The sequence below is a fragment of the Schistocerca nitens genome, chromosome 4, assembly GCF_023898315.1.
Source record: "Schistocerca nitens isolate TAMUIC-IGC-003100 chromosome 4, iqSchNite1.1, whole genome shotgun sequence".
Taxonomy (NCBI): Eukaryota; Metazoa; Arthropoda; class Insecta; order Orthoptera; family Acrididae; genus Schistocerca; species Schistocerca nitens.
The window spans coordinates 270453405-270597583 of NC_064617.1; positions in this window are offsets into that span (position 1 = coordinate 270453405).

Consider the following 144179-nt stretch of genomic DNA (forward strand, 5'->3'; position numbering starts at 1 on the left):
GGGAAGATTGAATTTGCGCGCACAACGGCCTGAATGCCTAATTTCAATGCTAGTTAACTCGGCAAAGGCACAACGTATCGATTTTTTCTGAACAATTATTTCTCAGCACAACCTACCCTGCAACGCCCTTACAAGCTTTTGACGCTTTTTCTGACCACACTGTATATGTATCACGGACCTTGGGAAACCGGAAAAAAGGTGATCGAAAGGTTCGAAACGTGGTGTTACAGATGAATGCTGAAAATTTAGTGTTGATAAGATATGAAAAAAGGAAGCTCTCGGCAGAACCCAAGACAAAAAGAATACCTAGGAAACTAATTAGAAGCTGGGACAGTATGTACGAATTTGTGGTAAAACAATGTAATGGAAAATAACTGTAAGACATTTCGCGTAAATAGGAGAAGAGATCCAGTACTGTTTGATTACGCTGTTGGTGGAAACTTACTGGAAACAGTAACAACCATAAAATACAGGAAATAACCATCCGGAGGTACTTAAAGTGGAAGACATGTAGAAAAAATAGATGCCAAGCTTTGATTCATTGGAATAATCTGAAGCAAATGTAATTCATCTGCGAAAAAAGTGGGTTGCAGAACACTTGTTCCACCGATACATCAGTAGTGTTCATCTCTCTAGGACCTTTACCAAGTAGGACTAACAGAAGATGCAGAGAAGACCCAACGAAGGCGGCAAGTTTCGTCACGGTATCGTTTAGCTGAAGCGAGATCGTTACGGAGTTGCTCAGCAAACTCTAATGGCAATCGCTGCAAAAGATGCGTTGTGGGTCACGGAGAGGGCTTCTGTTGAAATTCTGTGAGCGTATGTTTGAAGAAAGCCGTGCTACATAATACCGAATGGTTATAACTAAAGTGCAGCTACTCACAGAGATTGAGTGTGCGTTATAATTATCATATGGCAACAAACTAGGTAGATAGTCTAAAGCGTTAAGGCGGAACCAATTTACACTAGAAAAAATATTTCTTTTGTACACCACGTGAAAATCTGGCGCTGTGAACGCAAGAAAGACGCACAGAAATGCTTCCATATGTAATGGATTAGGAACGGGACGTGAGCAAAAAAATCAAACTAGTGAGAAGGGCATAATGTTGACTTTATTATTAACCGCCGCTTAGACAGTTTGTTCAATGTGATCATTGGAGGCGTCAACGAGATGCTGTACAGCGCCAGATTTGCACATGGTGGCCGAAATTTGAACTTATTTTTGTCCAGCATTGACGGATTAGCATAACTACTAATTTTCGCTGCCGTATGAAAATTACAATCGCCACTAAACCTATGTGAATAGGTGTACTTTAATTATAACTACCAGGTACTTCCTCTCACAAATGGCTCACAAAATGATGACGACCAAACCATGGGGGAAATTAGGACTTGTATTGAATTTTATAGATCGTCGTACTTATCACGCAACATAAGAGACTGTAACAGAGAAATATAGTGACAGAAAGGCACCCTCTTCCACACACCGTAAGGTAGCTTGAGTAGTATATACGAAGTCGTACAAGACATCAGCGATTAGCTTCAGTGATATTATAGGGAGCAAATATATTAGGTGGTGACGAAGATGAGAATACGCAGCACAAATGACTGAGAACGTTGGACGGAAATACTACTATGAGGTGAAGCGACTGGCATAGGAGAGGATAATGAGCTGCAGCGAAACAGTTAGAAGACTAGTGACCTAGAAAACAGTCTGCGCTTAGTGGGAGGATCGAAGCGTGAACGGATAAGAGCAGTGTGAGACGGACATGCGGCGATCGACGGAAATAGAACGGAAGGGGAGGCGGCAGCGGCAGCGGCAGGTGTGGGAAGCAGACCGTGTCAGGCGGGCGCTAATCTCGGCGGTCAGCGACTGCGGGACTCGGGACTCGCCATCCGGCGTGGCCAGCCGCCGTGACGGATGCAACGCGCGCTGCATGCGCGCCGGGCTGCTCAGGGGCGCCTCGCGACTCAGCAAATCTCTTCTCCCAAGCCGGTTACAATCACTCGCTTTAGAGAAAAATTATTTCTGGACGTAAATCCGCAACGGCACGCAGTCGACAAAAAGCCTTTAATACTCAGGGAATTGATCCCCGCCATTTTAAAATATTTCCATGGTTCCCTGGTGTGTGTGTGTGTGTGTAGGGGGGGGGGGGGGGGCATTTGGGTATGAAGATTAAACAGCATCTCACATGGCCGACGATGCGCAAGGATGTGCGCAGACTAGTGGGGGAGTGCGAGGAATGTAAGCGTGCCAAGCCCGATTCTAATTCTAAACAGGGGTTACTGCATTCTAGCTGGGAGGATAATCCTATGGATAAAATATTTATTGACTATATTGGCCCACTGTCAGGCACAAAGCAGGGGAACCGTTATGTGCTGGTAGTAGTGGACGCCTTTACTAGGTTCTCGTGGTTAATCCCCAGTAGTGGCGTCACTACGGCCTTAACCATCAGACATTTATCTAGGATTTTCGCTACCTCCTCGGTCACTGGTTAGTGATAATGGGGCCGCCTTGCTATCGAGGCAATTTAAGCGTTTCTGTTTTAATAACGCTATTCTGCATCTCACCACCATACCGTATTACCCTCAGCCCTCCTTTGCAGAAAGAGTGAATCGTAACTTGAAAGCGGTCTTGATAATTTACCACGCGGCTTCTCAGCTTAGGTGGGATGAGTCCATTCCCTGGCTAAATTTAGCATTCAATTCCACCCACCATGAAGTTCTGAAGGCGACACCTGCCTCCTTGATGTTGGGTTACCCCCTTAACTCCCCACTTTCCAATTTATGGTCTGTCAATGACCTTTTGCCGGACAAGGTAACACCAGAACTCATTCGACGGAACTGGCATAGGGCTAGGAAGAACATTCAACTCGCACTCCGGAGACATGTCCAGCGTTATAATAAAGGTTGTCGCGAATTCCGAGTCAAGGTTGGCGATCGCGTTTTTGTGATGAATTTTCGCGGTCGGGGTCGCGGCGACGCAGCCATCTCCGGTAAGTTAATCGCTTGATTTCTGGGACCATGTGAGGTTATCCAAGTTTTGAATCCAGTCAGCCTCTTGGTCCGAGATCTCGTTTCGGGTAAAGTGTCAAGGGTCCATGTATCCCAAGTTAAAAATGGTGCCTAGCCGTGAGTACCTAATCCCCCCCCCCCCCCCCCACACACACACACCGGGATCGGGGGGGGGGGGGGGAGGGGCTGATTTTTGGGTTTTAGCGGGGGAGGTTGAGCCGTGCCGGCTCATATCGATTGATCGATCGGGTCGACATGGTGTGATCTTTGGGCTCGGCCGTTTGACGCGGCTTTTGGCCGCGACGGGCGTAGGGGCTAGAAAGGGGACAGCCGGAGAGTCGCGTGGCGCGTGAGAATCGGAGGCGAGCGTAGTTGAGCGAAAAAATTGGTCCAACTAAAACATTCATATTTCTTTACGTACTACACGAATATATAATAAAAATAGGGGTTCCTATTTTAAAAAAACACAGTTGATATCCGTTTGACCTATGGCAGCGCCATCTAACCGGCCCAACCATGGCGTCATCTGGTTCCCCCCTTCAAGCTAGACAAGTTTCGTTCTTTGTAGTTCTTTCGTTTGACGCTTATTTCGTGAGATATTTGGCCAGTCACGATCAATGGACCACCCTCTATAAGAAGGAGGGGAGTATTATGTTGTCAGCAGAGAAGCAATGACAGCAGATAGGTCGGTCAGGACAACTTCAAACGTGGACCGGCCATTCGATGCCACTGGAGCAGCAGATCCATCAGGGACATTTCAACCCTTCTAAAGCTGTCGAAATCGACAACTGGTGATCCGGTTGTGAAGTGGAAACGCGAAGTAACAACACTGCTATACCAAGATTAGGCAAGCCTCGAGTACAGATGGACAGGGACCGTTCAGCATAGCAGAGGGTCGTTCCAAAAAATCTCATGAAGTCATTTATCACAATGACAGTGCATAGGGAGTTAAAATGAATGGGGTACAATGGTCGAACAAGCCACACATTTCTGCAGTCCTGCTATGCGACGCTTCAGCTGATGTGAACACACTGCACAGTGGATGACTGGTAACGAATGATTTGGAGTGATGAATGAGGCTGTACCTTGTGGCAACCCGATGGAAGGATTTGTGTTTGACGAATGCCCGGAGAACCTTACCTTCCATCATGTGTAGTGCCATCAGTAAAGTACAGAGGACTGCTGTTACAGCACAGGGGTGTTTTTCGTGGTTAGGGTCGTGGTCCCCTTTTTGCATGTTAGAAAACGATAGATGCAGAAGGATATAAATATACAGGGTGAGTAACGAGATTTTCCCCCGGTTTTGGAGGATATTACTTAGGTTATTTGGAACAAAAAAGATAAATAAAGTAATGGGTTCAGATTCATAATTAAGGAGCTACAGTAATTGAAAAACTCGACAAAATGGCAGAAAAACTTTTATTGTAGGATTTCACAATCAAATATGCACATAATAATTAATTTAAACAATCTTGTAGCAGTCTCTTGCATTCAGAGTGGATTTAAAGCAGGTGTTCAAAATTTCCTCCCTGCATTTGAAGCCAAAGATTCGCACGGGAGTGAACCGCGCGAGTATCATATCGTAATTTCACATGCCGGTTCCTTATTGACGTTGCGGCATCGAAAATGTGTTACATCATTTCTTCTCGTGTTTCCACCTTAACATCGTACACGATATCTTTCATCCGCCCCAAGATGCAGTAATCTAGGGGTGTTAAATCTGGGGATCTAGCAGGCCAGATGATAGGGCCTCCGCGACCTATCCATCGATGTGGGAATTGCTGATTAAGATAAGCTGTTACAACATGGTGAAAGTGTGCAGGTGCCCCGTCATGTTGGACGTACATGTGGCGCCTGGTTTCCAGAGGAACATCTTCAAGAAGCTGCGGTAAGTCTTCTGGTAAAAAGTTGCCGTACATCTGACCATTTAAATTTTCCGGAAGAATAATTGGCCCCAGTAACTGGTCACACACAACACCACACCAGGCATTGACACTTAATCTGCGTTGATATTGAGATACTACCGTGGCACGGAGTTTTTCGTCAGCCCAGACATGCATGTTATTCATGTTGTTGATGTCATCTCTTGTAAAGGTTGCCTCCTCACAGAACATTATGAAGTGATAGAGCTGCCGATTTCCATTTAACCAGTTACAAAAGCGCAAGCGGTTGGCACAATCATGTGGCTCTAAATGGAGAAGTGTCTGCACATGAAAAGTACACACGAAAAGGATACAGTCCATTCTCATGAAGAGTCCTACATACCTTAGATTGTGAAACGTTCAATCAGGTCGCTAGGCGTCATGTACTTGAACGAGGACTGCGCTCTACTGAATTAAGAATGTTTTTCTCTTCTTGAACGTCGCGATGTATTTCGGAGTGAATACGAATACTGGGAAGAGTACCAGTTTCTAGCAATGTTCGATATGTTCTACTAAATGTTTTGGCACTCGGAATCCTACGAATAGGATACCGACGGTGATATTCGGCAACAGCTGCTTTCGCTTTACCATCACAGAACCCAAAATGTATGCCATCGCTCCATACTCCTGCGATGAAAACTTGTACGGCATCGCAAAGTGTACTGTACACAGGAGACAATAACAATAAACAGTGACTGCAGTATCAACAGCGTGGTTGTTATGCAAACGTGCCACTCGCTGCACTGTCTACCTAAGACTAATCGTTTGACCTGTGAACACTAGTGTAGCGCTCCATACGCCGTGGCATGTTTCGGAACTCTGTTATAGCTCCTTAATTATGGATCTGATCACATTACTGTTTTTATATTTTGTTGTTCCATATAACCTAAGGAATAACCTCTAGTAACCGGTGGAAAGTCTCCCCACTCACCCCGTATTTTACGGCATCGTCTTTTGCTTAAAGCAGATGATTTTTTGTATCAGAATGACCATACACTCTGTCGTAAAGTAGCATCTGCGAGGCAACGATTTGTGGACAACAACACTGCTGAAACGGACTAACTTGCCCAGAGTCCCGACCTGAACCCAATGGAACACCTTTGGGATGAGTTAGAGCGCCGACTTCGCTCCAGACCCTTGCGTCCGTCACTGTCTTGTCTGGTTTGGGCTCCTGAGGACGAATGGGCTGCCGTTCCTCCGCAGACTTCATACACTTCTTTGAAAGTGAGAATGCAAGCTGTCATAAGGTAGAATGGTTCTCACACCCCACTAACACCGGTACCAGGAGGTGTCCGGATACTTTTGATCAGATAGTGTACATGTAGCCATGACGAAGGCAGATACTAGACAATTGTAACGCATGAGTCCTAAAGAAGCATAACTCACCAACGAAGAACGCTTCCAAAATCAATTCCTGCGTCTAGTTCGTCGATCTCGGACATTTCTTCCCACTATAGATTAACAGAGGAGAGAGAGAAGATTTAAGTAGGTTGGTTGTTGTGCAACGTCGACAGCTTTCCTCTTAACAGCCGACATTCTAGAACGATACAAGTCGCCCGAAGTGGCCGAGCGGTTCTAGACGCTACAGTCTGGAACTGCGCGACCGCTACGGTCGCAGTTTCGAATCCTGCCTCGGGCATGGATGTGTGTGATGTCCTTAGGTTAGTTAGGTTTAAGCAGTTCTAAGTTCTAGGGGACTGATGACCTCAGAAGTTAAGTACCATAGTGCTCAGAGCCATGTAGTACGATTCAAGACTCATATCACTTTTCTTAACTTCATTTCGCATCATGGTTTGAAAGATTTAATGCAGAAAATTCGCGCTCGTAAGGAGTGATGACTTGTGCAGACAGAACTGACCAAGGAACTGAATACAAGGCAAAAAGTGCGATGTAGTAAGGATTCGTAGTATGGAAACGAATGAGACGTGCATTGAAGTGGTGTTAGGAAAGAAAAATATCACTGAACAACTTCCGAAATTTTGTCGGTACCAAGAAGAAATGGCATTGAAGGAAAAATTTGCAGGAAATGAGGGAGAGGAGTAGACGGTTTGGATATACATCAACATCTACATCTACATCCATACTCCGCAAGCCACCTGACGGTGTGTGGCGGAGGGTACCTTGAGTACCTCTATCGGGTCTCCCTTCTATTCCAGTCTCGTATTGTTCGGGGAAAGAAGGATTGTCGGTATGCTTCTGTGTGGGCTCTAATCTCTCTGATTTTATCCTCATGGTCTCTTCGCGAGATATACGTAGGAGGGAGCAATATACTGCTTGACTCTTCGGTGAAGGTATGTTCTCGAAACTTTAACAAAAGCCCGTACCGAGCTACTGAGCGTCTCTCCTGCAGAGTCCTCCACTGGAGTTTATCTATCATCTCCGTAACGCTTTCGCGATTACTAAATGATCCTGTGACGAAGCGCGCTGCTCTCCGTTGGATCTTCTCTATCTCCTCTATCAACCCTATCTGGTACAGATCCCATACTGCTGAGCAGTATTCAAGCAGTAGGCGAACAAGCGTACTGTAACCTACTTCCTTTGTTTTCGGATTCTTCCAATGAATCTCAGTCTGGCATCTGCTTTACCGACGATCAACTTTATATGATCATTCCATTTTAAATCACTCCTAATGCGTACTCCCAGATAATTTATGGAATTAACTGCTTCCAGTTGCTGACCTGCTATATTGTAGCTGAATGATAAGGGATCTATCTTTCTATGTATTCGCAGCAAATTACACTTGTCTACATTGAGATTCAATTGCCATTCCCTGCACCATGCGCCAATTCGCTGCAGATCCTCCTGCATTTCAGTACAATTTTCCATTGTTACAACCTCTCGATACACCACAGCATCATCAGCAAAAAGCCTCAGTGAACTTCCGATGTCATCCACAAGGTCATTTATGTATATTGTGAATAAAAACGGTCCTACGACACTCCCCTGCGGCACACCTGAAATCACTCCTACTTCAGAAGACTTCTCTCCATTGAGAATGACATGCTGCGTTCTGTTATCTAGGAACTCTTCAATCCAATCACACAATTGGTCTGATAGTCCATATGCTCTTACTTTGTTCATTAAACGACTGTGGGGAACTGTATCGAACGCCTTGCGGAAGTCAAGAAACACGGCACTGGATGAAATTAACAGCAGATTAAAGAAATGATTGCAATGGTCGATACATATCGTAAGGAAGATACATCAAATAATAATAAAAATAAGAAGAACGAAAAAGAAGATAAAGGGGTAGGAATAATGCTCCCTGCCGCGTAATATAAGGGGAGAGACAGGATGGAGAAGAACCCATTACAGCAGACTGTGTGCACTCCGTCGTACCTACGGTGCGGTGGTTCGCAGAGTAGGGATGCGGATGACGTAGCTGTGCAACAGAAAAAGGCCTCGGGTGCAACACGGTGTGCGCCCAAATTCTGCGCCCGCCTCGGCGCAGTCGTAATATGCAGGGCTGCGGAGGCATGGCGAGCACGCGCTGGCGGCGGGCGGCTCACGGCATCGCATCACATCGCATCGAGCGGATATTGCGTGGGCGTCGGCGGGGGCGGGTCGCATTCACGCGAGCCGAGCCGCGCACAGCGGCGGATGCTGCGGACGCCCTGTCTCACGCTGCACGTGACGTGGCGAGCCGGCGCGCGCCGCTACAGCACGTGGCTTCGCCGCAGTAGTGGCTAGGTATGTCCAGCAGCGATAGCACAATTTCGTGATACTCCGGGCGTGTACTGATTTTACCGGAAAAGATTTGCGTAAGCCCTGAGTTTCTTCTTCATCTTTTACTTAATTTTTAAAGATATCGTTGTCGAAAAAAATCAAATGTCTCTGAGCACTATGGGACTTAACATCTGAGGTCATCAGTCCCCTAGAACTTAAACTATTTAAACCTAACTAACCTAAGGAATCACACACATCCATGCTCGAGGCAGGATTCGAATCTGCGACCGTAGTACTCGCGCGGTTCCGGACTGAAGAGCCTAGAACCGCTCGGCCACCGCGGCCGGCACGTCGTGGTCGCCTTTGAGTTTAAAATGATTGTTGTTTCGGCCGTGTTACCATTATCAGTCGGAATACTCCAAACTGTATGTAAACAGGGTGTACGAGAAAACACAGACAAGCTTTAGGGACAGGTTCCTCACACCAGAACTACAAAAAAAAAGGTCTAGTAAACATGGGCTCTAAACTGCATACCTTAAGAGCTATGAGCACTTGTTCATCTTTGATATTACAAAATGTGAAACACATCTCTTCTACTGAACAAGGTTCTCAAAGCTCTTGAGGTAGGCATTTCAGAGCCCATGTTTAGTTTAACAGACTTTTTTTTCTTGTTTTAAGAAACTTGTCCCTAAAGTTTCTTGGTGTTTTTTTCCGACACTCTATACAGGGTGAGTCACTAACTATTGCCACCAAGAGTAACTCCGAAAATATGACAGGAGCTGTAAAGTTTGTGGGACAAAAGTTGCATGGGACAACGGTGGCCATAATGTGACGTTGGTTTTTGTTGCTAGGTGGGGACGCTTCAGAGATATGAGGGTCAATTTTTTTTTATTTTAATGTGATGCTATAGCTTGGTACCTATTTTCTGACAGCGGCTATCGAGACGAATCCAATGATGTGTAACAGTAAGGTCTTTGAAGATCAACGAAGGTGACAAAGGTGACATGAACGTCCATTTACAAAAGGTGTTCGAAGTAATGACCCTTGGTATCAATGCAGTGCTGCAGTCTTTTTATCGTTGACTGAGTGGTATTGCTTATCACATCGGCACTTATCGAAGCACATATTCTGACAATTCTCTCTCGCACATCTTCAGGCGTAGTTGGAATATCTTTATAAACAATGTCTTTTACGAATCTCCACAAGAAAAAAGGCAGAAGCGTCAAGTCTGGCGAACTAGCCGGCCACGACTCATCTCCTCCGCGTCCAATCAAACGATTAGGGAATTGTTTCTGCAACTCATTTCTAGTCATCAGCGAAAAATGTGCCGGACACCCATTGTGTCGATACCATATTCTGTTCCTTGTTCCTAAATGTATTCTTCCAATAACAGACCTAAGGTTTCTTGCTGGGATGTGGTGTATTTCTTACCATTAAGATTTCCTTCGATGAAATAGGGGCCTATAATTTTGTCCTCCAGAATCTCACACCACACATTCACCGACCACGGTTTTTGGTGTGTAGCTTGCCGCAGCCAACAGCTGCCCAGTAATGCATGTTAAGCAAATTAACATCTCCATGGTTCGTGAATGTTGCCTCGTCAGTAAATAAAATCAAATTAAGAAATGTGTCATCACTCTAACTCTGAAGTTGAGCCCATCGGCAGAATTGAATGCGACGCATACAATTCGTTCCAGTTAATTCTTTGTGGAGACTGATATGGTAAGGATGATATTTATGGCGATACAGAACACGAACAACACTACTCTGGCTCAAGCCAGATTCCTTTGCGATTTGACGCGAACTAACACAAGGATCCGGAACCACAGTGGCAAGAGTACCAATTTCCGTTTCCTCGTTAGTAACTTTCCTTTGCCGGATACGTTTCCGATGCGTTAAAGATCCAGTTGTTCTCAATTTATTTATTTAAATATTTAAATGTACAATGGTTCAAATGGCTCTGAGCACTATGCGACTTAACTTCTGAGGTCATCAGTCGCCTAGAATTTAGAACTGTTGTTGTTTGTTGTTGTGGTCCTCAGTCCTGAGACTGGTTTGATGCAGCTCTCCATGCTACTCTATCCTGTGCAATCTTCTTCATCTCCCAGTACCTACTGCAGCCTACATCCTTCTGAATCTGCTTAGTGTATTCATCTCTTGGTCTCCCTCTACGATTTTTACCCTCCACACTGCCATCCAATGCTAAATTTGTGATCCCTTGATGCCTCAAAACATGTCCTACCAACCGATCCCTTCTTCTGGTCAAGTTGCGCCACAAACTTCTCTTCTCCCCAATCCTATTCAATACCTCCTCATTAGTTACGTGATCTACCCACCTTATCTTCAGCATTCTTCTGTAGCACCACGTTTCGAAAGCTTCTATTCTCTTCTTGTCCAAACTGGTTATCGTCCATGTTTCACTTCCATACATGGCTACACTCCATACAAATACTTTCAGAAACGACTTCCTGACACTTAAATCTATACCTGATGTATCAAATTTCTCTTCTTCAGAAACGATTTCCTTGCCATTGCCAGTCTACATTTTATATCCTCTCTACTTCGACCATCATCAGCTATTTTACTCCCTAAATAGCAAAACTCCTTTACTACTTTAAGTGTCTCATTTCCTAATCTAATTCCCTCAGCATCACCCGATTTAATTTGACTACAATCCATTATCCTTGTTTTGCTTTTGTTGATGTTCATCTTATATCCTCCTTTCAAGACACTAATTAAACCTAACTAACCTAAGGACATCACACACATCCATGCCCGAGGCAGGATTCGAAGCTGCGACCGTAGCGGTCGCTCGGTTCCAGACTGTAGCGCCTAGAACCGCACGGCCACTCCGGCCGGCTTAAATGTACAACGTGTAGGGTAAGTACGCTGAGGATATCTTTCAGCGTATACGTCTCTAGCTCTCACTGAATTTCGTTGGCATTCTCCGTAAATGAAAAGCATATCGACTTGTTCCTCGAAGGAATACATCATTCAAATTCGCTTGGTTCGACGATACTAGCCTTGCCGTTCCTATTAGTGTTGTATTGCGAAACCGTCGAATGGTGTTTACATGTCAATGGCACATTAGATGGATATGCTGCTTCGGCCAATATTTACTATTTGCACGGTATACGAGAGAGAATTGTCAGAGCACGTGCCTCGGTAAGTGCCAAAGTGATAAGAAATACCACTCAATCCATGATAAGAAGACTGCAGCACTGTATTGATACCAATGGTTCTCACTTCGAACACCTACTGTAAATGGACGCCATGCCACCTTTGTCACCTTCGTTGATCTTCAAAGACCTTACTGTTACACATCATTCGATTCGTCTCGATAGCCGCTATTAGAAAACAAGTACCAAACTGTAGCATCTCATTTACAAAACCAAAGTTGACCTTCATATCTCTGACGCGATCCCACCTAGCAACAAAAAACCAGTCATATTATATATGCTATCATAGTTATCTAGAAATTATGACAGATATTCAGTAACGGTTTTCACCAGCATGAAGGTACGGTAAGGGCTTAGGAAACCAAATATTATACGAAACTTTAAAATGTAAACAAATACTATTTTCAACACAAACTTATGTATTTAAATGGACATCCCCTATTATTTCGTATGCAATCAGTAGCATGAAAAATCACAAAAATTATGGCGTTGGTTGCATCACCATACGTCAATTACATCCTGAGTAATTGCAAAGCGAAGTTGACGCTTGAAATACGAGGTGCATTCAAGTTCTAAGGCCTCCGATTTTTTTTCTAATTAACTACTCACCCGAAATCGATGAAACTGGCGTTACTTCTCGACGTAATCGCCCTGGAGACGTACACATTTTTCACAACGCTGACGCCATGATTCCATGGCAGCGGCGAAGGCTTCTTTAGGAGTCTGTTTTGACCACTGGGAAATCGCTGAGGCAATAGCAGCACGGCTGGTGAATGTGCGGCCACGGAGAGTGTCTTTCATTGTTGGAAAAAGCCAAAAGTCACTAGGAGCCAGGTCAGGTGAGTAGGGAGCATGAGGAATCACTTCAAAGTTGTTATCACGAAGAAACTGTTGCGTAACGTTAGCTCGATGTGCGTGTGCGTTGTTTTGGTGAAACAGCACACGCGCAGCCCTTCCCGGACGTTTTTGTTGCAGTGCAGGAAGGAATTTGTTCTTCAAAACATTTTCGTAGGATGCACCTGTTACCGTAGTGCCCTTTGTAACGCAATGGGTAAGGATTACACCCTCGCTGTCCCAGAACATGGACACCATCATTTTTTCAGCACTGGTGGATACTCGAAATTTTTTTGGTGGCGGTGAATCTGTGTGCTTCCATTGAGCTGACTGGCGCTTTGTTTCTGGATTGAAAAATGGCATCCATGTCTCATCCATTGTCACAACCGATGAAAAGAAAGTCCCATTCATGCTGTCGTTGCACGTCAACATTGCTTGGCAACATGCCACACGGGCAGCCATGTGGTCGTCCGTCAGCATTCGTGGAACCCACCTGGATGACACTTTTCGCATTTTCAGGTCGTCATGCAGGATTGTGTGCACAGAACCCACACAAATGCCAACTCTGGAGGCGATTTGTTCAACAGTCATTCGGCGATCCCCCAAAACAATTATCTCCACTTTCTCGATCATGTCGTCAGACCGGCTTTTGCGAGCCCGAGGTTGTTTCGGTTTGTTGTCACACGATGTTCTGCCTTCATTAAACTGTCACACCCACACACTTTCGACACATCCATAACTCCATCACCACGTGTCTCCTTCAACTGTTGATGAATTTCAATTGGTTTCACACCACGCAAATTCAGAAAACGAATGATTGCACGCGGTTCAAGTAAGCCATTTTAAGTATTTAAAACAGTTCTCATTCTCGCCACTGGCGGTAAAATTCCATCTGCCATACGGTGCTGCCATCTCTGGGACGTATTGATAATGAACACGGCCTCATTTTAAAACAATGCGCATGTTTCTATCTCTTTCCAGTCCGGAGAAAAAAAATCGGAGGCCTTAGAACTTGAATGCACCTCGTAAATGAAGTGCACAGCTAGCGCACTTCCTGAGATAGCTTGAGCTATGTTTGTAATCTTAACAATTAGAAGAGCAAATGTAGGAGCCATTTTTGTATGTGGTGCAAGATTGTGTTTGTTTTTAAACTGTGATTGAATCTGCCTCTGTAAGGCATGTTTTGCGCATGATTAGATACAGAATACTGTCCTGTTCAAGTTCATACTCCATCGTATTGCGATTTTAATTAAATTTAGGTATTTATTTTCATAATTTTTGTGGTGCCTCCTTTTGAACCCACTGCGGCTCTAAGGGCTCTAACACGAGTAGCTGTGACAGGTTGTTCATTTCTAGTTTCACACGATGTACTCCCGCAGAATAACGGAAGAAGGAAATCTGGCGTGTCTTTTGGAATGGGATATTTTTCTGATGCAAACTCAAACTGAAAGCAGCAGTGAAAGTGGAAATTATAAGTTAGCCGAAGACAGCGATCTCGATTTTCAAACGAAACCATCAGTGTTGCCTTGCATTATTTCAGAAATAAAGAATCATTAATAAAAAAAGTTGAATTGTTGTTCCAGTTGGAAAACATACAACAGAAGCAAAGCATTTACCAATACATAGCAACTCAAGGCACTGTGCACACTGTAGCACGAAGAAGGAACCTCACAGAAGCAGATGGAAGTGTGCTCTTTGTGAAACATCCCTATGCCTACCCGCAGAAAGGAACTGCATTTCACCTTACCACCAAAAGTAACAACATTTCATGTGCAGTGGCTCCATTTGAAACTATCCCATATGTGATCAAGTAATGTATGTAACACTTCCTTTTCACAGTGTTCTGCCTCAATGTATGTCTAATAATCTAATAAAAACAAGAAAATTTAAACATTTCCCTTTCGGTTTTAAGTTCATCCGGCTTCTGTTGCGCACGGCACGATAGCTCCCCTCATTCTCTTCCGTCCAATCTCTTAGCAGAGTATCAGTGAAATGGAAAGTGAACAGACGCTACCATGGGTTTAAATTGTCGTCGCTTAAAAAGAGGGAGAAACAGAATACAGTGGATTCACAGAATTAATTTAAAAAGGAACGAATGCGAGCGATTCATGTCCTATTTCAAGAGCTCCATATCAATCCTGAGAAGTTCCTCCACTGCCTTCTATTGACCATATAAACATTCAGTGAGCTATTTGGGCGTCTGAATGATTCGTCGCAGCACAAGAACACACTCTTCATGGAATCTGCTCAGTCTATACAAATGTTGACTGCCGCCATCAACTAAATGAAATAAAAGTACTATTTCTCATATGGCAACGTCTTAATAATTTGTACTCAACACATTATAATTCATTGGGTAATTAACTACCTTTATTCAAAAGTTTCGAAAGCAATCTGTTCATTTATTTATATTTAACATTGAGCAACAACTGAATAATTTTTCAAACATCTTTGAACTTGGATCCTGATTTTTCTACTGTTACAGCTGATTGCATAGCATAGTAAATTGTCGCAATACTCATCTGTGATCAGATGCAAATATCAGAATATGGGCACGAATTGTTGGCTACAGACTCATAGAGACAGACACTTTACCAAAATGATTAACATGTGCTGTGTATCGCAGATTTCTACGCGATGAATTACCAGCGCTATTGGTGAACGTAGTCCTTGTAGAAAAACTATGACTGTGGTTTGTTTTTTTTTCTGGATAAATTTCAGTCATCAGTTGTAAATAAATTTTTATTATCTTTAGCAGCTTCGGGAAATTAATTTGTCATCTTCAGAAGCATACAAAATTAGGGATGTTATAAATCTTTAGACCTCGGCTATACATTGATGTGAAGTACAAAAAGTATATTATAGAAACTAACTTAGTTTATCAGACAGTCAATATCTTCTTCACAGAAGGATAATGCCATGGTGAGTCAATATCTTCTTCACAGAAGGATAATGCCACGGTGTGTTCGGAAATTTACATATTGTGTGTGGTTATTTTAAACACCGTTCGACAATTAACGATAACTGAATCACATTTATGTATCTGTTGCGCTAGCAACACGGAACAGATAAAAACGCACATATAAAACATATAACCTAGCCATATGAAGAAGTTTACCTACAATACATCTAAAAAAAAAAAAAACCGACACATCGTTCTAATATATGAAAGGGATGAGCTAATGCTCAAATTTTATAAGAGATTATATACAGTCGAAATAGTGTAGATTTTTTAATGCAAATTCATCATTAAACAAATCTTTTGAATTTAGATGAGATAATAGAAATAAGTAAAGATAATAAAATTTAATTTGCAAGTGATGACTGAAATTTATCCTGAGAAATTAATACTACAGTTGCTGAAAATTACAGCCATGAATAAAATAGCAACAAGTGCAGTTTATACAACACGATAGCCGGCCGCTGTGGCCGGGCGGTTCTAGGCGCTTCAGTCCGGAACCGCAGCTTCAGTCCGGAACCGCACTGCTGCTACGATCGCAGATTCGAATCCTGCCTGGGGCATGGATGTGTGTGATGTCCTTAGGTTAGTTAGATTTAAGTAGTTCTAAGTCTAAGGGACTGATGACCTCAGATGTTAAATCCCATAGTGCTTAGAGACATTTTTTTACGCAACGGTGCACCACCCCATTTTCTACGGATCTTGTGACAGTACCTCTCTGCGATGGATTGGTCGAGGAGGTTCGGAAGCATGGCCTTCCTATTCATCGTACCTCAATCTGCTGGATTTCTGACTACGGGGATATTTAAAGGCATTGCTGTTGGGCCAACACATCGACCATGAGCAGACGATAAAGGAGTATGTGACCAATGCATGTGACGCAATCCGAATGGAACCAGGTGTATCTGAAAGAGTGCGTGATTTACTGCGAAAGATTGAAGAACGTGTCAAGATATGTGGTAATCACATGCAGCATTGTCTATAATCTCTACTTCTGCCTAACAGACAGATGGGAATGAGAGGGCAAATTAGCCCATATTTTAACAGTTTTGGTTACCAGACATACCATTTAGGACGTTTTGTTCTACTTTTGACCAATACTACCGCCTGCAGGAATATGTGGCTAGGGTACTTCCCACTTCTTGCAGAACATTACTTGCACGGAAAGGATAACATTGAAAACAACATTACTACACCGTAAACCATTTATGCGGATGTATTCTAGCAAATCCTGGGTTCTCAGAATGTTTGGCTGGAATTTTTTTTTGTGGTACTAATTAAGAATTTCAGCTTTTCCATCTTGCATCTTCCTCAGGAATACAGAAAGCACTTGAAAATTTTCAAAAATGGAATTTTTTCCTTACGAGTTGAAAACGATGCTTTTTTCTAGTAACACCAGTCGTTATTAAACTAAGCAAGACTAAATTATCTACAGTTTTTATCCTAGTTTTTTTCGTTCGCACCATATCGTACGATGCTCTAATGCACGGAAGAGCCAAAGAAACAGGTACAATGCCTAATATCGTGTAGGGCCCCCGTGAACACGCAGAAGTGCGCAAAACGACGTGGCATGGACTCGACTAACATCTGAAGTAGTGCTGGAGGGAACTGACACCATGAATTCTGCAGGACTGGCCACAAATCGTAAGAGTACGAGGGAGCGGGCATCTCTACTGAATAGCACGTTGCAAGGCATCCCAGATATGCTGAATAATGTTCATGCCTGGGAGTTTGGTGGTCAGCGGAATTGTTTAAAATCAGGAGAGTGTTCCTGGAGCCACTCTGTAGCAATTCTCGATGTATGGGGTGTCTCATTATCCTGCTGGAATTGCCCCCGCCTGAATGCACAGTGGACATAAAAGGATGCAGGTGATCAGACAGGATGCTTACGTACATGTCATCTGTCAGAATCCCATCTAGACGTATTAGGTGTCCCATATCATTCTAACTGCACACGCCCAACACCATTACAGAGTCTCCACCAGCTTGAACAGTCCCTTGCTGACACGCAGGGTCCATGGATTCGTGAGGTTGTCTCCATACCTGTACACGTCCTTCCGCTCGATACTATTTGAAACGAGACCCGCCCGACCAGGAAACATGTTTCCAGTCATCAACAGTCCAATGTCTATGTTAACGGGCCCAGGCGAGGCGTAAAGCTATGTATCGTGCAATCGTTAAGGGTACACGAGTGTACCTTCGGCTCTGAAAGCCCGTATCGATGATGTTTCGTTGAATGGTTCGCACGCTGACACTTGTTGATGGCCCAGCACTGAAATCTGCACGCGCGTCCGCTATGGTCGCAGTTTCGAATCCTGCCTCGGACATGGATTTGTGTGATGTCCTTAGGTTAGTTAACTTTAAGTAGTTCTAAGTTCTAGGGGACTGATGATCTCATAAGTTGAGTCCCATAGTGCTCAGAGCCATTTGAACCATTCGTTTTTTTTTTGTTTTTTTTTTTTTAAATCTGCAGCTGTTTGCGGAAAGGTTGCACTTCTGTCACACTGAACGATTCTCTTCAGTCGTCGTTGGTCCCGTTCCTGCAGGATCATTTCCCGGTCGCAGCGATCTCGGAGATTTGATGTTTCACCGAATTGCTGATATTCACGGTACACTCGTGAAATGGTCGTATGGGAAAGCCCCAAACTCATCGCTACCTCGGAGATGCTGTGCACCATCGCTCGCGCGCCGACTATAACAACACGTTCAAACTCACTTACATCTAGATAACCTGCCATTGTAGCAGCAGTAACAGATCTAACAACTGCGCCAGACCCTTGTTGTCTTATATAGGTGTTACCGACCGCAGCGCCGTATTCTATCTACATATCTTTGTATCTGAATACGCATGCCTATACCAGTTTCTTTGGCGCTTCAGTGTAAAATCTATAGTAGTCGGTGATTGATCATTTGTCATTAGCGTATAACTCACAATTTTTATCACTTCTTCCAATTCATAACGTTTTCGAAACACCCTACTGTATAAACAGAATGCAGTGAACGAAAGAACAATAACTGACAATTAGTTGTGAAAACGAAGTAGAGCCGGAAGCAGACGATACTGGGGCTAGGAGGGGGAGTCAAACAAAGAGACCCATATGCAGATTTACTGAAGGAGAAAGTGAATGAGAGCGCAAGGCGTGAGACTGCAAGACAGGGAAGGAGAACACAAGGCAGATAATAGCGACCAGAGTTTTCATCCCATTATTTCGATACGTGCCAATTCCGAAACATGCGCCAATCACAAGAATATAATCACAGTAAAAAACGTAGGGAATTTAGTTTTGCTTAACTGAGCTCAGTATGATGTTATACAAAATTCCACTGCTTCAAGTTATGAGAAAGAGACGTGAAGAATATTGAATTTGTTCTTTTTTTAATACTGTCACAAAGCACAAGCACCTGAACAGCCCTTGCCCCGAATAGTCCGTAAAATTAACCAAATTCCTTCACTTCATGCAACGATTCCCACTACCGTTACAATGCCGTTACTCTCCCATAACGTAGGCAAATTTAAAGAAACAAGTACTGAAAGGAGTATATACAGTAACTAAATGAGGCACACAAGCCGACAAGCCGTTACAGTTTTCTCTTTTTAAGTGACACAGTTACTGCAAGCTGTCATTACGCAAGACTGTCTCTTCTGATTGCTACTGGTTACTTTTTTTTTTTTTTTTTTTTTTTTGCCAGTCTTTGTCGCAGTACACCACCGCCTGCATCACTGCCGTTTATAGATCCCAAATATAGGCAGACTTTTCGAAGTTCTCCGCAGCAATGAACTGAGACTGCGCACCACTACCAAAAAACTGCACCCAAAGGGATCCGCTTCCACCCAGGAACACATGAAAAGTAGCAAAAATCTGCCTTACAGGTGGCACCTTCCACTCCACTTAACTCTCTGTTTCTGTTGCCGACTAACAATTAAACATAGCTATTTGTCAGAATTCTCTTCACGGTGTTGTTAGTAACGCGTAGGCCTAAATACTTGTTTCAGAGACTGCTAAAAAGATTAGCTGACCTATCCACAAATTCCCCTAGATACACGGACATGACAGACCCTTTTTACTTAATTTGCCAACGAATACTCCGACCTATGCTCATTAGCACGCAGCTGTATAATCTCGCCGTGAAAACTGGCTGAGTCTATCCTGTTCACCAAGTAAGGATTACAAAAAATTTCCGCGTGTTATATGTGAGCAATTAATTATAGTTAAAACTTTTATTTACACAAGTATGTATGTTCCTTCACCTAATAATTTAGGCCAGGAACTTGACTTTCATTAAACCAACGATTATTTGCATTCCATTTTCATTTTATTTTCTCATGTACGGTATTTTCATATTATTTCACGATTTCGTAACGGCACATTTTCGCAAACTAATGAAGATATAAATAAAAGTCTCATGACCAATTCAATGGAGGAAGTGTGATTCCTTACATCGGTTTTAGATGCCATCGGTGGTAGACCCATGTGTAATGCAGTATTTTTGCTCCATTCTTGCCTATACTTTGTTCGCCATAAGAATAAACCTGATGCAAACAAAAACAAACGCGATGATTGGTCAGCAGCCGTAGCACAAGTTCACTATTCTACTTGTGTATTAGATATCTTATTACTGTGATATGGTAAATAAGGTTTTAAGGTATTTTGGTTCCCGGGTTCGATTCCCGGCGGGGTCAGGGATTTTCTCTGCCTCGTGATGACTGGGTATTGTGTGCTGTCCTTAGGTTAGTTAGGTTTAAGTAGTTCTAAGTTCTAGGGGACTGATGACCATAGATGTTAAGTCCCATAGTGCTAAGAGCCATTTTAAGGTATTTTAATGTATTAACAGCCATTAACGATTTTCTTACTCATACTTTAGCTATGTAGCTTTTATTTCAAAATATCTTGAACAGTCGCAGTCTCTGTACTGTTGTGCTCTGGTTGTCGCGCTGTTAAAACGTTGACAATACTTCCTGCTCCGTAGTGAAACATGCGCGTGGAACGCCGCAGAAAAACATGGAAAACAATGATTTTCACGGCAACAAGCGCATCATACAAATGCTGCATTTTTACAGCTGCCACCGTGCCACTGCATGATTTTCATGGTAACGAGCACATCATACAAATGTTACACTTTTACAGTTACCACCGTACCACTGCACCAAACAGAACTGAACTGAGAGAAATTAAAGGATTTGTAGCGAGAAATAACAAGACATTTGAGCTGCCACTCGTACTGGAAATAATGCACGAAACTTTGTCACACGTCACTGCCGAACGCTGGCACGATACAGAACCGCACGTAATAAAAGAAGAGGCAGAGGCGCCTGGATGGCTTCGTGGATTCTGTTGTTGATCGACTCGTTACCACAGTTGCAGACGACAGTTCCAGCACTGAAATGTATTTCTCGGATTCGGATATTAAAGAAGTTCACCAGAAAACCCGAGGATACTATTAAGAATTATTGCACCGGGAAAACCTACGAAATGACTATGGCTTCAGTATTTAGCTATACGACGGGATTACTGCAATACGCTTTTGAGTCACACGTAGCTCACCCAGGAAAATTTCCCTGTGTTTACGTCAGAAATTTTTATCACTCTGATTTTTAACTACAATACTATGTTAGCTAAGAACGAGTGCATGTTATGCTTTCCGTACGGTTCCCTAAGAAGTGCGTAGCATTGCTGTAGCTTTTCCCAAATATTATTTCAGTCAATTTAAAAATTAAATGGTACACGAAGTGATATTTGTTTCAGCTCGTCTCTTTTTACGTCTCAACTGCAACTACTCACATCACTACAGGTTAGTAGGACAAGCTAGCTGACCTCTGCTGTCAAAGTTCAATGCGCCAGTAAAGCTTTTTGCCCCAGTATTAATGCTCGGTCAAAAATGGTTCAAATGGCTCTGAGCACTATGCGACTTAACGTCTGAGGTCATCAGTCGCCTAGAACTTAGAACTAATTAAACCTAACTAACCTAAGGACGTCACACACATCCATGCCCGAGGCAGGATTCGAACCTGCGTCCGTAGCGGTCGCTCGGTTCCAGACTGTAGCGCCTAGAACCGCACGGCCACTCCGGCCGGTTAATGCTCGGTCGATGTGCGCGTAACTCATAGCATAAAACGTATCCCTACTAAGTACTTGACTGTACTCGAGACAGCTTGGCTTCCGCACCACGTGAAACGAAATCCAGTGAGATTCCAGCAAACGCGGAAGAATATATAGGGTAATGTTTATTTACATCAGGTTTATTCTTATGATGAATACAGTATGGACCTCTCGAACAGGTCTGGCGTAATATTCTCGATGGAACGTAATGTTACCTCTCAATTGTGGCAACGTCCTTGTGTGTGAAAGGACGTAAGTTTTGTGCCTGCCGAACCTCACCGATAGAAATCGCACAGAGTGGGATATCGAGCGAGGTGGTGGTTGTATTCTCGGCACGGTGAAGTGGTTACCCGGCCGTAGCAGGAGCTAACGTTGCCACGTGAATACGTTCAGCCACGTTCCAATTCAAAGTAGCATACATTGTTAAATCACACCGCGAACACGAAAAGTGATCACGAAAAGCGAAGGCCAAAAATACCTTCGCGGTAAGCCGCGACAGTTTGCTGTTAACATCATTAACTTTAGTGACACAGAGAACGAGAAATGTGTTGATAGTATCTACAGAGACGGCGACGGACGGTGCAAGCAGATGCTGACAATCTGAAGTTAAGGAAGACATTGGGTTGCAAATTACGGAAGGAGGGACATAATCCTGAGTGGAGCAGGATTTAAGTATCTGTCCCAAAGCAGAATAAGCAAAATGCACACAATAAATATTTCATTGATAATATATACAAACGTGTTGTTAGAGAGCAATTTCTGTGATATTATGAACAATAAGAGAAAATACCGTCTTTGCAAAAACTACACATCTTTTGCAGCACAGAACTGGAATTTCACGTTACCAAAGAAACTCTGATAACAACTGTTCCATCGACGCAATTTCATTTTTTTTGAAGTGCCGATACGAACGACTTATTATTGCAAAAAGAGCATACTATACTGGATTTTTTACGGAAAAATGAAACATCAAAACTAAAGCGCCCAATGTTTTATTTAGACGAAAAGTGGATTCATACACACTACACCGTGAATAAATGCTGCAAATTGGCGGTGTGCGAAGAATATTGTCAAACAACAGTGTCAGGGAACGTTTAATTGTTGTGACTGCAGAGTTTCGTTTTGTGTCCTCTTCTCTTCTATGAGGAAAACACAAAAATTTCTTATTGTCATGTAGAAATGGACAGCAAAAATTAAAAATACATAGACACAAGGGAAACTGAACTTTCGAAGTTTATTAAGGAGTACACACCATCTTCTTCTTATTTCACTGACAAAATTTTGCAAGAAAATGGTTCCCTTCCGGCTCCCACCATACATCTAGATCTAAATCATATAGAACTGGTCTGGAATCTTGCAAAGAATAAGATCCATGATCGTACTACGTCATTCATCTCGCTCTCTAACGCGAAAAAATATAGCTGACAATTTTGCTGTAAGGCATTTGGGGTAACGATACTGCGTCAGTTTAATTGCTTTCGTTACTATTGTGACATTATGGAAGACTAGATAGGCAGTGTGTCACCCTGAAAAGTGTGTGATGACTACTGGAGAAGCGATACTCTGACGGAAAATATAATAAAATCAGTCGGCATACATCCGAAAAGGGTGGGCATTATCATCAACGGCTGAAACAGCAGACAACGAATCAACGGACACTGCTGTGGAAAATACAGTCATCACCAGGGAAGGTAGTTTTACGGATACTGCAATTGATTTCTCGTAAGCAGCCGCCATGAGATACATCGTTCATTTTCTCTCCTTATTTCTAAATGAGAACTTCCTTCAGTGGCGAGTACGAACATTCAGCCTGTGGCAGCTTACTACCTCACTTCCCTGCTTCTCAGGCGCAAACACGATGGTGGCGCCATCTTGGCCAGGTATCAAGTTCGCTTTGTCGGGTTATATATCCTAATGTTCAGCAAAAATATATTTATTTTCTCATGGATGGGCTTCCGGTTTCTTGGCCAGGTGGCAACTGAATGCCGCAAACACAAGTAAAATTACATGAGACATACACATACATAATTTACACAGAAGACACAAAAAATCATGACTTGTATATATTTACGTAAGAGAGCATTATATTTTAGTGTCACACATAAATAATTTCAATAACTAAAAAAGGAAACAACGGTGTCCTTTTCTCTTCCTTTTATACAATTTCAATATATTATCCGTGGTTAAAACATAATTCAAAACAGAGGAAAAAGCAAAGTGAGTTTGATCATTTAATAATTGCTCATGAGATGCTAAATGTTCCACCCAAAAAAAGCCTTTATTGCCTTTTCTAGTTAATGTGATTATTTCTGTGTCACAAAAAAGTAATACTTTCCTATGCCATTCAACTGTCACCAATGATGGCCTTAGAAGCCGAAAGCCGGTTCGTGAGGAAATAAATATAATTTTGTAGAAGATGTAAGTAGGCTGCTTAGGTTCTTATATTGGTAACGCCACCGCCACGTAGCGCTCTGTGTGGCTGGTTAGCATTATTGTAATTTTCGCCATTGTAGTGGGCAGTTGGCTGTTAACAGCGCGTAGCGTTGCGCAGTTGGAGGTGAGCCGCCAGCAGTGGTGGATGTGGGGAGAGAGATGGCGGAATTTTGAGAGCGGCCGATCTGGACGTGTGTCATTAAGAAAGAGTAAATTTGTAATATTGGATATCATGGACTGATATATATATTATGACTTTTGAACACTATTAAGGTAAATACATTGTTTGTTCTCTATCGAAATCTTTCTTTTGCTAACTATGCCTATCAGTAGTTAGTGCCTTCAGTAGTTTGAATCTTTTATTTAGCTGGCAGTAGTGGCGCTCGCTGTATTGCAGTAGTTCGAGTAACGAAGATTTTTGTGAGGTAAGTTATTTGTGAAACGTATAGGTTAATTTAGTCAGGGCCATTCTCTTGTAGGGATTATTGAAAGTCAGATTGCGTTGCGCTAAAAAATATTGTGTGTCAGTTTAAGCACAGTCATGTATAATTTTTTTAAGGGGACGTTTGAAAGATTATGAAGTGAAGAGTTCATTACAAATCTGTCACAGTTGCAGTACACCTATTTTAGCGACTGGTTTCGAATGGACTGGTTCATTTTCAAGCCTGATCTTCTAAGGCTGCACTGAAACTGCCTGATCTTAATGACAATTATCTAAAGTTGACAATACTTGCATCACACATTGTTGGCATATAAATGTCACATTATGCATATGCTCACTATAGAAGCCAGAATCAAACTTTTGATTCCGACTTGTACAGTGAGCCTTTAATGATTTTTTTCTTTTTTCTTGTACGTACAATAGTTGTAATGCTTCCACTGTACAGAAATTCGCAGATGATGAAATTCATGCTGTGATGTCCTTGTACTATGTCCAGTGGCTTCAATTTCTCATGCAAATGACGGAGAAATGTTGCACCTTTCAGCTTCCATAGTGACTTACGTTAGAGCAAAGTCATAATTATATGAAAAACATTTTAAGTCGAAAAATGTTATGTTGCATATGTGGAAACGAACTAATGTACTGCCGGCCGAAGTGGCCGCGCGGTTCTGGCGCTGCAGTCTGGAACCGCGAGACCGCTACGGTCGCAGGTTCGAATCCTGCCTCGGGCATGGATGTGTGTGATGTCCTTAGGTTAGTTAGGTTTAACTAGTTCTAAGTTCTAGGGGACTAATGACCTCAGCAGTTGAGTCCCATAGTGCTCAGAGCCATTTGAACCAACTAATGTACTAAGTCACTTACTCTTCGAATGACGCTCCCGTTGTATTTGCGCCCTTTTACCAGCATCCCGAAACTTCATAGAGCGCACGTTGATGGCGAAACGCCTGCAGAACTTAATTGCGCGTCCGAACTGCATTAACAAGAGCGAGCGAGTGCGAGGACGCAATTGAGTGTGCCAATTTTGCACCACGAAGCGCTCTCGCTCATGGCGTGATTATCTAAATCCCCCAGTCATTAATTTTGGCCTCATCAAGTGCATTCTCGGTGCACAGTGGCACGAAATTACTGTTTACGTTCCGGGTTTGTGCATGCGACAGCCACCACGCTGCAACAGTGAAACGGAGAAAAGCAATGTAGAGCGCGTAATACTTCGAATGCTGTATTACATTAGACCATACCTGAAGCCCAAGCCCCCTTAAGTTCCACGGTGAAAGCTGTCCAAGCATATGGTAATATTGCTTTAAATAAGAATGATTCTCTCACCAAACAATTTGCTATTACCTTAATGGGTAATGGTAAATGTGCTGTATTTAACACGAAATTTATGACGACACTGGAAAATAAATTTGACGTAATGTCCTGTAGTTTCTATTGATGTGCCTGCCTGAGTTCAGAGACCATTTCGTAAAAAGAGTAATGAAGGTACGTCGTTAGTTAATTTAAGCATCCTACCCAAACTGCCGTGACTAATTGGGACGTTACGATAAGAGTATAACCAAAGATTCACTCATAGCATCCATTTTATTTAACACGCATATAAAATAGTTTATTTATTCCCAAAACAAATACATCTCCAAAATTAGCACACATTTATATATTCTTCAAAATAGAAAATCTTTACTCACCAAAATACCAAGCCAAGAAGTTCTTAAGATCGGTTTAACAGTACAATTCAGAGATATTGCCCAATATCTCTAACAATTTACATCTTGCCAAAACTCAGAAAAACTCCCACAGTATCTCAACAACTTTACAACAATTTCCCCAAACGTTAATTACAATATAATGCCAACACAAGTTTTTAAACAAGATGCATAAAACATTACGTAAATCTGCAAGAAAATTAGGTAAAACCGGTTCAGTTCTGTTAGTAAAATACAAAACCATTCAGTAGAAGAATAAGTTTACAAAAAAACGACAGGCTGGCTGGAAAGTAATTTGATCTGTCGAAATTACAGCATCCTTTACGTCATACACTCCACATACGCCGAACATCTCTCAACGACCAGTGGGGCTACTGCCGTCCCCTTTCATTACAACACAAACCATCTTCACAGTATTCTTTGAACATAATGCAGGCCGTTTCCTGACATATGCATACTTCAGACACAGGCTAATGGTAGCAAGAGACTGACAGTAACGCTTGCTACGCGACAGTAACTTCTTAAATCTCGTGCAGAAAGCAGAGTAATAATACTACTCGTTTTAGGTGAGGCGCAATAGTTCCAATAAATCTTGATGTGGTCCAACTTCTAATCTCATCTCAAAAACTTAGAGTCAAACCTCAGTTTTAACCAATGGGAGTCATCCGTGACCACAATATACCGTTAAAATGCCTCCATCCAGGATCCCATCATCACAACATCATCCAGTTCAAAGGCGACCTGGCAAGCATCACACGAGGGCGTCTGTTCGCCGCTCTCCATCGCAGAACTGCTTGTCGATTGTGGCTGTTACTTCTTTGTGGACACAACGTGCAAAGGCACACTCTTCCGTACACCGTCACGACCATCGTCTGTTACAGCACTGCCAACGACCAGTTCACTGGCTATATAAGTTACAAAAGAAATCAATGTGCTTTTTGACTGAAAGGTTGGTATTGTAGAGAAGTAATGTTACAGTAAAAAATTAAGGCCAGAGTAGATCAAAAATTGGCAGGAAGAAAAATTTGTAGACTTTTATAAGGGTATAGTACAATATTTATTCTTACTCGTGACTGCAAAAATAACAATACTTGTCTCTACAACCAGTAGTACTTTCTTTTTAGTTTCGATGGATGCAGTAGAAATACTTTCCTCCAAATATAAGAATGTTGCTTAATCCATCTAATGAAGTGGTTCCCAACCTTTTCTAGCTGGTGCCCCCCTTAGCAACCCCAGAATATCTCATATCCCCTACTTTTATTTATTTTCTTCTTATTATTATTTGACAATAATCTGCAGTCGACGCTTTAGTAAAAGAGGGTTATCAAATGTACAGTAATGCAGAACTATAATACTTCAAACAACTTGGTAGCCAAAACATAAACGTTTTTATCTCTTACTTAAATACTTAATAATATTATATTTACTTGAACAATACTTTATATACCCAACATTTTTTTTATGTCATAGAAAAAATTCTAAACATCAATGGAACGGTTCAAATTGCTTTTCATTAAGCATCTCCTGAATGTTAGGTTTCAAACCACACACATCAACAAAAGTTTTGCATCACCTCGGTTCCGAGAGTTCCGGAACCTATACAGAAAATTGGTATAGAGATCAACATAAATATCGTTTCCGCCCTTTTCATTGTTCATGAAAACCACACATTGCATGTTGTACCACCGTACAGCGAGAACTTCGGAGGTGGTGGTCCAGTTTGCTGTACACAGATTGCTCCTAATAGCCAGTAGCACGTCTTCTTGCATTGATGCATGCCTGTATTCATCGTGGCATACTATCCACAAGTTCATCAAGGCCACTGTTGATCCAGATTGTTCCACTCATCAACGGCGATTCGGCGTAGATCCCTCTGAGCGGTTGATGGGTCACGTCGCCCATAACTCTTTTCAATCTATCCCAGGCATGTTCGCTAGGGTTCATGTCTGGAGAACACGCTGGGTACGCTAATCGAGCGATGTCGTTATCCTGAAGGAAGTCATTCACAAGATGTACACGATGGGAGCGCGAATTGTCGTCCATGAAGACGAATGCCTCGCTAATATGCTGCCGATATGGCCTCACCAATATGCTGCCGATATGGTTGCACTATCGGTCGGAGGATGGCATTCACGTATCGTACAGCCGTTACGGCGCCTTCCATGACCACCAGCGGCGTACGTCGGCCCCACATAATGCCACCCCAAAACATCAGGGAACCTACACCTTGTTGCACTCGCTGGACAGTGTGTCTAAGACGTTCAGCCTGGCCGAGTTGCCTCCAAACTCGTCTCCGACGATTGTCTGGTTGAAGGCACATGCGACACTCAGCGGTGAAGAGGATGCCAATCGTGAGGCGTCCATTCGGCGTGTTGTTGGGCCCATCTGTACCGCGCTGCATGGCGTCTTAGTTGCAAAGATGGACCTCGCCATTGACGTCGGGAGTGAAATCGCGCATCGTGCAGCCTATTGCGTAGAGTCTGAGTCGTAACACGACGTCCTGTGGCTGCACGAAAAGCATTATTCAACATGGTGGCGTTGCTGCCAGGTTTCCTCCGAGCCATAATCCGTAGCTAGCGGTCATCCACTGCAGGAGTAGTCCTTGGGCGGCCTGATCGAGGCATGTCATCGACAGTTCCTGTCTCTCTGTATCTCCTCCATGTCCGAACAACATCGCTTTGGTTCAGTCCGAGACGCCTGGACAGTTCCCTAGTTGAGAGCCCTTTCTGGTAAAAGTAACAATGCGGCCGCAATCGAACCGCGGTACTGACCGTCTAGGCATGGTTGAACTACAGACAACACGAGCCGTGTACCTCCTTCCTGGTGAAATGACTGGAATGATCGGCTAATAGACGCTGCTCATGCATGGTTGTTTACATCTTTGGGCGGGTTTAGTGACAACTCTGAACCGTCAAAGGGAATGTGTCTGTGATACAATATCCACAGTCAACGTCTATCTTCAAGAGTTCTAGGAAACGGGGTGATGCAAAACGTTTTTTGATTTGTGTAGTTAAGGCTCACCTAAGGTCACTCTCCACATTCAGGCGGCTGCGGTTTTTTGTTTTCATTGTGGTTAACGTCGAGAATCCCGTCTCACATAGGTATGCAGGTGAGAATTATACGAGTGCTTGTATTGTTCGCTATACTGCAAGGAAGAAAAATTTAGATTTTCAGTCTTTCAGCTAGCTGTTCGTCCACATCCAGAACCATTTCTTCGATCCTACTTTGCACACTGCTTCTCGAAAGACAACTATTTGCTTTAAGAATGGAAGGTATGATTGACGTCTCACCAACAGTATGAGGTTTCTCGTTCTTTGCTATTAAGACTCAAATTTCATATGACGCTTCAATAACGTTCGCATTTTCCCGCTGAAAGAGCCAGTAGTATCCAGTTTCATGTGATTTTGAGAATTTCTTTTTTGAATAAAAAACAGTTTCGGTTTATTTTTCAACATCGGGTAAGCTGTTGTTAGATGACGTTCCAGATGCATAGGTCGCAATGAGTCGTTATTGTGGATATTACGGCACACAACAAACTGTGGCAGCTGGACATTATCTTTCTCAATAAAAGTGAATCCATACTTAATATATTCTTCATTATTAAATTTTCTTTTAGCGCACAATTTCACTCAACTTACAAAATCAATAAAAAAATATTTACTTTTACTGAGCACGACAGAGTGTAGACTGAAGAACGTGTTGTGTCAGCAATAACTTGGTGACGGGTGAGGCAAAGCTGATGCTGCCAACTCTACAAAAAATTGCGCATGCTAACTGTAATAACAACGTAAAATTTTCCATTTGTCTGATCGCATGTTTCTACTTTCTTCGAAGCTATAAATGTAAATAATTCTCTCACGCCCCCCCTCCCTCTCCAGGTTTGGAACCACTGGCCTAAAGCAAAGACTATTCATTTTCGTCATGAAAGCTTTTGTTGTAACGTGGTTACATAGAACACACTCGGGAAAACGAAAGTGAAGGCCCTTAAAACAGAGGACAGGGGCTCGCAGTACGTATATTCAGCACTGCTGCTTCCTAACTGCCCACTACTCTATGCCATTGTCGGTAAATGATCTTTAACACAGCTCTATTCTCTGTTATCCTGCCATTTGCGGAATGGATCCACACAGGATAACTGCAGTCAACAGAAAATCCTCTGCAGTTGTCGAAAAGTTCATACTGTGGACAATCCCATAATTCAGAGACTGCGAAAATTGCGTGTAAGTACGAAAAACTGACCCCGAGATATCTTTGGCAGTAGATACCATAATTAAGCCTGGTTGCCAATTTTGGGACAATGTGCTTCAGGAGAAGTCAGCGAACTCATTAGAAACGAAGCACAAGCTCGGATTTCGAAAGTGTGGGGAAGGAAACTGGCCATGCCCTTTTCAAGAGAACCATCCCGACATTTGCCTGGAATTATTTTCAGAAATCACGGGAAACTTAAATCTCGATGGTCGGACAAGGATTTGAACGGTCGTCCTCCCGAATGCGAGTCGCGAGGCCAGTGTGCTAACCATTGCGCCACCTCGGCCAGTATTTCAGGAGGAAACGATCATACATTTGCAGGAGAAAGTGATAAATATTTTGAAGGGAGAAAAATCTCTTCTCAAAAGTTTTCAGAAATCAATGCTTGTCGTGTCTCCTACTGGAATGTGCACATCATTGGTTCAACAAAAAGGATGGAATGACACATCTTACCGTTCTGGTATATCTGAGTGAGAAAGACTGGAGCACTATATTAGTGTACTTTTCATTTTGCGTTGTAATACTGCGAGGATCGGCACACGTTATGTACGCCGATATACGTCAACGGTTATTACAATGAAAATGCGAGAACACAAACCATGCTTACTAAGAGAAGACTAGTCTATACAAGAGCGTTTCGGCGTTTTCTGACACACAGTGTGAATGGGATTCCGTTCCCAGTGACCGTGTTGTATCCGATCGACAGGGCCAATAAGATGTAAATGAAGTGACGCATGACAGATGAGCAGGGCTTGTAGCACTTCCATCACCTGTGTTTGCAGCACCTGGAGAAAGGAGACAATGCTACGTGGTAGGTATCTTAAAACAAATTCACAGATTCTGTTCACAGGAAACGTAATTAACAAAAATCATAGCTCTCACTCGTTGGCGGCGAAAAAAACTAAAGCTCCTGTGGACAACGCTGTTTCTCGGTACAGAGCAGTGTCATTGGCACCCAAGTCATTGTTCCAGTAGTAATAATGAACCGCATTAACTGAGAACAGCACCTGCCGAATCTTTTACCGGTGTAATTTGAGGATATTTATTTGGTGACAGGGGCTGGAATACACTCGCATTGGAGCTACAACATACTGTTCACGACCGATAACGCAGTACCTATAGGAAGACCATCCTGGGCGTTGTGTCAATCGTGGCCAAGATCTTGCATGCCCACCAATGTCATCAGAGCGTCTTTCATCAGATTACTGTCTCTGGGATTGGGTAATAAAAGAATTTACAGACTTTAATTGGACACAAGAGAAGGACCGTTAACTGGGGGTTTAAATGGTTGTGAGTTCTCAGTGACGAATGTTGGCACTACCTCCCATTAGCAGCAAACATTCTTGTTAAAACTGGAATGAAGTCAGCAGTGGTTTTCTTTAAAATTAATTTTAAAAGGAAATCAAGAATAATGTACCACAAAATAATAATCCGTTGATGTATTGTCCCCTTGCTTGCCATTTCAAACAATCTTATGTCGCACCATTGCGCAAAGGAGCATATTTTTTGTTAATATCTGTTTACATAGATATCGTAGATTATTCGCTTTTAAGACCTGTAATCTTACTTAGACGTAGCAACGTAGCATAAAGACTTTTGGACGTCTACAAAACTTGGGACGCGTAATGTTCAACTGGCCGGCAGCCACCGTCGTGTTCTATTTATACTCACTACGTTACTGTAGTCTTGTCATAAGCAGTCCAGGCCGTTTCCACTGCAAATAAACAAACAACAGCGGCAGTTGTGTGTATCCGTGTCTATTGAATCGTGTATACACTGCAAGGCTTCCCTCCACTCTGATTATCCCGCGTCTATCCTGACAGTGTATAGCAGATATCAGAAAGGCGAATGATTACACACGCTCGTAAAAAGAGATTAACAGAGCTGTCTACCAAATACAATGCCAGTAACAACGAATTAAGCAGTGCACCTACATCACGCCAATGTGATCATTATTGTAGGACTCGTCGCTTGTGGACTAGACACACACGTCAAATAAAGCATTAGAAATTGATGGACCGGGGATTGGCGAATACCTGGAGAATATTACTTGACATCATGTTAGTGGCAACGGTGACTTACGTAGGAGGCTTTGGGGGTGTTTTTCGTGGTCATGATGTGGTCCCCTCATTGCGCTTAAGAAAACGCTAAATGCGCAAGAATATTAAAACATTTCATAGCATTGTGTATTGTTTATAATAGAGGATCAATTTTTTGGAGACTAAGATTGTTTGTATCAGCATGAAAATAAAGGGTGGCATAAAGCGGCATATGAGACAATCGTATGTGGACGTAACATTCCTGAAATGGACTCGCCTGCCCAGAGTCCCGACCTGAAACCAAAGGAATACCTTTGGGATGAAGTAGAACGTCGACTTCGCTCTATAACACAGAGTCCAGCAAGACTACCTCCTCTGGTTTCGGCTCTTGAGGAAGAATGGGCTCCTATTCCTCAACAGGCATTCAGACACCTCACTGAAAGTGTTCCAACGTACCTCCTCCCTCTTGTCTCTCTCCACCTCCTCCTTCCCAATACCTCTGTCCATCTCCTCCTGCCCCCTTCTTCATGTCCGTTTCCTTCCCATTTCTATCCATCGCCTCTTACCCATCTCTCTGACTTTGAGACCCGTATATTGTTACAGCAAATGAATCTTAATTTGCAACTGAAGTCCCTCACAATGAATGGGTAAATTGGCTGTGAACACTGATAAAATGAACATGAGAGAGACCTCCACAGTTGCTGAATCTGTGGGGACAGTAGCTTCAATGACATTATTTCGCATCGTTTTACTCTGCGAATGGGTTAGGATTACAAAGTTTTGGACGATTTTGATTCGTAGCAGTCTTCTAATCATAAACTGATAACCTATATATACAGCTTTCCTGATTCCTGTAAAAGCGAGGACGAGGAAGAAAAAACAGCACATTGTTGTGCATGCACTTTTTGTTTGATATTATATACAGAGTCATTCAGATTCTCCTACCAATGTCGATTTATGCAACCCACAATTCTATATCTGGTGTTCAAAAACCACACCCGATATTTTCATATTCTCTCGCTCGCTACCCGCAAAATATTAGGCCTACCGAAAAAATGAACAGCACCGTTTTAATGTAGTTAAATTTAGCCGCAGGGATTGGAGAGTAAAGGCAGCTAGGCAGGTTGCTAGCTCTGTATCAGGATGCAACTACTCCCGTAAGGCAACATTCACACCACTAGTGTCATATTTTTGGTTAAGAGCGACGTAACACTAGAGAATGACAATATCAATAATATCGATTGACTTTCTCTTGAAGACAAATCACCGTAAAAACTTTTGTTGCCTTATTATTATTATTTAAATGATACAGTTTAACAGAATATACGCCCTTTGTTTCATAGTGAATTTATGGCGAAGTCCACGAAGGCAATCAGCCTTATCAATCAATTTTAGCTATTACTTGCTTGTTCCAATCAAGAGATTTCCTGAATGACAAGCTACATTTTCTCCATATTTACACTACTGGCCATTAAAATTGCTACACCACGAAGATGACGTGCTACATACGCGAAATTTAACGGACAGGAAGAAGATGCTGTGATATGGAATTGATTAGCTTTTCAGAGCATTCACACAAGGTTGGCGCCGGTGGCGACACCTACAACGTGCTGACACGAGGAAAGTTTCCAACCGATTTCTCATACATAAATAGCAGTTGAGCGGCGTTGCCTGGTGAAACGTTGTTGTGATGCCTCGTGTAAGGAGGAGACATACGTACCATCACGTTTCCTACTTTGATAAAGGTCGGATTGTAGCCTATCGCGATTGCGGTTTATCGTATCGCGACATTGCTGCTCGCGTTGGTCGAGATCCAATGACTGTTAGCAGAATATGGAATCGGTGGGTTCAGGAGGGTAATACGGAACGTCGTGCTCGATCCCAACGGCCTCCTATCACCAGAAGTCGAGATGACAGGCATCTTATCCGCATGGCTGTAACGGATCGTGCAGCCACGTCTCGATCCCTGAGTCAACAGATGGGGACGTTTGCAAGACAACAACCATCTGCACGAACAGTTCGACGACGTTTGCAGCAGCATGGACTATCAGCTAGGAGACCATGGCTGCGGTTACCCTTGACGCTGCATCACAGACAGGAGCGCCTGCGATGCTGTACTCAATGACGAACCTGGGTGCACAAATGGCAAAACGTCATTCTTTCGGATGAATCCAGATTCTGTTTACAGCATCATGATGGTCGCATCCGTGTTTGGCGACATCGCGGTGAATGCACATTGGAAGCGTGTATTCGTCATCGCCATACTGACGTATCACCCGGCGTGATGGTATGGGGTGCCATTAGTTACACGTCTCGATCACCTCTTGTTCGCATTGACGGCACTTTGAACAGTGGACGTTACATTTCAGATGTGTTACGACCCGTGGCTCTACTCTTGATTCGATCCCTGCGAAACCCCACATTTCAGTAGGATAATGCACGACCGCATGTTGCAGGTCGTGTACGGGCCTTTCTGGATACAGAAAATGTTCGACTGCTGCCCTGGCCAGCACATTCTCCAGATCTTTCACCAACTGAAAACGTCTGGTCAATGGTGGCCGAGCAACTGGCTCGTCACAATACGCCAGTCACTACTCTTGATAAACTGTGGTATCGTGTTGAAGCTGCATGGGCTGCTGTACCTGTACACGCCATCAAATGGTTCAAATGGCTCTGAGCACTATGGGACTCAACATCTTAGGTCATAAGTCCCCTAGAACTTAGAACTACTTAAACCTAACTAACCTAAGGACATCACACACACCCATGCCCGAGGCAGGATTCGAACCTGCGACCGTAGCAGTCCCGCAGTTCCGGACTGCAGCGCCAGAGCCGCTAGACCACCGCGGCCGGCTACAAGCCATTCACGCTCTGACTCAATGCCCAGGCGTATCAAGGCCGTTATTACAGCCAGAGGTGGTTGTTCTGGGTACTGATTTCTCAGGATCTATGCACCCAAACTGCGTGAAAATGTAATCACATGTCAGTTCTAGTATAATATATTTGTCCAATGAATACCCGTTTATCACCTGCCTTTCTTCTTGGTGTAGCAATTTTAATGGCCAGCAGTGTATTTATCAGTTATCTACACATCTCTAAACAGTGTAATTGCAAACATTCTAACTACCATCATAATGAACATCATCATTACGGAAAACTTGTAAATTTTCGCTCACCGTGCTAGATGTCACATAATCTGTAAATGTTGTCACTCTCAATCTTAGTTCAATTTGTCACATGCCTTTTTTCAAAATTAATCTAATAAATGTTAGAGGTAGTCTCATTGCATGACAGGAAAAAAAAAAAAACAGAAAAAATGCTCCTTGTGTTATCTGTACTTATGGTGTAGAACTGCAAATCGTCTAAACTGAAGAAAGGGTAGTTCACCAATCTTTCAATTGTGTACACTCGCTGAATGGTATGGTGCTTAGTTTGAAATGTGGAAAGCAATTATGCATGCCTTTTTTATTTCATATGAAGACGATTCAATATTTAGAGAGTAATAATGGTGTGGATTTCAGTAGAATGTTTCTATTAAAGTACATCAGATCACACTGACCGTACATAATGAACTCCCTTGTTATCTGGATATATTCTGACTGTGTGTGTGGGGGGGTGGGGGGAGGGGGGAGGGGGGGAGGCACAGCGTGCTGGATTTGAAACACGCAGGGTAGAGAACGCAGCGAAAAACCGGCTCCTTGCTCTCAGCCCTGACAGGAGCCTCAGGCGATGTCTCCACAGAAATTTGGACGACGGAGCCAGCCTCGGGGTGAAGCTGGCTACTGTGCGTATTACAACGAAGCCCTGCCCAGAGGCTGAACTGAGGCCGGGAGGCGACACTAGACGCAGGAGAGCGGCACTTCTCATGTTTTGGAGAGAGTGCTCTGAACATAAGCATCTTACACTTTTCAAAAGAAACACGGCTTGGAGAAAATAATGGCCCATCCTCATGGGCAGCTTTTTAATTTCAGAGGACCTCTGATGTCATGTTAATTACTGGGCAAGAAAACATGCGAATGGAATATTTGTCTGTGATATCATGAAGACAGGGCTGAAGCGACTTTTTTTTTAAGTAGAAGGCCATATTGAATGTGACTGCCATTTTATAGTGAAGCGGTGTGCTGGCAGAATTTTGTGCGCTTGAAGGAACCTCGCTAATGGACAGCTGTGTATGCATTTGCCGCTACTGGCGAGCACGTCTTGTATGGTGGGAAGAAACGTGAGGGCTTAAGATTGAGCTAAAAATTATAGAGAGGTGCCAGCTACATGCATCTTGTGCATATTAGGCGCGTACGTTGGAGACAGACAGCGGCGCACATCTTGGCAGAGGAGTGGGGTCTAGAGTTGTTACGGCAGCGGTGTGACTCTCGTCCTCAACCGGAGAGCCATTCACACGATGGCGTCGTTCTGCACGGCTATCAGCGAACAGTTACTGTGAGAGTTATCACAAGCACTGGCGTGGTAGGGCTTTTCTGCGTCTGCACTTGCGCAAATCAGTATGATCACCTGTCTCAGGTCCAGCTTTGGTGTACTGAATGTACGAGTTTCTCAAAAACTATCAGTGTCACAGTCAGTATTTTACATTGGAGTTAGCGAGATTCGAGAGAAATTTTCAGGCCGCCAGTAGTGTCAAAAGAACATATTTATTGTTGGTATTGCCGTTTCAAGTAACGCTTCAAATCAACAAATTCACTAGTTGAAGGATGCATAAAGACTTTTTGATCTGTTTGCAAGAAGTATGCTTTTAACTGAATAAATTACTGTGGTAACCGAAAGGTTCATGTTAAATAATTCCTCTTCGTAAGCATCACTTTAGGATCTATAGCTAGGACCCGAAATCAGTTACGTTATCCATTAAACTTGTGCACATTAATTTATGTCTTATATCTTATAGGAGTATTTGGCTCTTAATTAGTTTTCGGGGTCAGAGTAACATTCCACACACACGGAGTTTAAAAAGTTTAATGTAACACTTGTGAGAAATATCTCGGAAATGAATGAAAACTAATTTATGCCCTCAAATAAAGATAAGGATAAATGGAAAAAACATAAGAATATGCTGACGTGACAGAAGGATGTTTCTGACGTCAGTATTCACGCAGTACTCAAATAATGGATGAATATATAACGCCTAACACTGCTGTTGGTCGTTAGAAACCTGAGACTCGATTCATAGCAGAGACTTCCTCCGGACAGAGGGCACATAAGCGCACCTATTACTTTGAAAAAATCTAAAGTGAGAGTAGTCAACTGAAACAAAAAGAAGATACCAGAATTTCAGTGACGATACGTATGAAGTAGCTAAATGAAATTTAATGTTACAGGACGGTAAATAGATTCTCAGAGGTATATAAATGCAACTATAACTTGATTTATCGCATGCCAATATGTATTTTTGCCGCACAGGGTAGAATGCCAAGGACAGTTGTGTAGGCATTGCTAAGAAATCAAATGCCACATGAAGAAAACTTTTGTTTTTGGTAGCTTAAATTTTCTGTGGCCAATTTTTAAGGTTTTATGCACACCTGAAATGCGACAGAACTAACTCTTTTTTTTTTAATTTCATTTCGTAAATAGTATTTATTACTGCCAGAGTACTACTATGCTCGAAAAGTTGCTACAAACTGTCACAGGCAAACTCAGAGGCCACGTGTCAGTTACTGTGGCTTGATGGCTCAATAAGTAATTGTCAGACTACAAATGCAAAACTGTGCGGCTCAGTCCTCAAATGGTTTTGAATTGTTACATAATTTATCGCTTCTTTCATCTCTGCCAATAATTTATTACTCCAAGTTTAAAAGTAGGGCCCCTTGTAACCGGTTGAGCAATTTAGTTCAACCTCTGACGAAGGTAACCAGATACCGCCTCCTACACGGCCATACTTAGAAACTCACTGCGGTGTTCCAAGCAACCTTGAAAACAGTTTTGCTTTATACATTTACTCTTGTGCTCAATTTGACTTGAACGAAGATAAAATTTCTTTGAAAATTTTATAACACACTACCAAAGATTATATTACTCAATACTTTCTTTCAAAAGCGTACCCAACCCAGCGGTTCCTTACTTATTCACACACTCACGCTATGGCTTAACCGTGCACCACCGGGTACCACGACTCAGTCAAGAGGACATTTACCCATGGGTTTCTGGTCCAACATTCCCCTGTGACGGCCAGCGATCGTAGGCGCGGTACCTCCGCTACTTCACAGCAATGAGTGGGTTCTGAATTTATAAGACTACTCAGAGGTAATCGTTGTTGTTACCGTCATCGTTGCTGCTGTTAACATTATCGCCATCCAGTACTGACTTGGCAAGTGACTTACTACTTTGTGGCCCATCTGTTACAAACCGACATAGGCGGGAGTGACCCCTGTCTGGATATTGTTACAAGTAGCAGCTGACTCTGGTGACGACAGTTTTCCTCAGTCCGTGGTGCACTCTTCATACCACGGCACTCGAAAAGCCCTGTGACGTCGGAGATTCACGTGCTACGGCGAGACATTCTATTCAATATACACTCCTGGAAATGGAAAAAAGAACACATTGACACCGGTGTGTATGGACTTGCTCCGGACACTGCGAGAGGGCTGTACAAGCAATGATCACACGCACGGCACAGCGGACACACCAGGACCCGCGGTGTTGGCCGTCGAATGGCGCTAGCTGCGCAGCATTTGTGCACCGCCGCCGTCAGTGTCAGCCAGTTTGCCGTGGCATACGGAGCTCCATCGCAGTCTTTAACACTGGTAGCATGCCGCGACAGCGTGGACGTGAACCGTATGTGCAGTTGACGGACTTTGAGCGAGGGCGTATAGTGGGCATGCGGGAGGCCGGGTGGACGTACCGCCGAATTGCTCAACACGTGGGGCGTGAGGTCTCCACAGTACATCGATGTTGTCGCCAGTGGTCGGCGGAAGGTGCACGTGCCCGTCGACCTGGGACCGGACCGCAGCGACGCACGGATGCACGCCAAGACCGTAGGATCCTACGCAGTGCCGTAGGGGACCGCACCGCCACTTCCCAGCAAATTAGGGACACTGTTGCTCCTGGGGTATCGGCGAGGACCATTCGCAACCGTCTCCATGAAGCTGGGCTACGGTCCCGCACACCGTTAGGCCGTCTTCCGCTCACGCCCCAACATCGTGCAGCCCGCCTCCAGTGGTGTCGCGACAGGCGTGAATGGAGGGACGAATGGAGACGTGTCGTCTTCAGCGATGAGAGTCGCTTCTGCCTTGGTGCCAATGATGGTCGTAAGCGTGTTTGGCGCCGTGCAGGTGAGCGCCACAATCAGGACTGCATACGACCGAGGCACACAGGGCCAACACCCGGCATCATGGTGTGGGGAGCGATCTCCTACACTGGCCGTACACCACTGGTGATCGTCGAGGGGACACTGAATAGTGCACAGTACATCCAAACCGTCATCGAACCCATCGTTCTACCATTCCTAGACCGGCAAGGGAACTTGCTGTTCCAACAGGACAATGCACGTCCGCATGTATCCCGTGCCACCCAACGTGCTCTAGAAGGTGTAAGTCAACTACCGTGGCCAGCAAGATCTCCGGATCTGTCCCCCATTGAGCATGTTTGGGACTGGATGAAGCGTCGTCTCACGCGGTCTGCACGTCCAGCACGAACGCTGGTCCAACTGAGGCGCCAGGCGGAAATGGCATGGCAAGCCGTTCCACAGGACTACATCCAGCATCTCTACGATCGTCTCCTTGGGAGAATAGCAGCCTGCATTGCTGCGAAAGGTGGATATACACTGTACTAGTGCCGACATTGTGCATGCTCTGTTGCCTGTGTCTATGTGCCTGTGGTTGTGTCAGTGTGATCATGTGATGTATCTGATCCCAGGAATGTGTCAATAAAGTTTCCCCTTCCTGGGACAATGAATTCACGGTGTTCTTATTTCAATTTCCAGGAGTGTAATAAACTAAAAATCATACAGGAAGCATGCATAAGTGAATTAATAAACGGAAGCCGTTTGCACCGGAGATGGGGGTCAACGATGATGATAATTTGTGAACTAGGGCCTTCTTCTCATGAAGTTTAAAGAAAATATTCTCATACTAACAGATAATTAAGGGCCTGCTTAAAATAGTGCTTTCTTAGACACATTAACCGGATAAATGACTGACAACCTCAAAAAATTACGCAGTGAGGTACGGATAATCCTGCCGACGTAGAAATGCTGACAATGCGAAGAAGATCGTCGGATGAGATTGGTCCACTCCACTCTATTTTATTTTAATGGTATATCGTTACAGTGTTACTCCGTGCAATGTGGGTAAGTGCCAGATTACAAATCCTAATGCTCGAAGTTCAGTCCTCCGTCGATCGTAGTAATTTTCTGGCACCTATGGCTTCTTCCATCCCTAGCAACGGTTTCATACGTGCGATGTGCTAAGTCGCTCTACGGTTCGGAGTCCTATGTTCAACTGAAGGTCGTGCCATAATTGGCCGTGGAAGCCACTGGAAAAGTCTGGGGAAGGCAATAAATTCGGAAACATTTCAAATGTGATTCATTCTTCTATAAAGATAATGTTATTACTGGAAATAACGGTATTTCTTATTGAAAACGTATATTTAAATCGTAACACAAAGAATGAGTTTCGTAGTGAACTTTTCTTTCTGCTGCGGAGAATGTGCTGTTATAAAAGCTTCTGATAGATTACACCAGTGAAGACGTTATGTGAACCGTAGATCTAACACAACATAATTTAAAACAATAACCACCCACAAGCACAGTTTCAAAAATTTGTTTAAATCAAAGCATACAGATTTCGGATTTATTACAAACCCTTCTGCAGATGGCTCTTAAAGGCACTAGCGGGCAAGCAAGAAAATCTGTATGCGACATCCGAAGATGGATTTGTAATATATTTAGAAACGTTAATGATTTGATTTAAATAAACTTTTCTAAACTACGTTTGTGGTAGATTGCTGTGTTAATCAGAAAACTTATAATTAAAACTGTAAGCCAGACCGATACTCGAGCCCAGCCCGTTGCCTTCTGTGGACAACGTTCTCATCGACTGCGCTACCCACGTTGTCTCATTGCTTTCCTAACAGCTTCAGCGAGGTAGTACCGCTGTCCCACTTTCCAAACTTCTCGGAAGTTCTCTTGCATACTCGTACCAGCCTTGGGAGCAGATACAAGGTCAATCAATAAGTTGCCATTTGTGGGCGTTGCTGCAGCTTGTATGCAATATAGGGCGACTCTGAAGTATGTAGATAAGTCCCGAGATGTAGGCAAGGAATTAGTGTAGCATTCGTGTCTTTCTAACGTGCGTGCGGTAAGTGCTGAGACGTGAACTGCGGCGACATTGTTACGAATTACGTCCAAGCAAGACCAACGTGCTGTTATTATTTTCTTGGGTGCCGACAGCAGGCATTCAAGGGAAATGAAGAATGTGTTTGGGGCAGCATTGTCTGTCTAAAGCCACGTTCGAGAAAACTGCACCGAGGAGTGCTACTGTTTCAAGATAGACGAACGTCCCCATATCAGAAATGTCGCAACGCAGAAGTTACTCCAACTCAAGTGGAAGACACTCGAGCACCCGACCTGCAGTCCTGTTCTCTCGTCATGCGATTATCACGCCTTCGGTCCCTTAAAAAAGGCCTCGGTGGGTCGACGATTCCTGTCGGACGAGGCAGTGCAGCGGGCAGTTACGAAATTCTTCACACAGCAGGATGCGGAATTTTACCAAATGGGTATCTCTTCAACCTGGTCCCTTGGTGGAATGATTGTCTCAATGATGTGCAGGGAATGGCAATTGAATCTCAATGTAGACAAGTGTAATGCGCTGCGAATACATAGAAACAAAGATCATTTATCATTTAGCTACAATATAGCAGGTCAGCAATCGGAAGCAGTTAATTCCATTAATTATCTAGGAGTAGGCATTAGGAGTGATTTAAAATGGAATGACCATATAAAATTAATTGTCAGTACATCGGATGCCAGACTGAGATTCTTTGGAAGAATCCTAAGGAAATGCAGTCCAAAAACGAAGTAAGTAGGTTACAGTACACTTGTTCGCCCACTGCTTGAATACTGCTCATCGGTGTGGGATCCGTACCAGATAGGGTTGATAGAAGAGATAGAAAAGATCCAACGGAGAGCAGCGTGCTTCGTTACAGGATCATTTAGTAATCGCGAAAGCGTTACGGAGATGATAGATATACTCCAGTGGAAGACTCTGCATGAGAGATGCTCAGTAGCTCGACATGGGCTGTTGTTGAAGTTTCGAGAACATACCTTCACCGAGGAGTGAAGCAGTATATTGCTCCCTCCTACGTATATCTCGCGAAGAGAGCATGAGTATAACATCAGAGAGATTAGAGCCCACACAGAGGCATACCGACAATCTTTCTTTCCACGAACAATACGAGACTGGAATAGAAGGGAGAACCGATAGTGGTACTCAAGGTACCCTCAGCCACACACCGTCAGGTGGCTTGCGGAGTATGGATGTAGATGTAGATCACGGCGATTTCGCCTGATTGGTATATCGATTCTGGACTGTAAGGCCTTCGAACAGAAACAGTTTGACCGCACGTTGTACAACTTGGTCTACCGATAGTAATGCTGTTATATGTGTTGTTTGCAGAACGTCTCTATTAAAAATGGAAGTAATAAGAATTTCGTATCGTAGAATGCAGAAGTATAGAAGACAATAGCAAACACCGTACAAGTGAGGGAGTCAAATAAGGCAACAGACAGAAGTACAGACTTCCACGGAATGACTGCCATGCTCAGAAAAGTGGAATAGTGCACTGTTTTTCCGGTACAGCAGGATATCAACTCTGTTTTTCTTTTTTATTTCGGTTTACTAGCGTACTTTTTTTTAAGTAAGTAACGTATCACTTACTTGACTGGTATGGAATTTTTATAACATCATGGAGTAGTCAGAAAAGAAGAGAAGTCCACAACAAGCAAATGCTGAAGTATACCTAGAAATCACCCAAAGATTATGCGTAAATATAATAGTAATAATGTGAAACTTCATAACAACATTGTGACGTTCGAAATCGGCGACGAGCGATACTGAGATAACGAATAATTGTACTTCACGATAACGTGGGACACGGAATGTTATCACAATTGATAGTCTTTTAAAAGAAAGATAAGATTCCCGTCTCTTTCTGCAGCTCGAGAACGAGATTGCATCTAATCGATTCGGGATATGGAGGAAGTGGAAACGACAACTCTAGGCTAGGTGGACTCTTGAGGTGGGCAAACTCTGTCTGTTATGTTTACATACCCTTGCGCCATAATATCAAAAGCGAAGTTAATTGATCTTATCCAAAAACTAGTTAAAGACTACCGAATGTTTGACTCCCCAGCTTGTGGGTATACTTAACGTTTAATACACTACTGCATTAAAATTGCTACACCAAGAAGAAATGCAGAGATAAAAGGGTATTCATTGGACAAATATATTATACTAGAACTGACATGTGATTACATTTTCACGTAATTTGGGTGCATAGATCCTGAGAAATCAGTACCCACAACAACCAATTCTGGCCGTAATAACGGCCTTGATACGCCTGGGCATTGAGTCAAACAGAGCTTGGATGGCGTGTACAGGTACAGCTACCCATGCAGCTTCAACACGATACCACAGTTCATCAAGAGTACTGACTGGGATATTGTGACGATCCAGTTGCTCGCCCACCATTGACCAGACGTTTTCAATTGATGTGAGATCTGGAGAATGTGCTGGCCAGGGCAGCAGTCGAACATTTTCTGTATCCAGAAAGGCCCGTACACGACCTGCAACATGCGGTCGTGCATTATCCTGCTGAAATGTAGGGTTTCGCAGGGATCGAATCAAGGGTAGAGCCACGGGTCGTAACACATCTGAAATGTAACGTCCACTGTTCAAAGTGCCGTCAATGCGAACATGAGGTGACCGGGACGTGTAACTAATGGCACCCCATACCATCACGCCGGGTGATATGCCAGTATGGCGATGACGAATACACGCTTCCAATGTGCGTTCACCGCGATGTCGCCAAACACGGACGCGACCATCATGATGCTGTAAATAGAACCTGGATTCATCCGAAAGAATGACGTTTTGCCTTTCGTGCACCCAGGTTCGTCGTTGGAAACACCATCGCAGGCGCTCCTTTCTGTGATGCACCGTCAAGGGTAATCGCAGCCATGGTCTCCATGCTGCTGCAAACGTCGTCGAACTGTTCTTGCAGATGGTTGTTGTCTTGCAAACGTCCCCATCTGTTGACTCAGGGATCGAGATGTGGCTGCACGATCCGTTACAGCCATGCGTACAAGATGCCTGTCACCTCGACTGCTAGTGATAGAGGCCGTTTGGATCCAGCACGGCGTTCCGTATTACGCTCCTGAACCCACCGATTCCATATTCTGCTAACAGTCATTGGATCTCGACCAACGCGAGCAGCAATGTCGCGATACGATAAACCGCAATCGCGATAGGCTACAAGCCGACCTTTATCAAAGTCGGAAACGTGATGGTACGCATTTCTCCTCCTTATACGAGGCATCACAACAACGTTTCACCAGGCAACGCCGCTCAACTGCTGTCTGTGTATGAGAAATCGGTTGGAAACTTTCCTCATGTCAGCACGTTGTAGGTGTCGCCACTGGCGCCAACTTTATGTGAATACTCTGAAAAGCTAATGATTTGCATATCAAAGCATCTTCTTCCTGTCGGTTAAATTTCGCGTCTGTAGCACGTCATCTTCGTGGTGTAGCAATTTTAATGGCCAGTAGTGTAATTCTGTTCGCAGACTAGAGACATTGGGTGCAGGTTTGCAGGGGTAGAATATGAGGAGGCCAGCACGTGCACCGTAATTAGGCGGCGAGTGAGACTGCAAATTGGGCGTCTGCAGCAGATAGCGGGTAGCGGGTAGCAGCTGCGTGGCTGGAGCGCGTTGACGCGGGGCCGCGGCTCCAGCTGGCCCAACAGGTGGGGGCAACGCTTGCCGCCGGCTGGCTGTTGACCCCACAGCCCTGCCTGGCCCATCCTCCGTTGGGGCCTCTCTTGGGAGACTTGTCCCCGGGCTCCTTCGGTTTTCCGACAAGTATTTCATAGTGTAGCAGAAACACACCTGGAGTACGCAGCACGGTCCAGACATCCACGTCCTCGTCTGCAGTGACGGAAAAAATTGCTAAGCCCAAAAATAATTAATGCAGAATAATTAAAATTCGGGAATACACTTGTTTAGGTAACATATTTAACACTGCAAGATTACAGATTAATGTAAGCGTGAGATAAGCCACTCCAAATGTGAAATGCTTTTATATTAATAACCGGTGTAACTTCTAGAATGATGAATGCAATCATGCAAACGTGCATGCATTGCGTTGTACAGGTGTTGGATGCCAGTTTGTAGAGTGTAGTTCTATGCCTGTTGCACTTGGTCGGTCATTACAGGGACGGTTAATGCTGGCTGGGGATGACGCTAGAGTTGTCGTCTGATAATGTACCAATTGCGCTCGATTGGAGACAGATCGGGTGATAGAGCAGGCTAAGGCAACATACCGACGCTCTATTCACCATGTTGGGTTACAACAGCGGTCTGTGGGCGAGCGTCATCCTGTTGGAAAACACCCCCAGGAATGCTGTTCACCAATTGCAACACAACAGATCGAATAAGCAGACTGACGTACAAATTTGCAATCAGGATACGTGGGATAACCACGAGAGTGCTCCTTCCGTCGCGCGAAATCACACCCAAGACCATAACTCCAAGTGTAGATCTGGTGTGTCTAGCACACAGACAGGTTGGATGCAGGTCTCCAACTGGCCTCCTTCTAACCAACACACGGCCATCACTGGCATCGACGCAGAACCAATTTTCATCAGAAAACACAACAGACCTCCACCATGCCTCCAATGAGCCATCACTTGACACCACTGAAGTCACAAATGACGATGGTTGGGGTCGGTGGGGTGCACACTACAGGACGTCTGGTTCGGAGTTGTCCTTGAAGTAGCCGATTTGTAACAGTTCTCTGTGTCACTGTGGTGCCAACGGCTGCTCAAGTTGCTACTACATAGGCGTCCGGAGCCCGGTCTTTTTGCGACCGTGCATTGTCGTGACCACCGCTGCCAGTAATCATGTTCAGTGGCTGCATTCCTGCCAAGTCTTTCTGCACTATCGCAGAAGAAACGTACAGCTTCTCGTAGCCCTATTACGCGACAGCGTTCAAACTCAGTGAGGTGTTGATAATGGCGTCTACGTCGCCTTAAAGGCATTCTTGACTAATATCAGCTCACCACGTCCGTCTTAAAGGTAACTAACGCTGACGACCGTGACAGCGTGTATTTAAAGCAAACTTGATTTGCATCCTCATGTTGGAACTTCTAGCGCCATTCTTATGCAGCTGGCGCGTAATTTGAATAGACATCATCTTGCAGATGAAAAAAAAAAAAAAAAAAACTCCTTCTTGGCGCTGCGTTGGCGCACGCTTAGAAACGAGCTGGTGCATCACACAGAACGTGCTGCTCATCGTAGTTTGCGACTGCAGCACTCTCCAGCGGCAGTTGTCGGCTGCATCTGGCTCGCAAATCACATATTTGGTTTACGAAAATGGTGTGGAGTAATATTTCCACATTAGCTTTATTACAACAAACATTTCCTGCCTTGTCCACATGTTCATAATGTTGATTTGTCTGAAGACTGCACAAATAAAGACTTTCATATCCATGAACATGTTATAAGCCAAAAAAGGTTTCATGTTCAGTCAGTAAGGACATCACCTTATAAAACTTCCTTTAAAAATAAAGCGACACAAATTTTCAGTAGTCTTCGATACAAGATACAAATGATTTCATCGTTCTCTCTCTTCAGTAAAACCAAAAAGTCATTCTTACTAGATCACTGTTTCTATTCAACAGCAAAATTTTTAGAACATGTGAAATACAAGACTTGAAATAAAGTGTAAAATATCTTACATTAATGCTCTCGAGTACATGAAGTCAAAATAACCATTTATTTAGAGTACTGTTACTATTAAATTTTCTGTCTCTCTGTGTGTTTGATTGTACATACATGCATGTGTGTGTATGTCTACTGGTACATACAATTATAAACAATATTTATATAGGAAATTTGTAACCCACAAACTACGAAGCATTTCAGAAGAATGAATAAATAACAAATAGCAAGCAGTGACCTAAAAGCAATATTCACTTCGTTGGTTTATTTTCCCTGATATGTTCACAAAATCGAACAGTCACTCATGAGAGAGACCTCTCTTATATTTACGTAACACCGAATATTACATAACATACCCCAACCTAATTAATAAGAACGTCTTCGAACCTTTTAGAAAATGAAAAGGCGAATAACAAAACGTCCGGATATCTGATATCTAATTAAAACAAATAGTACTACGAACAACTCGTTTTTGATAAACCTTCAATGTGCCGCAACCTAGCATACTTTATAATATGAAAACAACCAAATATGATAATTGTTTAACCACCATTATGACGTTTCCCGTCATTTTATTACAACAAATCGTATCGTCATCGGCGCGTTTTCGAGACATCCTCAATCTGCTGGTACTTTGAAACAACATATATTGATAGGACGTAAGTTATAATAAAAAACCAACCAAATATGGGCTTCAACTGAAAACGAATAAATCCAATATGGTTTCTCCCAACTTCAGGCGATGCTCCCCTCTACAAATCAAACATCTGACGTACCTTATTCAGTCTTTCACGCTACGGAATGCTGTGTAGCATGAAATTCCACGCTCTAACGTCACAGCATCTCGACCAGTTCTTTGTCCACGAACACTTTCCCGTCGCGTTTGCGGACGGCCTTAAGGTGTGTGGCGGAGGCTACCGCTGTCGTTTCTTCCCTTTCCTATCCATTCGCGAATGGGGTATAGGAAGAATAACTGTCGGCCATTGTACGGATAAGATCTAATTCCCCCGATTACCTCGTCGTGATCATTTTGCGAGACGTGTGTGGGAGGAAATAATACACTCTAAGCCGGCCGGAGTGGCCGAGCGGTTCTAGGTGTTATAGGCGCTACAGGTGCGACAGGTTCGAATCCTGCCTCGGGCATGGATGTGTGTGATGTCCTTAAGTTAGTTAGGTTTCAGTAGTTCTAATTTCTAGGGGACTGATGGCCTCAAAAGTTAAGTCCCATAGTGCTCAGAGCCATTTGAACCATTTTTGAATACACTCTTAAGACAAAAAAAAAAAAGATGCACCATGAAGGAATTATACGAATGGGACGGAAATCGGTAAATGAAATGTACATATAACGACAAACAGATGATTACCGTTTCAGGAAAATTGGATGATTTATTCACGAGAAAGAGCTTCACAAACTGAGCATTGATCCATCTGTGGCGCTTATGAAAGCAGTTATTCGGCTTGGCATTGACAGAATTGTTGGATGTTCTCCTGAGGAATATCGTGACAAATTCTGTCCAATTGGCGAGTTAGATCGTCAAAATCCCGAGATGGTTGGCGATAATGATCCATAGGTTCTCAATTGTGGAGAAATCCGCGGATCTTGTTGCCCTAGGTAAGGTTTAGAAAGCACGTACACAAGCAATACAAAGTCTTCCCGTGCGCAGGCGGGCATTGTCTTGCCGAAATGTAAGTCCAGGATGGCTTGCCACGAAGGGCAACGAAACGGGGCGTAGAATATCGTCAACGCACGTCTGTGCTGTAAGGGTGCATCTGATGACAATGGGGTACTGTTATGAAGTGAAATGGCACTCAGTTCCTTACTTCTGGTTGTCGGGCCGTACGGCGTCCGACAGTCGGGTTGGTATTCCACTTCTGTCCTGGGCGACTCCAGACACGTCTTCTGTCTGGAATCTCACTAACTGGAATAGAGTTTTCCTTAGTGATGAGCCCCGTTTCGAATAGAACCCCCGATGACTAGCGAAGACGTGTCTGTAGACGCTCCGGACAGCGCTGGGATACCAACCTCACTGTCGCCCGCGGTATGGCCCGACAAGCAAGAGTGATGGGCTGACCTCCCATTACGTTTCATAGCAGGATTCTTTTGGTTGTCATCTGTGGCACCCTTACAGCACAGCGGTCTGTCGACGATATTCTGCCGGCCGATGTGGCCGAGCGGTTCTAGGCTTGTCAGTCTGGAACCGCGCGACTGCTACGGTCGCAGGTTCGAATCCTGCTTCGGGCATGGATGTGTGTGAAGTCCTTAGGTTAGTTTGGTTTAAGCAGTTCTAAGTTGTAGGGGACTGACGACCTCAGATGTTAAGTCCCATAGTACTCAGAGCCATTTGAACCATTTTTTTGACGATATTCTACGCCCCGTTTTGTTGCCCTTCACGGCAAGCCGTCCCGGGCTTAGATTACAGCAAGATAATGTCCGCCCGCACACAACGAGAGTCTCTACTGCTTGTATTCGCGCTTGCCAAATCCTACCTCGACCAGCAAGCTCGCCGGCTATTTGCCCAACTGAGAACGTTTGTGGCACTATGGGCAGTACCCTGCAACCATCTCGGAATTTCAGCGATCTAACGTGCCAATTGGACAGAATTTGGCACGGTATCACGCAGGAGGACATCCAAAAGCGTTATCAATGTCACGCCGCATAACTGCTTGTATAAGTGCCAGAGAGGGACCAACGCTTCACTGTCCACTGTCTTGTTCAGTGTTTGAAACTCATTCTCTTGAATAAATCATCCATTTTTTCTGAAATTGTTATCAATTGTTTGTGTGTAGACATCTACAGATTTCCGTTATATTTGAATAATTCCTTCGTGGGGTGTCGTTTCTTTTTTTTTTTCCTTTTTCCCTTTTTCTCGTTTAGAGAAAGTCCGTAACGTACCCGCGCCGAGTAAACGAAGGAACGCACCTCTATTCATTGGATCTTCTCGTCCTTTTTACTAATCGTACTTAGCAAGGATCCTAGACCCATGAAAAATACTTAATAATTGATTGAACGATTGTTTCGTAAGCCATTTGTTTCGTGGATGAATTACATTTCCGTAAGATTCTCCCAATGAATCTCAGGCTGGCGTCTACTTTTCCTACTATTTGTTTTAAGTGGTCATTCCACTTTAGGTCATTCCAGATTGTTACTCCTACGTATTTTACGGTAGGTACTGTTTTCAGTGATTTTTTCGCCAACAGCGTAATCGAACTGTTGTGAATCTCTTCCCCTATGGTGGAATAAGTAACATTTTTTTACTTTCAAGGTCGACTGCTGGTACCTGGACAAATCGTCGAGACAGCATAGACGAAAAATACCATTTCTATTGCTCATGAATCATTTGGGTTAGCAGCTCATGTTCGTAAGTATCGTGGTGCTGCTATCATAATCACACAATGTCTGAGAGCGCTGACTAGCGAGTCTCGCCATACACTGTCAACTCACATTATTATATCCCCCTCATAGATATAAAACTGAGCAGACTATAGGTGTAGAACACCACGAAAAGGTTTATTGTCCGCTGGAGTGAGCAGATGTATTCCAGTTTCAAAACGGAACTATAATCTGTTCTAAGATCTAGGGTAGTGTACCCAAAGTGTTCGATACCATAGTTAATAACAGCAGTAGCAACTTCATACCTTCACGTGGAACTGAACACCAATGGTGGCGGCGGATGAAAACGAACCTGCGTGCTACTATGCAACATTTCACCATCTAGGTAAACCTGAGGCCACAGGTTTGAGCCTATCTCTATATGCATTGTAAGCTGCGGAGCAGAATCTAACAAAGTTGTAGCGACGGATGAAACTGTAAGTTGCTCAGTAGTATCAGAAATTACATGTTGTCAACAGGTGACGCATGGCCTTCTCCAGTGGGTCTCAGTTACTGCGTCATAAGCCAGAGAGACGTCTGCGCCGAGCATTACGAAACGGCGAAGAACGAATGTGCATAAAGTTATATTCTCCTGGTTAATCTATGTGGAGATGTGAGAAAAATCTGAACCTCTGAGGATCAGGATATCCCGAACGTAATTGTCTCCCTTGTGCAATAAAGGATTGTTAGCAAGATAATGCGTCTTGGTGAGGACGATCAGGACTTAAAAGTACTTCATCGTCCCCAAATTTTCCGGATGGTAAATCAGCAGAAAACTTGCGGTAGTGTTCGCTGTGTGACCTCTCGACACGCACAGCTCTTTTAGATGTGGACGAAGTAGCACTGCGGAACACACGACTCCAGATACCGATGAAGGCCTGTCAGCATCAAACTTACGTTCAGCTCCTCTGGCAGCTGTATGGGCTACAAACGATGATTGATCTCAAATCTTTCAGGAGATCATCGTTACGTGGCCCGATAGCGTAAAATATTCCATGCAAACACGGTCGAAGTTGAACAGCTAAAAATAAAGTTTTCATTAGCAGAACTAGAAGTCGGTTGCCAACAACACCTTGAGACAGCTTTAACAGATTTAAACTATGTGCAAAAGTACTGCACTGTGATGTATAAATGCACTAAGTTCACGATAGGGCCTACACTGATAATATACTTGATACACAGAGCGAAAATGAGCTCCTTAACTTCCGCTAAAGGATAATGGAGCAGTGCTATGTCCTTAAACGAGGAAACGATTGAGTAAAGACAAAGTGTTAGAAGAATAAGAAAACACAACGAAAGACGCATTATCGAATGAAATACAGTTGCTGACAGCCCAATTTATAATTTATAGCCATCTGAAACAAAACTGGGGCCACCTTACATGTAACGCAATTCTGAGTCGTAGATATCGATGCTAATGAATTTTAGTGGACGATATTATTGCCATTCAAGAAAATTTATCCCTGTATTTCCTGCTAACCCTTTCAACAGACGTGGTTCAAGTACCGGAACTCCAATGTTTTCTCCTTTCGCCAGAGCAAATTATTTCCCTTTCAGTAAAAATATGCGAGAGAGAGTTGCTATGTGCTGTTATTTTTCCTGTCAAGTATTTTCATTTAAGTTACAGTGTAGAAGCATTAACTATTTTATTAGCTGTAAATAATGTGAAGAAGCGTTTGCTTCTAACTTCCCTGATTGTAAGTCATTATGATAGCTCCTAATCAATCGATTTAAAGCACAGGAAAACATTTCATCACACAATAAATGTTTGATGGTGTCTTCTCAAAGCACAGGAGAACTTGGGCTGACTTATGGTAACTGACATCTGCTTCCTGCAGTGTACGCCTTCACCTTCACTGCCATTTATGCTAATGAAAATTATATATAATTTTTATAAGGAACAGAATTTCGACTTGCTGACTATCACAGTTTCGAATACAGCACTTGGATCAGAATTGCATTAACACCTTTCCGTAATACGGTGCAAAAGAGTGGCAAAATGTAAAGGGTCTATGGTGCAAAAAGATAGGCAATTCAAATGATTACAAACGAACCCTACAAAAAGATGTACATAAACATGTTTTAGAGAAAAGGCAAAAATTTAGAACAGGTTGCTAACTGAGCCATGATTGAATAACAAATATTTCACTATTTCTATTAATTCCTATAGATAAAATATCTCTTGATTTCGTATTGTCGTATTCTCGTATTGTCCACACACTTCCATTATGGTGAGATCGAGAGCTCTGCACGCGGAACTGTCGCTAGAAATTATGCAGCCCGCCAATGAAAGCGACTACCACTGCGATCTCTCACACAACCGTCAGTGCAAAACGTCAGATGTATCCCCAACGCTGGGATTGCTTATGAGACATTGCTTTATCTATACTACGATAACGTTTTCTGTTCGTGTCATAGGTATAACGTTAAAACAATCTACTTATATAGCTGATAAATTTTATTTAATCGTATGGCTAGGGCCGCCCGTCGGGCAGGCCGTTCGCCGGGTGCCGGTCTTTCAATTTGACGTCACTTCGGCGACCTGCAGTCGATGAGGATGATAGGATGATGATGAGGACAACACAATACCCAGTCCCTGGGCGGAGAAAATTCCCCGACCCAGCCGGCAATCGAACCCGGGCCCAGAGGACTGACAATCCGTCACGCTGACCATTCAGCTACCGGGGGCGGACATAGCTGACAAAGACGTTAACTAACACCGGGATTAACAGTTCTTGCAATATGACATTCTGTGCTCTATGCGTTACAGCAATTAAAACATTATAAGAGTTCAATCCATCAACAGCATAGCCTGAAACATATCGGCACCATAAAGAACTCTCATAAGTGTACTTGGAAATTTGTGCCGCAATATCGTGAGACGTGGAGCTGATGAATAAACGTAGAATCATAGTCCTAAGCGAAGTTGCTACAAAAAGTTTTTACGAACCTACCTTCTAACGTTACAGTCGGAGATGAATTGCCAAATCAATCAATATCTTTAAAATTCCGTTCAGTTGTTCTTGTCCTCTCAACATCCGTGGGAGAAAGAGGTAGAAGTACAAGTACAATTAAGAATAAGTGATAAGCAAGCAGTATTCTTCTCACTGCCACATCAAGGTTTATTCAGCTTGTCAGGTGAGATGGTCTCTGCGAGTGGAACTTCTCTTTTCTCCCAGGAGTCCCTAGCACGCCATGTATACCACGACCTCAGTCTGTTACAACTGCCTTTGCAATTAACGACAGGACACCTTGCGTGTGCTGTACCGTACTGGCAGATCAATCTCGTAAAAGCGCCTGTAATTTCGCAGTTTCTAGCACCATCGGAGAAAAATGAAATGGATGTCAAGCATACCAAGCAACTAGGTCAAAGTAGTGTTTACCTAGAGTGACCCCAAACGACCATGGACTAATATAAATCTTTCTAGGAAGGAAGCGAAAAGCGACTTCTCGCAAAATTAAGCGGCCCTCATTGTAAATAAATGTGAAGTACAGTGCATAAAAAAGCGGAGAGATACAGTGATGTCGTTTACACTATCGTGACAAATCGAGGAATACACCAATAACCGTAAAATACGTACGTGTAAACGTCCGGAGTGGCTTGAGGTCGAACGACCATATAAAAATGGCAAGCTGGCGTTCAGTGGAAGAATACTAAAGGAATATTCATGAACGAAGTGCCCTTACAAAACACTTGTTCGATCAATTTTTGAGAACTGTTCGCCAGCCGGAGGCCCTTGGCAGGTAGCATTAATAGAGAAGATAAAGAAGATGCAAAGAAGAGCGACCGATTTCATTACGGGTTCGCTCAGAAAGCGCAAGAGCGTTATGGATATGATGACCCAATTCCAAGTAGCAGACGCGCAAGACAGGTGCTGTGCATTAAATACGGAAGAGACTATTGCTATGGTTCCGAAAGCGTGTTTCGAAAACGGTCGGGTAACATTATTTCCTCCCACATACATCTCTACATCTTCTTCTGCTACTACTTTTTATTATACCTTTGTGCCACATCGGCGGGGGATTCGCATGTCTATCAAAATAATGGCACATAGCATCTCCCGTTCGCATATTTTTTATTGAAAATGAAATAATTTCCTATGGCGACATGAAAGGAGATAACATTGGAGTTCCGGTACCTGATCCACATCTGTTGGAAGGATTAGCAGCAAATACAGTGGCAAATTTTCTTGAATGGCAATAATATCGTCCACTAAAATTCATTGGCATCGAAATCTACGACTCAGAATTGCGTTACATGTAACGCCGCCCCATTTTGTTTCAAATGGCTATAAATTATAAATGGGCCTGTCAGTAATTGTATTTCATGTGATAATGTATCTTTCGTTGTGTTTTCTGTTTCTTCTAATAGCTTGCCTTTTCTCAATCGTTTTCTCGTTCAAGCAAATAGTACTGGCCATTATCCTCTAGTGGAAGTTAATTTAACGCACTTCCTGTCGCCAAGACGTTACCCCCGGACGGAAGATATGTACCGCAACTGTCTATTATGATGCTAAAGTGAGCGAAGGCGTTTTTTCGTACTTGTTTGCGAACCGTGTAACGAGGAGGGACTTCCCCGGTATTCACCTAGTGGGATGTGGTAAACAGCCTAAAAACCACATCCAGGTTGGCCAGTACAGTGATTCTCGGTGTTAATTCACCGGTCGGATTCGCCACCGGCGCGCCACCCCGTCCCGGTAGCGGCGGTTTAATACGCACGGCTGTTCGGGCGAGTTTCCTCCTACATACATCTCGCGAAATGAAACGGCTTGAAAATCAGACAAATCAGAATTGATACGGAGACTTACCGGGAGTTGTTCAAAAATGGCTCTGAGCACTATGGGACTTAACATCTGAGGTCATCAATCCCCTAGAACTTAGAACTACTTAAACCTAACTAACCTAGGGACATCACACACATACATGCCCGAGGCAGGACTCGAGCCTGCGACCGTAGCGGTCGTCCGGGAGTTGTTCTTCGCACGCCCCATTCGCGAATGGAACGGGAAACAGTAGGCAATGATAGTGGAACCAGAAGTACCCTCGGCCATACATCGTAAAGTGGCGTGCAGAATATAGATGTAGATGTAAAACTACGAGGGGCGTTCAATAAAAAGAGCAACATATTTTATTCAGGATTCCAGTACACCATATTATTCCCCACTCTTCTGGCCATCAAACTTTATTTTTCAACATTATCTCCGTTCAATGAACGGCACCTTACTGGGAGGGCTTGTATGTCAACATGGTACCACTCTACTTGCCGACGTCGGAGGCACCGTTTTGGTCCAACAACAACCTTCCCGCCATCAACGTGTTGCTTCCCGTGGAGTGAATCCTTCACTGGGACAAGTAGATGCAAGTTGGAAGTCGCGAGACTCGGGCTGTAGCATGGATACGGAAGAACAGTTCGATAAAGTTTTGTGAGCTCATCTCGGGTGCGTAGCTTTATGTGAGACCTTGCGTTGTCATGGTGAAGAGTGTCCACACGTTCCAACACTGTATGACTCACAGCTGTGCGTGGCCGGCCGGCAGGCGGAACATCGGACAGGTTTGCGCGACCACGCGTCGATGACAGACGCTTCGCCCAACGACTCACCGTGATTTTGTTCACTACCAGGTATCCGAAAACAATCTACAGCGGGTATGAATATCTGCGATGTTCTTGTTCTCCGCCAAAAGAAACTCAATGACAGCTTTCTATTTGGGACGCACCTCGGTTACAGACCGCCATTTTGAGGTCTACATATAGCGCCGCCGCCTGTCGGAACTTAGTGAAACTATAGCGCTGCAGCGGGAATAACCCACAATGTCCCATAACAAATTCTGCATGTTTTTAACCGAAACTGGACGAGAAAAAAAGTCTTGCATTACTTATTAAACAGCTCTCGTAGTACTTTTATTGGTGTACGTGCTCCTGGAACTGACGGACAGTCACTGGAATGCTGAAGAAAATGTGCCAAATTTGGAGCTTGGGTGAGTGACAGTGAAGCTGGCGCACGACGGGACAGCGCGGAGACGCGGCTGCGAGGTGAAGCAGGGCGGGAGTGACGGCCAGACGGCGGGGCCTGGAGCCCGGAGCCGGAGCCGGGGCCGGGGCCGCTGCCTCTGGCCCTGTCGTTAGCCACCGCTGTCGTCGCCCTCCTTTATTGATCGAGTGTAAAGCGAAGCAGGCGCATGCTGCCGCAACCACAAGATTGCAGTAGACACTCAAACCTCACCACCGTGTGGGAGAGAGTGTAAAGGCTGACAAAATAGGCGACGCGGGCATCTCTGCCTTCGGTCAAATCTTTTCATTAACAAACGACACCGACCATCTCCGAGTACTTACACAGTAGCTATGAGTGCTCTTATATATGTCTCATTCGCACGTTACCTATTTCTGTGTCACATTAAATTAGTGGCGATGTATATTACAGCTAGTGTGACCACTTCGCTGTAGGCAGCAGCTCTCCTCAGAGCAAAAGAAACACGCAATAGCGTCTTTTCCCGTCGTGGCCGCTTTACCACGCCTTCCTCTACTAATCTTACTATTAATCGATAAACTACATAAATTAGTTTGTTACAGTAACTGCAATATGAGATACGCTCACAAATGTTTACTAAATCTTTTGAATGTCATTTTTGCTTTGCTCATTGTACTGATTGCAACAGCCTTAATCTGATTTCACATTACCTGCTACAAACATGTATCACATTTGAAGCTGACCAATCCATGTTACTTCCGTTTGACATAAATACCACAGCAGCCGACCGGTGGTAGTTGCGCACGCTCGTTAGTTGTCATCATCGGACGATAAACAATCAAAAAGTCCCCCAGTCACTTCTACACTACTAGCCATTAAAATTGCTACACCAAGAAGAAATGCAGATTATAAACGGGTATTCATTGGACAAATATATTATACTAGAACTGACATGTGATTACATTTTTACGCAATTTCGGTGCATAGATCCTGAGAAATCAGTACCCAGAACAACCACCTCTGGCCGTATTAACGTCCTTGATACACCTGGGCATTGAGTCAAACAGAGCTTGGATGGCGTGTACAGGTACAGCTGCCCATGCAGGTTCAACACGATACCGCAGTTTATCAAGAGTTGTGACTGGCGTATTGTGACGACCCAGTTGCTCGGCCACCACTGACCAGACGTTTTCAATTGGTGAGAGATCTCGAGAATGTGCTGGCCAGGGCAGCAGTCGAACATTTTCTGTATCCAGAAAGGCCCGTACAGGACCTGCAACATGCGGTCTTGCATTATGCTGCTGAAATGTAGGGTTTCGAAGGGATCGAATGAAAGGTAGAGCCACGGGTCGTAACACATCTGAAATGTAACGTCCACTGTTCAAAGTGCTGTCAATGCGAACAAGAGGTGACCGAGACGTGTAACTAATGGCACCCCATACCATCACGCCGGCTGATACGTCAGTATGGCGATGACGAATACACGCATCCAATGTGCGTTCACCGCGATGTCGCCAAACACGGATTCGACCACAATGATGTTCTAAACAGAACCTGGTTTCATCCGAAAAAATGACGTTTTGCCAATCGTGCACCCAGGTTCGTCGTTGAGTACACCATCAAATGGTTCAAATGGGTCTGAGCACTATGGGACTTAACTTCTAAGGTCATCAGTCCCCTAGAACTTAGAACTACTTAAACCTAACTAACCTAAGGACATCACACACATCCATGCCCGAGGCAGGATTCGAACCTGCGACCGTAGCGGCAGCGCGGTTCCAGAGTACACCATCGCTGGCGCTTCTGTCTGTGATGCACCGTCAAGGGTAACCGCAGCCATGGTCTCCGAGATGATAGTCCATGCTGCTGCAAACGTCGTCGAACGGTTCTTGCAGATGGTTGTTGTCTTACAAACGTCCCCATCTGTTGACTCAGGGATCGAGACGTGGCTGCACGATCCGTTATAGCCATGCGTACAAGATGCCTGTCATCTCGACTGGTAGTGATACGAGGCCGTTGGGATCCAGCACGGCGTTCCGTATTACCCTCCTGGACCCACCGATTCCGTATTCTGCTAACAGTCACTGTATCTCGACCTACGCGAGCAGCAATGTTGCGATACGATAAACCGCAATCGCGATAGGCTACAATCCGACCTTTATCAAAGTCGGAAACGTGATGGTGCACATTTCTCCTACTTACACGAGGCTCCACAACAACGTTTCACCAGGCAACGCCGGTCAACTGCTGACTGTGTATGAGAAATCGGTTGGAAACGTTCCTCATGTCAGCACGTAGTAGGTGTCGCCACCGGCGCCAACCTTGTGTGAGTGCTCTGAAAAGCTAATGATTTGCATATCACAGCATCTTTTTCTTGTCGGTTAAATTTCGCGTCTGTAGCACGTCATCTTCGTGGTGTGGCAATTTTAATGGCCAGCAGTGTATTAACCCCACAGTGCCAGCGCTGCATAACCCTCTGCCTCTGGCGTAATCGTGGATCTTTACTCAGCTCAAGGCCGACTTCGCCATCGTCAATTAAAATTAAGCACCTCGTAAAATATTACCATCTTTTTTGTTTTGTTTTTTACTCTACAAGGAAAGTATACTCTGAAGAAGCTGTTCACGTTAATTAACGTTTTACGATTCGGCTGTTGTTGGTAGATACATATTATCATAAGATACGGCTGAGAACCGCGCACCGTATGAATAAATTCGGGTCGCTTGCTGCCCGTGGGCTGCCGACCACTGCATTAAAAAGTAAATAGTCTGCTGAGATCACAGCACCGACTAATTAACAGATCTGAACTCTTCAAGTTTTAAGAAGATCGTCTAGGGAAATAAAGGGTAAGTACTGGACATCGTAAGTTACTTCCATAAAACGCGATATTTGTGGACTGATTTGGAGCTTATCACGCATCTTAGTAATGGTACATAAGCTTAAACTACATTTTTAGTAACCGTATCTTCCGGTTCGACCGTGTCCCTTTGCCGTTATTTACGTAGCAATCGCATATTTTTATCAGAATCATTGTGTGATCTTTCATCGTAAGGAACATGTTTTCTGTAACGACCAACTGATTTGAGTTATTGAGGTATTGTAAAGACTTAAACACTATAATAGGCCCCTTTTAGAACAGTATTAACAACCTAAAGAAGGGATGTTTCTTCTCTGTTTTCATTTCGCGTAATAGTGGATATTGCCGTGGCGCCCTACACGTCAGGCGCCGACGGCACTCCACACAACTTTTGAGTGGTTTTGGTTGCCGCGAGTTCCAACCGTACGGAAGAGGCACCGCCGTGAACTCTGAACTCCTGTACTCCGCGACCACACCAGCAAGTGGCGACAACAGCGTTCCGGCCAGGCCACCAGGCGGAGTGCATGGCGGTGGTAGAGGTCGTTGACGTAATGCGCCTTTTCCTGCATCCGCAGGGTCACATGCCGAAATTAGGGCCGCAAGGATCTTTCCGCGAGGCAGCTAAGTAGGCGCGCGAGCTTAGCAGAGCAGTTCCACCGCAGCGGGCAACCGTTCAGATCTCTGCTAACCCTCGCTTGGGTCTCCGCCACCATCTTCCACGACAGCAAGCCGCCACCTCCGTCTAGACTCTACGTGCGATCGGTGACGTACTAGCTGGGACTTTATACAATTTTTACTGCTTGTTTTCTTCACTGATAAGACAGAACCAAGACCACTTTGTGCGTCTATCCTTGCCCGAATTCGAAATTTTTCCAACCTGTTTGACCGTCGGTGCTTCTCCTGTGAACTACTATTGTAAGATGCTTTGAAAACAGACACTATACTCAGTTCTGCACGACAAACAGAGTCATGCCAAGAATTGACGTAGCACAAGGGAGGAATCAATAAGGCGTGTAGAATGCTCCAAATTTTTGGTTGCGCATATTGATGAAAACTGGAAATGGAAGAAGCATATTACTGAACTTCTCAAACAATTAAGTTTAGCTCCTTTCGCTCTTCGTATAACTGCTAATTCTGGAAAGAAACGTATCAGTCTCCTGGCATATTTTGCATACTTCCACTCAATAATGTCGTGCGGAATAATTTACTGGAGTAACTCATCACTTAGAAAGAAAGTACTGATTGCACAAAAGCGGCAGAATAATATGTGGTGTTCACCCACGGACGTCATGTAGTTAGCTCTTCAAGGAGCTAGGCATTTTAATTGCGTCTTCACAAAACATACTTTCGCTAGTGAAATTCGTCATAAATAATCCATCACATACCTATACTATATACCTATACTATACTATATACCTATACTATAGAGGAAAATAACCTTTATTACCCATTATTTAAGCAGTCAGGGGCTCGGAGAGGAATTCGATATGCAGCAATAAAAATTTTTGATCATTTTCCCTAATAATATAAAATGTCTGACAGGTAGCGAAGCAAGTTTTAAATATAATTTTAATTTCTCATGGAAAACTCCTCTTATTCCATTAATGAATTTGTCCTTAAAAATTGGTAGGGCAACTTCTTCTACACCAGTGACGAAGTTCTACATAAAAACTGGTAGTCAGTAAAAAAATTAAAAATGTTTATGAGTGTAATTGCATGAATAGGAATAAAATGACAATGTGTTCATTAATGTTAACACTAATCTTTTATAGATATCCTGGAAACCGACTCGTTCCAAATCATTTCGATAAAAGAATCGTTCAAACGATCTATGGAACACGTAACTAACTAAAAGGGTTTTGTCCTCACAATTAAGCTACAATGTGGACTTTGTTTTCAAAATTCAGAAGTGAGGAACTTGCTTCATCCTGAACTTAATTTTATTCAGATTTCAAGATTTGGCTCACCTTTAAAGAGTGTTTAAATTATTTCTACTTTTCCAGGAACTTAATTATCTGTTTTGGCGTTCAGGAACTGTAAGTTTGTTGTCTCTGAAGAACTATGTTTGTTTGTTTGTTTTGTTTGTTTGTAAGCTTGTGAAAGAATTTTGTATAATTTCAGACTTAAAGGACTTTTACCTTCACAAAACAGATGCACTGAGGATTTTGTTAACGTTGTATTAAAGAAATAAACTTGTTTTACTGAGACTACCTGGTTCTTTAGTGGATATTTCCGTGAAACCGGATTATCTGATATTTTGTGGATATCTTCGTGAAACCGGATCATCTGATATAATAAGAGAACTGTGCTGGCAATCAACGCAACAAAAGCGTTTTTCCTAGTGACGAGGTCTGTTCACGAAATTGGTATCACCATCTGTCTCCTCCTAATACCTAAATGTTTTGTTGGCTCCCAGGGAATATTTTGGGAGACATGAATATCGTGAAGAAATACGAGGTGTTCTGTAGCTCGCATGGCTATTCGAGAGTGGAACGGTAGAGGAACAGTCTTAAAGAGGTTCTATGAATGCTCTGCCAAACTCTCTTGTGAACTTTAGAGTTATCATGTAGTGTAAAGTCTCAATTACAACTTGTACGAAACAAAAATGGTTCAAATGGCTCTGAGCACTATGGGACTTAACAGCTATGGTCATCAGTCCCCTAGAACTTAGAACTACTTAAACCTAACTAACCTAAGGACAGCACACAACACCCAGCCATCACGAGGCAGAGAAAATCCCTGACCCCGCCGGGAAGCGAACCCGGGAACCCGGGCGTGGGAAGCGAGAACGCTACCGCACGACCACGAGATGCGGGCTGTACGAAACATACCGTTTCCTATGCCAGCATCTGAAAGGACAAGTTTTTCATCACAGCATCATTTTTCGTGTGCATGACCAAATTTAAATTAGCAATCAATTCAAATCATTTACGCAACGGACCCTGGTAAACTGATAAATTGTCTATTATGTGGATTCGTGCCTACTCTTCTAACACTGACCTTCATGGCGTGCAACGGCTGATTCCGGGTCGCTCATCCGCTTCACAATCACTGTTAAAGTGTTATTGTCTTCACTAACTGTCTTTCGTAACATTAAAAACAAAATTATTCACGGTAATGATGGTTAACAGGGAAAACTGACACGGGTGAATGTATACGATAAAAAGAGCTAAACGTTTCAGCAAGCATGCGTCCACAAACGATCTCTTTCCGAGATAATTGGTTATGTGTGGTTACAACCCACCACAGACCTGCCAGTGCAATATTGTCCTTGTTAGTAGAAACATATTTGAAATGTGAACCTAAGTCTGCATATAACTGGGATAAAATTTCACCCCTGGCGTACCTTAACATGTACAATACTACCTCAGCACATTGCCTACTACAAGTTACTGTACTCTTGTATCTGTTGTTCCACTGTCTTTCTCGCATTTAGATGCAGTACTACACTCGTCTCTGCAGTCAGTTACGTACACTATGTCATCAAAACTATTCGGACACCTGGCTGAAAATGTCCTACAAGTTCGTAGCGCCCTCCATCGGTAATGCGGGAAATCAATATGGTGTTGGCCCACTCTTAGCCTTGACGACAGCTTCCAATCTGGCTGGCATACGTTCAATCAGGTGCTGGAAGGTTTCTTGGAGAATGACAGCCCATTCTTCACGAATTGCTGCACTGATATCCAAAAAGCGAACATTATTCTACGTTCCCCACTTCATATTTCAGTTTGTCTACACTCTACGAACACACATAACCTCAAAACTCATGCAACTAGTGTCGCCAAAGTTGGAACACGCCGAAACTGTTTGGTTGCACCGACGAGTTGCGCAAACGCGCGGCGCGCATGCGCAGTGGCCGGTAGCGCAGTTGCCTGCAACCTAGTGTCGTCGTTTAAACTAGGCTTAATCACGCTGACCTCATGCCATATGGCGTCGAACTTCCTGTGCACGACTGGGAGACTTCTGGCAACGTACTCCCACACTTTCATACGTTTCCGCCGAGTTGATAACATAGTATGTTACTTTATCTATCTCGTACTTAGGTTTTGCAATGCAGTATATTATCGCATACTTTCACCCGTGTCAGCTTCCGTTTATCAACCCTAGAACACCTAAAAGGGGAGGGGGGAGGGGAGCGAGCGAAGGGGCATTTTATTCAAAGAAAGTCGTAACTTATGCATTAGTTAATTACAATTATTAGATCTCCAGTGGTATCTTACACACTAATTAAGTAAAAAATGCCCTGTTTTATACCCTAATGTAACCGTAAATTTTACGAGGGTTTAGAAATCTAGGGTCAGTTCTGATATAATCTTCGTATTTAACAATAAAAGAACAAAATCGCTGAAATATGTTTAAAAACTAAGCTTGTCGGCTTGTAATCTCATAGACTAAATACATAGTTTACAGCAAGAATAAAGAACCGACAAAAATGAAGATTTTGAAAAGATATCAAACACTATATGAAAGAAGCGTCTTTTATTCTTTGCCCGAATGTGGTGGATTGATATCAGCAAACTCACCAAACGAATTCTTTATCATATTTAATAACAGTAAAATGACAGTCATTGAGTCAAAGGGTAAAGAAAAAAATGGTTCTGAGCACTATGGGACTTAACATCGGAGGTAATCAGTCCCCTAGAACTTAGAACTACTTGAACCTAACTAACCTAAGGACATCACACACATCCATGCCAGAGGCAGGATTCGAACCTGCGACCGTAGCAGTCACGCGGTTCCGAACTGAAGCGCCTAGAACCGCTCGGCCACCGCAGCCGGCGGTAAAGAAACAGATAGAGTAAATGCATGTAACAAGTGACCTGTAAAAATCTACGTTTAGAAAGTTTATACAAAATGTCAACGGTTATCTGGAAAATAAAAAGAAAATAATGACTGATGACTGTTGTTTAGACGTCTAACAACCCTACCACAACAAAGGTCAGCATTTAATAACGATTGTGGTGTTGCTCACGCTGCTAAGTACTGCATTTTCGGGTAACAACAGTCATATTATGTGGCAGGTGTCATTAGAGCACAGTTAATAGTCATTTCATGTAATTATAAAAAAACTAGGCACTCATCTTTTTGTGTTTCCCACGCTGGTCTCTTCGTAAAATCATGGCTCAATCGTTGAAAATCTAGGTGGTTATGATTCCAAGCTCGGATGCAAAGAGGCCTAGGTTTTATCCTGCTATATTCAAAAGTTTTGTAGTTCAAATGGCTCTGAGCACTATGGGACTTAACTTCTGAGGTCATTAGTCCCCTAGAACTTAGAACTACTTAAACCTAACTAACCTAAGGACATCACACACAGCCATGCCCGAGGCAGGATTCGAACCTGCGACCGTAGCGGTCGCGCGTTTCCAGACTGTAGCACCTAGAAACTCTCGGCCACCCCGGCCGGCAAAAAAAAAAAAAAAAGTTTTGTAGATGCGCTTCACAAACCATTCATGGAGATCACACTTTTGCTGGAAAATGGTGATGTAAAAAAAAAAAAAATCAGCACTTCGAAATTAAGTTACACTTCCTTTTAACTGCTTTTATTGCAATATCACGTGACACACTAAACATCACTTCACAATACAAAACAACTTGAAAACATCTTCCTCACAGTCACTGTTAAAGTTCACATTTTATAAGCTGACGACAATATTCGTCTTTCCAACATGACATCCACGACTTGACTTTCTCAAGGTCCGACTCTCTAACAACTTAACAACTAACTAATAATCGCTTACGTGCCCAAAAATCAAGAGTTACAAGTACGTCAAAGATCATAGTGACAAAAGAAAGAATACGCATAAGAATAAAATCATTGTAATATAAACATATCGATGTATCACAAATGAAATCAAATCTGAATGTTGTCTCATAAATATGTTAACTACTTCTACAGAAACACAGTAGAATGTTACTGGTATCGAGAGGTTCAGGTGAGGTACCATAACGGTTACGTAATTCAAGTACCATTACAGACGAAAGAGGGCACAAACAAAGCGAAAAAAATGAAGTGCTCGAGGAGAGCGAGAAAGGAACTGGAAAACAGACACAGACGAAAATGAATGCATTACGCCATTTCAGTAGTCCCTAGGTAGAGAAATTCACAAGAAGAAGGAAGTTTTCCAAATACTTCCGTCAGCTGTGATTCTCGAAGGTAACGCTGTAGCAAACCTACGTTCTGCGACTCACGGTATGAAATTTTCCAACTTGTCCGCTGCTCCAAGACCATGTAATACTGACAGTCGCTTCGCCTAGTGAAACCGAGAGTAAGCTGTGACGAAACGGTGCCGGCCTCAGGGCGAGACGCGGCGAGGTTGCGGTCAGCGGATGCTGCAATGCGATGTTCAATGTTTCATGACTGCGACTGTCGCGGGCCCGCGACAAGACATGCGGCGGGTAACGTGTTGGGGTTCAGCGGCGGTCACAGGGGGCGACGCACTCCAACAAGGCGCAAAATAACTGAATGCAGTTATGCGCTAAGACGTACACACTGTGTCCGATGCGATCCGGCGAGCCACATTCCCTACCGAGATGCCCGCGAAGATAGCTACGATGCCAGCAATAAATCAGAAGACCCAGAACGTCATTAATACCCGACAACGTGCCTCATAGCATACTACTTTAGAGGAAAGCAAAGTTTTAAGTATACAACAAATGAAAGTCACAGTGACACACAGTGCAAATGACTCCTTTCCACCGGTACGGGGCAGTCAGGTCCTCAAAAGTTCCGTAGTTTTACGTTCCTAAGTGACAATGCATACGATCCCGGATATTACCAACAATTTGTGAAACGTGTAGAAGACTCTATAGTCATGGCAGCCACAGCTTGGATACATCCTTTTCAAGATAAGACCGCTTCATCTGTAAGTACTTTACGGGCGGTCTAAAGCGCCGCAGTCATGGATTGTGCGGCTGGTCTCGGCGGAGGTTCGAGTCCTCCCTCGGGCATGGGTGTGTGTGTTTGTCCTTAGGATAATTTAGGTTAAGTAGTGTGTAAGCTTAGGGACTGATGACCTTAGCAGTTAAGTCCCATAAGATTTCACACACATTATTATTATTATTTTTTTTTGTAAGTACTTTATTTACACTGAAGAGCCGACGAAACTGGTACACCAGCTAATATCGTGCATGGTCCCCGTGAACACACAGAAGTGCCGCAACACGACGTGGCATGGACTCAACTAATGTCTGAGATAGTGCTGGAGGAAACTGACACCATGAATCCTGCAGGGCTCTCCATAAATCCGTAACAGTACGAGGGGGTGGACATCTCTTCTGAACAGCACGTTGCAAGGCATCCCAGATATGCTCTATAAAGGGGTGTTTGGTGGCCAGCGGAAGTGTTTCAACTAAGAAGAGTGTTCCTGGAGCCACTATGTAGTAATTGTGGACGTGTGGGGTGTAGCATTGTCCTGCTGGAATTGCCCAATGCACAATGGACATGAATGGATGCAGGCGATCAGACAGGATGCTTACGTACGTGGCACCTGCCAGAGTCGTATCTAGACGTATCAGGGATCCATTATCATTCCAACTGCACACCATTACAGTCTCTACCACCTTGAACAATCCTCTTCTGACATGCAGGGTACATGGATTCCTGAGATTGTCTCCATATCCGTACACGTCCATCTGCTCGATAAAGTTTGAAACGAGACTCTTCTGATCAGGCAACATGTTTCCAGTCATCAACAGTCCAATGTCAGTGCTGACGGGCCCAGGCGAGCCGAAAAGCTTTGCATCGTGTAGTCATCAAGGATACACGAGTGTGCCTTCGGCTCCGAGAGCCCATATCGATGATGTTTCGTTGAATGGTTCGCACGCTGACACTTGTTGATGGCCCAGCATTGAAATTTGCAGCAATTTGCGGAAGGGGTGCACTTCCGTCACGTTGAACGATTCTCTTTAGTCGTCGTTGGTCCCGTTCTTGCTGATCTTCCCCCGGCCGCGGCGATGTCGGAGATTTGATGTTTTACCGGACTGCTGATATTCACGGTACACTTGAGAATTGGTTGTACGGGAAAATCTCAACTTCATCGCTACCTCGGAGATGCTGTGTCCCATCGCTCGTGCGCCGACAATAATACCACGTTTAAATTCACTTGAATCTTGATAACCTGCCACTGTAGCAGCAGCAATCGGTCTAACAACTGCGCTAGACAGTCTTATATAGGCGTTGCCGACCGGAGAGCCGTATTCTGCCTGTTTACATATCTCTGTATTTTAATACGGATGCGTATCCCAGTTTCTTTGGCGCTTCAGTATGAAATGAAATGTCGTGCGGCTAGAGCCTCCCGTCATGTAGCCCGGTCGAGATGACACCACTTCGGTGACTTGCGTTTCGATGGGAATGAGGTGATGATGATGATGATGATGAAGACAACACAGCACCCCTGAGCGGAGAAAATCCGCGACTTGGCCGGGAATCGAACACGGGCCCCTTTGCATGGCACTCTTCGCGCTGACCACTCAGCTATCGGGGCAGACGGGCTTCACTGTAAAAGCACGACGAGTTTCGTAGCATTTCAGCTACATCATCAGATGCAGTCTGTACAAATTAATAGATTAGAATTCATGTAAGGCAAGAAAACATAACTAAAAAGAAAAGATATACGAGATGAACATGCTAACCAAATCAAGTCGCGTTCTGATCGAGAAATGAGAATAGTATGACCCAGGCGTTCATAGCCAGCAATTTTTCGCTAAGTAGCGGACGTCAGTTACAAAGTAACATAGAACGAGGCGGCCGCTGTGGCCGAGTGATTCTGAGCGCTTCCGTCCGGAACCACGCTGCTGCTACGGTCGCAGGTTCGAATCCCGCCTCGGGCATGGATGTGTGTGATGTCCTTAGGTTAACAGATGACAGCCAATTGCACGAAATTTCACAAGCAAGAAAGAGCACATTTGCACACAGTCTCCTAGAAGACTACACCGACAATACATTGGCATACGACAGAACGATCTCGATTCCAGAAGTGATGTAAAATTTAGATTCTAACTCAACATGTACACTCCTGGAAATTGAAATAAGAACACCGTGAATTCATTGTCCCAGGAAGCGGAAACTTTATTGACACATTCCTGGGGTCAGATACATCACATGATCACACTGACAGAACCACAGGCACATAGACACAGGCAACAGAGCATGCACAATGTCGGCACTAGTACAGTGTATATCCACCTTTCGCAGCAATGCAGGCTGCTATTCTCCCATGGAGACGATCGTAGAGATGCTGGATGTAGTCTTGTGGAACAGCTTGCCATGCCATTTCCACCTGGCGCCTCAGTTGGACCAGCGTTCGTGCTGGACGTGCAGACCGCGTGAGACGACGCTTCATCCAGTCCCAAACATGCTCAGTGTGGGACAGATCCGGAGATCTTGCTGGCCAGGGTAGTTGACTTACACCTTCTAGAGCACGTTGGGTGGCACGGGATACATGCGGACGTGCATTGTCCTGTTGGAACAGCAAGTTCCCTTGCCGGTCTAGGAATGGTGGAACGATGGGTTCGATGACGGTTTGGATGTACTGTGCACTATTCAGTGTCCCCTCGACGATCACCAGTGGTGTAGGGCCAGTGTAGGAGATCGCTCCCCACACCATGATGCCAGGTGTTGGCCCCGTGTGCCTCGGTCGTATGCAGTCCTGATTGTGGCGCTCACCTGCACGGCGCCAAACACGCATACGACCATCATTGGCACCAAGGCAGAAGCGACTCTCATCGCTGAAGACGACACGTCTCCATTCGTCCCTCCATTCACGCCTGTCGCGACACCACTGGAGGCGGGCTGCACGTTGTTGGGGCGTGAGCGGAAGACGGCCTAACGGTTTGCGGGACCGTAGCCCAGCTTCATGGAGACGGTTGCGAATGGTCCTCGCCTATACCCCAGGAGCAACAGTGTCCCTAATTTGCTGGGAAGTGGCGGTGCGGTCCCCTACGGCACTGCGTAGGATCCTACGGTCTTGGCGTGCATCCGTGCGTCGCTGCGGTCCGGTCCCAGGTCGACGGGCACGTGCACCTTCCGCCGACCACTGGCGACAACATCGATGTACTGTGGAGACCTCACGCCCCACGTGTTGAGCAATTCGGCGGTACGTCCACCCGGCCTCCCGCATGCCCACTATACGCCCTCGCTCAAAGTCCGTCAACTGCACATACGGTTTACGTCCACGTTGTCGCGGCATGCTACCAGTGTTAAAGACTGCGATGGAGCTCCGTATGCCACGGCAAACTGGCTGACACTGACGGCGGCGGTGCACAAATGCTGCGCAGCTAGCGCCATTCGACGGCCAACACCGCGGTTCCTGGTGTGTCCGCTGTGCCGTGCGTGTGATCATTGCTTGTACAGCCCTCTCGCAGTGTCCGGAGCAAGTATGGTGGGTCTGACACACCGGTGTCAATGTGTTCTTTTTTCCATTTCCAGAAGTGTATATACACGCTCCACAAGCGTATGTACAGTGCATGGCAGAGGATGTGTACCAACGTCAGCCATTCTGTCCTATTTCATGTATGCAGTGCAGCGAAAATAATTGAATTCTGGCTCAGAAATCCGGTGTTCGATACCCGTCTGTTCAGAGATCTTACTTTTTTCCTCATTTTTTCGTTTCATTTAACACTAACAATAATTCGTTAACGTGGAAATGTCAATGAGTGCCGTGCTTGGAGTCCACATGAAATTCTCCCACTGTAACTAGCTAGGTAAGCCTGTTTAAAGATCGCTGGAAGGCAACGGCATACCGTCTCCAATAGCCCACACCGAAGCACTGCGCTGTTCAAATCAATCTTCAAGATGGGGATAGTTTTAAAATTCTATGACTCTCTACGCGATATGCACTAGGACAGCAATAAATTTAATGCATAGTCTACTTTTAAATTCGCTCATCATATTTTCGCGTAAACACCATCAACTTTTTCTAATGCTTCCCAGTTAAATGTTTTTTATTCCAGTCTTTGATCACAATATCAATTCATTTGTGATCAAAGACTAGAATAAAAAACATTTGACAGTACTTGATCATTGTTCATATCCGCGACTATGTCGCAACTGGTGATTCCTAGTTAATTTTTCCTTAGCATATCTTTTATACATTTTCCTATGGATATCCGACCTGTGACGATGCTAGCACTTGATCTTTGAATTCCCGTTATGTCTATTGATAACCGGCCTTGATAAAGGACATCAAAAACGGATGCAATCCTCTTGGAATTGCTGCGATAGCTGGCCGCTGTGGCCGACCTGTTCTAGGCGCTTCAGTCCGGAACCGCGCTGCTGCTACGGTCGCAGGTTCGCATCCTGCCTCGGGCATGGATGTGTGTAATAACATTAGATCATGAAGTCATTCCCTCTCTTCTCCTTTCTACCCTTATCCACCTTCAATTTACATAATACGATGACTTTACTCAATTAATTATATAGTGTTATATTAATTAATTACATGTTAATTAATTGCATCCAAAATTGTTGTACATGATAATGAATGGCTTAAGGCGGAAATAATGACAGTAATATAAAATAAAGAAGTTTATACAGTGAAATGACGTAAATATCACTCAAACAATAATGTACTGCACCTTCGCAAAGTTCAGTCTATGAATCTAAGTGGTTTTCGAACTACTGACTTCCATCTCCGATTTTAGATTCCAGAAATCGAATTCTGTAACCTCATAAAATCTCGTTGTCTTTCTTATGACACGCATCGCGTTTGATGAGGGTGCCATTCAATACATTATGTCGTACTATATTTCCACACAGCAATACAGCCAGTGGATTGGAGGTATTTCATATCTGAGGAACAGGGAAACATATTCAACCTCAGATAGATCAGGGAAGCCTTTCTCATAAGTTTGAAGGAGCAACGTAGCCAAGACAAGAAGGCCTACCAGCTCGCTGATCGGAGCACAGACAGCAAGCGCAAGCTTGTGAAAGGACAAACTAAAAATACCGGAGCCTAAGGGGGGGGGGGGGGGAGAGGGGGGAGGAGGAGCTTCTAAAATGCTTATAGACTGATTCTGAAATGGTCGCCTGCGAAATCATTTTGCAGTGTCGACAGGAGAACCCGGCAGTACATCCGGATAACTAATGCCTTCTCTCATTTGAACCGTGTTTGCAACGGATACGCACACGTTCACATGCATCTTGCAAAAGTTGACTTAGCGTTGAGCAGGCATACGCGTCGGGAGATGAGAGTTCTGTTTGAACTACCATCACTGTTTACAGCTTTCATCTGTACTATAGAACTCATTTCCCTACTGCGTACATTCATTTCTCTACATTTTCAGTTGGTTAATAAAATATATTTCCTTCCACGCCATGGATCTACGACGCTGCATCAGAATGCAGCTTTCCTTTTAACGACCTATTGGGATGTTGTTCATTCAATGCGGGAATTCGGTGAGCCGAAGTGGGAATCTAAGAGAAGATAGATACGCAAGAGGAAAGAATGTCTCGGCTATGCTTGGAAACGTGAGATAAGTATCTTATATCCTATGTTTCAATTTCTATGGGCGTAGCTGGATGCAAAAGAACCCAAAAGGTCGATAAAAATAGAGGTTCTCGGCCTGAACCTCTCACGCAAAACAGACACAACGGGTAATCCGCGACCGCCATTTTGCTACGGAATGTACTTTCTTGTTTATCTTTGGCTGGTGAAATGGATTCCTTCCGCCAGTAATCCAAACCGTGGAGAATTCGCAGTGTTGTTTGAAGTGTGCGACATGGAAACCAAATCTTCAATGCCCGCCGTTATATATCGGAAGTTTCGCGGTCTGCTGTGTAAGCATCCTGCATTGTACTGCTCGCTCCTGAGATATCAAACAGAGGCGCAGGATATATGACGGCAGTTTTTCAAATGACGCAGACTGCTCTGCAACCACAAAACGGAAAGTCAACAGACGACAAAAATGTGCACTCTAGATCACCCGCCTGACCGCAGAAGCGGGGCGTGGTTGTTTACGGTTCTTCTTAGAAGGCGGATGGTAAACTAGTGTGTTTTTATCTGGCTTTAAAATGGAAATGCAAGTTCCTTACCACTCATGAATGTTACAGTCACGCATAGAGAGAATTGTAATGCAGACAGCAACGCTGCCGAAATTTACTTTCGAAATACTCTAAAGTAAATTAAATAAATTCAATATTAAAGCTTTAATGATAATAGAAATTATCATCTACGTTAGTCATAAAATACGGTATGTATATTTCATAAATGTGATCTGTGTGTATTAAATGTAACTGAAAAAATAGAAACACTGAAAGCTATACAAACGAAAATATGACTGCTGTCGTGGTTCTTACAAACCGGAGAGTAGTGATGTCTCTGCCACGAGCAATCTGTGTATCATTCGATCTTCTCTGACCACAGTCGAACCAGTCTTCTCAAGTCGCGTTTTTAAAGCTTACTTTCGGAGTCCTATCATTAAATGTAACTGAAAAAATAGAAACACTGAAAGCTATACAAACGAAAATATGACTGCTGTCGTGGTTCTTACAAACCGGAGAGTAGTGATGTCTCTGCCACGAGCAATCTGTGTATCATTCGATCTTCTCTGACCACAGTCGAACCAGTCTTCTCAAGTCGCGTTTTTAAAGCTTACTTTCGGAGTCCTATCATTATTCAGGTAGTGAAGGGAGACGAAAATTTAATGGTCATGGGTGACTGTAATTCGAGAGTAGGAAGAGGGAGAGAAGGAAACATAGTAGGTGAATATGGATTGGGGGTAAGAAACGAAAGTGGAAGCCGTCTGGTAGAATTTTGCACAGAGCATAACTTAATTAGAGTTACCACTTGGTTCAAGAATCATAAAAGAAGATTGCATACAAGGAAGAATCCTGGAGATACTAGAAGGTATCAGATAGATTATATAATGGTAGGACAGAGATTTAGGAACCAGGTTTTAAATTGTAAGACATTTCCAGGGGCAGATGTGGACTCTGGCCACAGTCTATTGGTTATGAACTGTAGATTAAAACTGAAGAAAGGTGGGAATTTAAGGAGATGGGACCTGGATAAACTGACTAAACCAGAGGTTGTACAGAGTTTCAGGGAGAGCATAAGGGAACAATTGACATTAATGGGGGAAAGAAATACAGTAGAAGAAGAATGGGTAGCTTTGAGTGATGAAGTAGTGAAGGCAGCAGACGATCAGGTAGGTAAAAAGACGAGGGCTAATAGAAATCCTTGGGTAACAGAAGAAATATTGAATTTAATTGATGAAAGGAGAAAATATAAAAATACAGTAAATGAAGCTGGCAAAAAGGAATACAAACGTCTCAAAAATGAGATCGACAGGAAGTGCAAAATGGCTAAGCAGGGATGGCTAGAGGACAAATGTAAGGATGTAGAGGCTTATCTCACTAGGGGTAAGATAGATACTGCCTACAGTAAAATTAAAGAGACCTTTGGAGAAGAGAGAACCACTTGTATGAATATCAAGAGCTCAGATGGAAACCCAGTTCTAAGCAAAGAAGGAAAAGCAGAAAGATGGAAGGAGCATACAGAGGGACTATACAAGGGCGATGTACTTGAGAACAATATTATGGAAATGGAAGAGGATGTAGATGAAGGTGAAATGGGAGATACGATATTGCGTGAAGAGTTTGACAGAGCATTGAAAGACCTGAGTCGAAACAAGGACCCGGGAGTAGACAACATTCCATTAGAACTACTGACAGCCTTGGGAGAGCCAGTCCTGATAAAACTCTACCATCTGGTGAGCAAGATGTATGAGACAGGCGAAATACCCTCAGACTTCAAGAAGAATATAATAATTCCAATCCCAAAGAAAGCAGGTATTGACAGATGTGAAAATTACCGATCAGTTTAATAAGTCACAGCTGCAAAATACTAACGCGAATTCCTTACAGACGAATGGAAAAACGGGTAGAAGCCGACCTCGGGGAGGATCAGTTTGGATTCCATAGAAATATTGGAACACGTGAGGCAACACTGACCTTACGACTTATCTTAGAAGCTAGATTAAGGAAAGACAAACCTACGTTTCTAGCATTTGTAGACTTAGAGAATGCTTTTGACAATGTTGATTGGAATACTCTCTTTCAAATTCTAAAGGTGGCAGGGGTAAAATTCAGGAAGCGAAAGACTATTTACAATTTGTACAGAAACCAGATGGCAGTTATAAGAGTCGAGGGGCATGAAAGGGAAGCAGTAGTGGGAATGGAGTGAGACAGAGTTGTAGCCTCTCCCCGACGTTATTCAATCTGTATATTGGCCAAGCAGTAAAGGAAACAAAAGAAAAATTCGGAGTAGGTATTAAAATCCATGGAGAAGAAATAAAAACTTTGAGGTTCGCCGATGACATTGTAATTATGTCAGAGACAGCAAAGGACTTGGAAGAGCAGTTCAACGGAATGGACAGTGTCTTGAAAGGAGAATATAAGATGAGCATCAACAAAAGCAAAACGAGGATAATGGAATGTAGTCGAATTAAGTCGGGTGATGCTGAGGGAATTAAATTAGGAAATGAGACACTTAAAGTAGTAGAGGAGTTTTGCTGTTTGGGAAGCAAAATAACTGATGATGGTCGAAGTAGAGAGGATATAAAATGTAGACTGGCAATGGCAAGGAAAGCGTTTCTGAAGAAGAGAAATTTCTGAACATCGAGTATAGATTTAAGTGTCAGGAAGTCGCTTCTGAAGGTATTTGTATGGAGTGTAGCCATGTATGGAAGTGAAACATGGACGGTAAATAGTTTGGACAAGAAGAAAATAGAAGCTTTCGAAATGTGGTGCTACAGAAGAATGCTGAAGATTAGATGGGTAGATCACATAACTAATGAGGAGGTACTGAATAGAATTGGGGAGGAGTTTGTGGCACAACTTGACACGAAAAAGGGACCGGTTGGTAGGACATGTTCTGAGGCATCAAGGGATCACAAATTTAGTATTGGAGGGCAGCGTGGATGGTAAAAATCGTAGAGGGAGACCAAGAGATGAATACACTAAGCAGATTCAGAAGGATGTAGGTTGCAGCAAGTACTGGGAGATGAAGAAGCTTGCACAGGATAGAGTAGCATGGAGAGCTGCATCAAACCAGTCTCAGGACTGAAGACCACAGCAACAACAACATCATTTGGTCTTTATTTCACAGGAAGCCACAATTAAACCTTTCCTGTCGTGCCAGGTCCGCCACTGGCGTACTGTGTCGCCCAGAAGAAAGTGAGTAGCGGTGATTACAGTGAATCCCATGAAGTCTCAGACTCTTGATCTCATGAGATGTTTTATTGTGACTGCCGTTGAAACCACTGCCGTATCGCTACTTCATAGCACTGCCTACGCATCTACATAAATAACCTGTGTTCCATTGCTAAGTGTGTGGCAGAGGGTACTTTTCATTACACCTAGTGCGACTGCTTATTCTCGTCCCATTCACACATGTAACGTGGTGATATATGTATTAGGCTGGTGCCTAAGTCCATAAAATGTTTGTTTTGCATGTCGATATTCCGATTCCAATGGATTTATTTATCGATTGTCATTTTTTTATTTGTTGTTCACTGTTGTTATCTGTGTATACATATTGTCATTTGTAGATAGTGAGTGCAGTTAAGAACGCTAGAGAGTGGAGTGCTGGAGAAATAGAAACAATTCCGACTTATTTTTCTGTTTGCGTTCGATAGAGGGGTGACAGCAGCGGAGGCAGCCAGAAAAATTTGCGCCGTGTATGGAGACAATGCCATTGGGCAGGGCATGGGAACAAAATTTTCTCATTTAAGAAGGATCGTTTTGACATTAGTAGCTCAGCATGTTCAGGAACGCCTTCTGGGTTTGAAGAAGATCGTTTAAACGCATTAATCCACAATGATCCACATCAGGGTAGTGGAGAATTGCAAAATGTGATGCACTTTGATCATTCCACCATCGTTCGGTGTTTTCATGGAATGGAGAAGGTTCAAAAATCGTGTGTGTGGGCACCGCACGCTGTAAACCAAAATCACAGAAATCAGCGGGTGGTCATATGTGCAACTCTGCTTACACGTCATCAACTGGCTGCAAACAACACTGATCATTTCTAACTTATATCGTTACTGGTGATGAGAAATGTTGTCTTTATGCTAACAGAAGGAAAAGCAAGGAATGGTTGAGCCCAATACAGCAGCAGCTCCACGTGCAAAGACCTGCCCGCAAACACAAAAGAAAATGTTATGCATCTGGTGGAAAAGCGACGGTGTGGAGTACTACGAATTCCTTCCCCGAGTTGTAACCATCACTGCCGACATTTATTGTCAACAGCTGAGATGTCTTGCAGAGGCAATCCAAGAACAACGGCCAGAAGACTGCGTGAATTGACGTTACTCCACAATAACGCCCTCCCGCACTCTTCTAGATCGACAAAAAGCATTACACAGGAGTTAGGTTGGGAAGCCGTTCCGCACCCACCTTATTCACGTGATCTTGCGCCCTCGGATTATCACCTTTCCGCTCTCAATGGAAGAACCTTCAAAGAAACTTCAAAGAACCTTTCCGGATGAAAATGCGCTCCGAACATGGCTCGAAATGTTCTTCTCTTCAAAACCACATGACTTCTACAGTCGCGGAATCGGAAAGTTACCCCAGCGTTGGCAGACTGATGTAAATGATGCAGGAGAATATATTATTGATGACTAAAGTCTCTGTTATTTGTATAAAGCTACGAATTTATGCACGAACCCAATACTTATAACCAAACCAATACATCTGGGATACCATTCTGCGAGCTCTCTGCCGCAGCGGTACGTGAAAGCTGAAGGATATTGAAGACTTTACCATGATAACCAGTCCTCGTATTTCCCAAGTAACTTTTTTTAATGCTAGGTGTTTGTCTTTGAGTTTCTGTCGTCTAATTTTTCAATGTTTCCATTGCCTCTACTGTGAGTAAACGAACAAATGGGCACTTTGCTTGCCTTGCATTGCAGACGCTCTAAGCCACTGTGTTTTGAATTTCTACGCACTTAATCACTACTGCTATTACTGAAAGCAGGGGACACTACAACTGTTATATTTTCTCACTACATGCAGGTGTAGTGTATAACTTCATGATGATGTCCTCTTGGATAAAATATTCTAGATATAGAATAGTCTCTAATTCGCATCTCCAGGCTGAGACTAACCCGGAGGATGCTGACGTTACGGGTCGGAACGTGGAATGTTAGATCCCTTAATGGGGTAGGTAGGTTGGACATTTTAAAAAGAGAAATACAGAGGTTCAAGTTAGGCCCTAGATGTTGTGGGAATTAATGAAGTGTGCTGGCAGTACAGGACTTCTAGTCAGGTGAGTATAGAGTTACAGACAAAAAAAATAAATGGGGATAATAAAAGAGTAGGTCTGATAATGAATAAGAAAATATGAATGCAGGTAATTTACTATAAACAGCGTAGCGAAAGCATTATCGGAGCCAAGACAGACACGAAGCAAACACCCACCATAGTAGTATAAGCTTATACACCTACTAGTTCCGCAAATGACGATGAGATTCAAAGAATGTATAATGAAATAAAAGAAATTATTCAGACAGTTCAGAGACGAAAATTTCATTATGACGAGTAACTAGAATTCGATAGTAAGAAAATGAAGAGAAGGAAAAATGGTAGGAGAACAGGTACTGGTGGAAAGGAATAAAAGTGAAAGGCGCCAGGTCGAATTTCGATCGGAGCATAATTTTCACATTCATAGTACACTAGTACGACAGAGATTTCAAATCAGGTTTTATATTGCAAAATATTTTTACGGACGGATTCGAAGTCTGACTGTAATTTACTACACTGAAGACCCAAAGAAATTGGTACACCTCCCTAATACCGTGTAGGGCCCCCGGGAGCACGCAGAAGCGCCGCAACACGATGTGGCATGGACTCGACGAGTATCTGAAATAGTGCTGGAGGGATCTGACACCATGAATCCTGCAGGGCTGTCTATAAATCCGTACGACAAAGAGGGGGTGGAGATCTCTTCTGAACAGCACGTTGCAAGGCATCCCAGATATGCCCTATAATTTTCATGTCTCGTGTGTTTGGTGGCCACCGGAAGTGTTTAAACTCAGAAGAGTGTTCCTGAAGCCACTCTGTAGCAATTCTGGACGTGTGGGGTGTGGCATTGTCCAGCTGGAATTGCCCAAGTCTGTTGGAATTCACAATGGACATGAATGGATGCAGGTGATCAGACAGGATGCTTACGTACGTGTCACCCGTCAGAATCGTATCTAGACGTATCAGGGGTCCATTATCACTCCAACGGCATACACCCCACACGCCCACACGATTACAGAGCCTCCACCAGCTTGAACAGTCCCCTGCCGACATGCAGGGTCCATGGATTCCTGAGGTTGTCTCCATACCCGTACACGTCCATCCGTTCAATACAGTTTGAAACGAGACACGTCCGACCAGGCAACATGTTTCCAGTCATCAACAGGCAAATGTCAGTGCTGACGGGCCCAGGCGAGGCGTAAAGCTTTTTATCGTGCAGTCATCAAGGGTACACTAGTGGGTCTTCGGCTCTGAAAGCCCATATAGATGATGTTTGGTTGAATGGTTCGCACGCTTACACTTATTGGTGGCCCAGCATTGAAATATTCAGCAATTTTCGGAAGGGTTGCACTTCTGTCACAGAACGATTCCCTTCAGTCATCTTTGGTCCCGTTCCTGTGGATCTTTTTCCGGTCGCAGCGATATCGGAGATTTGATGTTTTACCGGACTGCTGATATTCACGGTACACTCGTGAAATGGTCGTGCGGGAATGAAATGAAATGAACGTATGACACTGTTGGGCGGGGGGCTCATCCGGGGAAGTTCGGCCGCCCAGTGCAAGTCTTATTTCATTCGACGCCACATTGGGCGACTTGCGTGCCGGTGATGAGGAAGAAATGATGATGAGGACAACACAACACCCAGTCTACGCGCGGAGAAAATCTCCAACTAGGCGGGGAATCGAACCCGGGCCCGCTGCAAGGGAGGTAAGCACATTACCACCCAGCTAAGCAGGCGGACGTCGTACGGGAAAATGCCCACTTCACTGCTACCTCGTAGATGCTGCGTCCCACCGCTCGTACGCCGACTGTAATATCATGGTCAGACTCGCTTAAATCTTCGTAACCTACCACTGTAGCAGCAGTAACTGTTTGCTTATCTCTGTATTCGCATACGCATGCTTATACCAGTTTCTTTGACGCTTGAGTGTAGTTGTATAGAGATTAATATTGAAGAAATTGTAGGAAGATAGGAAATTAAAGAAATAAGATCTGGATACGTTACGAGAACCCGAGGATGACGAGAGTTTCAAACGGAGAATTAGGAAGCTATTTACTAAAACAGATGACAGGGACTCAAGAGAAGATGAATGGGTAGTTTTGAGAGATGAAAGATTTAAGGCAGCAGAGGAAAAACTAAGCTAAAAGACAAGGCCAAGTTAAAATATTTGATAACACACAAGATACAAGGGCGTCAGGCGCACTCATCATTCCCATTTCGTCCAAATGTATTCTGTATGCAGAGCTTCGCCAAAACTGAAAGTAGCAGATGGCCGAGCATTTACAAAAAAACAGGATTTTTTGGCACGGGTCGAGCGAGTATGAGCCATTTGTGTTACGGTTATATCTATTCAGCAGCTGTCGCAGTGGAAATAACGCAGAACAATAACCCAATGGTCGTATGGTTGTGTCCCTATTCGCAAACTTCTTTATTTTCAATTTTTCGATACTAGCACTGCAAATGACCCGAAATAATGCTCAGTATATTGCTTTTATTAATATTTTCATAAAGGGTATGAAAAGGAAATGGCAACGGAAAATTTGGGATTGTAAATAAATTTCGAGGAAGAGATTGTAAGATGTACTCGAGAACTTCGTACACTAAATTAAATAATTTTATTATTTTAGAGTTAATGATTTATACGTGTTGGGGTGATAATAATAGTAAAAACAGGAGAAGCAGTAATTTTCTTGGCGTCTTGCACGCTATAAATGTGACAGTTTCACAAGTACTTGGTTGTTGTAAATTTTCTACGGAAAAATAAACTTGGTTCATACTCATATAAGGTTCTCTCTCATCACACAGTTTGGTAGCAAACCACACGTGGTGCTTTATTTCGACAAATATTGGCGAATTTTTGATGTATAATGGAATATATTTTGATGCAGTCTTCTCGGGATGTGATTCCTTTTTCCTTCGATGAGATAAGAACAGATTTGAAGCTTCTTGATCAAACTCTTTACCTGACGATAAAAATAGATGTTGTAGGATTGCACTAGTGGAGTGCATTTGGTGGGAATTGTGCTGGCCGCCACAGATGTAGCGCGTAGATCGATAGTAGGCGCTGGATCAAGCGCACCGATCACGAGATGGGCCAGAGACACACCGACAAGCATTACAACGCCTACGCCATCTCAACAGCTTGTATTTAGGTCTCCGCCGCTGACCGGAGGGCCTCACTTAACTCACACCCCAGTTTGGCGTCCGTCAGTTCACTCGCGGAGCGACTATAGTCCATCGCAGGATACTACAGTACACAGCGACCAGATTAGTGACTAGAGCAAGATTACCGATACTGTCTGCAAGAGGGCTATTACTGATGAGCTTGTACCACCTCACATGGACTCTTATTAAAGTTAGGTATCCAGTTCACGAAAATAAAGAACTGTATTAATCCACGTGTGCATGTGTGTTGTAGAAAGAGTTTATGGCCACCCATAACAACATCCTCCCCCTTGCTTCCTTGCAATACTAGACACTACAGTGGCGACGAGGATAATTCAGTCGCGATCGAAGTTAAGCAACTTGGCCAAAGATTTTGCTTGCTTCTCTTGTGTTTTAGCTTGCAAGGGTGATAGTGTTCAAGTGTTTCTAATTGCTAATTTGCTGTTGTGTTCTTGCAAGTATTCCAGGAGGGGAGCAGCAGAACTAACCAAATTTCTCTTCTAACTTATTTGTGTAAACCATGAATTCCTCGCCCCCTCCACACCCTGTCACCGCGCCTCAGCCGCAGACGATCAATGTGATGGATCTAACACAAGCTTTTCAGTTTCAGAAACAACAGATTGCTACCTTTCTGACGACGGTACAACTACTGGCTGCACAAGCTGCGTCGGCCGCACAACCACAAGTGACCAACCAACCAGCCGAACAAGTGCCGCCGATCAATATACCACCGTTCCGGCAATTTAAGGACACAAAAGAGGAATGGCTTGAATACCTGACTCAGTTCCAAGCACATTTTCAAGTTCATCGTGTTCAAAGTACTGTAAAGTCACAATCCTCCCTTTCCACTGTGGGGTCCCCAGTGTTCAGGTTAATACAAAAACTATACCCCTACCGCGATTCCCGAAGAACTCAGCTATGACCAAATAATCGCTGCATTAACTCAATGCTATGACCAGCAAGTTCAAGTAGCTGCAGCCAGATATCAGTTCTTTCGCTTGCAGAAAAAGCAGAAACAGACTACCGTCAGTAGTACACAGAAATAACGGGCATGACCAGGAAGTGTAGTTGTGGCAACTTTTATGGCGATTTAATGATCCGCGATGCAACAACATCGAATGTCCAAGTAGTAGAATACGGGATCAGATCTTAAAGTACTCTGATCCGTCCCTTCCCCGAGTATTGGAAATCTTAGAGCAACATGATTCGGGTGCCGTAGCGGTCGATAAGTTTGACAGGCCCCGATTCGTCTGGTCGAGTCGCCCGTTGCGCGCGACCGCCCCAAATAGTCACAACGAGTGCGTACACAGTCGCGCGGACAGCCACGTAGACATGTAAACAGGACTGGGAATTTAGTGGAGTCTTGCCCTAGATGTTTTGCTCGCCGTAAAAGACAGGAGTGCCCATCACGTAACGCAACGTGTTACACGTGTGGAAGAAAAAGACAAGGCAAAGCAGTTTGTTTGGAACGACACACAAACGTCAATTTTGCCCGCTCCCGGAAAAAACAGGCTCGTGCACAAGCAGTGAACGCTGTGTTTTCAAAACTTACAACGGGTTCTGACAAAAGTAAGATTAAGATTGTGCCTCCTCCTCGCCCCGGTGCTGAGCAAAGACGTTCTGACACTGTCTCATTACGAAGTGTTGGCCGTCGTGTGAACTTTGTTACACAGGTGCCTCAGTAACTTTGCTTAACCGTGCCACGTACGAACAGTTAGGCTCACCACGTCTCTCTAAATCTAGCAAGCACCTCACTGCTTACAACGGACAGGAAATTCCAGTGCTTGGACAGTGTAGTTTGCCTGCCACTTACAAATCTCACACTAGGATAGTGAATTTTACTGTGTTGAAATCAAGAGACAGTCGGAACATATTCGATTTAGATACCTTTGATTTGTTTGGACTTAACATCCAAGACAATGTACTTTCAGTGACTGCTGTAAATCCAAAAGACAGTGTAACTAGGTTGCTTAAAGAATTTCCGGAATTATTTTCAGAAGGAATAGGAAAAGGTAATAACTTTGTAGCACATATTACACTGAAAGACAATGCATAGCTTAAGTTCTTCCGGACCGGCCCTTTCCAGTTGCTTTAAGAGACAAAGCAACCAGTGAAGTGAAAGAATTGCAAGATATTGGTGTAATTGCTCCCATTCACGCTATTCAATGGGCAAGTCCTCTTCTTTCGTTGCCCAAACCCGCTGATCGCATTCGTATTTGTGTTGACTTCGAGTCGACAGTCAACTCACAGACAGTAGTTGACACTTATCCACCGCCTCACCCTGAGGAACTCATGAACAGGCTTGGTTGCTTTTCTAAGATAGATTTGCGTGATGCCTACTTGCAAATTCCACTGTATGAAGAATCACAGAAAGTGTTTGTTGTAAATACACACTTAGGACTGTTTAAGTATTTGCATTTGCCCTTCGGCAGGGCTTTCGCACTAGCCATTTTTTCGACGTTACTCGGAACAGCTGACTGCGAAAAAGCAATTTTGTTCAAACTACCTAGGCGATATTGTCGACTCAGGTCGTGCACCAGAATAACACATTGCCAATTTGCGTTTTCTTTTTCGATTGTTGTCAGAAGCTGAACTCAAGTGTCGTCTCGAAAAGTGTGACTTTTTTCAAACTGTCATAAACAGAGTGTGTACCCCCTCAAATCTCACTTGCTTGCAATCCGTGACCTGCCTGTTCCTCGCAATGTGTCTGAATTGCAATCAGTACTAGGCAAAAATGACATACTACATCCGGTTCATACCGAATACCGCTCAGATCGCGGCTCCATTGCATCGCTTGCGCCGCAAAAATGTCCCTTCCGTATGGACTAACGACTGTCACGGCGCATTTCAGAAACTCAAAAATGCTTTACTTAATGACAGATGTTAGTGCATTTGGATCCTGCCACGCCAGTTGTTTTGCAAGTCGACGGTTCTTCCTACGGAATCGGCACTGTGCTTTCGCACATAATTGGTACACACGATAGGCCCACTGCTTTTGCTTCAAAGTGGCTTACTCAAACTCAGTGCAATTATTCACAAACAGGAAAAGAGCCTTTCGCTATTGTGTATGGTACGACCAAATTCCATCACTATTTGTAAGGTTGCAAGTTCTTTTTAGTGACAGATCACAAGCCTTTGTAATTCTTGTTTCATCTGTGAAATCCGGTACCTACCCGCACAGCTCAAAAATTGTAACGTTGGGCTTTGTTGCTTTCGCAGTATCAGTATGAAACTGTGTACCGACGTACGGCAAAGCATGGCAGTGCAGACGCCCTATCTCGCCTTCCGATTGGCCCAGATTCTGATTTTGATGCATCTTGTTGCCACATTGATGCGCAGAACTCTGAATTACTGCAATCTTTTCCCATGCACCATAGAAAAATTGCACAGGTCACGGAAATTGACCCAGATCTCAAGATTTTGTTGCATTAAGTGTGCCCATCTTGGCTTCGTTCATTGAACAGTATCCAGAATTCAGTTGTGCGTCGATATTTTGCACGTCGACATTTTGCACGTCGGCATAACGTTTCAGTTTAACAGGGTTTGATTATAGTTCAAAATGACAGTGGACAACCCCGTGTGCTTATTTGCAAAGTGTTGCAAAAGGATGTGCTGCTATTGATCCACCGAGGACATTGGAGAATTGTTCGCACTAAACAGTTAGCGCGACGGCACTGTACTTGCAGGGCATGGACGTCCACGTTGAACAGATGACGTAACAGTGTCGCGATTGCGCAGAAAACCTATCCGCTCCGGCACAGGAATTCTCAGTTCAGCCTAAGGCTCAATCGCCATGGCAACGAGTGCAAATAGACTTTTCAGGACCATATTGGAACACTCGTTGGCTCATAGTGGTAGACTCTTCTAGCAAGTTCCCATTTGTAGTGCCTATGGCTTCTACCACGTCACGTAGCACCACTCAAGCATTGTCCTCCATATTTTACATCGGAGGTTTGCCAGAAGTACATGTGTCGGAACACGGACCACAGTGCATTACACGTGATTTTAAACAGTTTTGTGAACGAAATGGAATTAGTCATCTACGGTAACGCTTGCTCCGTTTCACCCCCAGTTCAATGGAGAAACTGAACGCTTCATATGCAGTTTTAGGCAACAGATGGCCAAGCTTCGCACCACCCACACACAGGAATAGGCACTGCAACTCTTTCTCGCCTCCTATCGCTCCTATCCACGAGACGGACATCACCGGCGGAACTTATGCATGGCCGCCGCCATCGGTCGCTGCTACACTTGCTACACCCACCGCAGCGCCCGGTACCGCGAATGTTCCTCAAATATCGCTTGGCGCCGTACGATCTTGTTCTTTTTAGGGTTTATGGCAACCGTGGGCGCTGAGAAAGAGGCGTGATCTAGGAACGCATTGTCTCTTTTATGTACTTGATTGCAGGTCCCGATGGTTTGCAGCGCCGCCAGCAGAACAAAATTCGAGCGTGTCATTTGCCACGAGATTCTGCTGCTTTTCTTCCCTCCCCCCCCCCCCCCCCATTCACGGCCTCACGGGAACGCGCGGTCTTCGTAGCTGCCCACTGGTGCCACCAGGGCACTCCAGGAGGAGCGGATGAACGATGCGCCCTGGCCCCCGCCGTTCCCGCTCGCCGACTCGATGGACGCTGACCCATCGTCGCCCTCGCCGTCATCGCCCCAGGACACGCCCTCCGGCCTGGACGTGTGCCCTGGCAGCAGTTTTCCGGAGAGAATGTTCCTGTTTCCTCACAAGCCAGATGGCGGGGTACGATCGGGAGTACGCCGTCCTCCAGTCACGAATCATGGCTCACCTCTACATCCAGCGTCCTGCCTCCCTTTACCGTTGTCGTTCGCATCTTCCCTGCACAATAACGGTGCGGCATTTCGGGGGCAGGAATGTCCTGGCGTAGGCTGTCGCCAGCACACCTGTCGCCAAAGATATAGCGCGAAGATCGATAGTAGTACGTGCTGGATCAAGCGCGCCTATCACGAGAGAGGCCAGAGACACACCGCCGAGAAACACTCCGCCAATAGAATGTAGTATTTAAGCCGCCGCCGCTGACTGGGGGGCCTCACTTTACTCACAGTCCAGTTTTGCGCCTGACAGTTCACTCGCAGGTTACGACAGTACATAGCGACCAGATTAGTATCTATAGCACGATTACCGATATTGTCTGTAAAAGGACTATTACTGATGAGCTTGTACCGCCGCACATGGACTCTATTAAATTTAAGTATCCAATTCATGTACGTAAAGAACCGTATTAATGGTTAAAATGGCTCTGAGTACTATGGGACTTAACATCTATGGTCATCAGTCCCCTAGAACTTAGAACTACTTAAACCTAGCTAACCTAAGGACAGCACACAACACCCAGTCATCACGAGGCAGAGAAAATCCCTGACCCCGCCGGTAATCGAACCCGGGCGCGGGAAGCGAGAACGCTACCGCACGACCACGAGCTGCGGACGAACCGTATTAATCCACGTGTGCCTATGGGTTGTTGTAGAATGAGAACACTGGCCACCCATAACAACATTCTCTGCCTTGCTTCCTTGCAGTAAAAGACACTACAGTTACGACGAGGACACTACAGGAATCACTTCAATTATGCACGATGGTAATCCTTCTTTACCAAAAGAAATTTTTCTGCCGTGTGTGGGGCTCCATCACAGCAGTCAGGAAATTCCTTTTCACACCTTTTTTTCTGGAAATATTAATAAAAGCAATACATTCTTCCAGGAGCGCTAGTTCTGCAAGGGTCGCAGAAGAGCTTCTATTAAGTTTGTAAGGTAGGAGACGAGGTACTGGCGGAATTAAAGCTGTGACGACTGGTTGTGAGTCGTGCTTGGGTAGCTCAGAAGGTAGAGCACTTGCCCTAGAAAGGCAGAGGTCCCGAAAAAATGGTTCAAATGGCTCTGAGCCCTATGGGACTTAACTTCTGAGGTCATCAGTCCCCTAGAACTTAGAACTACTTAAACCTAACCTAACCTAAGGACACCACACACACCCATGTCCGAGGCAGGATTCGAACCTGCGACCGTAGAGGTCGCGCGGCTCCAGACTGTAGCGCCTAGAACCGCTCGGCCACTCCGACCGGCGTAGAGGTCCCGAGTTCGAGTCTCTGTCCGGCACACAGTTTTAATCTGCCAGGAAGTTTCATATCAGCACACGCTCCGCTGCAGAGTGAAAATTTCATTTTGGTTATTTCGGTTTACTTGCAGTGTATGTAACGTAAAAACTACAAATTTAAAATAATATTTTTACGCGGAGACTCGAGCTCACGACCCTCGGATTACCGATCGGTACTCTTCCCGCTGTGCCAGCCGCTGCCTGTAAGCTCGGCTCACATCAATAGGTCATGTCTCGTCCGACTGGCGTCAAAAACGCTACTTTTTTCTAAATGCTTGGCCATCTAGAGTTACCGTTTCAGTCACTTTCATTTCTAGCCCTGCATATACCCCATGTTTGGACGAAATCGGTGATTACGAGGTGGCGCTGTCCTCTTGTAAGCAAAGAAGGGAAGGGCGAAAGATGGAAGTAATATATAGAAGGGCTACTCAGACTAAATGAACTGGGGATTATTATAGAAATGTAAGCGAAAGCAAACGAAGATGAAACAGTAGATGTGATACACAGAACACTAAAAGACCTAAGCTGAAACCAGGTACCTGGTATAGACGATATTCCGTCAGAAATATTAAGATCTATTGGAGAACGTACCTTCAAAAATGTATTCCACTTGTATCGAAACATATATAAGGCGGGTGAATAGCTTCAGACTTCAAGAAGAACGTAATAATCCCAGTTCCAGAGAAGGTAGGTGCTGACAAGTATGAATATTACAAAACTATCAGTTTAACAAGCCCATGTTCACAAGATACGCGAATTATTTAACAAAGAATTTCTTCGAAAGTGATGCTGTTCAATGCGATACAAACTGTGAAAACGCCAGAACATTCGAGATAGGCATAAATGCTCGAAGAAGTCCTTCTAAATCTGGGTTAGTTTAGATGAGATCTCAAAAGCGACGTCATTTTGTCACACTCAGTGTACTATGAAACAAAATACCCAGTAACTTATATACGACCAGAAAACATACGACATTCAAAAGACTGCTGATAGAAAAAGTTATCATAATTTTCGAAGTTTCCTTATCGGAATGTCCCAGCTATCTTCCACCTGTCCACCAGCTAACCAGTATTTCTGCCCCATTGTTATCATTTTCAAATCTTCTTGAATATTGTCTCTCATACTTCCTTTTTTCCTTAACATCTCTATCGCGTTTTATTTCATTATTTTCTCTGCTAAATTTACCCCATTATTTCTCGCTCTTCCGTGGATAAGTTACCTCTTCTCCAGATTAGACTATTTCGGTATTGCTGTCATTATACTCTATACTATAAATATTTGAATTAAACAAATTACTGTGTGTCACTCATTTTCTATGTAAATTGCAGTGCGAACTGTAAATAGAATATATTAGAGTGCTTGGTCAGATATGAGAGAGGTCTTGACATCTTTGATATTACCAGGCAAACTAAAGGCATACAGAAATAAACTATGCACACTTCCCGCAGCTTAGGTCAACTTTAATGCAGAGAAACAAGAGTCAGTTTTTTTTCATACAATGTGTTTATAGAGCTAGTAAAAGAATTTTTTACAACAATTTCATCGGAGAATATACCTTCCAAGAAGGTGCTGTTTGTTAATATTGTTAATAATAAGTTGTTGATTGGAAACTTTCTACTTTAAGGATGTGTCACCGCAGAATATAATTCCATAGAACCTTTTCACTTAACGTAAGCGAAGTAGTTCTCTTAATGACAAACTGCCTATTGGCTTCTGTCTCGGGTTCTTCGGCCGACGTTCATCTAATGATTTTTCTGACGTTTCGCCAGCACGAGTGGCTGGCATTGTCAAAGCTTCACCCTCCATTGCCGGTGGTGAACTGGAGCCGAGCTCGCGGGCGCAGACAGAAGCCAATAGGCAGTTTGTCAACAAGTGGCCACGAAAGCCTCAACAATTTTGTAGTTCTCTTAATAATTCGTTTCTGTTCGCGACTTCCGATGTCATTAACTGCAAACGAGGCTCAAGTGAGTTCTATACGAAGCTACAGAACGGTGATTTTTTTTTAAATTTTCGTCAGTTCTACATGCTGAATAATTTAAAGAATCCGTCCTAATTATTTACTCATGTCCAAAAATAAATTTTTCACTGGTCTGGTACCCTTTCATATGTAGAACTGTTGAATACTCTTCTTTTAAAATACCTATATATTTACACTGTGGCACTAAATAACAGATGCACGCATGAACTCCTTAAAAATACCTCGACGATGAATAACCAGAAAATCAATCAGGACTGACCATGAACAACAAGTTCATCAAACAGGAGAGAGTCTATAAATCTCTGTAAGATCATTTACGGGTCTAAATCCCTTTCCCTCAACTTAAAACTCCAACACTACAACACCGTATTGAGATCTCCAGTGTTGTGTGCGTTACAAAGTCCCAAATGCAGTAAGGGACAGATCTGGAAATGAGAACTTAAGGATAGAAACATCCTGGTCTTCATCGAAGAAGATGGTGTGAACAAAAAACTCTAGCAGCATCAAGACTGCATTACAACAGCAATGAGAAAGAGCCGGATAATTTCTTGTTGTCATTTAGTCATCATGGGCAACTGGAGACTCGCGTCAAGATTCTTTAACACCGTGTATATAAGGAAAAGCAACTTATGCCACGAGGACAAGACTAAGTAGTATAGACTCTGAGCAACTATAAACTGCCCACAACGACATTCCGACACAGATCAGTACAGAACGTTTATCCGAACATCAGATTCCCTCCAGCCACTGACAGCAGTAAGAGTGCATCCGGGAACGGGAGTGAAGGAGTCATGAATGGAAAACACACCAACAACGCGAGGACGAGGGAGTACTAAACTAAGCAGAAAGTTATCCAAAATTAAGAACTACGTGCTTCAGTGTAATCCTTAACGGAATATAATGATATTATAGACGTTGCGGCTTCCTTCGGTCCTCTTTTAAAAGAAAGATCGCGGCGATAGGTGTGGCAGACATTAAAATGGCTGCCTTACTTCCGACTCCCAGTTCAGATACATCTGATTTTTACCTGCTAAACTTTTGCTGTCTTGACTGTGGCCTGCATCGGACCTCATCTCCTCTAGCAGGGGTTTTTGATTGTTTATTAAAGGGATGTAGGAGGCAACAGGGGCATTCTAAATACCAAAAGTCGGACAAATCAGGTACAATCTAGCATATATTTCCATAAACACGCATATGGAAATACGAGGTAGCTTGTTATAATTAAAGTATCGGATGCTACACACACTGGAAGAGCACAAACCTGACACAGGCAACGTCGTGCTGCAGGCCAAGACAAAGGGAACGATTTACAATATAAACGAACGTTCTGTTAACTCGTTCAGCGCTTGATCAGAGAGAGATAATGTGTACACTGAGTGATAAATTATGATGATTATCATCCACGAGAAAGAATAAACTGAAGCTTACTCAGGGGAAATACAAAGCACCACCGCGCAAGCATGGTTAGCTTTGTCGCTCATAGCGATCGATATCCCGACCGTTGCATTTGTGATGGCTCACGACCGAGGTCATCGCGGTTGAATTACCTCTGCGAAACAGAACTAACCGGACCTTATGGCCGGTACTGTGAACAGTAAACGAGCATAAAGACATACAAATGAAAGCAACTTATGTGCTACTGAACTCCACGGACCTACTCCAAATAACAACTGCAAAGAACCGAGGATGAGCGGGCCTCTCCCGTCAGTTTTGTTACCCAGAGTATCGCAACCCAGTAAGCGTCCGCCGGCGGAAAGAGGAGCTCGTGGGCAACCTAACCAGAGTGTCGGTTAAGTTTTGGTCTGGCCTGCGAGGCCTGATGTTGAGTTCCCTGGACTGGTTGCAACTCGTCGAAAAGTGGGAGAGAGACTGATGTCCATCAGGCACAAAGAATTCGTGGTCTGGAATTCAAAATAACAGCTCGAACAGCCTTTGTGGCTGTTCGCCGTATTGCAGATTACTAATAATATTTAAATCAAGACTCGGAGAATTACGGCGCTCCCACGAGACGACAGTTCAAATGGCTCTGAGCACTATGGGACTCAACTGCTGTGGTTATCAGTCCCCTAGAACTTAGAACTACTTAAACCTAACTAACCTAAGGACATCACACACATCCATGCCCGAGGCAGGATTCGAACCTGCGACCGTAGCAGTCCCACGGTTCCGGACTGCGCGCCTAGAACCGCGAGACCACCGCGGCCGGCGAGACGACAGTCCTCTGGTTAGGCAAGCCTACGGTGATATCTGACTGCCAGGGTTTGATATCGTTTACTTGACGATTAATTTCATCAATTTTCTGAATATTAATCATATGATTCGTAAGTTTGTGTATAGTTTGAATCTACCGTCAGAAAAGTAAAATGTGTTTTGTTGTGACACTCTTTGTCAGAAAGGGTGGACAGAGTGGCAGTCGCTCCTACTGCACATCCTATGGAAGGAGACAGAAATGTCTTATCTACAATGTGCGCTCCTGGCCACTAAAATTACAACAGCATGAATACAGCATGCAATAAATATCAGATCGCCACGACGTGTACTACATATTTGGATATGAAAATTATTAGTATTTCACGCAACCAAATGAAGTAGGTAATATTAACGCCATCAACGTTCTGTGGGTGATTTGGGGAACATCATGTAAGGACTAACCAGCACGTGTTGGAATTCGACACCGGCAACATAGTGGCGTATTATAACTGAGGGTCATCGTTCCGCGGTATTGATGCTGGTCGGTCTTTCACGTCCGTCATGTGAATATGCAATCTATGGGCTCAGGCGGGCTATACTCAACACCATACAGGGCCTCAACGGCCCCACGCGACTAGCACCTAAGAGGACAGATGATATGTTCGCTCGGCCATGCGGCCACACCAGGTCTCTTGAGTCAGTAAATCTGCTTGTTAGCAGCAAGACAGGTGGTATCCATATGGACGGTGCAACAACGTCTAGAGCAACCCGACAATTGTAGCAGTTTCTCTTAAGGGTGGTAGACCAAGGTGACCATTGATTTTGGAACCGATATTCATGAATTTTTTTCAATAAAATAACAAACTACAAAACTAACTTTAGAAGTTTATCGTGTACCCTTAAGATTATATTACGTATTTTTTAAGTAAAAAACTTCCACCTAGAGAACACTACAACACATCGACGAAAGGCCTTCACGGAGTGCGAGGGCGGTTGGTGGGAGCTCTGAACACCACAATATTACGATGATGATGGGGTCCCATTTCTCTGCCTCGTGATGACTGGGTGTTGTGTGATGTCCTTAGGTTAGTTAGGTTTAAGTAGTTCTAAGTTCTAGGGGACTGATGACCATAGTGCTCAGAGCCATTTGACAATTTTTTTTTTTTTTTTTTTTTTTTTTTTTTTTATGAGGTCCCATACTCCGAGGAGCGTAGCGAACGACGCGGGAGACCCGCACCGCCTACTAGGCGGTTAGCCATTGCCTTCCTCCGACCGTAATGGGGATGAATGATGATGATGAAGACGACACAACAACACCAAGTCATCTCGAGGCAGGGAAAATCCCTGGCCCCGCCGGGAATAGAACCCGGGACCCCGTGCGCGGGAAGCGAGAACGCTACCGCAAGACCACGAACTGCGGACAGCCGTTATGAAAAATCGAAATTAAGATGCGTCGCAAAAATGCTACATACTACAGTAGAAAAAACGCCGACTCTCAAGTTATAAAAAGATATAATGTATTTACATGTATATTTCATGAGTTACAGCTCCCGCCAACTTGAAAAATGCTGTTTTGAAAAAAAAAAAACGTTTAAAGTTTCAAGTTACGCTTTTTAGTATCGAAATTGAACAAATCTTTAATCGGCAATGCCAGTGCCGTAGAACCATCCTTTTTCTCGCCACTGTCGAAGCACTCTGATTTTGAGGAAATTATATCGATTAACTGGTTTCTGCTTACTAATCGAAGCGTTTTTTGCACGTTGGGATTACTTTTAGAACCTTTTCTATCCGTATAGATACGTTTGTTTGTCATTTTCAAGCGATCATGTTTTACTGTGTATAAGAAACAAGCGAAATTATAAGTTAAGAACACACGATACAAGCTTTCAGACTGTTAGCCGAAAAGAATCATCTTACGAAGAGAAGTCATGTTGAGAATAGTACTTCAGTTGATACTCATGGCCTCTATGGTACTATCCGAAACTAACAGAACCCCTATTCCGTTGGTAACTACTATAGTATTACACTTGTTGCATTCCAGCGCTTGTATGTGCCAGAGCCCATGTAGTAAAACGCGGTTTCAACATATTTTAACATTTATGGCACATCTCATATGAATGAATCTCGAAAACAGACTCTCTAAGGGAGAAAATGGTTCAAATGGCTCTGAGCACTATGGGACTTAACATCTGAGGTCATCAGTCCCCTAGAACTTAGAACTACTTAAACCTAACTAACCTAAGGACACCACACACATCCATGCCCGAGGCAGGATTCGAACCTGCGACCGTAGCAATCGCGCGTTTCCGGACTGCAGCGCCTAGAACCGCTCGGCCACCGTGATCGACTCTCTAAGGGAGATTTTAAGCCAATACAAAGTTAAGCTAAAATGTTTCTACCAGGTCTGCCCCCTTAAAGCGGCAGTAGAGGGGCTCGCCGACAACACTGGACACATAAGTAGAACCACTTTCCCTTTTCAGACGAGTCCCGATACTGCGTCCTGCATCACATTGGACGCATCCGTTCGTGGAAGCTCCGAGGAGAATGACGCAGCCAGATTAATATCGCCGTCGTCACACAAGCCCAGCATCTGGCAAAATGGTATGAGATGCCACAGGGTACACAAGACGATCACCTCATCTTCGCATAGCCCGTAATTTGGACAGCGAGCGTGTTACGTTTCTGACGTACTAAGGTCGATGACAGTTTCCGTGACTTCTTCTTTCAACAACGTAAGAGTGCACGCTGCCATGTTGTACCGTCGAAGGTGTCCGACCTTGATACAGAAGGTGTTTGCCTGTTCCCTCGGCTTTAACACTCTCAGACCCCTCACCCACTCAAAATATCTGGGAATGAGTCGCCGAGAGACTGACATGCCATCACTCGCCAGCCACTACTACCGATGAATTCTGACACAGAACCGAAGTGGCGTGGAATGATGCACCCATATCTGTCATCCAATATAATTTCGACTGTATGTCTGTTTATAGATCCAAGCTAACGTTGCTGCTAGAGGTGACAGCTCTGTGTACTACATTTCGCACGCTGTGTACCCCTAAATTTTCTCCAAATTTAATCATACATTCTTGCTACTATACTGTAGACGAACAATACATAAAATTTCCTTCTTTGCTATTCTTCTTGGGGTTGCATTTTTAATGGCCAGCAGCTATAACATGCTGTACGTTACTTCATATGTTGTCACTCTGTTATCATATGCAATGCAAATGTTTGCTGTACAGTACGTATTTCAAATGGTTCAAATGGCTCTGAGCACTATGGGACTCAACTTCTGAGGTCATTAGTCCCCTAGAACTTAGAACTAGTTAAACCTAACTAACCTAAGGACATCACAAACATCCATGCCCGAAGCAGGATTCGAACCTGCGACCGTAGCGGTCTTGCGGTTCCAGACTGCAGCGCCTTTAACCGCACGGCCACTTCGGCCGGCAGTACGTATTTAAATTATGTTGTATATGTAAGTACGTAAAATATCTGTTTGTTCAACTGTTGTTTTTTATTATTATTATAAAGAAAATATAGAGTAATTTTGGCGAACCATAAAAATAACAGTAAATAACTGATATTTAACTGAGCCATCATAATACTACTGGACTGATGCATAAGTTCGTAACGATTTCCATACGTTTAGTAACACAGACTTTATCCACCATTAATATATTATATTTCACTATTTACAACAGTCTGCCCACTCTCGGGTAACTTATCGATTCCGCGACTGTAGAAATCACGTGGTTTTTGGGCGAAGAACTAGTCATGTTGGGACCGCATTTTGATCCACAAAAGAAGTTCATTTAAGGTTGTGCGATAGAGAGCGAGAAAGATGAAAATCTGAGGGTGCAAGATCATGTGAATAAGATGGGTGCGGTATGACTTCCCAATCAGACCCCCGTATAGTGTTTTTTCTGTCAGTCTAGCACAATGCAGGCGGACGTTATCGCGGTCACTTTACGCAGTCTTCCTAGTTCTTGGATTCAGTCTCCAAGACGTCTCAAATGTTGACAATACATGTCAACAGTGATGGTTATACCTAGGGAAGGAACATCAGATCGCCGCTGATCAACCAGATGCATAACACTATCTTTTTTGGATGTGCGCAGTTCTTTGTACGAGGAGTTGGTGCTTTGTTTGGGCTCAACTATTCTATTCTTTTTCTTACGTTAGCATAAAGATGTCATTTCTCGTCACCAGTAACGGTACAGGATAGGAATGGTAAGTGTTGTTCACGAGCCAATTAATGACGACCAAGCAGAGTTGCACACATGACCACCCGCTGATTTCTGTGATTTTAGTTTGGAGCACGCGGTACCCATACACGCGATATTTGAACCTTTCCCATTGCACGCAAACGTTGCACGACGGTGGAATGATCATAGTTCTTTACATTTGCCAATTATCGACTACACTGGCGTGAGTCATTGTGGATTAACGTGTTTAAACGATCTCCTCTGCTGAACTCAAACAGAAGAATATTTCGGAAATGTTACGATTTTTTTCGGTTGGAACTGCATTTTCTAGCGCCCACAGCTTCACTCAGAATCTTCGAATGACAAAATGGCAATATGTAAATTCAAATAGCAACAGTGAACTACAAATAAAAAATGACAATCCATAAATAAACTCATAGCCGTCGGAATACGAACATGCAAAACAAAAACGCTACGAACTGATGCACCAACCACATATTTCTGTGCGTGGTCTTCTACAATTTAAGTAGAGAAGATACAGCGCCTTTTCATTTGGCGCCCCTTCTTGCCTTGGCGGGCGACGTTAGAAGAGCGCTTGTCATAAAGTCGTTAGTGCAGGACGTTAGAAGAGCGCTTGTCATTAAGTCGTTAGTGTAGCCCAGTCGCAGGCAAGCGTACGTAACGATTAGTTGTTAAATGCAGCGCATTGCGCTTCACACTGTCGAAGGAAGGATTCAAATGTGTTTAACAGCAGTAGCAAGTCGCCTTTTTATAGGCCTATTGTTGTCTCTGATGCAGATTCTTTTGACAACATCAGCAGGCATGGTGGTTACCGAAAAGCGATATGATTGACTGGAGCTATGTTTGTGGTAAGTGACTTGAAGATATGGCAGTGCCTTGGCTAAATGCTGGTCATTCGTCTGTGCATCATAAGAAAGGCAAGACCGTTATCATTTCCTTAGTACTGAAATAGAAAGAAAAGCTGTAGTTGTAGTTTCTAAAATTTTTGAAGAGTAAATTAGGTCTCTGAAAAATATCCTAGTATCAAGTAAATTATCGTTGGCTGTTTGTTTCGTGGATATCCTTCAACGTCTCCTATCATTATGTGTTGCTAAGAAAGTAGCTTTATGCGTTACTTGGTTTTTGAACAGTGTAATAGTCCCTGTGTAACATACATGTTAATTGACAGTACTCCACGTAAGTAAACTTCTATTGCATGTAACCAGTCTATTAATCCAGTAAAATAACTAAAAAAACCCACAACTGCTAGGACAGTCACGAGATTTGTTTAATAACAAAGAATGGCCGCAATGTTAATGTTTTCATGTTTAACTGCCTTTTGATGTCATGGAACAGTAATTTGATGCAGTCATAGATTTATATTTGCTTGCATTTCATAATGAAAAGGTTAAGAAATTCTGCCTTCAAAAATGTTGATATTGTGCTTGCTTGAATCATCTTGGTTTTCAGTAAAGTAAACGCATAAAGTCTCGTGCCAAGTACACCCAATTACTTTTTAATCGAGTTCCAAAGATATTTTTCAGTTGATGCTTCAGGTCTGGCGAAGGGTTTCTTCTCTATTTAACGTTTTACAGGAGTGTTTTCGTAAGCTATGTTTGTACTGGTTCTCGCTGTAGCTGTGAATGAGCGTACTGTCGTTTATTGCATAGTAAAAATTTATCTGAAAGTTGAGATAACCTGTGAAGTGTTAGTGAAAAGTATTTTGACAACTAACTCAATAATATTCACCAGTCGCTTTGGAAAATCACGATAGTCTCTGCAACAGTTTGGACAGGTCTTCCAACGCGCATGATCTCTTTCAAAATTAAAATCGCTAAAGTAATTCTTAAATCAATCAAAATTGGTAATGTATGGCACTGCTGACTGAGATATCTCACACGGAACGGTTTCAGCTGCAGAGCAGAAAGCGTTTCTTTCTCCGTGCAGATCCGCCCCTTTCCTTGTGGATAGGTGAGAGTTGTATCGTATGTGTATTTATGGAGTCTAGGTGAGTGTAATGAGTGCCTGTACAGTGTAGTCTCTGTGTGGTATGATCAGTGGCGACGAATGAGCCATTCTATTGCTGGTGCAAAAATATAAATAAATAAAAAAAACTTACAACGGCGCTCTTCTTACGCACAGAGTAAAAGCTTCATATATTCTTGTAGAAGAAGTTGCTTTAGCTATCTTTTTCTCATGTCTGTATGAGAAATAAAACGTAACAGCAACTCCGAGAATCCCTCTCGCACACACAAATCTACGCGCACATGCACATATCGCACACAGGGTGACAGCCTTCAGCAGAGCGTGTTTTGATGTACGGTTGTGTTCAAAATGGTTCAAATGGCTCTGAGCACTATGCGACTTAACTTCTGAGGTCATCAGTCGCCTAGAACTTAGAACTAATTAAACCTAACTAACCTAAGGACATCACACACATCCATGCCCGAGGCAGGATTCGAACCTGCGACCGTAGCGGTCACGCGGTTCCAGACTGAAGCGCCTTTAACCGCACGGCCACACCGGCCGGCTACGGTTGTGTAAAACACCGGTAGAGATCGGGCCTGAACAGTTTACAAGTAAATTCTATATACACATGTTCTGTTCTACTTTGTTGTGGCTGTAAATTGATTGTCTATCCTGCCAACCCACGTTCTGCTGACTGTTAGTTTTGCCTAGAATTGAAAGACCAGAATGTTATTCATATGTCCTTTGACATTTCATGTACTTTCATTTTAAACCACGTATGGCCAATACCAGTTTTCCAATCTTATGACAAAGAACATCTCCCCCGATTAATTAATTAATGTATTTATGTATTGTTTGTTGCTGCGAATTCAGATTCTGGAGTGGCCCACGTTGTGTTTTTATGTGAATTTTTTTCACTGGGAGTCCTGTCGGTAAATAACATTTTTAATAATTCACTTACTTTGTTCATGTCTGTAGCTTTCATAGTCAACTGATTTAACTTAAAGAAAACGCTCTGCACACAGCTATACTATTTTAACTACCCGACCACATAATGAACTAAAACACGTTTTGAGTGAACGTGACGAACATAAACAAAAATACTACACTGTCATTTTGGAAATTGGCTCAACACATCGTGAATACGTCAGTTTTTTGTTCTCTACCAATAACTCTTCTGCTGTGAAATATAAAAATATTGAAATAATGCCCCTTAGTTGCGATGACTACTGTGTCCGGAGGGCGCTGAGGTCTGCACGTCTGCCTAGTAAGCAGGAGACCTGGGTTCGAATCCCAGTCTGGCACGAATTTTCAACCTTCGCCATTGATTTAAATTGGTGCCAACTCGCGGCATATGTCTTTAACTCCTTAACAACAATTTCGCTAAAAGTAATCATTAGTATTTGTAATGTCAACTTACGCGTCTGTAGCAGCTCAAAGTTATAGCATGGTCGCCAATATTAGCAGTCGGTCTTGACGCTCGGGAGGTAAGAGATAAAATCAAAAAATAATAATGGTAAATTAAACAAGTAAGATGGGTCATTAAACAGCATATTTTAAGGGGAACAGTTTGCATCACACCACTCAATAATTGTTCTAAAGACATGGTTCGCAATATTTTGTGTTGTTGTACCGTGCAACTGCTTCGCCATTGTCAATGGTTTTAAAGCGACGGCGTCCACCGAGCAGCTCTGACAAGGCTGAACATAAGAATGGCGTTCAATAAGTAACGCAACAGTTTATTTCTGAAAGCAGGTCTGCTTTATTCACGATTCCAATACTCCATATCATTCCCGGCTCTTTTGGCTACTAAACCTAATTTCTAAAATAATTTCCATTCAATGCGGCGACCTTACGCCACCTAACTGGGAGGGCCCGTATGCCCGCATCGTGCCATTCTGCTGGCGGACGTCAGAGCCAATGTATTGCTGCATCTATAACCTTCCCATCACTCATGTACTGCTCCCCGCAGAGTGCATCCTTCGTTGGGCCAAACAGACGAAAGTCGCAAGGTGCGAGTTCCGAGCTGTACACTTTTGAGAATCTCAGTTGGTGGACGAGTGCGTCAGCATTACCAACAGAGATGTCTAGTTGTGCAGGGAAGTGTTTGAGTGTGATCAATCGATCATCTCGAATGAGAGTGTCCGCACGTTCCAACATTGCAGGCCGGCACGCTAGAGATCGGGCAGGTTTGTGCGAACTTGTTGTGATGATGACAGACGCCTCGCCCACAGACTCACAGTGCTTTTGTTCACTGCTAGGTCTCTGCAACGCCTACGAATATCTGCAGCGCTCTGGCTTTCCGCCACAAGAAACTAAATAACAGCTCTGTGCTTAAAAGAAAAAAAAGAAGACGAAGAAGAAGAAGAAGAAGAATGGTTCAAATGGCTCTGAGCACTATGGGACTTAACATCTTAGGTCATCAGTCCCCTAGAACTTAGAACTATTTAAACCTAACTAACCTAAGGACATCACACACATCCATGCCCGAGGCAGGATTCGAACCTGCGACCATAGCGGTCGCGCGGTTCCAGACTGAATCACCTAGAAGCGCTCGGCCACTGCGGCCGGCCTTTCGCTTTTCTTCTCCTTTTTTTCCCTTTTCATACTTCTTCATTCGGTAGACATTGTTATATGGGTTTTGGTGATGTTAGGGACAGGTGACGGTCGGATTCCCTTTCTCAGGCCACAATTCCCCCCGACACGGAGTCTGTGTACCTCATTCTCTGCGTCTAGAGTAAATCTCATGTTCAAGTGTGAGAGCGCGGCTCCCCCGTCGGGGGGTCAAGTCCTCCTTCGGACATGAGTGTGTGTGTTGTCCTTAGCGTAACTTAGTTTAAGTTAGATTAAGTAGTGTGTAAGCCTAGGGACCGATGACCTCAGCTGTTTGGTCCCATAAGAACTTATCACAAACTTTCAAGCTTGAGAACGTTTTCTAAATGCTTGCGTAACGCGAGTCTGAAGCGGTGCTTGGCTACAGCAATATATTTATCTAGTCGGCTGTGGATGAACGCCTAAAACCCACAGCCACGGTGACTGCCTCTCTAGTCCCCGTCGTTATTCCGCGGACGGATTGGATCCGGGGCTGGCTTCCCTCCCCGAATCCCCGAAGAGACGCGTTAACACTCTCGGTTATCCAGGCAGTAACCTTTTCGTTGTACTACTCGCGTAATAAACGAAGTATGTAAGCGCAGTGTACCGGCAATAATATAGAAACTTCAAACAGGTGGTGATCTGAAAGATATCGAACTTAGTTGATAACTGGGTACCCGCACACAAGAGAGACCGTAGAACAAGAATTCTAGATTCCGTAGCGATCGTGCGGTTCCAGACTGAAGCGCGTAAAACCGCTCGGCCACATGGGCCGGCCTCTCTGCTAGGAACGCCCCTTCATTACAGACGCCATTTTAAGGGCTATGGATAGCGGCGCCATCTATCGGAACTTCATGAAGCTACAAGGGATGAAGCGGGAATATTCTACGAAGTCTCACAATAAATTATGCATTTTTTCAACCGAAACTGGCAAGGAAAAAAAGCGTTCATTACTTATTGAACGTCCGTCGTAGCTTTAGTAGCTGTCACGCCGAGCACCCGCGTTAGTGTGGCACAGACGGATTTAAACGGCACGGGGTCCCGGTCCCGGAGAGGAGGCGGACTTCCGGTGTGGCGACGTGGCGCGCTGCACCGGCCCCGAGTCCCTGCAGCGGCAGCTGCTGCAGGCGGAATCTCATTTCGCTCGCACTTTCCGCCGGCCGGCAACATTTTCAATCCCCGACTTGGGCTGGTCTGCGGCCAGCCGGAGCGCTAAAAATTCATTACGCGCGCCCGCGGCTGCGTGATGGCAGCCGAGGTAGCGCCGGCTTATTGGCAGCAACGCTCCCGTTATTTCACTTTTAAGAGCGCCCGTTTTAATACTGTTTCTTTAGAACCGGCATATTTCAATTTCCGGCCACCGGCTTTATGAGGCAGCGTGAGTCCTTGTTCCGCGGAATGAATCCCCCTGCCTCTCCCCGCGTACGCCACCGGCGTTCTGCGAGGGACTCATACACACCCCTCGTAAGCCCAACAGCTAACTGTATTTACATTAAGCTTTCGAATCCACGCAGAACACCGCAAGCGGATTCGAATATAATTTCTAGCATCATTAACCAGCAGATCCGAAAATCGTCACATTTCAACCGCCTAATGCTCCTAATAAATAAAGAACTATTCATCCACCAGGTCTTAGCGGTTGAAATGTGAAGCTTTTCACTTACGAGCTGTGGTCCACAAAATATAACAAGATGCCATTTTATTTAGCATGTTTCAGTCGTGATTGTTAACTAGTAAGAACTTTTGCCTTGATTTGATTTAATGGTGAAGACAAAACAACAGTGTTCATAGCCCCCTCTTGCCCGTACCGAAACTAAGTTTACTATGCGGTTGCTGTACCTCTCATGCCAGTAAAGCCAGCCAGTAATCTTCAAGAATCGTAGGAGACCTATTACTACATCTACACACATACTCCACAAACCACCGTATTGTGCGTGGCGGAGGGTCGTTACTGGTCATTTTATTTCCTGTTCCACTCGCAAAAAGAGCGAGGTTCAAAAATGGTTCAAATGGCTCTGAGCGCTATGGGAGTTAACATCTGTGGTCATCAGTCCCCTAGAACTTAGAACTACTTAAACCTAACTAACCTAAGGACATCACACACATCCATGCCCGAGGCAGGATTCGAACCTGCGACCGTAGCGGTCACGCGGTTCCAGATTGAAGCGCCTAGAACCGCACGGCCACACCGGCCGGCAATGAGCGAGGAAAAAACGACTATCTACACTCGTATGCCTCTGTAGGAACCTTGATCTCTCTGATCTTATCTCCATGGTCGTTACGCGAAATGTACGTTGGTGGCAATAAAATCTTTCAACAATCAGTCTCAAACGCCGTTTCTCTAAATTTTCTCAGTAGGGCTTCTCGAAAATAACGTCACCTTCCCGCCAGGGTTTCCCATCTGAGTTCCCGAAGCATCTCCGTAACACTTGCGTGTTGTTCGGTTCTACCGGTAACAAATCAAGTAGCCTGCCTCTGAACTGCTTCGATGTGTTCCTTTAATCTGTCCTGGTGCGGATCCCAAACACTCGAATAGTACTCAACAACGGGTCGTACTAGTATCGTGTATGCGGTCTCCTCTAGAGATGAACCACACTTTCCTAAAATTCTTCCAGTAAACCAAAGTCGATCTTTCGCCTTCCCTGCTACAGTCTTTACATGCTCATTCTATTTCATGCAGCGTTACGCCTATACATTCAATCGACGTAACTGTGTCAAGCAGCTCACTACTAGCGCCGTACTCGTCATTATGGGTCTGTTTTTCATACTCAACTGCACGAACTTAGATTTTTTTCTTCGTTTAGAGCTTTACACGATTGATATCGGTAACTAAATCGAAAAATGTATCGATAGGTCTTCATCAGACACAATATCTTCAGCAGTTAAGTGACCGAAATAGTTCGTGTCTTTTGGTTTCCAGTGTTTCGTTCGCATTGTAACATTAAAAATGGTGCGATTTCACCCACCGGAGCACAGAGTCCGTGTTTAGGAGCACCTTTCTCTATACCCACCGTGTACATGTGTTTCATGAAGGTCCCAAGGCTAGTCATTAGACGTGCCATCAATTTAATTTCTCTCTTGTTCAAGCCCAGTATTGCAGAACTACTCTTGTAATATGGTTTCGGCATCATTAGCTTGCCATGTATTTACTTTATGATTTTAGCCCAATGCTGTACGTGCTGCCTCCTGGTCCACCTACCTAGTTTAAATTTTACCACTGCCGTAGTGATGGCTAAACAGATTACGGCCCAACAAATCGAGTCATCGCCTCTGACTTGGTCAACCTATTTGCTTTGTTCGTTACCACCAGTTTCTGAGTGACCAGGCACCAGCAGCAGATTTATCCTCTTGCTTTCCCCTAGTGTCACCAGGAATTCATGACATTCTGCACCGATCTTTGATCTCGTTGCAGGGTCTGATAGATATTTCAGAGATTATGGTATTAGCAGCTTAGTATTTGGTAAAGCATACCGTAGCGGATATTTATATTTTACCTTTATACGACTGGTATCATTTATTAGTAAAGAAAGTGATACCGGTAAGTAATATTGAAACGTATATCGCTAAGCAGTGGCTGAGCAAGCAAGGCTTTAAGCAAAAACATCGGCACTTTAGTCTTTGTATCGATAGAATCGTATATCAAACAATCTTATCGTAAATAAATAGCTGTAATTACTATTCAGTATGAAATACTATTTTTGTATTTACATTCTGTGCGTAACTTCAACGAAATATTTAAAACTTTTTTCTTACCTGTAAAAATGGTGTAAATGAATTTAAATTTATATGTTGGTGCGGAAGCCAAAGAAATTAATGACGATAATCCATCTGGTCTATTCCAACAGATTCCAACAGAAAGCGACAATGTGGAAATTTTTAACAGGAATATGGAAAAGAAGTGACTGCTGGAGTATGCAAGAGAGACTACAAGCTGCAGATGTTGTCTACTGCGTTATTATGCCGCCCTGTCACTTTAAAAAACTGTCCCTAGACTGTGGTTGTTGTTAGTGTCGTTCCAACGACTCCCAACAAACGCTACACATAATTTCAAGTGTTTACGAAAGACCACCCAAAAAATAATGAAAGGAAAAAAGTTTATCGCTTACTACATTTTTTCTGTGCAGTGCAGTGAAATTTCAGTATCAGGCACAACATTTTAATTTCTTACTTCTTCACTACTCACTCTATTCGCAACACAGTTTGCAGACAGTATCCATACGTACCACTGAATTTACACGCAAAATTGTATCATTATACAACACACGGTTCAGGAGATATAACGTCATAAACGTTGAGATGCGTGAAAAACTAGCTTTTATTTAAAATTGAGCCCAATTTACGCATAGTATACTCATCGACTGACAACGAGAGCGCTTAGTGACATCCAACAACTTTATACACAATTTCAGACCTTCTCTAAACTTATCTCGCTTAAATGCTTAACGTGAAATATTTAACAAATTAACTATCTGTAAAGTAACCAGACTTCAAAAGGTGCTTTATACATAGGAGTTTCATCCCTTAAGGAATCGGGGGTGGGGGTTTACTGGTTGCGTCTGTTGTCTGAAAAGGCCTTCTTTTGGTAATGCATAGCTGACCTCGACCGTGTCCATTCTTTTTTTGTCACGTTCTACTGATGTTGAGAGCGATCTGGACAGTGTTGTACTATTGAATCTAGCAAAGCCCAGTACTCGAGAAATAGTTGCATTACAGGGTTGCGATTTAAATATCCCGGTCGTTAGCGAAAGTTACAATCTTCGAGACGACCTGCAAAGGTAATCTTTTTTCTTCCTCTCTTCTTTTTCCTCTTCTTTTTTCCACATAGCGAAGAAGTAATAAATTCACTTAGTTCGGACTAGAGTTGCGTTCTACGAAAGTTGCGGTTCGGTAGCTTTGGTACACTACATAAATTACTTGTTAAATGGTAGGTTCCCCACTAGTATTTGTTAGATTGGTACGGAAAGAAACATAAATGAATAAGAGAGAAACTGAGAGCTGGCGATTTCTCTCTGTTTTATGTTTGTCTGGTTATTTGTTTTTCATGTAATTACAACATTACATCGTTCAGCGTTAGTTAGTTGTGCATTTTATATCATTACATTGTATTTTATAAGTAACAAAAATTTGTTGATCGCTTAATTTGTGCGCTTCTATGTAAGCAAAGCAATTACTCTTGACGCAAGTACAGCTTAATGCACAAACGTAAAAAATATATAATTATTTTTGTTATTTTGCAGTCATCATGATTAAAGGCAAGAGTTTCCTGTTTATTACTGATAGATGCAGAAGTTGTGTATGGATAACAGAAACACGTTTTACATAAGTGCGACGAAGTGTCGAGGCGATGTTTCATTTTTTTTTTTTAATTTTACCTTTTTGTTGATGAAATTATAGATCTGTTTCGTTTTCTTTACACGTTACAGATCGACAACTTCCGAATAAAAACTGAGTTAAACATTGAAAGATTTAATTTTGCTATAAATACTGTTTGTTTCTAAGAAACAAAGAGCAGGACAAAAATGTTCCATAAGTTATGCGGCCCTTTATATAACCTCTCTCAGTACCTACCGCTCCCGGTTTTTAGGGGAGTTAGTAAGACACTGATCGTATATGTAAAGAAAGCGATCGTTATTGTGTAACGCCCGATAGGTATGCAACACACATAACTTATATGTAACGCGGGTACCACCTTAACTGACCAAACCTACTAGAAAAACTACAGTAATCTCCGTTTACTTGTGATGGTCTGTGATGGCCTACGGTAGTTCTACATCTCTAGTTCTGACTGACGCTGATACAGCGTATTCTCTTTGCCGTGCAGCTGTTGCGCACTATTAGCGGTGCCAGCTTCAGGAAGCGGAAAGCCGCAGCGTCCATGTTTGCGCAAAGCGCAAGGAAGTCCACGGGGCGAGAATTATTTCCAATCAGGGGAGCGACGCGGCCGTGCGCGACGCAGGCGCGTTATTCAGCAGAAGATTCAATTATGCGTGGCCGGCGCCACCGATTTATTAACGAGCCGGCAGCTGCACGCGCCGTGGCGTGCAGGGCGCACACTGCCTGCTGCTGCCGGCGAGCTTCCGGTTCGCCCCCCACCTGCTGCACAGCTCGTTTGCAGTGGTGACGCGGCGCGAGCGCCTACATCCGCCTGCTGCCAGCGCCACTATAGCCGCGACCTCACACATTCTGCCTTCTTTCTGGCGCCGGCGAGGCGACCACTTCCGCGTCCGCTTAGTCACCCCGCTGGGCGACCAGCGCCGTGAGAAGACTACGCTTCGCGAAGCAGTTCTCGGAACTGACAGCGCCGTGCCAAATGATTCTCCTATCTGCGTGCTCTGTAGCGTCTGGTTTCATTCGCAGGTAGTGCCTTTCCAAGCAACGGTTACTGAGAACTTCTGTACTTTTACAAAGTGGTTCTCAAGGGAAATGGAGGATCAGAGTTTAACGACCCGTCGATAGGAAGGTTATTACAGTCGGCCGTTCTCAAAGTACTCTAGTGCCTGGAATGTAGAATTCTTGTTGCACGGTTTCTCTTCTGTGCGGGTACCCAGTTATCAACTAAGATCGATATCTTTCAGATCACTACCTGTTTGTACACTGCGCTTACATACTTCGTTTACTACGCGAGTAGAACAACGAAAAGGTTACTGCCTGGATAACCGAGAGTGTTAACGCGTCTCTTCGGGGATTCGGAGAGGGAAGCCAGCCCCGGATCCAATCCGTCCGCGGATTAACCACGGGGACTAGAGAGGCAGCCACCATGGATGTGGTTTTAGGCGTTCATCCACAGCCGACTAGATAAATACATTGCTGTAGCCAAGCACCGCGTCAGACTCGCGTTACGCAAGCATTTAGAAAACGTTCTCAAGCTTGAAAGTTTGTGGTAAGTTACTATGGGACCAAACAGCTGAGGTCATCGGTCCCTAGGCTTACACGCTACTTAATCTAACTTAAACTAAGTTACGCTAAGGACAACACACACACACTCATGCCCGAGGGAGGACTCGAACCTCCAACGGGGGGAGCCGCGCTCTCACGCTTGAACATGAGATTTACTCTAGACGCAGAGAATGAGGGGAAATGTGGCCTGAGAAAGGGAATCCGACCGTCACCTGTCACTAACACCGCCAAAATCCATATATTAATGTCTACCCAATGGAGAAATGAGAAAAGGGAAAAAAGAAGAAGAAAAGCGAAAGGATTATATTTCATACAGAGGTTCGCACAAAATAAAACGAACATCCAGATTATAAAGCGCCTGTAATTGTCTTGGAAACTGACAAATATACAGGGTAAATCACCTAAAATGTGCACCGCAAATATTGCGGAAGTGGGGAGTGCTATTGACGTGCCGTTTTCACAGAATGGATTGGTAGTCAGGAGCTCGTATTGTTGGTCAATAAACAGATTGTAATAATACTCAGGAAGTGTAATTTTTGTGCAAATATACACTTTTTTAAATGGGACAATGCCTATTGATATCAACAAACTAAAAGTAGGGTAAATTAGAATGTCAGTGGTGTTTGTTGCAGGATTGTAGAGCGAGTCGTTTACAAGATATCGTACTCTGAAAAGTTTCGAGATAGACACTTTATTTATTTATTTATTTATTTATTTATTGTTCCGTGGGACCACATTAAGGAGAAGTCTCCATGGTCATGGAACGAGTCAATACATGAAATTATAACACGATTGTAGAAACAGATAAAATGAAATATAAGAAACATATTCGGGCGACAAGTCGTTAGTTTAAATAAAGAAAATCAATAATGTAACACTGGAATTTGCTTAATTTTTTAGCTCTTCCAGGAGCTCCTCGACAGAATAGAAGGAGTGAGCCACGAGGAAACTCTTCAGTTTAGACTTAAAAGTGTTTGGGCTACTGCTAAGATTTTTGAGTTCTTGTGGTAGCTTATTGAAAATGGATGCAGCAGAATACTGCACTCCTTTCTGCACAAGACTCAAGGAAGCGCATTCCGCATGCAGATTTGATTTCTGCCTAGTATTAACTGAGTGAAAGCTGCTAACTCTTGGGAATAGGCTAATATTGCTAACAACAAACGACATTAAAGAAAATACATACTGTGAGGGCAATGTCAAAATTCCCAGACTATTGAATAGGGGTCGACAAGAGGTTTTCGAACTTACACCACACATAGCTCGAACAGCCCGTTTTTGAACCAGAAATACCCTTTTTGAATCAGTAGAATTACCCCAAAAAATAATACCATATGACATAAGCGTATGAAAATATGCGAAGTAGACTACTTTTCGTGTTGAAATGTCACTTATTTCAGATACTGTTCTAATGGTAAATAAAGCAGCATTTAGTTTTTGAACAAGATCCTGAACATGGGCTTTCCACAACAGCTTACTATCTATCCGTACGCCTAGGAACTTGAACTGTTCCGTCTCGCTTATAACATGCCCATTCTGTCTGATTAAAATATTAGTTCTTGTTGAATTGTGAGTTAGAAACTGTAAAAACTGAGTCTTACTGTGATTTAGCATCAAATTATTTTCCACAAGCCACGAACTTATTTCATGAACTACATTATTTGATAATGTTTCAATATTACACACAAGATCCTTCACTACCAAGCTGGTGTCATCAGCAAACAGGAATATTTTTGAATCACCCGTAATACTAGAAGGCATATCATTTATATAAATAAGAAACAGCAGTGGCCCCAGCACCGACCCTTGGGGAACGCCCCATTTAACAGTGCCCCATTGGGACTGAACATCATTACCACTCTCAATATTGCGGAGGATTACCTTCTGCTTTCTGTTCTTAAAGTAGGAGGCGAACCAATTGTAAGCTACTCCCCTTACTCCATAATGTTCCAACTTCTGCAGTAATATTTTGTGGTCAACACAGTCAAAAGCCTTCGTTAAATCAAAGAAAACACCTAACGTTCGCAACTTTTTATTTAATCCGTCCAAAACCTCACAGAGAAAAGAGACTATAGCATTTTCAGTTGTTAAGCCATTTCTAAAACCAAACTGTACATTTGACAGCAAATTATGTGAATTTAAATGCTGCAGTAACCTTGTATATACAACCCTCTCGATAACTTTAGCAAACACCGATGGCATAGAAATGGGTCTATAATTGTCAACATTATCCCTGTCTCCCTTTTTATAAAGTGGCTTCACTACCGAATACTTTAATCGGTCAGGAAACCGACCACTCCTAAGGGAAAAGTTACAGATATGGCTAAGTACTGGGCTAACATACATGGAACAATACTTCAGTATTCTGCTAGATACCCCGTCATATCCATGAGAGTTCTTGGTCTTTAGTGATTTAATTATTAACTCAATCTCCCTCTTGTCAGTATCATGGAGGAGCACTTCAGGTAACAGTCTCGGAACACTTTTTTCTAAGAGCGCTATATGATTCCCTGTTGGGACTAGGTTTCTATTTAGTTCACCTGCTATATTCAGAAAGTGATTATTAAATACTGTACATATATGCGACTTATCAGTAACATGGACATCCCCACTACGCACTGATTCTATATTCTCGACCTGTCTCTGCAGACCAGCCACTTCCTTTACGACTGACCATATGGTTTTAACTTTATCCTGAGACTTAGCTATTCTGTCTGCATACCACATACTTTTTGCTTTCCTAATAACTTTTTTAAGCACCTTACAATACTGTTTGTAATGGGCTGCTGCATTTAGATTTTGACTGTTTCTAACGTTTTGATATAATTGCCACTTTGTTCTACAAGATATTCTTATCCCTTTAGTCAGCCACCCAGGCTGCCTGTTTGTGCTAGTACCCTGTTTTGAACGTTCTAACGGAAAGCAACTTTCAACGAGCACGAGAAAAGTCTTGAGGAAAGCATTATATTTATCGTCTACTGTATCAGCACTATAAACATCTTGCCACTCTTGTTCCTTGATAAGGCTTACAAAAGTCTGTACAGCAACTGGATCAGCTTTCCTAAAAAGTTGGTAACTATATTTAACATGTGTTGCAGCACAAAAATCTTTTAGACTTAAAATTTGTGCATCATGATCTGAAAGGCCATTCACCTTTTTGCTAACAGAATGCCCTTCTAGTAATGACGAATGAACAAAAATATTGTCTATGGTTGTTCTACTGTTCCCTTGCACTCTCGTTGGAAAGAATACGGTTTGCATAAGATTATATGAATTAAGGAGGTCTACCAGCATCCTTTTCCTTGCACAATCACTTATACAATTAATATTGAAGTCACCACATATAACTAACTTTTTGTATTTCCTATAAAGTGAACCAAGAACCTCCTCTAGCTTTAGCAAAAATGTTGTGAAATCGGAGTCTGGGGATCTATAAATAACAACAGTAAGAAGTTTAGCTCCACTAAATTTAACCACACCTGCACAACAGCAACTTGTTTGTGCCATTCAACCTGCGTAGTTGCTAGGTACGATATTGTTATGTTTGTTTACAGTGTGCTTGTGTGTTCCTCGAGCGCACTGCGACTTGCTAGTCTGTTAGTGCGTGACAGTCCAAGCAGCAGGTCGTGAATGGACAATGGGATTCACCAATGCAGGAAAAGCCGACATGCCTATGTGTGAGAGGAATGCAGTTCGTTCTTGCACGATGTGTGCGGCAAGATATCCCAACAGACGTCAATTTATTGTCCTCTTCAACCAGTTACGTGAAAGTGTTAATGTACCTCCTAGACAACGTCAGGGAATGAAAGAAGTGGCGACAGAAGAGGGGGAAATTAATGTTCTTGCCGCTGTTGCAGTTGATCCGCACGCTAGCTTCCACGCAATCGCACGAGGAAGTGGCACGAGTCACGCAAGTGTCCCACGCATTCTCCATCGATATACGTTCCATCCCTATCACATCTCTGTTCATCAAGAACTGCATGGAAACGATTATGGGGAACGTGTTAACTTCCGCAGATGAGCATTACGACAAGATACTCCAGATGTATCGGGTATCTTGTTTAGTGATGAAGCCATGCTTACCAATCACGACCAGGTAAACCGCCGAAATATAGACTACTGGTCTGTCGACAATCCCCCTTGGCTTAGTCAGGTGAAACGACAGCGTCCGTGGAATGTAAGCGTGTGGTATGGGATAATGAAGCATCAGTTCATACGCCTATTTTTCATAGACGGCACACTGAACACACACAAGTATCGCAGCCTCGCAACAGAACATCTTCCACATATGCTAGAAGGCATTCTCCTGCAGACTAGGAGGAACCTGTGATAACTACACGATGGCTGTCCATCTCATAGTGAGTGAAGTACTACAGCATGTCTTCACGAATTGTTACCAAATCGTTGGTTGCACGCATAGGACCTGTACCTTGGCCGGCCTGTTTCTCGCATTTGATGCTTGTAGCCTTTTTTCTGTGGGGAAAGCGGAAAGACGCTATCCACAAATACGTACCACCTACAGCCGATGATATGCAACGACGCATTTCTGCAGCTTGCTCGGACATCTCCTCTGAAGTGCTAGCACGTGTGCAGCAGTCTATCCGTACCAGATTGGAAGCGTGTACTGCCGCTGTCGATGACACAACCTGTGCGGTCAGTTGTCTCGTTACTGGTCAGTATCCATGCAACTAGTGTATGCACTTGTATTGTTCTTAAGTGTTTGCTAGTTCAGGTATTGCACAAGTGTCAGTGTTGGAACTTTTCAAAATACGATATCTCGTAAATAACTCGCACCAGAATTTGCAAGAGACATCACAGATATTCTAATTTACCCTACGTTTATTCTGTTAATATCGATAGGCGTTGTTACATTTAAAAAACTGTATGTTTGAACAAAAAATATACTTTCTGAGTATTATTACAATCCGTTAATTGGCTAACAATACAAACTCTGACTACCAATCCATTGCGCAAAAACCGCACTTCAATAGCACTTTCCACTTCCGCAGAATTTGCGGTGCTAGTGTTAGATGTTTCACCCTGTATATCATGGTCTGTGAACAGTGAGATCTAATAATGTCCTTCACCAGCAAGCTGTTCCAGCTCCTTCTGATATGGAGGATGATAACAGTCGTTTAAATTTTCCAATAGGACCACAGTAGCTCGATAATATTCAAACTCGGCGATTGTGCGCTAGGGAAGAGATATCACTACAGGTTCTGACGCAATCAAATTAGTCATTGACAGTTCTATCTGACTGAAGGGACTTCATCATGTTGATAGATGGCATCCCTGCTGGAAATTATTGTAAAGCTTTCTTCATTTGAACCCCGCATTTCTTAACTAGCCAGGATCCTTAAGGTCATGCACCCATACCTTCCTCCTTCCTTCGAACTGGCTTACACAGCCACTAATAGGGACTTATACTTTAACATGATATCGAACTATGACGCAGCTTGTAATTTTCACACTAACAAATCACATCCACCGGTAAAAGATACCGTAAGTGACAGAAACAATCCTAGGACTGACTACGGATTTACGGTTTATGCCCTGTACTTCTAGCACTGTAGTCTGTCTGATAGTGAGGCAAATAAATGATGATGATGATGAGGTCCCACACTCCGAGGAGCGTAGGGGACGACGCGGGAGACCCGCACCGCCGACTAGGCAAGGTCCTGGCGAAGGTGGTTTGCCATTGCCTTCCTCCGACCATTATGGGGATGAATGATGATGAAGACGACACAACACCCAGTCATCTCGAGGCAGGGAAAATACCTAACCCCGCCGGGAATCGAAACGGGACCTCGTGCGCGGGAAGCAATAATGCTACCGCAAGACCACGAGCAACGGAATCGGTAAATAAATAGGTTTTTTTAAATTTTCCTTCCAGGCTGCATTATGACGATTAGAGCTTGCCGTCTTAGTACCTTATGCAGGCCATAGTGCTCCCACAGACCTCAAGCCCGCAACCATGCCAGAAAAATTATTCTACGCAGTAGGGGGCACGGGCACTGTAGCTTATGCAGCACCAAATGGAGGTAGGGCTGCGTGGAGTTCTTTTGTCGGCTCTTTGGTATTATCTTTTATTTATTTACAGCAACTGCACTTTTTTCAGAAAGATACATGAACTTCGAAGCAGGAAATAATAAATTTATGAGATAATTTAAGAAGATAATAAAAATAGTGCAGGAAACATTAGATACATATGTCCCTCGATCAACAACACATGCGGAAGCTGACTTGGTATTGAATTTCATGTCCAGCGTTCTCGTGCTGAGTTACACATGTTTGTATTCTGCGCGTGGACATCACTCCTTGGGAGAACTTGATTTGTTCAGTCTATGCGGATCTAATCTAATACATGTTGGTGTTGTTTATTAGCGTGCTGTGTGAGTTAATGTCTGTTGGCTTACGCAACAACTGCTACTTCTAAGTTAGTTGCGGGCTTCGGAACAATATCCTGCCTCTACATAATCTAATTAAATTACATACAGATCTTATGTGGCTGTAGAAGAAATAACAAGCCACGAATAACCTAATTATTAATCGAGTAAAAACATGTCTGTTTAATAAAACTAGTTTCTTTGAGTAGCGTACTTGTTAATTTTGTATAATTTTGTATATGCATGGTCTGCCACTGTTGTATATTAACACTATTTGAATTACCGCTTATTACTTTATATTACATTCATATTATTACATTTATAATGTGATCATTTACAGTAGTAGTTAACAATCATATGCACAGGATAACGTCAAATCTAGAACAATACCTGTCCATGGACTCTTCTAATTCCTTCTTCTTTTAATTACACTCAAGCATAACGAGACATAAATTTGCGATCTTTGCCTAATGTTCATATTACTTGCTGTGCATGTTTTATATTACGTGTGTTTTGTGTGTCTGCGTGATGTCAATGTTGTCACTGTCACTTGTTTCATCGTCAGTACTGGGGTCACTCGAGCAATCTACGTCGGCCTGTCTTTGCTTTCTGCGTCTTCTGTATGACGAGTCAGTTTGCATACCTCATGTTATGCTTTTGAAATGCTGTTATCGGCTGCGTTCAGCTGTGCCCACGTATCTGGGTTCCTCCGTGATTCCTATAGTGTAGTTTCCGTTATGCGTTCTATGTTGTTACGTAAGTGCCTGTATCTAATGCATTTCGAAAGGAAGTGTTCTGAGGAACCAATTTCCCCTCATGTGCACCGATTGCTTTCTGAAAGCGAAACGAGCTGCAAGTGCATGGTATGAGGGCCGTGGCCAGTTACAAAATGAACCATGCCTCGACCGGTGTTGATGTGCATCCGTAACCGCTCCAGGATGCTGAGGAAAAATCCACTCTTTTTGCCAAGTATCCACACGCCAATTTTTTTGTTGGTGTCCATGTTCTACGTGCTGCCCAGTGATCTACATCACCCTCACGTCTACCTACTTTCGGTCAATAAGTTACAGGCCAATATCTGATGGTTATATCAACTGGGTATATGCTAAGCACCACATACAGCGAATCGACTGCTGTGGTACCGAACGCCCCAAATAGTGTAAAACACACACTCCCCTGCCCCCGATTAACTGATCCTGTTCATGACGAGAGCCAGTCTACGCGCTCATGTATTAGCTGAAAAACTCAACAGCCTCTCAAAAAGTGCACAGCGGTAGGCTCTTACGTGTGTAAGTGGTAGTCTGTATCGTGTCGAATTTAATGTCGTTTCTCATAATTAGTCGTTTGTATTCGTTGAAGCTATGTCGTTCATTAATGTGTTCCACTAGATCTCGAGTTACAACTTCTCTTTTTATGTTTGTGTTGCTGATTTTAATTGCCGGGTGTCTTTTTAGTCATCCTTTAAGCATCATATATGCTGTTTGATGTGCTGCTATGGATAATTTGTTTTGGTTGTACCACTGTTGTACTGTGTGTAGCATGCCGCTGGCCTGGTTTTCCAACATTGTTCCATTGTTCATGCACCCATACGACCCACAAAAGACCGTCATATGACCGCCAAAACAGGCGGGCCTGGTTGTCTAATGGTAAAGCGCGTGCCTAGAAGCCAAGAAGTCGAATCCCGGTCGGACCATGGATGTTTTCAGACTGCCTTTAATCTAGCCTTCGGCTCTCAACGATGGAGGGAGTCGCGAGGTACGACGCGTGGTTCGTATTCCACTGTAAACAGTAGGAACCCTTTCCCCGGTTGGATAACTGTGACAAATTAGGGACATGCAAGTCGCTGCAGTGATGTTCACCTAAAAGAGCCGCATTCAGTCATTAAGCAAAACGGAACTATTATGGCTCTGAGCACTATGGGACTTAACATCTATGGTCATCAGTCCCCTAGAACTTAGAACTACTTAAATATAACTAACCTAAGGACAGCACACAACACCCAGTCATCACGAGGCAGAGAAAATCCCTGACCCCGCCGGGAATCGAACCCGGGAAACACGGGCGTGGGAAGCGAGAACGCTACCGCACGACCACGTGCTGCGGACAGGAATTATTATTACCGACCAAATTATTAGTATATCTACAGCAGACTTGACAGTTGGAAGTGCACTATACTATATGCTTCCCATGGCGTCTCCAGCGCTTATAGGCTACCTGCGGTAGGGAACACACTAAAAGTAACACTGACGAGGAGAACACGCAATTGTCATAGCCCGATTTCCCAGGAACTTCGCTCAGTGGAAGAGACGTCAAAATATGCCATCACGTGTCTCGGCTTATCCGTATATAATTGACCGTTCATGAAAAAACGGTGGTCAGATTTATCGATGATTTTCCAGGTACTTTATGTGCTTCTATCGCGCGATATCTTCAAATGAAATGGTGGTTTCTTAATTTTGGCCCCGTGTTCGAAATAGGATTATTACTTTAATATTTGTTTTTCATTTGTATACCCATAAGTGTAAAAGATTACTACTCGAATGTTTTCAAGTGTAAATTAATGTAACGCTGTCCTTATTCGCCTACTAACTGTATGTCAGATCAATGAATTTAAAAAAAAAAAGATTGATAAAATTGTTTTCGCTGAAATTCCTGTAGTATATCTTGATTCATGATCAACTTCAAGCGCCAGTTTTCGGAAACGTGATCCGTTATGCATGGTTTGCCGCGAAATTGTAGGCAACGCCGCGCGAAATGTTCACCAGTGTTAACGACGTTTCTTTCCCGAGTGAGAGTCACACGAAGAAAGGTCACTATGGCAAACATGCCTTCGCGCGATGCTCGTGTTGTTTGGAATTTATGTGTTTCGAATGTTTATACACTACTGCCCATTAAAATTGCTACACCAAGAAGAAATGCAGATGATAAACGGGTATTCATTGGACACATATATTATACTAGAACTGACATGTGATTACATTTTCACGCAATTTGGGTGCATAGATCCTGAGAAATCAGTACCCAGAACAACCACCTCTGGCCGTAATAACGTCCTTGATACGCCTGGGCATTGAGTCAAAGAGAGCTTGGATCGGTCGTGCATTATCCTGCTGAAATGTAGGGTTTCGCAGGGATCGAATGAAGTGTAGAGCCACGGGTCGTAACACATCTGAAATGTAACGTCCACTGCTCAAAGTGCCGTCAATGCGAACAAGAGGTGACCGAGACGTGTAACCAATGGCACACCATACCATCACGCCAAGTGATACGACAGGTGATACGCCAGGCGATACGCCAGTATGACGATGACGAATACGCGCTTGCAATGTGCGTTCATCGCGATGTCGCCAAACACGGATGCGACCATCATGATGATGTAAACAGAACCTGGATTCATCCGAAAAATGACGTTTTGCCATTCGTGCACCCAGGTTCGTCGTTGAGTACACCATCGCAGGCGCTCCTGTCTGTGATGCAGCGTCAAGGGTAACCGCAGCCATGGTCTCCGAGCTGATAGCCCATGCTGCTGCAAACGTCGTCGAACTGTTCGTGCAGATGATTGTTGTCTTGCAAACGTCCCCATCTGTTGACTCAGGGATCGAGTTGTGGCTGCACGATCCGTTACAGCCATGCGGATAAGATGCGTGTCATCTCGACTGCTAGTGATACACGAGGCCGTTGGGATCCAGCATGGCGTTCCGTATTACTCTTCTCCTGAACCCACCGATTCCATATTCTGATAAAAGTCATTGGATCTCGACCAACGCGAGCAGCAATGTCGCGATACGATAAACCGCAATCGCGATAGGCTACAATCCGACATTTATCAAAGTCGGAAACGTGATGGTACGCATTTCTCCTCCTTATACGAGGCATCACAACAACGTTTCACCAGACAACGGCGGTCAACTGCTGTTTGTGTATGAGAAATCGGTTGGAAACTTTCCTCATGTCAGCACGTTGTAGGTGTAGCCACCGGTACCAACCTTGTGTGAATGCTCTGAAAAGATAATCGTTTGCATATCATAGCATCTTCTTCCTGTTGGTTAAATGTCGCGTCTGTAGCACGCCATCTTCGTGGTGTAGCAATTTTAATGGCCAGTAGTGTACTATCGGAATCGTCCAAAGGAATGCATCAAACCTTCGTCAAGAATAAACATATGAATGTCAGAATATTAGCATTTAAAAAGACTTTAACCCTTCTATATATAAGGCAGTCTGAAAACATCCATGGATTATTGTGAAATCCAGCTGTAATTTTACAATGAATACAACGCCCTTGTGAAACTTTCTACGGAAATGGATAGATAAATGAAAACAATAAAAAATAATATTAAATAAAGTAAAATAAATGAAGGTAGTAATCGGGTTTCGAATACAGGGCGCAAAATTAAAAAACTGCGACGCTAACGACTGAGCTATCATTTCGTCTGAAAATATCGCGCAGCAAAAGGCACATAAAGTTTCTCGAAAACTTTGACCGTAGTTGTTTCAGAAACAGTCTAGTATCTACAGATAAGCCGGAACACGTGTTCGCTTATTTTGACTTTTCTTGCACTGAGTGAAGTTCCTGGCAAATCGGGTGATGGCACTTGCCGTGTTCTCCTCGCGAGGTTCACGAATAACTCGCTTCAAGTAGTAGGCGATCCGGACATCGCGGTCCTTGCACTTGAACGACTAATACTTTACTTATGTAACTCCGATCGTCATTTTCTCTAGGTGTGTGTTAAGTTTAACAGTTACTTTCGTCATACTCGCCTACTTGTTACAAGTAGCAGCCCTCTTTTATGCTCTTTTTCTAGCGGTTCGTTAGATCTTCTTCCGCTGTTGCGTTTATCGGACAAATGATTATTCTTCCGTGAACTTCAGAGGCTTCCATGACACCAGAGACAGGGACTCTCGTTATCATTTAATAGACCTGCGACAGCTGTCATGGTTGCACAGTCACATCTTGCTCTCGTTTGTAGTCGCTAAGACACAAAATGAGAATTGAAAAGAAATATCACAATGTTACAGGCGCGCCTGCGACTCCAAACACATCGACCTATATTATAGTAAATTGCGAAAGAGAAAATACAAAAAACTGCGTTAGCCTCAATAATTGTTAAAAAGGTGTCATAAGATGAAATTTCTCTGCAATCTCTTCAAGATATGCGTCACAAGACTGAGTACGGACACTAGAACGGTAGTCCACTACTGAAACAAACACATAAGTTGGCTGACAGAAGGCTTGATAGCAGGTGTAACGAACGATGTCGATCCAAGTTTCGCGTCGACTGCGGCAGCCGACCAACTGGCGAGGAGCAATTTGCGGAGTCGGGGAGAGGCACGTCGCAGGGCAGGGCTGTGCGTGCAATTTGGTCCGAGCACGTGCTAGCAAATGGAACATGGCCCGCACGCTGCGCACAATTTCCCAGGTTTCATCTTCAAAACTTAAACGTTCCACTAGTAACGAACCGACAAATGTAATATACGTTTCACAATTAAAAGCGAAATTTACACTGTGATGGGCCGTATCGTTAAAAATAACATTTTTGTCTAACAAAATAAGGATATGGAGACAAACATGGAAGTAGAGCAGAGAGATAAAAGGCTACACAGAGCCATTCAGGAGGACGTACATACAGCTCTCCAAGTAAAGTCATCAGCGGAAATACTAATGAAATAGTTTAAGTTACTGGAAACGGTTCACGAATTCAATTCGATGCACCAACTTTTCCTACACGTGAGAAAAAGGTGTACATTTCTCGGCCATATGTAGAACAGTCTCGGTTTTCTTGCCGCGTCAATGCGGGATAAAATCTCAAGTTTTCGACGATATCCTCCATCGTCATCGTCAGGAGCAACTGACTGTGTTCACTGCTGCTATGGTAGCCTTTTTATAGCCCGTGGACGGCTTCTGATTGGTCGGCTTGTGATGTGTCGGCGATTACGTACTGCTGTCGCAGACGGTGTCACTGTGTGCGCCGGTGGCGCCAACGCTTCCGTTGGAACGTAAACATTGGAAGGAACGTCTCTGTTGCTTCTCTGCATCAAGCGCTCGTTTCCATGCGCAGCTCAGATGGTATCTGCTATCGCGGTTCTTCCTTTTTGTGGCGCTATTTCCAGCAAAATAGGAAGAGTCCTGCGTAGACGGGGTATAAGACCGACTTTTCGTCCTCCTGAGGAAACTAAGGAGATGATACGCCCTTTTAAGGATGATCTCGGCCTCAGGGTCCCTGGAGTTTATAATACCACCTGTAAGTGTGGAAGCAATTATATAGGTCCGAACATTCGTACCGTTTCCGGTCTCTGTGCAGAACACCAACGCTATATTAAAAATAGAGAACTGGAGAAATCGGCAATTGCGGAGCACAGCCTCATGAACAAGCATAAAATATTATTCGATGAAGCAAAAATTCTGTTCCATGCCTGGGATTCTGTTATTAAGGAGACTGTTGAAATAAGAATGAGCCAAAAGAACTTTAACCGCGATAGCGGATACCATCCGAGCTGTGCATGGAAACGAGCGCTTGATGCAGAGAAGCAGCAGAGACGTTCCTTCCAAGGTTTACGTTCCAACGGAAGCGGTGTCGCCACCGGCGCACACATTGACACCGTCTGCGACAGCAGTACGTAGTTGTCGACCAATCAGAAGCCGACCATTCAGAAGCCGTCCACGGTTATAAAAAAGGCAGCAGTGAAGACAGTCAGTTGCTCCTGACGATGACGATGGAGGATATCGTCGAAAGCTTGAGGTTTTATTCCGAATTGACGCGGCAAGAAAACCGAGAATGTTTTAGATATAAGTGCCGTCGCGAAAGACTTCGTTCCCACTTCTCGGCCACTCAGTGAAAGACTGTGTTTTTAAGCCAAAAATGCTTCTAGGTTTCGAAGCAATCTCCTTTTAGGTCAACGTAGTTTGTTCAATGACTTTCCAGGAAGAACGATTCTAAGAACGTATAAAAATTACCCTTTTACAGCCAACATAATGTCTTCGCTGAAATTAACACGTGTATCAAAAAATGGTTCAAATGGCTCTGAGCACTATGGGACTTAACATCTATGGTCATCAGTCCCCTAGAACTTAGAACTACTTAAACCTAACTAAACTAAGGACAGCCCACAACACCCAGTCATCACGAGGCAGAGAAAATCCCTGACCCCGCCGGGAATCGAACCCGGGAACCCGGGCGCGGGAAGCGAGAACGCTACCGCACGACCACGAGCTGCGGACTACACGTGTATCAGACACGTGTTTCTTTAGATATAAGATTACGAGGAAATTACAGCGCTAAATCTGGTGAAGCAGGTCGATGTTTCAAGAACTTATACTTCAAATACCTCTGTTTCCCCATTCCCACAGTAGGAACCGCATGTATCTTTTCATTTGTGCATTCAATTTTTGGACTAGCCTCACTTGGATTTCCTAGAAGACTAACATAATGTGATTTCCCAAAATCACACCAGGCAAATGCCGGGATGGTTCCTTTGACAGGGCACGGCCGACTTCCTTCCCCGTCCTTCCCTAATCCGATGAGACCGATGACCTCGCTGTCTGGTCTCCTTCCCAAAGAACCCAACCAACTCCAACTAATATAATGTTTGAGTGTAGCAACTTATTTTTTCAATGCTCAAAGTGAAATAGGAGACTCATCGAAGCTAGCACCAACTTTTGACGTTTTTTGCGAGAAACTGAAAAAAAAAACAATTAATTTTAATGCTGACGCGGTATTCCACTTTATCCAAATGAGCTTAGCACACGCAAGACGACTTATTTAAGAACAGAACTATTTCGCAAATGGTTCAAATGGCTCTGAGCACTTTGGGACTTAACATCTGAGGTCATCAGTCCCCTGGAACTTAGAACTACTTAAACCCAACTAACCTAAGGACATCACACACATCCATGCCCGAGGCAGGATTCGAACCTGCGACCGTAGCGGTCGCGCGGTTCCAGACTGAAGCGCCTAGAACCGCTCGGCCACATAGGCCAGCGACTATTTCGCAGATCAAGTTGAAAATTAATTTACGCTATTAAATGCCGGCCGGTGTGGCCGAGCGATTGTAGGCGCTTCAGTCTGGAACCGCGCGACCGCTACGGTCGCAGGTTCGAATCCTGCCACGGGCATGGATGTGTGTGATGTCGTTAGGTTAGTTAGGTTTAAGTAGTTCTGAGTTCTAGGGCACTGATGACCTCAGATGTTAAGCCCCATAGTGCTCAGAGCCATTTGAACCATTAGAACGCTATTACATACCATGTACCAAGATGATGTTAAAAGTTCTTTGGTGTACTTGTATGTACCTGTATTGCGTTATTCTTGTGGAATCTTCTGATCCGACACCGAGCGGGGTGGCGCAGTGGTTAGCCCACTGGACTCGCATTCGGGAGAACGACGGTTTAAACCCGTTTCCGGCTATCCTGATTTACGTTTTCCGTGGTTTCCCTAAATCTTTTATGGCAAATGCCGGGATGGTTCCTTTGAAACGGCACGGCCAATTTCCTTCCCAATCCTTCCCTAATCCGAGCTTGTGCTCCGTCCCTTATGACCTCGTTGTCGACGGGACGTTAAACACTGATCTCCTCCTCCTGATCCGACATTTTGGACTACTTGCAGCGGGCCTATCCAGGGACTGGCTGTAGTCTGTGTCGCACTGTCAGACTTACACTAATTTAAAGACAGTATTTCCTGAATTTACCGTCGCAGATGTTGACAATAGGTTACTGAATAATACTCCAGTGATTAGTGGAAGCATTCGCCGGCGTGTTTGTGGCTGCAGGAAAGGGCCTGTGGCGCCTTGTTTGTGATTATGTTTGCGCAAGCTGGTAGCGTCCTCTTAGCGCTGAGGGTACGTACTACCAAATATTATTCCACTCTGAACAACCCATTGTGTCACTGAAAGAACAATCTCCGCAGTCGATTGGAGTGGCTGAGGTCCGTCATGTAAAACGTAAGTCAAGATGGTCAGTAACCATTATGAATCTATTCTTAAACACCTGTCAGTTGATGACAATTTTCTTGAAATCCAACTCGGTTGACGGCTGTGTCCGCTAGCAGGATCATCGTCACAGAACACACGAAGGAAATACCCGGTGGCGACGGAAAGTGCTGTGAGTGAATGAGAAAGTGAACAGCACGGGCCGGCCGAAGTGGCCGTGCGGTTAAAGGCGCTGCAGTCTGGAACCGCAAGACCGCTACGGTCGCAGGTTCGAATCCTGCCTCGGGCATGGATGTTTGTGATGTCCTTAGGTTAGTTAGGTTTAACTAGTTCTAAGTTCTAGGGGACTAATGACCTCAGCAGTTGAGTCCCATAGTGCTCAGAGCCATTTGAACCATTTTTTTGAACAGCACGGCCGCACACCTACAGTTTAGAGACTGGTCCGTAAACAATGGCCAGGAATTCACTGTATCAACTGAACATGCATCTTAATGCCAAGGAAATAAAATACTCTCAATGATGTTACGCATATAACAGTTACAGGACCAATACTAACAGAAAGACTTTGGATAAACTTAGATCAGAAGGAGGCGCATCCAGAGTAAACCCAAAAAGATGGGTTTCATCGATATTTTGCATAACTGAAAAGTCTGCTCTACATAAACCAATATGGATTTCGCAAACAGAGATCTTGCGCAACACAGCTCGCTTTGTTCGAACCCCGTGAGATTCAGAGGATCGTAGGTAACTGCGTCCACGCTAATGCCTTATTGCGACTTTCGAAAGGCATTCGCTTTAACACCTAGTTAGTAGTTTTCATTCTACGTATTATTTTTAATAGGACCATGTCATCAGTTGTAAAAGTAACTTCGTGACAGCCGGAAGGCCCACTACAGTTCACGATACATCTACATGACTTGAGGGATGGCGTCGATAGCTCGGCGAAACTGTTCGCAGATGATGCTGTTGTAATCAAGGAACAGTAATGAACTGCAGGAAAACCTGCAGAGTACAGGCGCTTCTTGGGGGGGGGGGGGAGGGGGGGGGCTGGCAGTTAACCCTCAGCGTAAATAAATGTTTTCGATTATGCTATTGCCAATAAATCACTGGAAATATTAGCAACTGTAAAATATCTACGAGTAACTTTCCGGAGCGATGCAATGTGGAAAAATTACATAAAACTGACAGTACGAAAATCAGATGCTAGGTAGGGATTCATTGAGAGAATCCTAAAGAATGTAACTCATTCACAAAGAGGTGGACTGATATACACACACTCGTCCTATTCGTGAATGGAATTTTTGTTAGGTCTGGTTTATACAGAAAACAGAGGATCCAAAGAAGAGTGTCGCATTTCGACACAGGTTCGTTTAGTAAGAGTGACAGTGTTACGGAAATGCCCATCAAACCCAAGTGCTAAATGTCCAAGGGAGGCGTTGTGCATCGCAGCGAGCACTACTGTTAAGAGTTCCTAGAGAGTACGTTCCGAGAAGAGTCAGACAACACATTACTTCCTCCCACGTACATCTAATGAAACGATCATGACGGGAAAATCAAAGATATCAGAGCTCAGGCAGAGGCTTACGAGCCGTTCCTCCCATCCATTATCTGTGAATTGCGGCGTAAACGGGGAACTGGCACCGGTACTGCTTGCCAAGTATAGAGGTAGATGAAGATGTAATGAACACTTTTCTTCATTCTTTGTAATATTGGTCAAAAGATAACATTATTGTTGTTATGTACAGAGGCAGTGATGGTCCAGATACCGAAGAAATTAAATTCCTCGAAACGTCCGGAAATGTACAATAAGTTTGAAAGTTTGATATTTCAATTGACATAAATTCTGCTAATAATAAAGAAGAGACGATTGCAACTAAAAACGGAGACAGAGCTCGACGGAGAACAGTTCGGTTTCAGGATGCACAACGGAACAAGTGATGCACTTGGAGTGTTACGAACAATTAGGAACAAAATCTAGAAAAAGTTGTGTAGTATGTGCAGTTGTTGTTGACTTGGAAAAAAACCTCAAGTAGAATTTATGGATTAAACTTTCAGATGTCCTTAAGAAGATCATAATTTACGGGAAGGAATGGACGCTAGTAATCAATTCATACACTGACGGAAAAAAATCGCAACACCAAGAAGGAGCTGTGCGACATAAATGAAAGTTGGTAGGCATGTTTCTTCACTTCACAGAAGATGACTATTAAAATTTCACGCCAGTCGCATAAGATTGGCGCTAGTAGAGTCAATATGAGGGTGAAAATTAGGTTTCCTTCAAAAGCACGCTGTAACGGTCGCAGACGTTAGCTACCTTTGAGAATGGAGGACGTGGTGATTGATGTAAGCCAAGAATGCATTTAAGTTGACAAAGACGTTATTATCAGTATCTCACTGAGTTTGAACGAAGTCGTGTAATAGGGCTACGAGAAGCTGGATGTTCCTTCTACGATACTGCAGAAAGACTTGGCAGAAATGTAGCCACTGTACGTGATTGCTGGAAGTGGTGGTCATGAGAATGTACGGTCGCAAGAAGCCCGGGCTTCGGACGGTCCCGAGGGAAAACCATTGTGTTCGATGTATGGCTCTGGCATATCGTACTGCATCTGCGGCAATAATATGAGCAGCAATTGGCACCACAGTGACAGAACAAACTGTTACCGATCAGTTATTTCAAGTACAGTTCCGAGCTAGACGCCCTGTATCGTATATTCCACTGACCCAAAACCACCGCCATTTGCGACTTCAGTGGCGTCAAGTGAGAGCTCATTTGCTAGCAGGGTGGAGGTCTGTTGTGTTTTCTGATGGAAGCTGGTTCTGCCCCGGTGCCAGTGATGGTCGTTTGTTGGTTACAAGGAGGCCAGTTGACAGCCTGCAACCAACCTATCTGCGTGCTAGACACACTGGATCTATACCTGGAGTTACGGTTTAAGGTGCGATTTCGTGTCACACCAGGAGCACTGTCGTAGTTATCCCATGAATTCCGAGTGCAAATCTGTACCTCAGTCTGGTGATTCGACTTCTTGTGCAGCCATTCATGAATAGCATTTCAGGGGATGTTTTCCAACAGGATAACGCTTGGCAACGTACCGCTGTTGTAACCTAACATGCTCTACAGAGTGTCGACACGTTGTCTTGGCCTGCTCGATAACCAGATCTATTTCCATCCCTCTACTGACAGACCAGTTCCAACAGGCATGGAATTTCATCCCACAAACTGACATCCCGCACCTATACAACACAATGCATGCACGTTTGCATGTTTGCTTTCAACATTCTGGCTGTAACAGCAGTTATTAATATGCCAGCGTTTTCACGTGCAAGGTTGATCTCGCACTTACATTAACCTGTGATCCTGCAGTGTTAATTATTTACATATGTTACCTAGACAAATGCATTTCCTAAATTTCATTACTCTACACCAATTCTTTTTTGTATTGGATTGTTTGGGGGAAGAGACCAAACGGCGAAGTCATCTGTCTCATCTTTTTTGGTACTGCGATTTCACGAAGACCGAAACTAAGAATAGGATGTGATGTGACAGAAGGAATTAAAACTGGGACAGGTCAAACGAGGCTGTTGTCTTTCACTTACTCAGTGTAATATCTGTTTAGATGGTTTAGTTTGTAAGTGCTTTCGACAAAACATGCAACAACATATGCAACTAAGATTTAAAAATAAGCATAGCTACTGCGAAAAAAATGTTTTACAGGAGGAGTATTTTCTCTGGTCCATTAAGGAAATAATTACCGACGTGTTTCGTATGGAGTGTTGTCCTGTATGGCGCTGACACATGGGCAGTGCATCAGAGAGACGGGAAATGGTTAGAGGGTTTTAGAAGAATGGTAGTTGTGAAACGGACAGGTATAATAAGGAATGAGTTTGTGTTACAAAGTATGAACGAAGAATAAATAAATAAATAAATACCGGAAGTAGTAAAGAGAAGGAAAGGAAAGCGGCTAGTACGTTAGTTGAGAAGAGACGGCATGACAAAGGGTGCACTGAAAGGAATGGCAACTATGAAGAGGAACAGAGGTAGATGAAGATAACAGGTAAATAACGACAACTAGGCAAATACGTCATACGCAGCTGCGAAAAGAGTAGCGGAAGACTGTAAGGACTGCAGAATACTGAATTTGCGCTGATGGATCTGCCTAATGGACAAAGCACATCATCACCATTATCGACAAAGAAAAACTAAAGGAAGACAGATTACCGATAGATAGAAATTAACTAATAAAGAACTTTGTCGAAGTGTAAAGAAAATATAGGAGGTAATGTCTTCAAAGGCAAAGCGGAGCTGTATCTTTCCTTGGGGTGTATTCGGAAAAATGACGAGGTTAGATTAAAAAATTAAATATTCAAATAAATCAAATCGGGTGAATCACCGAAATAAAAAAAATGGCTTTAAGGAAATAAAATTCAGAAATCGAAGGTAAAGGAGAGAACATATTTTAAGAATAAACTAAGTGACTTTAAAAGCGGACATACGCAACAAGAAATTATAGTGGAGGAAAAATATTGGAGTCGAAGGAGAGAACAACGAAAGAATAGTAACTGAAATTTGAATGCGATTCACTTTGCGCAATTAAAAAAAAAAAAAGAAAGAAAGAAAGAAAGAAAAGAAGAAGAACAGAGAGAGAGGCAACGACGAAGCATAGCGCCACAGCAAACAGCGGGAGAGTTTCTTTTCATCTTTCTAATTATGTTTTAAGCTAGTGTGGACTCGTCATACTCAGTGTATCAGTGACGCAAGTTTCTGAAATCACGGCGAATAATTAGGTGGCGATACGAGTACTAGAAGATTTCCTTGCGAGTCAGCGACCGATGTCGTCAATCGTGCTGACGTCCTTCCGCCACACACTGCTTGCTATAGGGGCACCTCCGCCCGCCACGTGACGTCTTTGACTTAATGAAGTCGTAGCTCGACACCAAAGAGGCGCTCCGCTCCTCTTTGCTTAAAGCGCGCTCCAAGTGATGTTCACCGGCCGTGTTTAGCGTTCGATGTCGCCGTCTCGCCCGAGCCCACGCCCACACCCGGACCACCCACGCCTGCTCCAACCCAGTCGGCTATCTCCCAACATTTCCATAAATAAGCTGCAGATCTGGAACTGTAAGGGCGCCACACAGTGAGTGACTGTAGGAGGATACAAGATGACTTGCACAGGATTTGTGATTGGTGTAAAGAAGACAGCTAAATCTAAATATAGATAAATGTAAATTAATGCAGATGAACAGGAAAAAGAATCCTGTAATGTTTCAATACTCCATTAGTAGTGTAGCGCTTGACAGAGTCACGTCGATTAAATATTTGGGCGTAACATTGCAGACCGATATGAAGTGGGACAAGCTTGTAATGGCAGTTGTGGGGAAGGCGGATAGTCGTCTTCGGTTCATTGGTAGAATTTTGGGAAGACGTGGTTCATCTGTAAAGGAGATCGCTTATAAAACACTAATACGACCTATTCTTGAGTACTGCTAGAGCGTTTGGGATCCCTATCAGGTCGGATTGAGGGAGGACATAGAAGCAATTCAGAGGCAGGCTGCTAGATTTGTTACTGGTAGGTTTGATCATCACGCGAGTGTTACGGAAATGCTTCAGGAACTCAGGTGGGAGTCTCTAGAGGAAAGGAGGCGTTCTTTTCGTGAATCGCTACTGAGAAAAAGTAGAGAACCAGCATTTGAGGCTGACTGCAGTACAATTTTACTGCCGCTAACTTACATTTCGCGGAATGACCACAAAGATATGATAAGAGGGATTAGGTTTCGTACAGAGGCATATAGGCAGTCATTTTTCCCTCGTTCTGTTTGGGAGTGGAACAAGGAGAGAAGATGCTAGTTGTGGTACGAGGTAACCTCCACCACGCACCGTATGGTGCATTGCGGAGTATGTATGTAGATATAGATGTAGATGTAGTTTTAATGCTTCAAGCACGCCATTGCTTCATACTCCAGATCTAAAAAGTCTTAATATTTCAAGTACGAGACCCACTATTAGTCAAACCACAGATAAAATTCCTCGCCACTCGATCTGATGAGGCAAAGACAGCATTCATTCATAAGCAATCAAAGTAGAATGAATTCGTAACTTTATACTGCACATGTTGGAGAAAACATACACCTGCATCTTGTGAAAGAACTGTTTTGGAAATATACAGAAAGAAAGAAGGAAAACTGGAAACGAGTTATTTTTGGGATAGATGTATCAAAACGTCGGTACACACAATACGACTACCTAAGTACGATCTTCAAATTTAAAAGAAGTTGAAAAAAGAACAACAACGCAGGCGTGTTGTACTTACAAAACACCAAAAAAAGAAACTAGGAAAGATTCAGCTGGAGAAAAACCTCTGATTGGTTCAAAAATGGTTCAAATGGCTCTGAGCACTATGGGACTCAACTGCTGAGGTCATTAGTCCCCTAGAACTTAGAACTAGTTAAACCTAACTAACCTAAGGACATCACAAACATCCATGCCCGAGGCAGGATTCGAACCTGCGACCGTAGCGGTCTTGCGGTTCCAGACTGCAGCGCCTTTAACCGCACGGCCACTTCGGCCGGCAAAACCTCTGATTCAGTTACCTCATTGGATATAATGAACTTGGAGTTCTATAATGTATCCATGCCGTCAAAGCTTTCAGCTCCGTCGTTTCATTTTTTCATTTTTGGACGATGACAGATGACACATTATGGAGAAACCATAAAAATAGTACCCATTATACTATTTTTATTGTAGAGCAGAGATAGCCATTACTTTCCCGATTTGTTACGTAGAATTAAAACATTCTTTTTCTGTAAAACGTAATAAAATGTGATAAATCATAAACAAAAACTTAACAGAACAGCAACATAAATAAATATGAATTTTTAACTTCGGCGCGCAGGGTCAAGGCTAGGATCTAAAAGATGAACAGGACGCACGTACTTAATTTCACTGCATCCCATATGTCTGTTTAGTGGCCCTATTAGTGAGTACAGCGCAGCTCGCTTGTGCGGAAGTATCCATGGTTAAAGCTTTAATTTTACGGGATTAATTACAGCTTTGCTGGGAGTCGGTGCCTCCCACAAAAAGGCCTATCTGCTGAATAGAACGCCCGTGCTTGGAATCCACTTAGGTGCTGCCAGTTTTTACGTCTATGTCTTTTCTCTGGTACACTCAGCTGTGGGACAAGGGAAGAGCATGTTGTATCTAAGCCACATTGCTGGCTATGATGTCATATCGTAGAGAACTGCCCGGTATGAGATTTGGCGCCAACATGCAAAACGTTCGGTATTAATATTTAATGTTCGACGGATTAATAAACCAATCCACCAATGATGAAATCTTTACCCATATTGATGTTGTATAATTGCAATTTCGTACAATAAAAATTAACCTGCCAATGAATTAGATAATTGTTACCAACATCGGCGGAAATGACCAAATTATCACAAAACTGCGTCTTGCGCTGGTATGCGAGTAACAGTTGGATACAGTCTAGCACTAGCCATGGAAGATTCACCAGACAGCATCCACGATGTGAACATGTATCAATTATGAGCACTTATTCTCACTAAGTGAAAGTGATTTAAACTATAAATTTCTCTCGGAAAATGATAGTCTGGATTTAAGCGACACGGAAGTAAGTACAAAAAATTAATCGTTCAAAAAATGGTTCTGAGCACTATGGGACTTAACTGCTGAGGTCATCAGTCCCCTACAACTTAGAAGCACTTAAACCTAACTAACCTAAGGACATTACACACATCCATGCCCGAGGCAGGATTCGAACCTGCGACCGCCGCGGTCGCGAATTAATCGTTACTACAGTATTTGTAGCGCTCGAAGTATTGTGATCAGACTTCGCGATCATTACAGTGATTTACGAATTTAGACTGGTTCTCACAGATGACTTATAGCGTTATATTGACAAAGTTTTCCTTATTTTATATGGAGCAATAAGTAAGGTGGCATCCCATTTCCTTAAAGTCTTTGAACGTTATTGCAATGACTGTTAGCACTCCCAAACACTCCACTGAATTTTACTGATTACAATAGCACGTTAGAAGCCGCGATCAACGGAGAAAAATTTCAATGGGACAACGAGATGGTAGCAGAAGATGCAAGGTGAGCGGTTCTCTACTCGAACAAATAGTGGAACACCTAGTGCTGACTGGTAGGATTTACTCTCCCACATGCAACTTGACGTAAAGGACAAGTAGGGTGCTTGCTTATTTAGATGCACTAATTTATTGCAGTAGGAAGGGTCCCTGTACCGATCTTTTTCAAACGTAATAGGCTAGTAATTTCATATAATTTTATGAAGGGGGAATGCTGTAAGCGGTCTTTCCAAATAGAAAAGAATACTGCCAGATGTAGCTGTGGTATCCCTACTTCCATTTCTAAAGTATTTTATCCAATGTGCAAAAGGCTTTGATGACGGTAGCATTAAGTGTCCTTTCACTTCAAGTCTCTCTTCTGAAAATTTCACACTGTTACAGTTTTTCCCGCAAGAAAACAAGTGCCCGCTGGATGAGGTCAGGATCTCCAGGGATATGAATATGAAAATCACTTACCGTCTACGCTTCCAATATCCTTTTGGTCATTTCTGTAGTGTTATCAAACGCTTGTTTAGATCTCACTAACTATACGCTGAATATCTATATATCTAAGAAATGCGAGATCTGAGCGTGGACATCTGATGTACTCCAGCCCCTATCACGCTAACCATGGACTTTTAGAATCCATGGCAGGACGAAACGTTGCTGCAGACATGGAGAATGCGGAGCAACATCCTGTAAGGCAAGTAGTCATAATTATTTGGTTGATTAGTGTATAATTACATAGTAATGTTCTATTATTACCATCTGATTTTTGAAGGATGTGGAAGAACACGCTTTTGTGTGTCATAACACTTATAAATTATATGCGTTGATGCCAACAAAACTGTCCGGGACCTTAGAGATACTAATTGTCGTAACAGGAAGCGGTCTGTAAAAAGAAAAGTACCGTCCACAAACTTCCTCCTGTTAACAGAAAATCGTATTCTAATTTCAGAAGATAAATAGTTACTCAATTCTTCCCTTTGTTTCCCGGAAGGCGCACGCAACAGCTCACAGAGAGCAGCCTTATAAAGCAGCATATCTTGCCTACTGAAGGCTTCTAAGGGCGCTCGAGTATAAAAGCAAAAGAAATATCTGTGGAATTCTCATCGGAATTTTCCATCTTCCTAAACTCTCGACCAAATATTTGCTAACATTAGCAAAGGTTTCAAAGGAAGATCTCAGATGCTGGTGGAACAATCGTAATGGATAACCGCACCAGACTGCAGTTCCTACTTGAGGCGGTGCTCTCTTCACGATATGGGCCTCGTGTTTAGAAGAAGGGTCACTCAAATCCCCTTCTGGCCATTCAGATTTAGCTCACACCGCCTTGAGGTAAATGTCAGGAGCCCGTGCTACGTCTCTCATGACCTCATCGCGATTGGACGCTAAACACTACACTTCTTCTCTTCGGATAATCCGCAACGTATTGTCGGTGTCTTCTAGTCGCTCTATGAACGGTGACAAATTTATCTTGAAGTGACGCTTCTTTACGCAAGTCCCATTCCATCCAAATCTTCTCACCCCATTTTGTAGATAGTAAACTAAGCAGTCTATAAACAGATGCAGTCTGTCCCAGACCATTCAGATCAAAATTAAACAAATGGTAGAGGAACCGAAACTGCGCTCTTTTGAGTTATAAGGAACTAATGGTCTGATATGAATAGTTTTTAGTAAACATCGTTTACTGTGGTGGTATTATTGTTATTTTACCAATGTTCTAACAAGTATGTATTTCACGTTGAAGATGACGGGTGCTCAATGTCGAATTTTCTCCGACACCATTCAAAATCTTCTCCTAAAATTCCGCTGTGCGAACAGTTCCTTTTGGAGAACCTTGGCCAGCTAGATCCCTATGGCTTGGAAGTTCCAGTTTCCTCCAGTCTCTACCCAAGGTGAAAAATTAGCTTCGAATTAAGACGAAACCTGCTGTGCGAACTGTTCTCTAGACATTATTCCGGCTTAGCAAGGATTACATTCCACTACGCCATACATTAAACGCATTTCTGCAAGTTCCTGTCGATTAATGCTTCGTCTTCGACAACCATTCTTCAACTATAAACAGTTGTCAACTTCACCGTGCACACGTCAAAGATAATTGATTTTTCCTTCTGTTAGCGCCACCTACGTCGAGGCGTTAGGAACTTGTTCGATACCAAAAATAAGTTTTTTATGAACAGGTGTCTCGCATTCAAGATCTCATACCACTTCCGACCATTGGTTTCATATATCCTAATACTCAGTTTAGGATCCGCAACCATCTCTGTAGCTTTGACACTAATGATCTGGAACACTATGTGTATGGTACAACACTACAATAAATACGTGATGCTTTCTCTCTCTTATGCCCACACAGCACTGCACCTGAACAACCCCTTACTGTTCTTCGTTGTGTTGGTCGATTTAAGAATGGTACTGCGACCGAAACATGTCTTCATTCAAAACTGTGTTCATCCAGAACTACGTTTACCGTGTTCCAAAGCTGAATTTCTTTCAGTATACTGCACTTGTGCAACACTGCTTGAAAACAAAAAAATTATTTGATACAGCGCATAAAATTCGTAGTTTAAAAAACTGAGGGCACTTCATTCATGTAAGTCAGTGAAAAAGCCAGAAGATATCAGTTAAAACAATATGTTGTTGTTGTTGTTGTTGTTGTGGTCTTCAGTCCTGAGACTAGTTTGATGCAGCTCTCCACGCACAGAAGAATTATACACATAACTTATTTGAATTATCTTTCAATGGAGCGCCCAATAGTTTCTGTCAATCCGGTTGAGTGTTTGTTAATCATCACACAGTGGTTTTCTACAATTTCGACTTGGCGTGGGGCATCTTCAGGCGGCTGAGGAGTTCATCATACAAATTCTCCACGAGATTGACAACTGAGAACAGTGTATTTTTAAAATATGTGAAAGATAAAGACGAAAGCTGTATATTACCCTCCACGTCAGTGACGATTTCATTTAGAGACGACGTAAGATTAACTGTGTGGGATATGACGCAGCAGCTTCATACGAATAATTTCTACGTGCTTCGGATTGTTGTTCTATTCGAAGTACTCGTAGATATCTCCCGCTATTCCGAAATGGTTAAGGCCTTCCTTTTCTCTTCAACTTTTTCCAATATCATCATACACTGGAAATGACCCGTATTGCCGCTACTACGTGAGAGTCTCACGCATTCCATTTACACCGGCGACACCATGTTTAATTGTATTCTATACGTTTATCCCCTCATACTGAGTGTTTGACATTTCCTCCGTCATCGGTCAGAGTACATTGATTCTCATCCGTAAATAGAGTTCTCCCCGTATTTCTAATCTTATCCCCATTAGATAATACCAGGTTTTTTGCCATGTTTTCGTGCTAATGTACAGTTTATTTTTGGGTACCGTAGCATTCGATTCTGCACAGCTGAATACGCTCATGAGAGTACTACACGAGATATCTAAGGTTCCGCTAACAACAAAACATTTCCAGGAAACGCATTATTTTATTATGTTTTACTATGTACATCTTTTCACTGAAACTGGGAATTCCAGACAAGTTTGCTTTCTACGTTGTTGCTTAATCTCTACCGACAAAAACATTTTGCTTCATCTTCAAGTCGTCCAGAAACATCCATTCTATTTATTGTCATATTCTTTGCCTCAGTTCTGTTCACTCATGTTCACTCCCAAAAAGCTGAAGTTCAGAAGGTACAGCACACAACACATGCCGAAGATATCTACGGGTACCATCTGCCGCATCTATGGGTGACAATTTTGAGAGACAGAAATCTCATGAGTTTCAGTTAATTACTTTTTCTCTTCTTGTACGGCGTTTTCATCATAAACTCACCAATCTACCTTTTGTAGCTTTCTAAATACTGTTCACAGCTGACAGTTCCCGGCTGCCCTCCATCTCATCCGAAGTTTGTTTCGTTCCCTACAGAGTCCCTTGCTCAAATGAACAGCTTATTTCGCTACTAATCTAATTCCTTCATCATACGCACACACACCGTGAGATGTACAGGCAGTTGGAGGATGTCTTCGGACACCTACAGCAAGATTATGACACTGCGTTACTACACTTGAAAGATACCATCCACGCTGCCGTTGAATGTTTCCTCCCTCCTGCAACGTTGTCAAGACCGGTGAAATGGTGCCACCTACGACATGCGACCATGAACATTTCGGTATGATTATTGGCACCCTCTGAGCTGGCAATGACGCAACCGCAGGCGGTACCTTCCAAATGTGTGGCATGCTGAACCCCTGGCTGTTGACACTCATGTCAAACAGTTGGAACTACTGTTCTCAAGAACTTTCGACACGTGGACAGTTGGAATCATGCTAAGTGGTCTCGTAATGACGTGACGTGTAAACCATGTACTTATGTGTTGTAATGTCATAATTTATTCCACAAACTTCGCCATGACGTAGTGCTTCGTTCTCTTCGTTGATCCCCAAGATCCCTTAAGTTATGGAGGCAAATGCCATATTGTTGACTACCATAAACTGCTGTTACAATATACTTTCACTGAGAAAGAATCATCTGTTACAAATTACATCTGACAGAACAGATACAACAATGACGTTTTTCCTGTCAGATTCACAGCCAACGTATCCGGCAGAGATCTGACTGCAGTGTACCACAAAGTGCTCTGCTGGGTTACATCCACCATTTGACCTATTAATTTCAAACCTTTTCGTTGAAAGAGAAATGTAACACGTTAGTACATGCTGTCACGTATTACTATGTGCCGTGCACTCTACAACCAACGTGTGATCAATGACTCAGCGAATATAAACTGACGGAAACTGAAAGTGCCATGAACACCTTGAACAAACGCTACCGAAATTATATTCAAGTTTTTCCACGACTGTCAGATTTGTTGATTAAAATATCATCCTTATTCGAGGCTATTTTTCAGTACTTTTAGTACAAAAGAAATCCGTTTTTACAGATGACCCATAACTTTCTGACTCCTGGAATCATGACGTGGGCTGCTATTAGATATGAAAACATTGGTCACTGAAATAGGCTAAATGCTGGCCGTTATGTGGCAAGAATGGTTAACTCTGTTGTCATTCCCACCATGACCAGGGTACCAAATGACGTACTGCAGCTGAATAATACAAGTCCCCACAAAGCAGTTGACACCACACACGTCGTGAAGATGTACGGATCCTTGACAATCCTGCCCGGTCTCCGCGTCTGTCACCCACAGAAAATGTCTGGCTTGCGATGGAAAGACGTACACTTTCATACCGGCCCCCATCCAGCAGCTTTCATGAACTAATACAACTGTTTCAGGCATGGCAAGAAATTCTTCAGGATAACACACAGAGGCTGCTTGGTTCCATGCTGCAACGAATACAAGAGTATATTCGTGCCTGTGGGGTCACATCTCATACCGATGTTGATGATGGACAGCATCTACATCTACGTGATTACTCTGCTATTCACAATAAAGTGCCTGGGAGAGGGTTCAATGAACCACCTTCAAGCTGTCTCTCAACCGTTCCACTCTCGAACGGCACGCGGGAAAAAAGAGCACTTAAATTTTTCTGTGCGAGCCCGGATTTCTCTTATTTTATCGTGATGATCATTTCTCCCTATGTATGTGGGTGTCAACAGAATGTTTTCACAATCGGAGGAGAAAACTGGTGATTGAAATTTCATGAGAAGATCCCGTAGCAACGAAAAACCCTTTGTTTTAATGATTGCCACTCCAATTCACGTATCATGTCTGTGACACTATCTCCCCTATTTCGCGATAATACAAAACGCGCTGCCCTTCTTTGTACTTTTTGGATGTCATACGTCAGTCCCACCTGATGCGGATCCCACACCGCACAGCAATACTCCATAACAGGGCGGACAAGCGTAGTGTAAGCAGTCTCTTTAGTAGACCTGTGGCACGTTCTAAGTGTTCTGCCAATGAATCGCACTCTTCGGTTTGCTCTACCCACAATATTATCTATGTGATAGTTCCAGTTTAGGTTATTTGTAATTGTAATCCATAAGTATTTAGTTGAATTTACAGCACTCAGATTTTATGACCTATCGCGTAATCGAAATTTAGCTGATTTCTTTTAGTACTCATATGAATAACTTCACACTTTTCCTTATTCAAGGTCAATTGCCACTTTTCGCACCATACAGATATTTTATCTAAATCATTTTGCAAGTCGTTTTGATCATCTGATGACTTTACAAGACGGTAAATGATAGCATCATCTGAAAACAATCTAAGACGGCTACTCAGATTGTCTCCTATGTCGTTAATATAGATCAGGAAAAATAGAGGGCCTATAACACTTCCTTGGGAAACGCCGGATATTACTTCTGTTTTACTCGATGACTTACCGTCTATTACTACGAACTGTGACATTTCTGACAGGAAATCACGAATCCAGTCGCACAACTGAGGCGATACTCCGTAGGCACGCAGTTTGGATAGAAGACAACCGGCCCCTGTGGCCGTGCGGTTTTAGGCGCTTCAGTCTGGAGCCGCGTGACCGCTACGGTCGCGGGTTCGAATCCTGCCTCGGGCATGGATGTGTGTGATGTCCTTAGGTTAGTTAGGTTTAATTAGTTCTAAGTTCTAGGCGACTGATGACCTCAGAAGTCGCATAGTGCTCAGAGCCATCTGAACCATTTTTTTTTTTTTTTTTGTTAGAAGACGCTTGTGAGGAACGGTGTCGAAAGCCTTCTGGAAACCTAAAAATTTGGAATCAATTTGACATCCCCTGCCGATAGCACTTATTACTTCATGAGTGTAAAGAGCTAGTTGTGTTTTACAAGAACAATATTTTCTGAAACCTTGCTGACTATGTATCAAGTGACAGCAGTTTCGAATTGTAAGAAAATTTAATGTAACTGTTCAGGCTTTCCCGGCGAGATCTTGACATGTGGAATAATCGGGTCTACTGCCGGATGTTTGTGTCGCTCTGGCACAATATTTCGGCCACGTAACTCGTTGCCTTCTTCAGGTGCTACCTGAGACTGCCGTATTGGAGGATCTTGTCCAGTATTTATGCTCAGAGGGCGCTGGGTGCTCTCTCTGCCGTCCGCGCCCGCCTGGATGACCCCCTCCTCAAACTGACAGACAGCATCACCAAAGGGTTCAACCAGGGACACTGCACACTCGCAGTGTTCCTGGACATAGAACGGGCCTTCGACAAACTATGGCACCGGGGCCTGCTGTTCAAACTAATCAGCATGGGCATCCCATCCAAAGTAGTAAGGCTAATCCAAACATATATCACCAACCGGACCTGCAGGGTGCACGTCGCCAATCAGGTGTCAGAAGCCTTTACCTCACAAGCTGGCGTCCCCCAAGGTGGCATCTTGTCCCCACTACTGTACACACTTTACACTGCTGACATACCTCCCGTAACGACTCCACACGAAGAAATCGGACTATATGCAGACGACACGGCTTACTGGTGCACGGAATTACGCACAACGACACTGCAACGAAAAACGACCACATACCTCCACCGTCTAGAAACCTGGATGGCAAAATGGAGGATACGACCTAATCCAACCAAGACACAGATAGTCCTCTTCAGACACAGACACTTAACAAAAAAGAAAAACAGAACGAACATGACAGCCGACTACCCCTCTGGAATAGCCCCCTACAACTAAACGACACAGCCAGATACCTCGGAGTATACCTAGACAAACATCTCAACTGGAAGACCCACCTGACGTACCTCCTTAACAAAACCCGACTCAGACAAAACCTAATACGACAAGTGCAAGGACGTTTCCATGGCTGCAACAATCAAACAGCAATACATACGTACAAAACATTCGTCCAGTTCTGGAGTATGCAGCAGCCCCCCTGGGAGGTATACATGCACCGATCGCAAAAAGCCTATTCAGCACGGAACCCAGACTCCTACGAAGTATAGCAAGGCTACCGTATATAACACCCAGCAACGAGGTATATGAGGCAACCAGAATGGAGCCACTACAAACCAGGTTAGCCAAAATGAGAGCCAGATACGGAAATCACATCTTAAACAAAAGACCGGACATGGAGGACATTATCACAGTCAACCACAGAACAAACAGGAAACCTAAATTCAAATACACAACACCCTCCCACACAATCGCTCACAACACAGCAAAGACGTACCCCGATCTCGCCCCAATCCTATCACCACTAACAACAAATACCACCATCCTCCCACACCTAGACGAAAGAACTCAAGAATAAAACACAAACACCACCAAGCACACAAGAACGTGGCCCACAAAAGAACCACCAAAACATACCTAACCCAACTCCCTCTACTCCCCCTCCCTCGCTCTGCACACTAAATAACAAAATGTAAGATAAATGCATATGTATAGTAGCATAAGTAGTTACCTGTATTATAAAATAACTGTAATTATAAACTATTAATGATAAAGAACAAATTGCATTGTAAAATTAATTGAAGAAAACGAAACTGTAATGTGATATTAACAAAAAAATGTTAAAATATCACTGAAATTGTTAAAATATCATTGTAATTATTAAAATATCGTTGTAAATGTTAAAATATCAAAATATCATTGTAATTGTTAATGACCAAAAGAAAACTTGCACTATGTAGCAAGAGAAATGTAAAAATCGTCTAAAAATAAAGTGTATAAACCCATGGCTGTTTAGGGCAAATAGCAAGCCCTAAAACAGCCTGCTCTGTCCCTCCAGGACAAAAAAGATTTACGTGGCCGAAATATTGTGCCAGAGCGACACAAACATCCGGCAGTAGACTAAATTATTCCACATGTCACAAAATTTAATGATTTGGTACTAATTATGTGGTGAACATCTTCAAAAAGTTTGATGAATACTGGACTGATGCTTAACGATGTAACTACTTTAACAGTAATGTACATGTGTTTTCTCATTTACAGGAAGATCTGCACCAGACAGTGGAGGGTACTCACGTTGGTGTGCGGCGGCATGAAGGCGGTCCTGGAGTGAGGCCGCGGCAGCACGGGCATGACGGGGGCCGGCGCGGGCCGGTAGTAGCCCATCACCTGCGTGCACGACGCCTGCTGCATCGTTCACAACTTGCTGCTGCTGCTGCTGCTGCTACTGAAGGGTCGCGCCGCAGCCTGCAACACGACACCCAGCACGCTGCTAACGCCGCCTGACACGAGTGTCTCAAAGTCACACACATGGTATACACTGAGGTGGGATAGCGATACGAGAATATACTGATGACGGTAGTATCGCGATCACAAGGTAAAAAGGACGGTACATTGGCGGACCTGTTATCTGCACTCAGGACCGAGCGAGGTGGCGCAGTGGTAAGACACTGGACTCGCATTCGGGAGGACGACGGTTCAATCCCGCGTCCGGCCATCCTGATTTAGGTTTTCCGTGATTTCCCTAAATCACTCCAGGCAAATGCCGGGATGGTTCCTCTGAAAGGGCACGGCCGACTTCCTTCCCCATCCTTCCCTAATCCGATGAGACCGATGACCACGCTGTCTGGTCTCCTTCCCCAAAACCAACCAACCTGCACTCAGGTGGTTCATGTGTAAAGGTTTGAGACGTGATTATGGCCGCACAACGGGAATTAACAAGCTTTGTACGCGGAATGGTGGTTGGAGCTAGACGCATGGGATATTCCCTTTTCGAAATCGTTAGCGAATTCAATGTTCCGAGATCCACAGCGTTAAGACAGTGCCGAGAATACCAAATTGCAAGCGGCAACGCAGCGGCCGACAGCCTTGTCTTAAGGGGGGTTAGGACGTAAAACGGGCCGACTTGGAGCACGAGAGGCACCACAGGACATTTTAATTTCCACAGTCTATACTTTTACAAATAAATTCATACAACTGTGTCAGCATGACCAGGAAGGATTCAGAATTCACACTCATAGCAGTGGAAGTTCGAAAACATTACGAAGTAATTTTTTTTACATGTAAAATTTCATCATTTTTTTCACTTACTGATGGCAGCATTTGTTGCTATAGGTACACATTTCTTCATAAGTAAGAGAGAGGGTTCGATGAATTTTGCACAGCATACAAACCACACTTAAAGGTGTATGAAACTCTAGAATTTTCCAAATCTATTAAAAACTGTGGTAAAAATTGAGGTAATTAACTACAAAATTTGTGTTTTTTCTAAACATGAAGTTTAAAATACAACAGATCATTCGTTTTTTCGTAAATTAAATAAATTCTAGAGTTTCGTTCACCTGCAAGTATGGTATGTATCCTGTGCAAAATTCATCGAAGAATCTCTGTAACTTTTGAAGAAAAGTGTACCTATAACAACAAATGCAGCCATTAGTAAGTGAAAAATGATGAAATTTCACCCGTAAAAAAAAAAAAAATTATTTCGTTATGTTTTCGAACTTCCACTGCAATGAGTGTGAATCCTGAATCCTTCCTGGCGATGCTGACAAAGTCTTATGAATTTATTTGTAAAAGTATAGACACTGCAAATTAAAATGTCGTGTGATGCCTCTCCTGCTTCAAGTCGGCCCGTTCGACGTCCTACCCCCCTTAACGGCCGAGGGCAGCAGCATTTGCGTAGAGTTGTCAGTGCTAACAGACAAGCAACACTGTGTGAAATAACCGCAGAAATCAATGTGGGTCGTGCGACGAACGTATCCGTTAGGACAGTGCGGCGAGATTTGGCGTTAATGGGCTATGGCAGCAGGCGACGGACGCGGCTGCCCTTTCTAACAGCGTGACATCGCCTACAGTCCATCTGCTGGGCTTGTGACCACATAGTTTGGAGCCCAGACGACTGGAAGACCGTGGCCTGGTCAGATGAGTCCCGATTTCAGCTGGTAAGAGCTGATGGTAGGGTTCGAGTGTGGCGCAGGCCCGCGAAATCATGGACCCAAGTTGTCAATAAGGCACTGTGCAAGCTGGTGATGGCTCCGTACCGCCGTTGGCTTTGTTTACACAGAACTGACTGGGTCCTCTGAACCGATCATTGACGGGAAATGGTTATGTTCGCTACTTGGAGGCCATTTGCAGCCATTCATGTTCCCAAACAACGATGCGCCCGTCACCGGGCCACCATTGTTTGTGAGTGGTTTGAAGAACTTTCTGGACAATTCGAACGAATGATTTGGCCACCCAGATTGTCCGACATGAATCGCATTGAACATTAACGTGATATAACCGAGCGGTCAATTTCTGCATAAAATCCTGCACCGGCAACGCTTTCGTAATTATGGGCTGATAGACAGGCAGCGTGGCTCAATATTTCTGCATGGGGCTTCCAACGACTTGTTGAGTCCTGGGCCGGTCGAAGTGGCCGTGCGGTTAAAGGCGCTGCAGTCTGGAACCGCAAGACCGCTACGGTCGCAGGTTCGAATCCTGCCTCGGGCATGGATGTTTGTGATGTCCTTAGGTTAGTTAGGTTTAATTAGTTCTAAGTTCTAGGGGACTAATGACCTCAGCAGTTGAGTCCCATAGTGCTCAGAGCCATTTGAACCATTTTTTGTTGAGTCCATGTCACGGGGTCACGTCGAGGTGCTGCTCTACGCTGGGCAAGAGGAAGTCCGATACGATATAGGGAGATATCCTATGACTTTTGTCACCTCGGTGTATATACACTGTTCGTCATTAAAATCGCAACACCAATGAAGCCAGCATGCAAATATGCTCAAGTTGGCATGATGTGTACTTCATGCTTTAACAAGATGGGTAGTTCACGCTTGAACATGCAAATGATTAGATTTTTAACGCACTACCACAGAGTAGAATAGGAGTAAAGCACATTGGGCATTTCTTACTCAGAAATCACTTTTCAATTATTTTGTTTGTGAGAAGATCGTGTTATCCCTCTTCTAGAATGAGAAACTTCTACCACCAAGAGTCGGAATGCAACAACGTCGGGATCGTGGCCCATCGAGAGTGATGTTCATCTACTGCGGTATTTGTGCTTCCGTTGTTCGGGTTCCCACGAATGTCACACAACTAAGAAATTGATGGGTTTTGGAGGGCATTACTCAACGCCACGTAGGATGTCAACGGTCCCACACGTCTAACACTCGAGAGGACATAGATATTCTTCGCCTGGCCGTTCAGGATCGCACAGTCACGTCACGTCCCTAGAGTCAGTATACGAGTTTCGTTGCAGCAAAACGAGTATCCCCAACACGGCGACCCTTGCGTCTTCCCTTGCGAGCACAGGCAAGTACCGACACTGGTGTACCCAAAGAAAACACTGAACACAGTGGTGATGCCACGGCGTCTTCTCTGACGAGTCCCAGCTCTGCGTATACCATCATGACCGAAGTATCCTGCCGGCCGCGGTGGTCTCGCGGTTCTAAGCGCTCAGTCCGGAACCGCGCGACTGCTACGGTCGCAGGTTCGAATCCTGCCTCGGGCATGGATGTGTGTGATGTCCTTAGGTTGGTTAGGTTTAAGTAGTTCTAAGTTCTAGGGGACTGATGGCCACAGATGTTAAGTCACATAGTGCTCAGAGCCATTTTGAACTGAAGTATCCGAGTAGCCAGGATCCAAAAGTAGCAAATAAACACGGTTTTTTCTACATCAATCTGCAATGAAATGTTAAACGGCTAAATCCACCACAAACGTTTTGCAATATTCCTATCTCTAGTAATCATTTTACTGTTCAGTCTTACCACAGATCACTAAAACTTTTTGTGCAACTCAGGTAGGTATTCCATCATACTTTTGAGGTCTCTTTTCTTCTCTGAAGACAATGCCTTTGCCCCAGGACGTCACTGAATGGGATCGTTTTGAAATATTCACTTCGCCACCACTTTCTCAACATTCTTATCGTTTCCCATCCTTCTACTCAGACAAATGTCATTTTTTCTGAATTGGCACTGACGTGGTGATTTTAATTCATAAGGCAGAACTTACATTAACCTTAGTTGTGTAAATGACCGTATCAGCTGCTTGCTGATGTATGTAAAATAATTGCGTTTCGTCCTACCAATTTAATGGCTGCTTATTGCGAGCTGTTGCTGTGGTGTTCATTACATAATTAGGAACAAATGCTTCCTCACCTCTTGCCCTTTTTTTCAGTAACTGCAAAGCTACAAAATGGTTCAAATGGCTCTGAGCACTATGCGACTTAACTTCTGAGGTCATCAGTCGCCTAGAACTTATTAAACCTAACTAATCTAAGGACATCACACATATCCATGCCCGAGGCAGGATGCGAACCTGCGACCGTAGCGGTGGCTCGGCTCCAGACTGTAGCGCCTAGAACCGCACGGCCACTACGGCCGGCCTGCAAAGCTACAGTCACAAGCTACAAAGCTATAGCCATAAAGCAAATATTTGTGTTTTATTGGCTTGTAGGCACCACCGCTAATGAAGATACGCAAGAGACAGGCTACAAAACGGGAAGAGCAACCGGAAGCGTATAACCTCTATGTCCAATATAGCAACTCGTGTGTCACATCCTGCACTTGCCCCATCTAGCATGAACAAGTCGTGAGAGTTACATGTTGAGCAGTTTACTGGCACTAAGCACCTACATAAGCTGTCCTTGTACGTAGCCCTATTAGTATGTTAGAAGCCCTCTTCACATACCACCTAACGAAGTAGGAAACACAATTGATGCAAAACTTGCGCTTAGCGCCTCTAGCATGATAGCTCTTCAATTGTTTCTTCTTTCTGAAAAAGACACCCTCATCAGTAGGTGGTTTTTTAATTTGCTCTCCATCAAATAACAGAAATAATGGTTTTTACTGGCTGTATATAAAAAGATTTTCCGTTTTTAACTAAAGTACTGAAAAACTGAAAACAGAAAAATTATAATACCCCTT